The sequence below is a fragment of the Equus przewalskii genome, chromosome 6 (genome assembly GCF_037783145.1).
Source record: "Equus przewalskii isolate Varuska chromosome 6, EquPr2, whole genome shotgun sequence".
NCBI classification, from domain to species: domain Eukaryota; kingdom Metazoa; phylum Chordata; class Mammalia; order Perissodactyla; family Equidae; genus Equus; species Equus przewalskii.
In genome coordinates, this window is record NC_091836.1 from 34,047,446 (window position 1) to 34,164,170 (window position 116,725).

At 39.4% G+C, this 116,725-nt stretch overlaps 3 protein-coding genes and 1 long non-coding RNA gene across 11 annotated transcripts; 2 read left to right on the plus strand and 2 right to left on the minus strand.

The window, feature by feature from the left end:
* The first annotated feature begins 6,871 nt into the window (after nt 1–6,871).
* HEPN1 (hepatocellular carcinoma, down-regulated 1) lies at nt 6,872–7,720 on the plus strand. Its single transcript, XM_008536000.2, is given in 3 exon segments — nt 6,872–6,878; nt 7,462–7,520; nt 7,523–7,720. Coding segments are annotated over 3 exon segments (264 nt in total).
* On the minus strand, nt 7,592–22,781 carry HEPACAM (hepatic and glial cell adhesion molecule). 2 transcript variants are annotated; one of them, XM_008535997.2, is made up of 9 exons: nt 22,675–22,781; nt 21,550–21,693; nt 20,269–20,902; nt 12,018–12,359; nt 11,014–11,295; nt 10,627–10,726; nt 10,027–10,100; nt 9,665–9,735; nt 7,592–9,092 (listed from the first exon to the last, which is right to left on the minus strand). In XM_008535997.2, the coding sequence occupies exons 3-9, from the start codon at nt 20,786–20,788 to the stop codon at nt 8,784–8,786; spliced, it is 1,698 nt and encodes a 565-aa protein (XP_008534219.2). In that variant the 5' UTR covers nt 20,789–20,902; nt 21,550–21,693; nt 22,675–22,781; the 3' UTR covers nt 7,592–8,783. The 2 variants fall into 2 exon arrangements, with proteins under 2 accessions (XP_008534219.2, XP_070479450.1); XM_070623349.1 differs by having other exon boundaries at nt 9,871–10,100; nt 22,675–22,779.
* Nucleotides 22,782–24,408: 1,627 nt separating this feature from the next.
* On the plus strand, nt 24,409–100,983 carry CCDC15 (coiled-coil domain containing 15). 7 transcript variants are annotated; one of them, XM_008535996.2, is made up of 18 exons: nt 24,409–25,318; nt 28,581–28,668; nt 36,551–36,739; nt 41,572–41,721; nt 42,273–42,464; nt 47,952–48,062; nt 52,677–52,799; nt 53,059–53,589; nt 54,163–54,282; nt 54,529–54,651; nt 54,821–54,952; nt 55,885–55,959; nt 56,875–56,997; nt 71,390–71,482; nt 78,923–79,026; nt 97,426–97,602; nt 98,446–98,594; nt 100,079–100,983. In XM_008535996.2, exons 3-18 carry the CDS (start codon nt 36,560–36,562, stop codon nt 100,198–100,200), a joined length of 2,505 nt encoding a protein of 834 aa, XP_008534218.2. In that variant the 5' UTR covers nt 24,409–25,318; nt 28,581–28,668; nt 36,551–36,559; the 3' UTR covers nt 100,201–100,983. The 7 variants fall into 7 exon arrangements, with proteins under 7 accessions (XP_008534218.2, XP_070479466.1, XP_070479463.1 ...); XM_070623365.1 differs by lacking the exon at nt 47,952–48,062; XM_070623362.1 differs by lacking the exons at nt 24,409–25,318; nt 28,581–28,668 and adding an exon at nt 35,883–36,012.
* On the minus strand, nt 58,116–64,989 carry LOC139083875 (uncharacterized). Its single transcript, XR_011540932.1, has 4 exons — nt 64,849–64,989; nt 60,812–60,944; nt 59,877–59,948; nt 58,116–58,345 (listed from the first exon to the last, which is right to left on the minus strand). It is a non-coding gene; the product is annotated as an uncharacterized lncRNA (long non-coding RNA).
* Nucleotides 100,984–116,725: the final 15,742 nt, after the last annotated feature.

Sequence of the window (116,725 nt, forward strand, 5' to 3'; positions counted from 1 at the left end):
AGAATGAAGTCTGCTGATGGTCTTTTAGACACTACTTACCAGGTTTTAAGTTTCCTTTTATTTCTTTTTTGCTGAGGGCTTTGGACCATGATTATGTACCAAATTCTACAGTTTGTTTTTGGCATTTTTTTGAGATAGTTTGTCTCCTTTAATCTGCTAATGTGGTGAATAACATTTATGAATTTTCTAATTTTAAATTATTCTTGCTTTCCTGGCATAAATGCAGTTTGGTCATGGTGTGTATCCCTTTTACACATTCCCGGATTCATTTGCTTATATTTTGTTTAGATATTTGCATCTATGTTCATGAGATTGACCCGTAATTTTTTTCCCTCATACTTTCCCTGTCTCATTTTGATATCAGGATTTCACTGGTCTCATAAGGTAAGTTCAAGAGTATGCATTCTGTATCTATTTTCTGGAAGAGTTTGTCTAAGATAGGAATTATCTGTTCCTTGAATGTTTGGTAGAACTCGCCTATAAAAGCATTTGAGCTGATATTTGCTTTGTAGGGAAGATTTTAATTTCTTTTCCTAATTCAGTTTCTTTAAAGGTTACAAGACTATTCAGGTTTTATAGTTCTTTTTGAGTTGGTTTTGTTAAGATAAATTTTTCTAGGATTTCTTTCCATTTTGCCTAAGTTGTCAAATTAATTTTTTTCGTTTTGTCCTCTTATTCTTTTCTATCTATACTGGATCAGTATTTATTTTCTCTTTTATTTATAATGTCATTTATGTGTCTTTTCTCTTTTTCCTTGATCAATCTCACCAGAGATTACTTTCTAAATAATCTTTTCAGAGAACTAACTTTTGATTTAGTTGATCCTCTGTGCTATATTTTTATTTCTCTATTTCACTAACTTCTACTGTCCTCTCTATTATTCATATCTTCTTTGGCTTTGGTTGGTTATTCCTTTTCTAACGATTTGAGTCGGATGCTTTCCTCTTTTGTTTTGGATGAGGGGTTATTTTTCCTCCCCCATCCCTCCCCCCTTCTCTTTAAAGATTGACTCTGAGCTAACATCTGTTGACAATCTTTTTTAATTTTTTATTGTTTTAATTTCTTTTCTTCTTCTCCCCAAAGCCCCCCAGTACACAGTTGTATATTCTAGTTGTGGGTCCTTCTAGTGCTGCTGGGGCGCCGCCTCAGCATGGCTTGATGAGCGGTGCTAGGTCCGAGCCCAGAATCCAAACGGGTGAAACACTGAGCTGTGGAAGCAGAGTGTGCAAACTTAGCCACTCGGCCACAGGGCCAGCCCAGATGCTTTCCTCTTTAATTTTCAGCCTTTCTCCTTTTTAATGTAAGCATTTAAGGCCATAAACTTTCCTCTTAGTCACATTTTTGCTGCATCTTACAGGTTTTGATATATAGGATTTTATTATTTTTGGATTTCAAAAAAACCCTTATTTTTTAGAACTGTTTTAGGTTTATAGGAAAATCGAGAGGAAGGTACAGAGATTTCTCATATAACCCCTTCTCCTACGCATGTACAGCCTCCTCCATCAACAACATCCCTCACCAGAGTGGTACATTTGTTACACCTGCTAAAGCTACATTGACACATCATAATCACCCAAAGTCCATAGTTTACGCTAGGGTTCACTCGTGATGTTGTACATTCCAAGAGTTTGGACAAATGTATAATAATATGTGTCCATCATTATAGTACCATACAGAATATTTTCACTGCCCTAAAAATCCTCTGTGCTCTGCCTGTTCACCTCTCTCCTCCCCTCAAGCCCCGGAAACCACTGATCTTTTTACAATCTCTATTGTTTTGCCTTTTCCAGAGCGTCAGCTAGTTGAAATCATACAGTACCTAGCCTTTTCAGATTGAGATCTTTCACTTAGTAATATGTATTTAAGGTTCTTCCCTGTCTTTTCGTGGTTTGATTGCTCTTTTCTTTTTAGTGTTGAATAATATTCCATTGTCTGGATGTACTACAGTTTATTATTTTTTTTCCAGTTTTATTGAGATATAATTGACACATAACATTGTGTAAGTTAAGTTTAAGGTGTACAACATGTTGATTTGATACATTTATGAATTTCAAAATGATTACCATCATAGCATTAGGTACTTCTTCCATCCCATCACATAGTTACCATTTCTTTTTATTGGTGAGAACATTTAAGATCTACTCTCTTAGTAACATTCAAGTTTATGATACATGTTATTAGTTATAATCACCATGCTGTACATTAGATCAACAACCAACTTGTTGATCTTACAACTGGAAGTTTGTACCCTCTGACCAACATCTCCTCACTTTCCTCTCAACCCCTGGTAACTAGCCTCTACTCTCTGTTTCTCTGAGTTTGTCTTTTTAAGGTTTCATATATAAGTGGTATCATACAGTATTTGTCTTTCTCTGTCTGATGTTTTTCACTTAGACCCTTAAGGTCCATCCAAGTTGTCACAAACAGAATTTTCTTCTTTCTCATGGCTGAATAATATTCCATTGTATATAAATATACCACATCTTCTTTATCCACTCATCTTTTGATGCATGAATATGGGAACTTATGTTGTTCTCATATCTTGGCTATTGTGAGTAGCACTGCAATGAACATGGGAGTGCAGATATCTCTATGAGATCCTGATTTCAATTCCTTTAGATCTAAACCCAGAAATGGAATTGCTGAATCATATGGTAGTTCTATATTTAATTTTTTGAAGAGCCTCCATAACGTTTTCCTTAGTGGTTATACTGATTTGCATTCCCACCATAGTGCACTGGGGTTCCCTTTTCTCCACACCCTCAACAACACTTATTATCTCTTGTCTTTTTGATGATAGCTATTCTAACAGAAGTGAGATGATATCTCATTCTGGTTTTGATTTGCATTTCCCTGATGATTAGTACCACAATTAATTTATCCACTCATCTAGTGAAGGACATCCTGGTTGCTTCCAAGTTTTGCCAATTATGAGTAGAGCTGCTGTAAACGTGTGTGCAGGTTTTTGTGTTGACACAAGTTTTCAACTTTTTGGAGTAAATACCAAGGAGTGTGATTGCTGGATGATATAGTAAGAGCATGTTTAGTTTTGTTAGAAACCACCATACTGTCTTCCAAATTGGTTGTACTATTTTGCATTCCCATGAGCAACGAATCAGAGTTCTTGTTGCTCCACATCCTTATCAGCATTTAGTGGTGTCAGTGTTTTGGATTTTGGCCATTCTAATAGGTGTATAGTGGCATTTCATTGTTGTTTTAATTTACATTTCCCTAATGACATGATGTGGAGTATCTTTTCATATGCTTACTATCTGTATATCTTCTTTGGTGAGGTGTCTGTTCAGGTGTTTTGCCCATTTTTAAATTGGGTTATTTGTTTTCTTGTTGTTGAGTTTTAAGAGCTCTTTGTATATTTTGGATAATAGTCCTTTATCAGTTATGTCTTTTGCAAATATTTTCTTCCAGTCTGTGGCTTATCTTCTTATTCTCTTGACATTTTCCTTCAGAGAGCAGAAGTTTTCATTTTAATGAAGTCCAGCTTATAATTATATCTTTCATAGATTGTGCCTTTGGTGTTGTATCTTAAAAGTCATTGCCATATCCAAGGTCATCAATGTTTTCTCCTGTTATCTTCTAGGAGTTTTATAGTTCTGTGTAGATTTAAGTTTTAAAATGTTCATCATAATTTCTTCCTTGATGCATGAGTTATTAAGAAATATGTTTTTAAATAGACGAATGAATGAAGTTTTATATGACTTTTCACTATTGACTTCCAATTCAATTTGTGGTCAGAGAATGTAGTCTGTATGATACTAATTCTTCAAAATTTATCGAGGCTTACTTATTGAGGCTTAAGCACTTTTGAGCTTACGGTCAATTTTTGGAAATTATTTCATATGTTCCTCAGAAGAATATGTATTCTTTAATTGGTGTAGACTTTTATATATTTTCAAAAAACAAGCTTGTATGTTAAACTATTAAAATTTTAGCTATGTTTTTAAGTCTCTTTGATCATTTAGTAATTGAGAGAGGTGGGTTGACATCTTCTATGCAAAAATAGATTTATAATTTCTCTCTGTAACACTGTCAATTTTTACCTCATGAATTTTGAAGTTAATTAATCAGATACACACAATTCAACTTTAACTTTTTTGGTGAAAAGAATCTTTTAATATTATGTGGTTACCCTCTGTAGCAGACATTATTGGGACCCCCTTTATAACTCCTCAGAATTCACATCTCTCTACACTGAAGGCTGCTTTCTGTGAATACCTGCCACTCTGTTTGGGGACCATATTTGGATACATGCAGGCAAGCTGGATGTACTGGAGTTAAGGCCCTAGGAGAGCCCTAAATAACGATGGATGGGGATTTGGTGGATCGATAACTCAGTTTCCTTGTCTCTCACTTGGGATTATCCTAAAGTCTGTTTAACACTGTCTCCCAGGGTTTCCCATAGGATTGAGCTATGTAATCCCACAGTATTAACTGGTTTGATAACAAATCCTTTATCGGCTTTGATCTCTTTCCTGATCCACATCCTTACTGCTCTACTGGTGTTTCCTGAAATAAATTATTTGCACTCAAACTCAAGATACCTTACTTATTCCTAATAATAAAGGAGGCCATCGATGTAATTGAGATTCTTTTTGGGAGTCAAGGGCATACTAGTAATAATAATGCTGGGATAACAGGAGTAAGCCAGGACCGTCTCAGGCAAACAGGATGTAAAGCTATCCTACTAATTAGGCCTTATGTCCTAAAGTCCATTTGTCTTATGTTAATAGTTGCTCCAGCTTCCTTTTGCTTACTATTTGCATGTTTTATCTTTACATTACTTTACTATTAACTTTTCCAAATCTTTGTTTTGGGTGTATTTCATTTAAATAGCATATAGCTGGATTTTTAAAAATATAATCCAACAGATTGTATTTTAACTCATGAATTTAGGCCATTATAATTTATTTATAATCTATAATTTAGCCTTGCTTCTACTGTCTTATTTTTGGCTTTCTATTGTCCCACTTTTCTATGTTTCTTTTTAAAAAAAATGGATTGGGTTTGTGTTTATGTGTTTCCTTATTCTATTTCTCCCTTTATTGGTTTGGAACTAATACCAATTCTCTCATTCTATTCTTTTAGTGGTTACTCTGATAATGTTTCCTTGAATGCTTAATAAAATCTGAAGTTAATATCCTTATCATCTTCCCCTCCCCAAAGAATTCAAGGACCTTGGAATAGTTTAATTCTGAAAACTCTCCTCCTATTGTTTTCTTGTATTTTATCTGTCAGGTTTTGGAAACCACAAATTACATATCATTATTGTCATTTTATAAGGCATTATTTAGATTTGCCTACCTATCTCAAACCCTTCTTGTGGAATAATTTTTCCTCTACCTAAAATACGTCTTTTAGGAGTTCTTTTAGTAGTGGTAAACTGTAGTTTTTGTTTATCTGATAATATCTTGATTTTACCTTCATATTTGGAAGATTGCTTTGATAGGTACAGTATTCTGGGTTAATAGTTATTTTTGCTCAATATTTTGAAGATATTATTCCACTTTCTCAAGATTTCCATTATTACTGTTGTCTAAATGTGTAAGATCCATCTTTTTTTCTCTGAGTGCTTTTAATACCTCTTAATCTCGTGTATCCTCCAGTTTTACCAGTTTTATGTAGGTGTGACATTGTTTTATATATCTTGTATGTTAACCTTCCTATATCTGTGTATTTATGTTTGTTATGAGTTCTACAAAAATTTCAGTCATTACTCTTAAAATATTGCCTCTCCTTCATCTCTCTAGTCTCCCCTTTGAGCTCTGGATGAAACATGGCTTAGACCTTTTCATTCTACATGCCATATCCCTTAATCTCTTTTTCGTATTTTTCATCTCCTTGTCTGTCTGTGCCTTATTCTAAAAAATCTCTTCAGATACATCTTCCAAATAACTAACTCTCTTCAGCTATATTTAATGTGCTGTTTAACTCTTTCTTTTACATTTTTGTTTCAATAAATTACATTTTGATTGAAAAGTTCTATTTTGTTCCTTTTCAAATTTGGTCACTTTTGCTAGTCTTTTGTTGCTTGTTCATTTTTGTAATTTTGTCTTTTATTTCTTCAAGCTTTTCATAATTATTTTATATTTTATATCTGACAATTTCAATGTCTGAAAGCCTTGGGGGTCTAAATCTATTGCTTCTTTTATCTGCTGACTCTCATTCACGGTTATTTATTTCCTTCTGTGTTTAATGACCTTTCGTTGTCAACGCATCTTTGGTTAGTCTTAATCTCAGACTTAGTCTCAGGTTCAGCTTCCTACCTTGCCACTGGCCCCAGTCTAGTCTTCTATACAGTGCGGATAGAAGCATTTGCCTCTGGGTAATCACTGTTCTCTGAGTGCTAAGTAGTCTGGACTCACCTACACTTCCAAACTTTTAGACATGCTGCCCCTTCTGCCTGGAATATGTGTCTTTTCATCCTTTTTTTTCACTTGATTAACTAACTAATCTTTCTAAGACTAAGCTCAGGCCTGTTCTCCTCCAAGATACCTTTGCTGACAACTCTTAATCTGGGTTAGATGTCCCTCTTACTTGCTCCCAGAGTACCCTGTATCTACCTCTGTCATTGTATTTTCCACACTGAGTTGTAATAATCTGCTTATGTGTCTGTCTTCCCCCATGAAGCTGTCTTCTGGGAGAGGTCATGGCATAGTTACGCTGTTTCCCCTGTGTCTAGCACAGGGCTTGGGCCATGGTAGGTTAACAAATGTTTGTTGAATAAATGGAAGAACACTTGAAAGAATGAATGAATGATTGGATGAGTGAGTGATGATTTGGGAGTGGACAATTTGGGGTTTGCAAAGAGGGTGAAGGATGGTGAAGGAAGATGAGAAGAAAAGAGAAAAGGGCAATGACTGGTATTTTTAAGCTGTTTGTTTTGTTCTCCTTGCTCAAGTGGAATAAAGTTGCCATTTCATTTCATCAAAAGTTTATTGAGCATCCAGTATGTGCTAAGCACTCTGCTAGATGCTAGTAATACAAAGATGAAGATCAAAACCAAACCAAACCACTTCCTTACTTATCCCCCCCCCCCGCCCCCACCCCGCCATTTAAGGCAGATTTGGCTTAAACCTGGGAAGCTGGCCCCTCAGGGATTCAGCAGCAGGGTATGGAGTACTGCATGCTCTCATCTCACCTTAACCTTCACTCCTGCCTCTCAAGGTTGACCACCACGTACCCCTTCTCCTACCTGCCTGAGCAACTTTCCCCTGCACACATTATCTCATTCTGGCTGAGGCACCTGGGAAGGCTAGGGGAGGGGTTCTGGCTAACTAAAAGGACCTGCAAAAGCAAACTTGCCCAAAAGAACCTGGAGAGGTGCGCAGGGACAGGGAACTGGGAGGGTCCTGCTGTCCAGGCAAGTGTGGGGGAGCCAACTAGAGATGTTGTTGCCCTTGGGGCTGTGACAAAACTTCCCCTGTGTGGAGTGGTGGGGAACAGGGGCCTTGGGAGTTGCTCTGTGGGATGGTGGAGGGTCAGAGCTGGAGCTTAGGAGGTTGGGGAGGTGCCAGGGATGCAAGGACCCCGAGAGGCATCAGGGAGGAGAGGACAGAACACACAGAGGACCTCCTTCTCTTCCAGATTTTTAATTGCCCTCTCTCCTCACACAGTAGATTATTGTCTCTCCTATGAACTGGTCAAGAGGCGGGGGCATGGGCATGGCCTGGCTACACAGTGACCCAACCTCTCTGTATTCTGACATTTGTGTGATTAGGGAGTCTGCTCCTGTCCTGTCTCCTGGGATGCGAGCATCTGGGGGCAGGGCAGGTGGGAGACGGGAGGTCAAGGGTTGGCTCAAGTCCGCCCTGACATGCCCGGGGACAATAAGCCTCCTCCTCCTCCCACCATTTCTCTTACAGCAGGAGAAGGCCCAACAACCTTTCTGGGGATAATGATTGTTTGAAAGGCTTGTTTAAAGAAGCCAGGGAGAAGGCATAAGTGTGAGGGGTTAAAAAACAGTTCTTCACATAATCCAGCTTTCCGGGCCAGGAAGTGAGTGAGACCCCCTTCTTTATAGGAATAGAAACGGGAAGAATGCTTGGCACGCTGCTAAGGGAGGCTCTGGGAGAAGGTCAAGCACTGGAGGCTTGAGTCCTTTGCCCTTGCTAGGGCCCAGGTCAGGGGGACATCAACCTACTTCAGCTCCTTCCTCACCAGCTGGTAGGTGCCCAGGTACCAGGTGCCCAGAGAAGGGTCCCCCAGGGCACTGCCTTCACAGCGATTCCTCCGATGCCCACAACAGCCCCTGCACACTCAGTAACCGGCCTCTGACTTCCCCTTAGTGTGTGACAGTTGTGCGTTTTGGGCAAGTGGCCTCAAATCTGGGACGGCCAAAAAAAGTGCCCCAGGAACCAGGAGTTCGTTCGGAGGGAAGGGAAGTGGGTGAGAAGCATGAGAACTCCCTAGGAAGGGCACAGGATAGTCACAGGGGTTAGGTTACTGATGTTAGTTTCCATAAGATCCTTGGGGGATTGGGCCGGAAATTTAATAATCTCTATGGTCCTAAGAGGGCACAAGCCATACCCGCCGAGGACACAGCCAGTGAACCCGCAGCAAACGCGATTCGGTTTCATCACCAGATCCACTCTCGGCCGCCCCGCAGCGACCACCCATCCGCGCGCGCTCGCATTCGTCCACACGCGAGACCCGCGCGCCCCCGCGGGGACCTCCAGTCGCCCCTCGCAGGCGGCGGCCCAGCTACCCGGCCCTCCCCCGGCCGCGGGCTGCAGGGCGCGAGCGCCTCCCGGGGGCTCCGAGACGGCTCAGGCGCTGATCTCCACCGGGCCGGCCTCGTCTTGCTCGCGGATCAGGTGCACGCCGGCAGTCCGCAGTGTGCGCGAGGCGCTGCGCGAGCGGCCGGGCGAGCCTGGGGCCCGGGGCGGCGACGTGTGCGTCCGACCGGTGGCGGGGGAGCGCGCTGGGGACCGCGGGTAGCGGCGGGCGGAGCGGATGGGCAGCCCCGGAGAGCGGCCGGGTACTGCCGGCGACACGGAGTAGCCTGGCGGGCCGGGCTCTGTCGCGCTCCGATCTCGAGACTCGGGCGTGGGGTTCTCGTCGGGCTCTGGAGAGTCCTGCAAGGACACGCACCGCAGGGATCAGCGAGAGGACAGCCAGCGGGTCTGGGAGCGCGCCTGGTGTTCGAGGGCGCTGGGAATACTCAGGTGAAGGAGACACAGTTCCCTCCCAACTCCCACCTCTTGGAAGGCCGCAGTCACAGGTGGTTTTCGGAGCAACACATGACACTTAGCATGGTGCCTGGCACATAACGTTATGCTTACATAATGAGCATAATGAGGTGCTCAGTAAATGTTGAAATGCATTAGCGTGAGTGCTTTGTCCCCTTATTCTCTCTTTCCACCTGCCTTGGACAGCCTGGGAAAGAGTTAGTTGTGGCTTAGTGGGGAAATCGCCAGAGTTGATGTCCAAAGCCTAGCCCTGCCATTTGTTTACTTGTTTGATCTGGGCAAGTCATTTCACCTGTCAGCCTTACATTTCTAATCTCTGAAGGGAGGATGACACAAACATTTCTCAGGGTTATTCTGAGTACTATAAAGAGACATCAATATGGTATGGCTACCTATCACCAGGCATGTGGTAAGGGCTCAATGCTCATTCGTCGGGCACCCAGCCCAGAGCCGCTCACCTTGTCCTTCAGGATATAGAGTGCCATGGGGCTCTTCCGTTCCTGCTCTCCACTTCGTGGGAGGGTGTCTGCTGCATAGGGCAAAGAACAGGGTGGCTGGCCCAGGTACAGAACCCTTCCACCAGCCAGCACCTAAACTCTTTGCTCCCCAAGTGGCCAGTTGAGGCCCCACCACAACCTCCACCAAAGGATACCCAGGGTCCTACCTTGGCTGCACCTCTCCCTGCTCTGCAGTCTTCGTGCAGTTGGTGGAGGAAGGGGCCCTGCAGAGCTGGCTTCCTTGTCTCCCAGTTCTGCCTTTTCCCAGCAGCCCACTGATCTGAGTGCCGCTGGGACGGGTGAGTGGGTGGCTGGGAGCTCACCTTCGGGTTTCAGGCGGTCATCATTCTGATCCATATATTCCAGGGAGTTTTGCTTTTCCAGCTTCCTCTTCTTCCTGCAAGTCAACCCACCACCCATGAACAGAGCTATGGAGTGTGAGCAGCAGAAAGTCTAGGGTGGGCACACGAGGGGGATCTGATGGTTGTAAAAGAGGTCTCGTAAGAGGAAGATGGACTGGGTGTGGTGGGAGTGAGATACTCTGTAAACTTTGGAATGAATCGCATCTAGGTTTGCATCCTGAGTCTGCTGCTAGTGTTGTGACTATGGGCAAGTCATTTAACCAATCTGAGTCTCAGCATCATTATCTGTAAACTGCAGATAATCATACTTAAAAGGTAGCACTGCAGTCACAAGCACAGTGCCTGGCCCACAAAAGGTGCCCTACAAGTGAAACCATCATTAGTCGTGCTGGGGTTGTTGAGGGTTGAGAACACAGGCTGTGGTTCTGTCTATGACACACACAATGGTAAGATGGATCTCCTGGGAGGAAAGGCATTTAAAGAAACTAAGAAAAACATAGAGCTTGGGGTTCAGTGGAGTGAAGGATTAGGGTGCTTGGGGGGTGGAAACTGGAGAGTTACCTAGACTTTTTGGAGGGTTTCCAGCAGGCACAGACTGTCACCAAGGTCACAAGAAGGAAGATGCCTCCTGTGGACAAGATGATGTAGAGGGAGCTTCTTCCTAGGGAGAGGTGGAGGTGGGAGAGCCTTCAGAGGGGGCATTGGGTGTGGTGAGGAGAGCTTCCTGAGGCGGAAGGAAGAGGAAAGGAGCCCCAGGCAGCATGGCTGGCCAGTGGCGGAGCTTGCCCAGAGCCCATTTCCCATCAGTTGCTGTCCACCACGGAGAGTTGACCCATCTCTGCCTCTCTCTCCCTCCAGTGGCACTCTCTCTGGGATGTCCCTAGCCCCTTATTGGCACCTGCCTCTCAAGATTTTGAGTCCTGAGGGAGGGCATGCAGGGACACTCACTGTATACGGTGATCTTGATGGGCAGGCTGCGGCCCTGGCTGATGGGGTTCTCTACCACACAGCTGTACAGGTTGTCGTCCTCCATGAGCACACGGGTGATGGTGAGCACCTTTTGGTCAGGGGACAGGAGCATTCTCGAGTCATTGAGGAGGGGCTTGCCATCCTTCAGCCAGGTGTAGCTGGGCTTGGTGCCATTCTCGTGCGAGCAGTTCAGGGTGAAGTCCTCGCTGAGCTCCAGCACAGTGGTCGAGGCCACTAACACCTGTGGTCTTGAAATGGGCACTAAGCCCCAGGAGTTGGGGAGCCTGTGAGCCATGGGCCAAAAAGCATCTCCCTTCCCCATTATAATTCTCTACTTTCCAACACATCACAACTCAATTTATGGTCTGAGAGGCCCCTTCAGAAATCGTCAGTCCAATTCTTTGCCATAATCCATACATCCAGCTATTCATTCATTCACTCACTCATTTATTTACCAACTATTTGTTGAGCACGTGCTAAGTTCAGGAAGTACAATGCTGAACAAGACAGCCATGGACCCTGCCCTTACTTTCCCTTCCTTTCTTCCCAAACACCTTTCCAAGATGTCTTAAACTGACCCAGTCTGGAACGTATTTTAATTGGGCTAAGTCTACGTGCAACTGTCTGTTCAAATATTGGCTCTATCACTTACTAGCTGCGTGACTTTAGGCAAGTTACTCAACCTCTTTGTGCCTCAGTTTCCCCACATGCACAATGAAGATAATGATATAAATATCCCTAAATTATTGTAAGCATTAAATGAGTCAATATATGCAAAACACTTAGAATAGTTTCTGGCACATAGTAAGCGCGCTATGTGTCTTAGCTCTGCTTATCTGCCAACTTCTAATGTCGAATGGGCTCACTCTCAGCTCCCAAGTAGCTTTTTGTGTTGGTTTTCCTGCGTCCAGCTAGAGTGCTGGGCAGACCTTGCCCCAGTCCCAGTCGCTAGTCCCACCTCTTTCCCTGCCAGAGCACTTTACCATCTACAGTGAGGTTGATGGTCTTCTCCCCGGTGAAGGTGTCATCTGTGATGGAGATCTCCACCTCATAGGTGCCCTCATCAGCCAGCTGCAGGTCGCTGAGAAGCAGGGAGCCATTTTCAAAGAGGCGGATGCGATCTCGATAGTCTGGCCGCAGGGTGCCAATGACCTCTGTGCCAATAGACTGTACCACAGTCACTGGCTTGTCCCGCTTCAGCTGCCATTTTACCACAGGCTTGTCGCTGCTGGTGCTGCTGTATTGCACGGAAAGCAGGGCTGACTTCCCCACTGTGCCATGGATCAGGCGCACTGGGCTGGTGATGTTCACCCCTTCCAGGGGCTCTGTGAACAGAGGCCCATGGCAAGAGAGCAGTGTCAGGCCCTTTGCTCCTTACCCCACTCCCACCTTTAAGTTCTCTGATCTCTCCATGCCTCACCCTCTGGGCCCTTCACTCCTTGTCAGTCTTTCCTTTTTACCCTTTGGTGCCATCTCTTCTCCCACTGTAGCTCTGGGTGCCTCTGCTACTCCATCTTCCCTCATACACATCCCACTACCTCAGTCTTTTCTTCCCTCTGGCCCTCCGCCTCTGACGGTTTTCCCTATTGCCTTTCTCTTGAGGAAGATTCTAGCTAACCCACATCCTATTGCTCCATTCATAGAAATAATTACTGAGTATCTCCCATGTGCCAGGCACTTTCTCTGTTCTTGGGATATATCAATGAGCAAAACAGAAAGACATCCCTACCCAGTGAAGCTTATAGGTCATTAGACTTGAGGGTGAGTTTGTCCCATTTACTTCTTGATTGGGGATAGGAAGAGTGGGGGGATGGAGAAAGCATGAGAACATAGATTCACAAAGAAAGGAGTGTGCCACAAGATGGTGCCAATAAAGGGGAAGCTGAGGAGACTGAAGACAACTGTACCACTTTCTAGTCATACCAAGAACCTCCCCTGTCCTTGCCCCAGCTGCATGTAGCATCTTAGTAGAACTGCTCAGTTCAGAACAGTCCTGAAACTGTGTAGACGGCTTTGGAAATTCACCCAAACTCCAGCCCAATGTGCATCCTCCACGGATGAGGAATTTGGGATGGGTAGAACAGAGTTTGGAATGAGAAAGCCTTGTAAGACTTGGCTCCACCCCTTCCTGGCTGCATGGATTTGGGCAAAGGATCTTGCTAGGCCTCATTCTTCTCATTTAGAAAATAAGGATCCTAACAATGACAATGACTTGATGACTTCCTCATCAAGTTCATGAGGTGGTAAAGCACAATATGTGTGTCAGTTACTGTGTAGGGGAGGGAACACAAGAATAAACATCAGAGATTTGGGCTGTATTGTTGGCTTGTGACCTATGAGAAGTCACTTATCTGTTCGGTGCTCAGATCTCCTATAGGTAAAATGAGTGGTAACCTGGATGGTCTGTCTCATGGGTTCATTCCAGCCCTGAAACTCTGGGATTTTACCATCTTGTCCAATGGCTGTCCCATCCAAAGATACATCTCATATGTTAGAGATCTCTTAGGAGCTTTGGGGCCCAAACAGATGCTATTCATTGCTGTCACCTGGCCTTGTAGAGAAATACGGCCACCCAAAGGAGGGTCTTCTGGAGAGGATGGCAGTTGGGAACAGGGCTGAGTTTAGCTGAATAAACACATACATGTCAGCTTCTTCTTTTGACTGTCATTGCCCCTGAGGTTCCCTCTTTCTTTCTCACCCCTATTTCCCACTCAGCTACTGCTGCAGTTTAGAGGTAGGGAACCTGAGCTATACTGTACCATTCCTTATTCCTGGTGCCTAGAGGACCCAGACCAAACCAGGAAGCAATTCAACTAAAAGGTTAGTTGTGAAGATCAAAGCAAATTTAATTTCCTAAACATACTCAATTCATTTTTGGAACAAGTACTTTGTTAAGTAGTGAGCTCCTCATCTTTGGAAGTGATCAAAGAAAGTCCAACTGACTACTCTTTCATTCCTCTCTGTGTCAGTTTCCTCCTTTGTATAATCAGGTGATGGGACCAGATGGTCTCTGGAGGCCTCCCCAACTCTGACATTCTATGATCCATTACCTGCCAGGTATGTTAGACTCATAAAACCTTAAGCATGGAAGAAATTACTCTAAGGATTAAAGCTGCTGTATGTATGGATATTATATGCTTGTTATTGAGAGGAATCTTAATTGGGAGGCTATAGAATGGAAAAAATCAACTGTTTTCAAATATTTTCTATTAAAGGTGTTTTTATTCCCACAAAACCCTGTATAAAAATGAAAAGAAAGGAAATTTGGTTCCAGACCACCTGCTTTGGTAGAAGACGTGGTGGAGACCAGGGTCTTGTCCTTTCCAATAACTTGGGGAGCTACTAGGAATCCCTATGGCTCTGTGTATCAGACTGAAATGCATTTGACCACATGATCCTTAAGCCCTCCGTTGAGCTTCCCCTGTGTCCACTCTCTTCCGTCTCATACAAGGTCCCAGTAATCCTTTTTTAGGTCATTTGCCCCTCAAGTCTGTTCTTTCTGCCAGTTTAAACTTGATTTCTTCTGGATAAAAACATTGGAGAAGATAAAGCTTAGGGATTGCCCTAGCCCTCCCCTTCTCTAGTGGATGCCATCCTCATGCCTGTGAATGTGGGTACGCCCACGAGTTGCAAGGTATATGTACATGTGTTCAGAAGTGAATGGAACAGTCTTTCTCAGAAGCTGACAGAGAACATTTTGCTGAGCAAACACTTTCCCAAAACTCTGTTTCTCCAAAATTGGAGTTGGTATTAAGTTCAGGGTTCCACAACTTTCAAAGGACACAGGGAACTGGGACAAGTGCCCAAACAGGACACAGAAATGATGAAATGGCTAACAACTACAAACCGTGTAGAAATGAAAGGGATTAGGACTATTCAACCTTGAGAAGCGATTAACTTAATCATTGTCCTTGGTCTCTGAGGCATCATTATATAGAAAGTCTCTGTTCCCACCCGAGGCTGAACAAAAGGAAATTGATATGGAAGCAAGGTGTGCCTCTCAACTTAAATAATGCCATATGGGTCAGGTAAATGGCCCCTGGTCAAGCAGGATTTTGACCTACTCTGACACCAAGGAATGTCAAACTTTGAAGTATAAGAATGTACCTGCCAATAGCCTTGTGTTCCTTTAAGAGTCTCTTCCTTGAAAGAAATCATCGTCTACTCATTTTTGCTTCTTTTTGCTGGGTAAAAGTTTTCTTTTACCAGTATTTACCTTAAATTTACCTTTTAAAAGTGCCAATGAGATGGTGCCAAATGTGTATTCTTGAATTTGGTCTATATACACCTAATCAATACCCTCTAACACCACGGACTGCAGTTATGTCACTTTTTATCTGAAGGGGTTTTTGTCTTGTTTGGATCTGTCTCCACGAGGAAGTCCCTCCATCCCTTTGGGCATCACAGATACCCTTCTCTAGTCTTCCTCCAACTATGTTATTTCTTTTTTAAGGTGTGGTAACCAGAACTGCATACAATAATCCAAGAGCAGCACAATGCATGGTTTCTAAAAGGTCAAAAATATTGCTTTCGGTTTTTACTATCCTTCCTAATGAATGATGCTCTGGGAAAACAACCCCCTCCTCTGCTCCTAATATATAGGGGCACCACTGATTGTACACATGTTGGGGTTATTGTGTTTTATTCTTATGCTGTTATCCTCTTGAGACCCACAAAGACCTACAAGAGTTCGAAGTCGTTTTGAATGTCAACCACTCAGAAATGTAGGAGAAAATCAGGAAACAGAAATTGTGAAGAAGGCCCTCGGGATCCAGGAAGAGAGGAGTCTTGGTAGCTTTTTGTCTACACTCTAAAGAATGTGGATGTTCAGTAATGCGTACCTAGCTAATAGATATCAAGATGGCACACAGAGATTTTCCATGTTTTGGATTGGAACAATCACTATCGTTAAGCCGTCAATTCTCGAAAACTGACTTAGAAATTTAATATGGTACCAATGAAAATCCCAGGAAGTTTACTTTGTAATATTGGCACAAGGATAGACAAATAGATCAATGGAACAGAACAGGGAGTCCAAAACCAGACTTATATCTGATCACTCAACTATAATAAAAATGACTCTGCACTGCAGTCAGGAAATGATTTTGTTTTTTCAATATATAGTGCTGGGCCATGTAGGAAAAAAATGAATCTTGACCCTTCCCTCACACCTTATACAAATATCAATTCCAGACAGATTGTAGATCTAAATGTGAAAAGTAAAACAATAACGTTTTAAAAAGAAAACATAGAAGAATATCTCCACATCTTTAAGGCAGACACAGATTTCTTAGGACACAAAACTGATACACGTAAAAGAAGAAAATGATACATTGTGCCTACTAAAATAAAGAGCTTCTGTTCATCAAAAGACGCTATTAAGAGAGTGAAAAGGCAAGGCATACAGCAGGAGATATTTGCAATACATATATCCTATAAAAGACTCATATCCAAATATATTTTTTAAACTCCTACAAATCAGTAATTGTTTTAAAAATCCAGAATACTCATTAGAAAGCGGGCAAAAGACTTGGAACAGGTACTTCACAAAAAAGGATATCCAAATGGCTACTAAAGATATGAAAAAGACACAACTTCATTAATAATCATGGAAACACAATTTTAAACTACAATGTGATACCACCTCATGCTCATTAGGATGGCTAAAATGAAAAAGAGAAGATACAATTGTTGGTGAAGATGTAGAACATCTGGAACTTTCACACACTGATGGCAGGAATGTAGATTGATACAACCACTTTTGAAAGCAATTTGGCCATATCTACCAGAGCTAAACACATATAAAACTCAGCAATTCTACTCTTAGAAGTATATCCCCCAAAGAAATGTGCACATCTGTTCACCAAAAGACATGTCCTAGAATAAATTTTAACAACTCTAGTCATAAAGCCCCAAAATGGAAAAAACCAAAGTGTCTATCAAAGTTGGATAGATAAATAAATGATCATATATTCCTACAATGGAATACTATACAGCACTGAGACCAAATAAATTACAGTTCAAAAAATAACATGGATGAATCTTGCAAATTTGGTGTTCAGTGAAAGAAGACACAAAAGAATGCATATATATCATTCCATCTATATAAAGTTCAAGTTTAAGTTCAAAGTTCAAGTTCCAAGTTCAAAGACATGGAAAATTAATCTGTATTAGAAGTCAGGATAACACTGTAACCCTGGGGGAGGGCAATAGTAACTGAAACAGCATGGGGGATGCTTCTGAGGTGCTGAAATGTTTTATTTCTTGATCTGGGGGGCTAATTACATGGGTTTGTCCACTTTTCAAATGTTCATCAAACTGTATCCTTATGCTAAATGTATTTTCCTGTGTGTAATTTTCAATTGCAAAAAAAAAAAAAAAAAAGACAGCACCTACAATGTGGAGGTGATCTTAGGGCTAAAAGGGCGGAACCTCAGCAAGAGGCTTCTTCCTATTGGGTCTCTAGAGGATGAAATAATTCTAGGATCCTAGAGAGTAAAATCTTGCAAAGCATACATCTAGATTATGGCATGTAGTTTTATGTCTGTAAGTTACTATACTAGTCTCTAGAAAAGCCTTGTTTGAATATTCCATGAATTGGGCTGTGATGAATTTAGGAAAGCCTCATTCATCCATATTTTAGAGACAGAGCCTTAAAGACTGAGCATGACTTCTCTAAGATTAGCTTGGTGGTTGCTGCTATAAGCACAAGGGATTAAGGTAAATCTTTGGGAGCCAGGGCCACAAGGTCCAGCCTCCTCTTCAGTGCCAATCTTAAAAACGACATTTCCGAGCCTCCCTTGCAGTTTGGTATGGCCATATGACTGAGTTCTAGCCAATAGAACCAGTGGAAGTGATAAGTATTAGTTATAGGCTTGTATAGTAAAAAGCTGGTATTTTCTTAACTAATGTATTGAAGATGGCAGAAATTCCTTATAGAATCTCAGCTCTTTATTGTTCTTGAGTCTACAGCAGTACAATGGCCTGATCCTGCATTTACCTCTTACCTGCCATAGGTCATAACTAATATCTTGTTAGCATCGTTTATATTTAGAATTTTTGTTGCTATATTTATTGTTACATGTTCCCCACACAGAAGATCCTTTGTCACCTTTTGTTTTTGCTTAGTCACAGTGACTGACAATATCTTTCTATAAGTTTTTCCGTACCATTTGATGATTTGAAAGAGTTTAGGGACATCTGTGATTTGTATATTTCATTCTGCACTTCCTATTCCCAATTTACCGTCTCTATGTCTTCAGCTCTCCTTATTTCCTCAATTCATAATAATTTCCACTGAGACTGCTCTCACTAAGACTAATAGTAACCTCTTACTTGCCATAGCCAATGGACTCTTTTTGGTCCTTCTTATACTGGACCTCTTTGAAACCTTTGATGTTGATTCTCCGGAAAACTCCCAATTCCTTTGACTTTCTGGACACCACAGTCTTCTAGTTCTCCCCCGTTTCTCTGACTATTCCTTCTTGGTCTCCTCAGTGGGCTCTTTTTCCTCTACAAATCTGGGGGTTACTCAATGTTCCATTTTTAGCCCATTATCTCCTTCTAGGTGATATTATCCATTTTCATTGTTTTGAATCTCACCTATGGGCTGATAGCTTTCAAATACCTCTCTCCAACCCTGACCTGCTTGCCCCCCAGCTTCAGGCTGTTTAACATTTTCCCACGGTGTCGGATGTCTCATAGGCATTTCAACTTCCACATGGACAATACTAATTATCATCTCATTTGAGGTGATACCCCCAACGTTGTACGGGTCTTATATCCCCCAACCCTATCCCATTTTTTGCTTAAACTTTCACACAAAAACTCTACCTCCTTCTCTGAATCCTCCCACTTTCTATCAATCACTGGATCTTGACTTTCCCTCCAAAATATTATCTCAACATGCCTCATTCCCTCCGTCTTTATTCTACTTCCAGTCCATGTTATTTCTCTCCTGAACTATTGCAATAGCCTAGTTATGGATTAATTGTGTCTCCTAAAATTCGTATGCTGAAGTCCTAACTCCCAGTACCTCAGAATGTGATCTTATTTGGCAATGGGGTCATTGCAGAGGTAATAAGCTAAGCAGGTCCTACTCGAGTAGGGTGGGCCGCTAATCCAAAGTGACTGGTGTCCTTAATAAAATGGGAAATTTGGACACAGACATAGGCACAGGGAGAGTCATGTGAAGATTGAAGTTATGCTGCCACAAGCCAGGGAACTACCAGAAGCTAGCAGAGAGGTCTGGCATAGGTCCTTCTCAAGCCCCTTCAGAGGGAGTATGGCCTTGCCAACACCTTGATCTTGAACTTTTAGCCTCCAGAAGTGTGAGAGAATCCATTTCTGTTGTTTAAGGCCCCCTAGTTTGCGGTTCTTTGTTACAGCAGCCCTAGCAAGCGGATACAGCTTCCTTTCCTGTCTCATTTGCCTCCAGTTTCCTCTCCAACACCTCACTGCAGAGTGAGCTATCTGAAATACACGCTGGCCTGTCAGTCCCCAGATTAAAAACCATTCAATCCCCTCCCTCTCCATTGTCTACAGATTAGTTTCCACATTTTATTCAAATGATCTCTGCATCTGTTTGCCCAACTAAATTGTGAATTCCTAGGCTCTCTGGAATAGTGTGCATGTGTGTGCACATGCACATGCTCATACGCACACACATAAACGCGTATATTTAAAATAAGATCAATTCTCCAAGGAGTTGGTAGGGGGCGGTACAGGAGGTAGGTGTCTATGGCGTGGGGTGAGTTATGAATAGATTTGAGTCACTACCCAAAACCAAGAGACTTAATATCTCAAAGCTTCTTTCATCTCCCTTGCTGTTTTAAACTCAGAGAAGCCAGGATGGGGGGTTGGGGAGGCACAAAACTAAGATTTCCTTCACCCCTCCAAGCCCCACCATAATCCCTTGGAAAGAATGCCGGACTGGCCCACGCCAACACGACATCCCATAAGAGATGGCTCATTGCCCTCCATCTAATGTACTGAATGCCGTGGGAGCTCCAAAGTCATGCTTTGGAGGGGGGCAGGGGCCGGGCAGGAGGCACACAGAATGAAGAAATACATTCAACACTAATGCCTGAATTCACTGAGATGCTTCCCACGGCAGGGGAGCTCTCTCCCCTCCTCCCACTCCAAAGGCATTCTGGCCCTCAACGCTCCCCTCCCTCACTTTTGAAAGCCCTGGATCCCCTCTCCAGACCCTTTCTTACCCTTCTGGTCTCCTACCTGTCTGGATCAGAAGAAGGTAGATAAAAGGAGCGAGGCGCAGGGCACTGAAGGCTCTGGACAGGGCTCCTCTTTCTCTCTTCATTTTGGGTGGCGTTCTCCAGCTCTGATGCAGACAATTAGCATGATTTCTCCACTCTGGGCACGTCCCTTTGTACCACTCGGAGTTTCTCTGCCCGAACACAACCCTGCCAACTTCCCTCTGAATACACAGAGCTCTGTGTATTGCTGGACTTGTTCTTTCCTCTCTTTCAGACCTGGCATTTTCTAGTTTCAAAGCCCTACATCCCCAGTTCGGAAGGGGGTATCTGCTTAGGAGATAATGTCGGGTGTGGATCCAGTGTGATGGGCCCCCGGGGCCCAGCAGTTCTTTACTGTCTGCGTTGAGCCCCACTCCCAGGGGGAGATGAGGATCTGGGCTTAATGAGGGGACTGGGCTGGGACATACACTAAACTGGAGCTTGTGTCCCAACCTATCCTGTCTCCCCCTCACCCTTCTTGTTCCTGTGAAGGAGGGCATGTGCCAGGAACAGACCTCCAACAAGCTCCGAAGAGGGAGGAAGAGGAGCTTTTAAAAAGCTGGGGGATGACAGACTCCAGAGAACTGCTGAAGAGATGGAAAATCCTGTTTACCCTAAAGGAAGAAGATTGGAAAATGGCTTGAATTCTATTATTTTCATACATGTCCTGGTCTTACTTGGGATTTTCTCTCCTATCGTAGAATCACATAGAGGCTAGAGACCTCATTCCAGAAGCCACCTTGTTCATTCCCCTGCCTCCAGCCTATTTTCTAGAACATGTCCGAACAAAGATGAAGGTAATACCCTAATAGCCAGCACCCTGGGGTTCTGTTATCAGCTTCACAGCCTAGCCATCTCCTCTTGTCTCGAGGCTGTGATGAGGAGAAACACCCTAGCTCTACTGTGACCCCTCATTACCACGTCCACACTGTCTCATGAGGGCTGTCAGTGGAAGGTATGCTTACAAACTGTGTGATCTTGGGATGGGCTCACAACTTCGTTAAATGTCTGATTTCACATCTGTAAATGGGGGAAAGAGTAGCTTGCTTGTAGGAATTGTTGGGAGGTTGAACAAGATTTAGTACAGAGAGTGCCTAGGAAAATCTTTGTTACAGAGATGACATTTTAAACTTTTTTTTTTACCTGCCTCTTCTTCTTTCTCATTCCTATAGGGATCTTTATATCTTGTGAGACCAAAGTTTACAACTCTCCTCTTGATGATCTCTAAACCTGGGCTTAATTTTGTAAAAGCAGCAGTTACCTGTCAAAATATTCTCTTTCCAGCCTGAGTAGGCCAGGTTTCTAGAACTGAAGACTCATTGCACAGTCCATCTGAGTCGAAGGATGAGGAGAAGAGTTGGCAAGCACTGGTTTTGAACTTCATGGAGGAACTCCAAAAAATATTCTGAAATATATAAATGAGATTTTTTCTTTTGCGCCTCTGTGTCTATTACTTTTCGCTAGACAGCTCAAGGCACTAGTCTGCCTCTGGAAGAGTTAATGTTGCTTCAGCAGGTATACAATGAAAAAGAGGAAGCCAATATTCAGCTTCTGACATCTGAAATAGTATTTTAGAGTCAGCAGCAAGGTGAAAGGCTTGAAAGCCAGTCTTTGTAAAAGACAAAAGGATATTTTAATTTCTTTTATCTACCCCTTTGACGCATCATGAGTAGCCCGTGGACCGGATCTTAGAGTTCTTTTGTAGTGTAGACAAATGACCTTTTTTGCTTGTGATGGCTAGGGCTTGAGGCTTATTGTCTGAGGGTAAAAGGAGGATATGATGTTCAGGAAATAGCCTGAAGTCCGTCTTTTTTAGCCTGAAGGACTGTGGAAAGAAAAATGTGATAGAGGGAGAGCTAAGAGGGATCTAAGTTCTCAACATCTCCCTTCCCCTGCCCTGGGGGTGGACCATAGGCTCCTTATACCTGTGCAGAATATACTAGTGCCCCAACGTACCCACAAGCTCCCTTGAGGGCCCTCAGAGATGCAGAGAGGGTAAAGAACTGGCACAAGGCTGAACATGGAGCAAAGGGGCTACACTATGCAGGCAACAGCTGGGGACACCAGCTGCTATGGTGGGAGTCAGCATGAGCTCATCAGACCAGTGAGCAACGTAGATTCGTGCAGAGACCAGTGGGAATCCTGATAAGGCCACATAGGTCCAGGGACGCTGTCTCCCCCTGTTGCCACAAGGTTACCTAAGCCACACCACCTACACTCACCCTAACCCTTCTTAGAGAGGAGCTGGGTTTGAACAGGAAACTGGAAAGACTGAGCAATTGCCTAAGCTGCCCAAGCAGAATGTTCAAATGCTTAGGTTCAACTGAGTTTACCCAGATGGATTGCATTTAGGTTTCTTCTCCTTCCCTGGGGGTGGGAGGCTTACCGGAAGATCACAGCGACTGCAAAGGCACAAAGGCCCTGAAGTTCCTCTGCATGTCTGAGTGGAGAATGAGCAATTTGCAGTCCTGCTTCAGATCTTTTTAAGATGAGGAGACCTATAGAACCTTATGTCATTTGCTTTTGTGCCTTTCTCTCCTAAGAAACAGAGAGCTCTTTGATCAAAGGGCTGTGTCTTATTTGTCTCTGTGGCCCCACTTCTTCATACAGGGCGGGTACATAGTTGGTACTCAGCAGACAGTTGCTGAATATTGAATGAATGAGAACTTGGGGGACTTCTCAAGCAGCTGAATAGAATAAAGGACAACTGAGGGGGGTGCTGGGGCAGAGGAAGGAGAGCAAGGAGGACATCAAATGACGGCCGATGACAGACAGTGTGTGAACACGTATGAGGCACCCCTTTGTGAATGCCCATAAATAAGTGGGATTCACTTTGAGGGGGCCACTGGTCCAATAGGCATTTGGTTATTAGAGACATAAGGTAACAGTCAAGCTAATTTGTTCTTGCACATAACACATGCAGTTGATCTCAGCTGTCCCGGCTTCCCTTGAGTTATCCTTCCACGTGTGCTGTGGGTTTCTCCCTGTGGGTATGCCTGTCCCATCTAATTGTTGATAACACAGGCTGGGTTTTTTTTTTCTTCAGGGACCACCCAATTATGAACATTACATTTGTTTAACTTCAAAAGTATATTTATACTTGTCAGTCTATATGTCCTACTCTTGGATCAGAAAATGTAGTTACTGTGGCTGTCTCCTCATTAGCCTGGAAATTTCTCTGGGGCAGGGACTGTAACTCTTCATTCTTATGGGTCTCCTCACAGAGCCCAGTTCTGAGTTCTGCATAATGTGGTTGCTCAAACAATGGGGTAGACGGACTGCTTGAGTGGCAGCAGTAACGCCCTTGCTTAGGCAAAGCCTGTGCCCCTTCCTCCTCTCAGCACTTCAACACCTTCATTTCCGAGGGTGCTGTCCTTTTCTGAGCAGCATGGGCCAGTCCTCTTAGCTCTTCTGCTGCACACAGTTGCTTCAGGCCGCTCCTCATTTGGCACCCACTCTGCGACCCTGGGCTCTCGAATCCTCACCTCTGCACCCATGGCAGCCCTGGCCTGCTGTACTCAGATCTCCATGCTGAGCCCTCAGACAGTGCCCCTGCAGCTCGGAATGGAGCCCCTGCCTTAGCACACAGATACACTCACACACACACACACACACACACACACACACGCACATCTGCCGGCTTAAACTCAAAAGTGTTCGGTCCCTAGAACAGGAAGCAGTTAGTGATTTTGACTGAGTCATCACCCTATGCAGACCTCTGTGGGAATTGGGGGAAAAAACCCGGCTGGGGAATTGTAAAAATGAGCTCTGTCTTCAAAGAACTGATGGTCTAGTTGGAGTGACAGAACAATCACAGGGCTACAGACTCACCCCACAGCGAGAGGCATTTGAGATTACCTTGTCCCACTTCTACATTTCTCAGCTGAAGGAACTGAGGGCCTGAGAGGTTAAGTAGTTTGTCCAGAGATAAACCATCTAACGATGGACCCTAGACTCCCAAAGTTACTTAATAGTAGAGGCAAGAAGTGGTAAAACCACACACACACACACACACACACACACACGAGTGATATGTAAATAAGTATCAATCTTAATAACTTTACCATTAGATTTAAGAATGTCCCCACCCACTTGGCCTGTTCCGTTGTCTCCAGGCTCCAGGAAGAATGCTCTAGCACTGACAATACTACCAGAGAGGTTTTGGCCTTACCAGTACCATAACATCAGTGGTGATTTTTATATTTAGCACTCTCCCTCTCCTTCCCTTCATTCACTTCCTGTTATTAATTGAGTCATACTTGTCTCCTCCACTAAATTGTGAATAGCCTTTGGTAACAGAATGAGAAAAAATCTTCTAACAAATGGCACCCAAATTCCTCTTATAGAGGGAATTGTCTTTAGCAAGAAAATGTCTAGATATGCCACATGGAGTGGAAGGTAGGGCCTTAAGCATAAAGAGTAACAGAACAAAAAGATAAACTGCTGTGCATAGAAATAAGCAGGAATTTGGGGTTGGGAAAAGAGCAGACAGGAGAGAAATGAAGAAGGGGAGCAGTGGGGGAGCTGAAGAAAATTGAAGAACAGCTTGTGTTGTTACATTGTAAAACCCTTCTTCCTCCTCTGTTTTCTTCAAAACTTCCAGAAAAGATTACCGGAGGCAAATGCAGTATGCATGTTGCTTCTAGCTGACAGAATATGGCAAAGGTGATAGGATAGCCACTCCCTTGATTAGCTTATGTTATACAAGACTCACTTAGCAGACCAGAGGGAGAGACTGTCCTGCTGGCTTTGATGAAATTAACTGTCATGTTGCGAAAGGGCCACATGACAAGGATCTGCTAGTGGCCTCCAGGAGCTGAGAGCCACCCTTGGCCAACAGCTACCAAGAAAATAGGGACTTCAGTCTATGATCACAGGAACTGAATTCTCCCAACAACTACATGAGCTTGGAAGAGGACCCCGAGCTTCAGAAAGGAACGTTGACCAGCTGACACCTTAAATGAAGTCTGGTGAAACCTTGAGTAGAAGACCCAGCCAAGCTGTGCCTGCATTCCTGACCCATGGAATCTGTAAGCTAATAAATATATATTGTTTTAAGCTGCTAAATTGGTGGCAATTTGTTATGCAGTATAAAAAGCTAATGCAGATGTGTGAAAGAGAGAGAGTGTGCGTGTATGTGTGTATAAAATACTGACACAAAGGACTGAGTTTCAGGTCTGGTTCAACATGGGACGCAAGAGGGACAGCACATATAGAGCAGTGAACTGATTTCTGAATGGACTAATTCAGCTGAAGCAGGAGTTTGGAGTCAGAGATGGTCCTGAGAACCTAGGCCTCCCCCAGAGGCAGACCCTGAGGCAAGAAGTGAAATAGTCTATTCGAAATGTGACCCCAATAAAACCAGGTAGTACACGGGGGGAATGAGACATGGAAAGGAAGGAAGCCAATAAAGGTTGCATACCAAGTAAACTACTATCATGGGCAGCTAGAGTTTAATCCTGTTGGGGAACTCTGGGAGATAATGAAGAACATGCCTCAGAGTTATCCCACCAAGGGGCAAGGGAGCTGGGATATTTATCCACCAACTACCATCAGATATGGGCTCAGAGGGAAGGGGAGGCTAATTCCCCAGACTTCTGGCCTGACCCTCACATGGAGGCATCCTGTCCAAAACTTCCACCCTTCTCTAACTGCTCTGTGTGTAAGCTACTCCTCACTTTACTCTGTCAGTACTTTATATCTATTTGTTCATTTGATTCTCCCAATACCACTTTTTAGGTAGAAATTATAACCCCATTTTGCAAACAAGAAAACCTAAAATTTCAAAAAGTTAGCAACTTGCTAAGGTCATATAGCTGCTAAGTGGCAGAACTGGATTAGGAACCCAGGTTGATCACCCACAAAGCTTAGACTCTGACCACCTCCCTGACCCATCAGGAGGAAGTCCACTCCTGTGTGTTTGCGCCTCAGTCCTGGTCTAGCCTTTTACCCCCAGTAGCTACTCTCTGACTACGCTCCAGGACATAAGGGGGCCCTCTCTGCCCACTCCTGCTGCCCCCTATTATTGCTGAAGTTGTTTTTGATTCTTTGTTCCATAAAATTATATATGAATGGTGCCAGAGTTGTTCCTACCATAAGTTCAATTTGCCAGAATGGAGAGAGAAGGAGGACTCGGGAGGGCAACACTAGCCAGAGAATTTGTAGGGCTGCAGCGCATTGCCCGGGAAACAAGGAACGTGTGTGAGGCTTTGTGCTGAGAGGAGGCAGGGCCTAGCTGCTCCAGCAACCACCCAACAAGAGACTGCTTAGCCAGCTCCCTTTGGAACAAAACAAGCTTTTTGTGAGTATGGACAGTGAGGAATGGCCCTCCCCAAGGACATTTTTTTCTTTCCTTTCTCTTTTTAATGTTCTCCTAGGCAGCCCTACTCTGGCTCACTTCTGAGAAACATCAAATAGAAATTGGAGGTGGGGTCAAATGCTCCTCCTGGCCTTCCCAGGGCTTTCATCCTGAACATTGGTGTTGCTGCCTGCAGATTTCTGTGAATGTGAGGAGTCACTCAGAGGAAAAGTGTTCTGCAGAGATATGGTGTCTTAAAAATGTGTTGGGTTTGTTGGGGGAAATATGTGATCCTGGGGTGGACTGGGGTCCTGGGTACATTTTGGCAAGGCAGAGAGGGGGTGCTCCCATTTCCATACTGCAAAACTGAAAAACATCAAAGCCTTTTATGCTGAGAGTAAATATTTGATTTCTGAATAGAATTCCCGCCCCCTCGGAAACTGAGAGGAACTCAGGCTTGTGTCCACGGTTGCGGAACGTGCCCTATTCAGCAACTCTCCAGAGGAACAAAGAGGAGGAATGAATTGGCATTAAAGTGTTGGAAAGATCCAGCTTTTGCTGACCTATTTAAGATGTAGCGAGGACACTCTAGAGAACACCTCTGGAGTTCTGTTCTTGTAAAGCTATAACGCTCAAATAAAAACAAGTTGAAAAATCATGGGGAAGCCACAAATTACCCTCAACTTGTGAAAGGCTTCATTGTTTCCCCTCTCCTAGATCCTCAGATGGTGTCCTCCCACCAACCATAACCCAGGGAGGGTTTGCTCCCATCCTCCCTCTCTTGCTCTCCTCCAGAAGAGGGAGGCACAGAAATGGAAATCAGCCAACTAGCATCTAATAATTGCCTACTGTGCGAACTGGACTCCATGTGCCAGACATTGATAAGAGGAGGAGGATCTGGGAAAGGGAGAAGGTGGCACATTCAAAAGTGACAGAATGCAACAACATGGACAGACCTAGAGGGTATCATGCTAAGTAAATAAGTCAGAGAGAGAAAGACAAATACCGTATGATTTCACTTATATGTAGAATCTGAAAAACAGAACAAATGAACAAACAGGACAGAACAGAAACAGACTCATAGTTACAAGACACAAAGTGGTGGTTACCAGAGCAGGGAGGGGTTGGGGGGCAAGCAAAATAGTTGAAGGGGATTAAGAAGTACAAACTCTCCATGATAAAATAAATAAGTCATAGCGATGCGATGGACAGCATAGGGAATATAGTCAATAATATTGTAATAACTTTGTAGGGTGACAGATGATAACTAGACTTGTCATGGTGATCATTTCGAATGTATACAAATATCGAATCATTGTGATATACATCTGAAACTAACAGAATATTGTATATCAATTATACTTCTATTTAAAAAAAGTACCAGAAGACACAGTCCCTAAATACTCAAATATAGTTGAGAAAGCTGCATCTAAATCATTAAGTATAATTGATAATTCATTTGCATTGCCCCTTACAAATTGTCTATTAAAATATCATTTTATTTAATCTTCTAACAACTCTGTGTGGTAGGAATTTTCTTTTTCAAGGAGGAACATGAAGCTCAGAGAGGTTAAGTAACGTGCTCAAAGTCACACATTTTGTGAGTCAGCATAGTTCAGACTCAGCCTGTGCTTCTTGGTCTAGTGTTCATACCACATTCCTGAAACAGGTTGCCTTCGGTCAGGCCTGGAAGTAAGAAGTTGGTAGAAAAAAGGAAGCCTTCGAGACAAGATGTGAGAGGAAGGAGGAAATGGCGGGCAACAGGATCATAAAAAACAAAGCTTAGTCAGCAAGAGAACAATTGGGTCCCCCGGAGTGAGTGCAGGGACTCCAAGAAAACAGATATTTGACACACAGGATTCAAGATAGGGAGAACCAAGGTTTCTTAAAAGAAAGCCCCAGCTAAGTTAGCAGGGAAGGTAGCCTTGAAGACAGGCCAAAATTTTCACCCCTTGTTTTATTGCTTATAGGGTCCTGCTTTGTCTCATTTACAGATCCTTGCCAGCGTCAGCCTTGAAGAATTCTGCATCTGGTTTGCAGCCCAACAAGCTAAGGAATGTGATTCATCAAGATTTTTTGGTTGTAAGTGTCATAAGTTCAACTTGAACTATTTGAAGCAAAAAAGGAGGAATTTTTTTGTATCATGTAACAAAATTTTGGAGGGAGTGGGAATAATTGGAAATAAGATTCTTAAAAGCCATTGTTGTTATCACTCATTGTTCTTACTTATCTCTCGGTGTCAGCTTCATTCTCTCAAGCTTGCTCACACTTTTTTTTTTTTTTTGGCTTGAGGAAGATCTGCCCTGAGATACCATCTGTACCAATCTTTCTCTACTTTGTACGTGGTATGCCTCCATAGCATGGCTGATGAGTGGAGTAGGTCCGTGCCCGGGATCCGAACCCTTGAATCCCAGGCTGCCAAGGTGGAGCACACGGAACTTTAACCACTCGGCCATGGGGCAGGCCGCCCTGCTTACACTTTTTTTTGATGGGGGCCGTGGTGGCCAGACAGTCTAGAGTATCAATGCTGTCTAATATAATTCCTGTGATGATGGAAATGTTCTATATCTGGGCCGTCAAGTACGGTAGCTGTTAGCCACATGTGGCTATTGAACACTTTAAGTGTGGCTAGTTGGACTGAGGAAATGAATTACAAATTTTATCTAATTTTAATTAATTTAAATTTAAATAGCCACATGTAGCTAGTGGTAACATATTGGACAGTACAGCTTGTCATCCAGGGAGGAAAAGATTTTTGATGAAGCTAGTAAGAAAGAAAATCTTGGTGAAGGACGACTGTGGTTGGACTAGCATAGGTCACATGCACAGCTCTGGGTCAATCACTATGGACAGGAGAATAGAATGCTATCCCAGGCTGGGCCACGTGCCTAATCATGTGCAAAAAAATCAGAATCTTCTAAAGGTAGAAGAAATGACTTCTATCTTGCTTCCTAAAAAAAATTAGCAAGCATTTATTGAAAACCTATTATATATCATGCATTTCATATATATTACCTTAATTTTCACACAAAAAATCCTGAAAGGTCCATTGTTCCCCCATATTACAGATGAAGAAACAAAGACATATTGTGTGACTTGACCACAAATAGGAAATTGCAGAGCCAGAATTAAATTCGTTTGTTTCCAAAGTCTCTGTTCTCTGCACTATAATATGTTGTCCCTAGAGATTCGGGATATAGAAGATGTTACTATTAATAGTGGATAATTATAACAATCATAGCAGAACACAGAAAAATGAATGGTTTGGTTTTCTCCAAATAGTTGCCTTGAGTGTCTTGCTATTTTTTGAAAATATTTTTGAGATTCCTCTTTTGAAATTGAGTTTAGAGCCCGCAACGTATTTTTAAAGTATCTTTAATGACTATAATTTTTATACTTTAGGAGTACATTTTCTAGAAAAGTCAAAAGTATGTTGAATAATATAGCTGTTTACATTTACATAAATATTATATAGATGTATATAGATACAGATATTTATAGATAGATAAAAATCATTTTGGCCCCAACTAGCTTTAACTTATGGCAAAGTCTCCTATCTTAATGAAGCTTCTTTGGCTTCAAAGAACAGATATCTCAGTGAAGTTACCATCAGAGGAGAGGCATATTGCCTGGACTAGATTTGGAGAGTGCAAACACTGAGGCAGCTCCTGGAACCAAGTTTTGTAGGTAACTGCGTCTTTCTGCTTGTCTGCTTCATTCTCCTAGCTTTACCAGTTGACTCCTTCTATTTTGCTCATCTCAGGGTTCTCTATGTTGCAAACAATATAAAATCTAATGAACATTGGCATTAACAATAAAGAACTTCATTGGTTCACATATTTAGAAAGTCTAGAGGTGGGGTAGCCTTGAGAGTTAGCTTAATCCAGAGGCTCAAAAATGTCAACAGGGAAGAAGTACTTTAAATCGCAGGTAGACCATCTCCTTGAAATGCTGCAGGTCTCTTTTATGGAAAAGAAAAGAGTAATGATAAGTCTATGGATTTCAACACCAGGAGTTATATGCCTGAGAGCCGTCAGTGCCTCTGTCTCTGAGCCTAACAACACTCAGGGTGTCGTAGCTGGGTTCTCCAGGAAGCAGACTCTGAGACCGAGTTTCCTGTTCAGGATGTTTTTCAGGGAGTGTGCTTGAGATTGACACCTGTGGAAGGGAGGTGGGGCAAGCAGGAGGGGGCAGAGGGAGAAGTTGAGCTGTGATGCAGGCTGGATAGCCTCAGCCAAGCCCACAGGGAGCCCTGAAGCTGAAATGATGGTCCATCAGAGTTTTTCCAAGTTAGGCAGAAACAGCCAGCCCTTTACATCCCATAACCATAAGTCACTGGATGTGGCTGCTCCTCAAAGGGAGGACGAGGCAGCTCTCTGAAGCTGAGGCAGTGCCTGAAGAGCTGACTGCCAAAGGACTACACCATCCCCAAAAGTACCTTCCTTGAAGGGGTATCTGGGAAGTGCATCTCTGTGTCTATCCTAGTTGAGCTTCTGTTAATGTAGAGAGACACTGAGACTCTTATGTTAATTTTTTTATGACCCACCAAGAGAAAGGAGAAAAGACTTCTGCATCCACAATAAAATCAGAGATCAGTACAGCAGAGGCTATTGAGATGGGGCTTAACTGGAGCAATCTGCTATTGGTGCCATTTACAATGAAATGCTGCTGCAAAAATCCGGTCTGAATAGGCAAGCAGAAGGACCCTCACCAATTATTCCAGTCAGAAAGGTTGTTCTGAGAGGTGGATAAGGAGGAGGAAGAACAAAAGAGGATAGTGGTATGGTCTACTTTCGGGAAACAGCCCAGAACATTGGTTGGCCCTGGGAAATCCTGCTTGAATTTGGGAGAGAGTGAAAGTGAGTATGACTCAGCTGCCTGAGGCTGAGTTCCCAGCATCCAGATCCCATGAGCATGGAAGTAGGCAGGTTTTCCACATTTAGAGAAGTTCTCCTTAGGATAGGCTCTTAGGACACAACAGGTGACCAAGTTTTCTAATTTGTTACAGGTGTGGGTCAGTGAGCCAAAATAGGATAGTGGTGACCAAAAAGCAAACTGTCCCCTGGTGCTCATCAAACAATCAGTTCTGTGTAGAGTGGACCGGTGCCAAGGACCCAATGACTCAGGGCTTTGTGCAGAGATGGTCAGGATGCCCCAGCCACACACATCAGAGATTATCCAGCCCTGATGAGGAGTGCTCTGGAGCAGGGCCTCAGGTCTCTGGTGCTAGCAACATCCATTCTTTTATGTTTCTGAAGAAGATAGACATTTCTAAGCAAATAGTTTCTTTGCTGAGGAACTAACTCTGGCAATATAGAAGATAAGCCTTGTGAAAAGGTCAGAAAATGGGAGTAGGGCTCAAGAGGTGAGCTCTCTGGATACAATGAGAATATAGATTCATATGGAACCACTGGCACAGCTGCTAGTAGGAGGCATAGACCTTGAGCCAGAGGTTAGAGAGAGCAAGGAGCCACCTAATAACATTTTTTTCCCAGTGTTGGGGGGTGTGGGTGTGTGTGTATGGAGACATACAAATCAACGTCCCTCTGGCCGTCTCAAGCGGTGGCCGTTTTCTGTTCCTCACCCTTTGGGTGGAGGTGGGATATGTTTCCTTCTTGCCTCTCGGTTTCTCAGTGATATTTATAAACCATTTTCGCTCCTGTTTCACCCTTCGCTTTGAATCTAACGTTGTCAGACTATACCACTCACTGCTTTCCAAGTTATACTCGTCTACCAAACTCCAGGTCTTTCCCCCAAATTCCTTGATGACTGTTGCTCCTGGCTCTCACCAACACTATTCTTATCACATATTTTGGTGATTTCAATAACCTCAGGAATAATCCATCCAATGACCCCGCATTTCTATAACCTCTTCTTCTCCTGTGATTTTGTTCTTTAACCCACCTCAGCACTCCCTCCCTTGGTCGTACCATAGACTTTGTCAGTACCAATATCTGCAGCCCCTCCATACTCTTTCAAGCATCCCACTCTCAGATCACCACTTCTTATCTTTTTCAGCGTGTTCTTTCTAGTATCCTGCTCTAACAAGACCTAGACCCCCACTGGAAGCTACAATCCCTGGATCCTACCTACTTTACAATGTCCCTTACCTACCTCTCGTCCTCCCTTCCCACATTACCTATCTTAAATTCCACGGTCATTTAATTACTCCCTTACACTAATCTTCAACTTCCTTTCCCCTTTCTTGCTTGATGGTAATATTTCGGTAAAACCTCAACCCTGGCTAAAATTAAAATTTCCACTTACCCTATGCCAGTAACCATGCAACTGAAGAAAAGCACTCAACCATGCTGACTGGTCTCACTTTAAATTCAAAATCATGAACCTCACATGGGTCCTTAATGCCATCTGGCAATTGTACATGTCGCTAGTTCATACTTCTGCTCTTCTGGACAACTATTTTATACCTTATCTTCCTTCCCCAAACCTCCAACATCTCTTCCTCTATTTTATTAATTGATGAACTTGCTTCCTATTTGTATTGTTATCTGTTTTTATGTAAGAAATTACCCCCAAATTTAGCATCTTAAAACAACAAACATTATTTACAAAGTTTCTAGCTGGATAGTCTGGCTCAAGGTCTCTTATGAGGTTGCGGTCAAACTGTTTGCCAAGACTACAGTGTGTGAACACTTGATTGGGACTGGAGGATCCAATTTCAAGATCATTCACAGCGCTATTGGCAGAAGCCTTCAGTACTTTGCAATGTGGGCCTTTTTATAGGGCTGCTCGTGACATAAATATCTTCCCCCAGAGCATGTGATCTGACAGAGAGCAAGAGTAAGAGCAACAGAGAGAGCAAGAGAGCAAGAGAGCAAGAGAATGAGAATGACAGTGAGAAAACAGCATCTCTTATAACCTAATCTCTGAAGTGAGATACCATCGCTTCTGCCATATTCTATTGGTCACACAGACCAATTCTGGTACAGTGTGAAGGGGGACTACACAAGGGTGTGAATACCAAGAGATGGGGATCATCAGAGGCCATCTTACAGGCTGGCTACGTTACTATTTTACAGAGAAAACAGAACAATAAGCAGAGAACTTCCACAAGCTCCCACCACCATATTATCCAATTAGCAGGATATACTCTATTTTCACTATTGTTATAGTGAACTGTCCCTCCTGCTGTTTACAGTGATTCCCTCCACTTGTTCTCTAGATCCCATTCCCTCTTGCTCACTTAAGGACATACATGCAAAAATTCTCCCATCTCTCTCCCGCATGTCAGTTTTCTCCTGTCTACTGGATAATTCCCAACAACAAAAAACATGTGCTGTGATCTTAAAGATAAGAATCCTCCTATGATCCTACCTCTCCTTTCACCTACCCATTTCTGTGTCCCTTTACGAGAAAACTCATTGAATGAGTTGTCTAAAATTGCTGATTCCAATTCCTCCTTCCCCTCTCTTTTAAGTCTACTCCGATCAGGCTTTTGCTCTCCAACTAATCCAAAAACACTGCTCCTTTAAAAGTCATCAATGACTTCCACATTGTTAAATCCAATAGTCGATTCTCAGTCCTTATCTTATTTGACCTATCAGCAGGCTTTAACATGGATGGTCTGTCCTCTTCAATGAAACATTTTCTTCACTTGGCTTTCAAGATATCATACACTCCTTGTTTTCTTCTTTAGCTTACTGGCTGATCCTTCCCAATCTCTTTGCATTCCTCTCCTCTTCTTCTCAGCCTCTTCAGTGTTGGAATACCCCAGGGCTCAATCCTTGGACTTCTTTCCTTGTCTGTCTACAACTCGGTCTCTTGATGATTTCATTTAGTCTCATGGCTTTAAATCTATAGGCTAGCAACTCCCAAATCTATATTCCTAGACCAGAAGTCTCCTGTGAACTCCAAACACTTTCATCATACTCTTTCTTGGATGTCAATTAGATAAATAAAACTTAATCTGCTTCAAACTGAACTCTTGATCTTCTCCCTCACAAACCTACTCCTTCCACCATTTTCCCCATCTCAGCAAATGTCAGCTGCTCAGGACAAAATCACTAGCATTGTTCTTGACTGCTCCCTCCCCCCAACCCCACACATGATATCCAATGTTCAACAGGTCCTAGAAGTCCTGTCTCCCAAATATATCCAGAATCCAACTACTTCTCACCATCTCTACCACTACTTCCCTGATCCAAGACATCATAATCTCCTATTAGGATTATTGGAATAGCCTCCTAATTGGGCTACTTGCTTATACTCTTGCCCCATTCAGTCTATTCTCAATACAACAGCCAGAACAATCTTTTATAAACCTAAGTCACGTCATGGCATTCCTTTGCTCAAAACCCTCCAATGGCTCCCCCATCTCAATGCCTTTCTGTGGCTTACAATGTTCTATATGGTTGCCTGCCCCCTAACTTTTGACCTCCTATCTCAACACTCTCTCCCTCTCACTCTGTACCAGTCACACTAGCCTCCTTGCTGTTTCTCAGCCAGGTATGTGCCTACCTTGGAGCCACTGTACTTGCTGCTCCCTCTACCTGGAACACTTTTTAAATAAAACTCTCCCTTGAAGATTACAGTAGCTTGTTCCATTATCTCATGGAACTTTGCATTGGAGTCTGCTCAAAAGTACCTCAGTGAAACCTTCTCTAAGTCATCCTATCTAAATTTCATCTCCTCTCTCCCCGGTATATTCTTTATCCTTTCTCTCCTTTTACTCGATGGTACTGATCAGCATCAGACACATTTATTTACTTATTTATATGTTTATTTGGTTACTTCTCATTATATTGTAAATTCCATAAGCAAGGGATATTTGTATGTTTTGTTCACTGCCGTATATTTCCAGTGCCTAGGATAGTACTGGTATATAAAAAGCTCTCAATTTTATGTTAAATGAACTAATGAATAGGTATTTCACAGGGATAATGAAGTGTCCCACGATTACAGCAGATCTTGGACCAGAGAGAACACTCACGAGGCTGAGATGTTCAAATATAAGAATATGTATGAAACAGCATGTAAACGCAATGAGGTGTACAGACGATCAGTACGATTTATTGCTGGCTTAGTTTGTTCCTTGAGGAAGCCTTGCCATGCCCGCCTTCTTCCATCTTTTCCCGTGCTTCCCTCAATCGGGATCCCAGTCAGTCAGCTCTTCAGCCCCACGTATCCCTTTTCCTGAAGGATTTGCGATGGTTCAAAGCTGGGAATATCAATGCACGGTCGGCGGGCCACACCCTGCTCACCCGTTACCCAGCAGCCAACGTCCCCTCCGATTCCCGCCCAGCTCCGCGCGCCGTCATAAGCCCCACCCCCTCAACTAGGCAAAAAGCGGAAGTGACGAACCTCCTGAGCCCAAAACCCCGCCCCTCACGCTTCCCCAGTGCCCGGGAGGTGACGCAAACCCGGAAAAGGCGGATACAAGGCTACCGAGGGGCGGGACGGGGCCCGGTAGGGCGGTCCGCCTGAAAGTGGCGGTTTTCTAGAGTCGTTTGTCGTCTTATCCCGGGTAGTTTGAGTTTGTGACCCCGAGGCCTTAGAAGCGGACTTTTATCTGGCCCGGGACTCCCTGCCATTCGGCGCTTCCCCCATAACCGGACACCGATTATTTGGACTCTGCCTCAGACCCAGGTTCCCACCCCTCACCCTCCCAACCTCCTTCCCTCTGGCTGCCACGGTCCCTTTCCCACCGTGCTGCCACCGCTGGGCACAGTCTTCGTTCTCTCAATCAGATACTTTTTTCTCTTCTCTCTCATCCCCATTCTTTCCAGAAGGCAGTCTTTAAACCTTTCCTTCCCTCTTTATTTCTTCCCCCTTCTTTCCTCTTTCCTTCCTTTTCTTCCAGAGTCCTTGTTCTTCGATTCCCTGTCAGGCTACTGCCTCCTCCAAGGCTCCTCTCCTTTTTAGGGGACTGTGGCTCATGTGTTAGGAGGTGGAGATTTTAACGCGGTCATTTGAAGATTTTAAGCTTTTCCTTTCTCCTAACCAGGAGGCACAGATGCCAGGAAGTATGGCCCCCCTCAAGAAGACTGGAAATACCACAAGGTTGCCCCTGGCTTTAAACCCCCTGAAGAGCAAGGACGTGTTGGCAGTGCTGGCTGAGAGGAACCAGGCTATAGTACCAGTTGGGGCATGGGTGGAACCCGCCTCACCACATAGTTCGGAAATCCCAGCGTCTGTGAGTGTCAGTTTGGACCAAATATGGGGGGTTCGTCCCTCACCTTTTTTTCTTCTTATTAGCCTTCTCTGATTTAGATAAAGATGAACAATCTGGGCGTGCTGTTTCTATTTTGTTGTAAATAGATATATTCTTGCATTAGGATTAAAGAACAAACGTGTAATTGCCAAAATTTGCTGCAGCTTTAGTTGGCACAGATATTTATTACTCACCTACTGTGCATGTCACATTAATTGATTGCTCACAGTTTTTGATAGGTTTGGTAGTGGAGATTCAGGCAAAATGCAGTGGGAGAATAAAGGAGGAAGAGATTAATTCTGAGTGCGATTCTGAGAAAGCCTAACTATAAATTCCATGAGGACAGGAACATTTGTGTTTTGTTCATTCCTGCCTTACCATATAGTAGGTTTTCAGGAAATATTTGTTGAATGAATGAGGAAATATAGCCTGTGTTGGTCCTTAAAGAATGGAAATGCTGTAAGTACAGGTTTGCAAAGTTTACATGATAATTCTCAGATATACTAATTAACACGTGAGGACGATTTTGTAAGATTTTTTTAATAGTCTTTCACCAAATTGTGCCCCTTAGCCATTTGTTCGAATTTTATTGTCAAACTTACCACATTATATTTATTTACTTATTTATTTTAAAAAATTGTGATTAATTTTTATTTTTTTATTGAGGTAACATTGGTTTATAATAGTAGATAAATTTCAGTCATACATCATTATATTTCGATTTCTGTGTAGCCATCATGTTCACCACCCAACAACTAATTACCATCCATCACCGTACACACCATATTATATTTATAGTAAGTTTACATATCTACCTTTCCTGATGGAGCATGAGCTCCTAGAGCACAGGGGAAAAAAATCTTACTATCGTCACATCTGTACTTTTATTTTAGTGCCTAAGAAATGTAGGCACTCAGTAAACATTTATGGAATGCATAAAATGTGTGAAGGTCTTCTGACCTTCTGAATGTGTAGACAGGGTGCTGAATGTGAGGTGCAAAGTATGAGCTATGTTTCTTTAGTGGTCCTTGATCTCAGAGAAGAAATGAGACATGTTTAAAGTAAATGTTAAATAACAATGCAGTGTTATATATTCATTTATTTTTTCTTCTTAAAGCTTGGCCCTGAGCTAACATCTGTTGCCAGTCTTCTTTTTTTCTTCTTCTTCTCCCCAAAGCTCCCCACCCCCTAGAACATAGTTGTATGTTCTAGTTGTAGGTCCTTCTAGTTGTGCTGTATTCATTCATTTTATTTATGTTTGTGTGTATGTATGTACATAGTCATCCATTTATTCCTACTCTGCCTATTTCCAGAAAGGATTTTAAGAGTCTGGCTAGTATATGATTAAATTCTAAGATTATAATACTTAATCAAAGAAGAAAGATATGACTTTGGGTTGATGTGACCCAAGGAAGTTTAATGAAGAATTCAAATAATCAAAGAAAAGATGGGAATGATTCTCCAATTAAAGAGAATGGGGAGAATAGGAAGTAAGCGAAGTATATTCGGGATTCTAAGGGTAGATTAAATTGATTGCAGTGGAAGGTTTAGTAGGGGTATGGTGATTGATAGGATTGTGGAAAATAGAGGTGGTAGGAAAACACAGGAATTTTGGAAGAGGGACTGACTCATTCATTGTTTAATATTATGGATGTAATTGTAACAATTTAGGCAGAAGTATAGCATCAAGACTTGTTTAGTGGTAAGGAATGGAGAGGGAAAGCCTTAAAAGGGGTGGTTGAAGTGGGAATGAAAAAGGATAAATGCAAGAAACATCCCAGAATAATCAGTAAGATTTGGTACAAAGGTATTTTGGCATTTAAGTTATTCACATCTCTTTTTAATTGTTCAAGTTATGACATCTTTATATTGTCAGTAGCATCAAAATGCGTAAAAAAACCCAAGATTTTCTTTTTCAGTGTTAGAAAGAATTGAGTGTCATGTTCCCACACATTAACTCAAAACATTAAATTCTTGGAACTTGTATAAACATGTCTCCTTTCCCTCGTTTAAAAAATTCTGATCAGTACCAGTAAAAGGCAGTTTGATCAAGTGTCAACAGAACTCTGTATTGCTTTAGCATATACAGTCTGGAGAATCCACTCTTATTAATAGATGGAGCTTTGTCAGCTCAGAATAGATGCTGAATAGTTACTTGGAAAGCTTGGTTACCATAAAATCATGTCTATTTTAAAGGGAAACTCTTAATCATTTTTGTCCCCCAAATTTCAAGGAGCTATCAGGATTCCTAAAAATGCCGTAGCTTCAGACCCCATCCCCATTAATTAAGTTAGCATCAAAAGACACTACTCTCCTATCAGCATATATGGCTGTTGCATTATTTTGTAATTTATTCTGGTTACCTATTGTGTAACAAACCACCTTAGAATTTAGTGGCATAAAGCAAACAATACTGGTGTCAGAAAATTGAGCAGGACACAGTGGGGATGTCTTGTCTGCTCCACAATGTCTGAGCCTTCAGCTAGAGTGGCCCAAATAGCTGGAGATGTCTGGGACAACTTGACTGGATTCTGGCTATTGGTTGAGTTTCTTGGTTCTTCTTCATGTGGCATCTGCTGGGCTAAAATATCAAAGGGTTTCTCACTCACATAATCTGGCACTTGGGCTAGGATGACTAGAATGGCTTTGGGCTGGCTGCACATCTTTCTCTTTCTACATTGCCTCTCTATTTGGGTAACATGGGCTTCCTCACAGCATGGTAATCTCAGGGTAGAATTCTTATATGGTGGCTGGTTTCACCTAGAGTGAGCACTCCAAAAGCCTTATGTGGACGTTGCTTTATTACCTTGCTTCGAAGTCAAGGAGCTAACACGTCTGCCTCATTCTGTTGGATATACAGAGCCAGACTGATCAGTATAGGAGACGACTACACAAGAGCATAAATACAGGGAGGCTTGATCCATTGTGGGGAAAAGGGCAGATAATCTTTGGAGACTAACTGCTACATAATCTAAGCATCACTTCCATCATATGTGAATTATCCAAATGTGTTCTTTGATTAATGTGAGAAACACTTCATTCTATATTGCCGCCTTGGAGAGTCCATAGGGTACAAAAAAGGTGTGAGATATTAGTTGTACAATTGAAGCAATATTTATTTTTGTTTAACCCAGTATTTCCCAAATTTATTTGACTCTAGGAACCTCCTAGTATCCCGTGGGACAAGTGTTCTCAGGTTCCAGTTGCCTTACACAGTGGTATTTGCTAAGAAAAATATGTTTCTAAAATGTGGTACACTCTTATCTTTAGTTTACAATTGAGATCCGCAGTTTGGAATCAACCATATACTTCAATAAGATGTTTGATAGTCTCAGCCTTGGGGTCAAAGGGGGCGGACAGAGGCAGCAGAAGTAAAAGAAAGAGGTAGGATGGCTTAAACATGTCTGGGGCTTGTGTTAATTTGGGTCAGTTCAAGCTTTGCTACATATATCTCTCCTTTGGAATTACTTTACCTAATTATTCTTTGATATTTGTTTTGTACACTCTACTCCTATGTTACAGACTCTTGTAGAATAGTTTATGGGATAGAGTTCCTGGAAAATTTAATTTTAATTGGAATTTAAATTCATTTGATTTTGAGAATTTATTGACAACTTGTGAAATAATTTGAAGCATGCTTCAGGATTAGATTTTGGAATCACTGTTAGAAGAAGGGTTAGGTAGGAGAAGTGATGATTTTATTTAATTTGAAGATTCCTTATTAAAGAGAAATGTAGTCAAGAGAAAAGCAATACAGTATAGGGCATAAGTGTTGGAGTCCGAGAAACTTCTAGCTCTGCTACTTGTCAGCTACAGTAGGATCTTAGGCTACTGCTAAAGATTACTTAATCTTTCTGAGCCCCGCTTTCCTCATCTGTAGCATTAAAGATTAGAATACCTGCTATGGAGGTGGTTTTGAGGATTCAGTGATATGATGTAGTTAAAGTGATTGTCTTGTAATAGATCTTCAATGATGGTAACTGCTGTTATTACGATGACTATGATTGTTATTCAAAGCACTTAGAGGAGGTAAATACTGATCAGGGACTCAAGTGGGATAAAATGTTCCAAATTGTTTAGAATGTGTTCTGGGATTGAGCATTACATAAATATTCAGTACCTTTATGTTTATGGCTCTGTGTTTTGTTCTATGCGGAAACAAAGGAGAATTAAATGCATTTCCTGCCCTGAAAGAGTTCATAATCTAATGGAGCAGTCAAGAAATACCGTACTCAGTTAATGTTAATGAGAGGTACCATAGCATCAGAGAGCGCAGAGGAAGAACAGATTGTAGAAGGTACTAGGAGGAGGGTATTAGATGGTCTTGAAGACTGAGTAGGCCTTTACTAGATGGAGATGACAGGAAGAGCATGCTAGGTTAAAAATGGAACATAATTCTGAGTATGAAGGCATTTTATTATAGGACATGTTTGGTGAGTGGTGAGCAGTCTCGTGTATCTGAACTGTTTTACTCATTTTAGAAAATGTAACATGAGATAGATTTGAATTGGTCATTAAGAATTAATGAAGACACCTTTAGTTCTCAGTTCAATGAAAAATTAAGATTTGATTTGAGTACTCACAAATCCCAATTTTTAGTGTGTGATTTGGTTTAAGTTCTTGGTACACTCACTAGCTCTGTCTAGATTATTGGCTCTGAACTCCTGTAACTTCCTTATTTTACCGGGAATTTTGGACTGTAGACTGAATTATTTTTTCAGGGTTGTTTTCTTGTCTGCTTTGTGTTTATAACAGAGCCCTATTGGGCAAAACTGCTGACATTTAAATTCCTTTTCTATCTTTTGGCTTTGAAGACTTCAGCATATATGATTGAAGAGGAGCTAAAGGAAGAGCTAAGAAAAAAACAAGAAGCTTTGAGGCGTTTTCAGAGACAAGTCAAACATCGAGTAAATCAACAAATTAGGCTGAGGAAAAAGCAGCAGCTTCAGAAGTCTTACGAAGCAGTAAGTTCAAAAGTGTGCCAAGTAAAGACTACATAGAAAGTGTGTGTTATGAGATAAGCTATTAGCCAGTAACAGAATCATTTTCCTTTGATTCTATGCTTCATATAATCTGATCTACTAGTGAGGGCAGTGGATTTGTATGTAGAGAAACCATGTTTCCTTCCTATGTTGTGGCTGGCTCATTCTTTGCTTTCATTAAGTAGTTAAAAACAATGTCAGAGTTTTGCATTCAGACTTGGGTTTGACTTCTAGCTTATGCTGTCTTACTAGCTATGTGACCTTTGGCTAATTACTTAACTTCTCTGGACTGTAGTTTGTTCACCTATGAAAGAGGGATATGATACTGGTCTCATAAGATTGTTGTGAGAATTAGATGAGATAATGTAAATTATTAGCACATAGTAGGTGCCTGGTAAATGTTAGTTCTTTTGACAGCTAAAGCTTCCGCCACCCTCCCCCTGGCCCTGATTTAAAATCCTCTGGGCTGCCTAGAGGCATTATATGATTGCATTGGATTGGAGTGGAATCTCACTCTTCCTTCCTTTGTGTAGGCAGAAAAAGAAAGCTCTATAGCCATGCAGTCTTCAGATCCAGCACACTTAACTCCTAAAAGAACAAGTGTTTTTCCAAACAATTTGAATGCTGCTATTGGAAGTGCTAGGTCACTCCTTTCTGAGATGCTTGGGGATGGAATAGAAGATAGAGAGAATCAGAATGAATTATTCCTACAACAAGCCCAGGCTGTAAGTACATCTTCATTTTATTTTATGTCTATGATTTTTTTAGATATATGACATCTTAAGGGTATGGAATAGAGATTAGGAGGTATCACATTCAACTTCACTTTTTATTACCTCCTTTTTTACCTTTGTAAAATGGGGAATGATGTTTATTTTTTATGTATATTTTAAGTTTATAATTATTTCTTTTTGGTAAGACATTTTAGAATCATCTAAAGAAAGGTGCCGAAGTGTTAGAATTCAAAACTTATTAGAAAGAGCTTTAGGTCAAAGAACATAGATTTTCCCAATTATACTGGAATTATGCTATGGATAAGTTACCAACATTTTGAAGCATATGGACAGAAGTGATTCCTAACCTGTATTTCAAAAAGGTTCAGTACATACATGGGGCAGTTCATTCATTATTTTTCTTTTTTCTACACTTTGATATGATTATCACAATAAATAGATCTGTAGATCAAGTAATGATAGCGTAAACTCTCAACATATTCAGTGTTTTGAAAAATATAACTTTTATTTAGTGATTCATTTTATGTACCTGATATTTAAAAATTAACCACCATGAATAGACTCATTCACTCAAATCACTGGATGCCATCCTTTCAGCTCCCTTCTTAGTACTTGAGCTTTTGTCTAGTTGATAGCGTATTCTTCACCTCTAGTGTGGGAATTATTCTTCATCTTATCACTTAAAAATGTATTCCTAGGGATAGCGACAAGAGGGAAAAATGTGGAAAATGATGATTATATGAAAATAAAAGTCATCTAACTGCCTAAGCTAACATGCTTAGTCATAAGTATGAAGCAAATCAGAGTGGCTACACTACCATCAATAGAGAAAGCTTTAGAATAGAACATAACATGTTATGTTAACAGAACTATGACTTTTGTATTGTTTGGTTTATTAGTAATCATTTTTGTAATCTTTTTTTGTTTTCTTTTTTAAGACTTTGAACAATTTGTTTAGCAAATATTTATTGAGCCAGGCACTGCATAAAGCACAAGGGATAGAACACTAAGACACACACAGTTCTTGCCTGCATGGTGCTTGCAGCTATAAATCCTGCTATAGTGAGGATTTTACTTCATCTGTATGATACATGACTAGACTCATCAGTCTGCAGATATAGGAATATACTGTGTTTAATAAATTAAACACTGTAAGGATACTAATGTGTGAAATAGGACCGCCCATGGGTTTACATTTCCAAATAGAGATACAACGCTATTAGACCTCTAATCTGTTAGATAATAAAACAGAGATATTTGCTGTATTTGGTGATAAAATTGTGCTATGGGAGTTCAAAAAATGTTAAATTCTAAGGAAATAGTTGGGGAAGAATTCATGGAAGAGCTGGAATTGAGCTGTATATTTTGAATTGGTAAGCTGGATTGAATTGGTAAATTCAAGAAAACTTTGAGATAGAAGGAACAGTTAAAACACTAGAATATGTAACGAGCTTGGTATATTTGGGAATAAGTGATGGAAACTTTCTAACTGATAGTTTATAGAGAATAATGGAAAATGAGCTTAGGTAGATATGAGGAAAACAGGTTATGAAAAGACTTAAATGTTACAAAATTTGTAAAAGTGTTTGCACCCTGTTTTTTTCTTATAAGGTGAACTGCTAAAGAACATTCAGTGACTTAAAGTACTTTGAGCCTCTGAACTTTTGCCCGTACAATGCCGTGATAGTAGATGCTTTTTAATCTCATCGTTTCTGTTGCAATTTTTATCCACTAGATGTCACTAAGAACTAGACAATGAAACTGGTCAAGTGCTGACTCTCTTGGTTTATCTAGAACTGGAGAGTAAATGGTGAAGGTAATTCACCTTCTGAATGTTAGTGGACTTCAATTTTCTTGTATTTTGGAGCTATAAAAGCATAGAATCTTGTAGTTAAAATAGTTTTAAAAGTTCATCTGACATATTGAAGTATTTAAGGTTGAAATAATTTGACATCTGGGATATACTTCAAAATAATGTAAGAGTAAGGTGAAGTGAGAGGTTATAGATAGAGCAAGGTTGGCCAGGAACTGATAATGTTAAAGCTGGTTGATGAGTATGGGGTTCATTATAGTATTCTGTCTACTGCTAAATATGTTAGAAGTTTCCAATATGTTTGAATTTATTTACATTTTTTTATTAAATGTTGGAAAACACATTATCTAGTCTAACCTATCTCTCTCTAAGGAATTTTTTTAAAATTGAGATATAATTGACATAAAACATTTTATTAGTTTCAGGTGTACAACATAATGATTCAATATTTGTATACATTGCAAAATGATCGCCACAATAAGTCTAGTTACCATCCGTCACTGTACATAGTTAAAAATTTTTTTCCTTTTTTTCCTTGTGATAAGGACTTTTAAGATTTACTCTCTTAGCAACTTTCACATATACAGTACAATATTATTAACTGTAGTCACCATGCTCTATATTACATCCCCATGATTTATTTATTTTATAGCTGGAAGTTTGTACCTTTTGACCCCTTTCACCCATTTCACCCACCTCCCCACCCCCTCTTTTCCCTCTGAGCTTAGTTTTTTGTTTGTTCGTTCGTTTTGTTTTTTAGATTCCACATATAGGTGAGATCATACAGTATTTGTCTTTTTCTTTCTGACTTGTTTCACTTAGCATAATGCCTTCATGGTCCATCCATGTTGCAAATGGAGAGATTTCAGTCCTTTGTTAAGGCCGAATAGTATTCCATTGTGTGTATGTATACACCACATTTTCTTTATCCATTCATCTATCAATGGACACTTAGGTTGTTTCCATATCCTGGCTATTGTAAATAAAGCTGCAATCAACATGGGAGTGCATATATCTTTTCAAATTAGTGTTTTCATTGTCTTTGGATTAATACTCAGCAGTAGAATTACTGGATCATTTGGTAGTTCTACTTTTAGTTTTTTGAAGAACTTCCATACTGTTTTCCATATATATATATATATATATATATATATATATATATTAGAGATATTTTTAAACATGTCTAATATATACATATGGCCATCTAGTTTCTGCTAGAACACTTCCACTCTTGGGCAGCTCGTTACTTTTTCAGACTGTTATTTCATTTTTAGAGGGCTTGAAATTATTAGAACTATTTTTTCAATATATTGAGTCAAAATCTTCCTCCTTTTACCCATTGGTCCTAGTTTTGCATTATGAAGTAATAGAGAATAAAATACAATGGTCATCTCTAAGAACACTTCAAATATTTAATTATAGCTATCATTTTTCTTTTTTGGGGTTAGTACATTCCTAATACCTTTAGTCGTTTTTCATATAACATAATTTCCAGATTCCAATCTTGGTTGATTTCTTCTAAATGTTATTTAGTTTTCAATGCTCTTTTCAAATATGACCCTCCCAACTAAACTCAATGCTGTGTTCCAAATGTCATTTTGCTAGGACCTTTCTTACACTACCCCCTCACCCCCAAATTTTCCACTTAAAATAGTTGATATTACATACTTGTTCTAAGAGCGGATAAGATTAAGCACCTAGAGTTAGAAACTAGAATCATAGAACTAGAAGAAATTTAAGTGGTCACATAAAATAGAACTAGCCTAGCTCCCTGCTTTTGATTAGGACTGATATTTCTCTCTTGGGATTGAGTTTCTATGGTGTCCCTTGATAGCTTCATTTTGGTGGGGAATTGAAGAACAACTGATCATTGTTTCATTCTCACCATATGAAACTTTTTATCTATCTATGGACAATTAAGTTCAACACTATTTCTTTTCTAGCATGGATTTTCCCTGCTTTCTACTTGTGATGGCATTTAGGACCCATCTGGATACTCTAGGATTATCTCCTCGTCTCAAGATCCTCAACTTAATCATATCTACAAGGGCACTTTTTCCTTATAAAGTACAATTTACAGATTTCAGGGATTAGGACCTAATATCTTTGGATCACCATTATTCAATCTACTACAGTCCTCATAGCAGGTCACTGAAAGGGCCTTTGGGTTGAGGTTTGGTGAAGGGTTATGGTAATAACAGAAACAGAATGAATGTAATGTATATTCCAACTGCTGGGCCAGTTGAAATATCCTGCTTAAGAGAGTAAAATCAATCTGTGACTCTAATAGGGGTTTGGATTTGATGGGAAATGACGATTTTCTACCCTTATTTTAAATCTGTTACAACAGGTATTTTGAATCCTTGGTCACATGGTGCAGCCAATAACGTTGACCATATGTGGCAGAGTAAAACCAGGCATATTCATGGCTCTGTATTTTTTCATAACCTCAGCTGCACATGTATCTCTTTTTGCATTGTGATTAACTCTGTCTTGACCCCTTTAGCCACTCTGAAGCTAACCAAATTTAGAAATCCCCCTGTTAGTAGAAGAAAGTAATGTTTCAAGCTGATTTCTCTGGCTAGAAGTATAGAACTTGTAGAAGCAAGGACAAAACAGAGGTGATATGCTTTAAGAAAACTGGTCTGGTTGTAGTGGGAGAGAGAGTTTTTATCTCTAGCTTGCTATTAGTAAAAATCATAAAATATCTATTTATATCTGTGAATCATACCCATGATTTCCCTTGAAGGGAGTATTGATATCATTGAATTTTCAGTGGATGGGTTAGAACTGGTCCTGGCTTTGCCATAATTTCACTGAGTAGTGTAAGGATATGCTTTCTTCCACATGATGCAGTGCTCAGCCTAAAAATGATACTTTATTCATTTCTATATTTTCCTTAAAGGAACATTCTGTGCAGATTTGTGAAATATAAAATAGGCTGGGCTTCGTTGAAAAAGAAATCAAAATAGGTGCTTACTGAAATTGCTAGGTAGAGGTAAGGAATGAACACAAAGTCAGCATATTTAATATTAATACTCTTTATCAGCTGTTACTTAGAGTACTTGAAACAAATTGGTTCTGTCGAGATGTTTGAGTTTGTGTTCTAGGTTAACTTAGGAACGCTTCCTGGAAGAAGGGAGATTTGAGAAAAGACTTTAAATAGCTGCAGTCTTCGAATGTTAGGCATGAAGAAGGGATTCATATAAATGGAAAAAAGGATTTTAGGGGGACTAGGAATAGAGTCTTCCAGCAAGAAGTGATAAAAGTGATTAGGCATGCAAGGGCCAGTTGAAGAAATAACTCCTTATTGAGAAGATGGATGGAAGGTAAGGAATGTGTCTGCTCAATAATTTCAAAGTGTGTTAATTCAACCTTTTAGCTTCTGATATTTTTGTGTACATACTTAATATAAAGCATACATTATTAGAAATGATTTGAGTAACAGCACTTAAATCAAGTTATGAAATGCAGTCTCTTAAAATAACCAAACTAATCTTGTAAAAACACTATCAGATCAAAGTTTCCTTTGCAACTAATCCTCTTGTCTTAGGTCTGGCATTTTTTTAATAATAGGGGCCTGTTTTCCTGTTGGAACCCTTAGTGAATTTGGTATTAAGACTTTAGCCTGTTTTCTTTGCTTTTTTTTCCCCTTTCCCTGGCAGCTTAGTCAAACCATGAAACAGGCACGTCACCAGTTGGCATCCTTTAAAACTGTGAGTAAAAATGCATCAGTGTTTCCAGATGGTAGAAGGAAAAGCTCTCCCACCCAAGAGGTAAATTAATTTCTAATAAATTCTTTTTAAAAACGCAGATAAAAATACAGATAAAGATTTATTTACATCTCACAATTATTTAGAACTGTAAAATAATTGGAATAACCTTAAATATCCAATAGTAGGGAATGGTTAAAAAATTGGTGTATCCATATATAGCCATTCTAAAAAATATCATGCTTTCAAAGAAGATCTGAAGACAAGAGAAAGTGTCTGTGATATAAAGTTAAGTGAAAAAAGTAGGATACAAAATTCTGTACAATATAATCTCAGTTAAAAAAATTCATTCAGCAAGTATTTAGGGAATGTCTGCAATTGCCAGACATTCTTCTAGAAGCAGTACTTACAGTGGTGAAAAGATAGACAAAGATCTCTCAAGGAGCTTCTATGCTGTAGGGAAGCGTATAATAAATAAATATAGAATATAATTTCAAATGAGAAGTGCTATGAAAAAAGTAAAGCAAAATAAAGAGATGAGGAGAGCATGTTATGTGCATAGACAAAAGCCTGGAAAGAAATGGACCAAGAAGTTAATACTGATGATTTCTGGGTAGTGTTAGTACAGGTGATTTTAATTTTCTTCTTTTTGTTTACTTTAAAAATTTTTCCATAATATATATATATGTATATTTTACTTTCTAAGCAGGAAAAATCAATACCATTATTCTTTAGAAAGAAAGAGGGGCCGGCCTGGTGGTGCAGCGGTTAAGTGTGCACGTTCTGCTTTGGTGGCCCAGTGTTCACTGGTTCGGATCCCAGGTGCAGACATGGCTTGGCAAGCCATGCTGTGGTAGGCGTCCCACATATAAAGTAGAGGAAGATGGCCACGGATGTTAGCTCAGGGCAAGTCTTCCTCAGCAAAAAGAGGAGGATTGGCAGCAGATGTTAGCTCAGGGCTAATCTTTCTCAAAAAAAATAAGAAAGAAAGAAAGAAATTCTTTTGATTCAAAATATAAGGTGAGAGTGGAAAATTGGAGCATAAATGTGGAGCCAGACTTAAAAGGATATTAAAGACTATATTTATAAAATGACATTGTTTTGGTGCCTGCTTATTTCAGTATTCACAAATTTGGATGCTAAACTCATGTATTTTCCTGTGTTTACTTACTTTTGACATTAATTTCAAGTTTTAATAGGCAGCATCGAGTAAAATGCACCATTAGTCTTTTTAATTCTATTACTTATTTATTTTTTGCCATCATCAACTCTGTCTCTTATTTAGTTCTTCCTCAGTTTTGTTTCCTAATTGGTATTCTTTTACATTTTCCTAGATTATATATATATGTTTTATTTTTGCATTTTTTCCTTAAGTATCTCAACACAACAAAAACATTTGTCTGAAATGTTTGCAGTTCTATGATGTCTCCCTCTTCAGTGATAATTAAGAAATTTAAACGTAAAAAAAACAATTAGGCATTGGTGTGTGTCCACATATGGCATTCCATCCTAGATGCATTTAGTGTGGTTAACTTTTTCTGGCATTGCGTTGTTGTGACTCTCAAGATAGGGTTTCTTTTGTACTCAAATTCTTCTCAGTGGCTTGGTATCTTGACAGTTTTCATACCTACCATGGATTTGGCTGTACTGTAGTTTGGGCTGTTAGACTGAGTCAGGATATTGTTAGAATGAGGTGATTGGACACATTCTAATAAACCAGAAAAAAAAGGGGTTGTCAGATCCTAGAGAGTGATATTTTGTATTGTGTGGAACATGTTCAAACCTTTCAACTGATATTTTTCCAGAATGAGTACTGTTCACAGGTCTGACTGAAATAAAAATCCAGTAGAAAGGAGGAGGATTAAGTCTGTGATAACATCCTTGTAGAAACCAGTTTTACACGTCAGAGGTGCCATTTAAGTGTAATTTATTATTGTTATGATGATGATGATGAATTCAGGCTGGCTGCTTGCTTCCGAAGAATGCATGTTTGTTTTTCAGGTAAAAGAAACTCCGTATAATGGAGAATGATCTAAGAAATTAGTGAAATTTTTCTTATAATTTATGTCAAGCAGGTATTCTTTCCCTCAAACCTGAACAGTTTTCTCCCTCCTCGGTTTGTGCAGTGGGAGTCAGCTGGTCAGAAAGGAGAACAATCTATAACCCAGCTGAACGCTGGTTTCATTTCCTTGTTAGACTTATTTTTACTGACATTGGAGTCCGTCTGGTTGTTATTGTTGTTCCAGATTTGGAGATACAAATAGAAGATATACTTACTTGCCTACTGTCAGGTCACCAAGACAAAACCATAAGCCTTCTGAAATTGTTACTGGCTAGGAGAGGGGCAAATTGTCATTTATAAAGTTAATATGGCCTCCTAACTAGCCTATTTCACTCCATATGTTTGATCTATGAGTGATTTGTTTGTACATTTGAAGTAGAATGCATATTTATTTTCCTTTATTCTATGTTAGACTACTGTAACTTTCCAAGATCACTTCAGATCTTTTACAAAAGTTCGACTTAGTATCATGAGCATATTGCTTTCTCTAGACCATTTGTATTTGTATTGGTTTTTCTTTTTTTTCTGGAAAGTACTTTGTGGGAAACCAGCATTCTTCAGGATAAATATAGGAACAAGAGGAGAATTACCCTTTATCTTTTAAATACTGTACACTACCAGAAATGTATAGAAAATCAGGTAGGGAAATAAAGAGTAGAGGGAAAAATAAAGGCTTACTAGAACTATCTACAGCTTATTAAGAAGGGGTTTAAGGGTTAAGATTGTAGTGTCCAGCATTTTTTTTAACAGTTTTATTATGATATAATTCACATACCACAGAGTTCACACATTTAAAGTGTACGAGTCAGTGGTTTTCAGTATATTCACAGGGTTGTACCACTGTTGCCCAGTCTAATTTAGAACATTTTCTTTACCTCTGAAAGAAACCCTGTACCCATTAGCTTTCACTCCCCATTCCCTGCCTGTCCTTACCCCTGGTCCTAAGCAACCACTAATTTACTTTTTCTCTCTATAGATTTGCTTATTGTGGACATTTCATGTAAATGGAATCATATAATATGTAGTCTTTTGTGACTGGCTTCTTTCACTTTGCATAATATTTTCAAAGTTCATCCACATTGTAGCATGTGTCAGTTCTTCATTCCTTTTTACTACTGAATAATATTCCATTGTATGGCTATATTATTTTTGGTATAGCCATTCATCAGTTGATGGACATTTGGGTTGTTTCCACTTCTTGGCTTTTATGAATAATTGTGCTATGAGCAATTGTGTCATGTTTTTGTGTGGACGTTGATTTCTCTGGTAGTGGAATTTCTGAATCATATGGTAACTCTATGTTTAATATTTTAAGGAACTACCAAACTCTTTTCCATCAGCAATATGTGAGAGTTTCAGTTTCTTCCCATCCTCTCCAATACTTGTTATTGTCCATCTTTTTGGTTGTAGCTATACTACTAGATGTGAAGTGATATCTCATTGTACTTTTAGATTTGTGTTTTCCTGATGATTAATGATCTTGAATATTTTTTCATGTTCTTATTGTCCATTCATATATCTCTTGTGGAGAAAATGCCTATTCAAATGTGGTGCCCATTTTTTAATTGGGTTATTTATTTTTTTCTTATTGAGTTGTAAGAGTTCTTTATATATTCTGGATGCAAGTCCCTTATCAGATACAGGATTTGCAAATATTTTCTCTCATTATATACATTGTCATTTCTCTTACTTTCTTCTTTTCTTTTTTTTTAAAGATTGGCACCTGAGCTAACAACTGTTGCTAAGCTTTTTTTTTTTTTTCCTGCTTTATCTTCCCAAATCCCCCCCGGTACATAGTTGTATATCTTAGTTGCATGTCCTTCTGGTTGTGGCATGTGGGACACCGCCTCATCATGGCCTGACGAGTGGAGCCGTGCCACGCCCAGGATCTGAACTGGTGAAACCCTGGGCTGCCACAGCGGAGGGCGCAAACTTAACCACTTGGCCACGGGGCCAGCCCCTCACTTTCTTAATGCTATCATTTGCAGCACAAAATTTTTAATTTTGGTATATAGTCCAATTTATCTATTTTTTCTTTCATTGCTCATACTTTTGGTGTAGTATCTAACAAACTATTGCTTAATATAAGGTCATGAAGATTTCTTCTTTGTGATGTTCTAAGAATTTTATAATTTTAGCTCTTCAGTTTACGTCTATAGTCCATTTTGAGTTAGTTTTTATATATAGTGTGAGGAAGTGTTCTAACGTAGTTCTTTTGCATGTGGATATCCACTTGTCCCAGTACTATTTATTGAAAAAACTATTCTTTCTCCATTGAAGTGTCTTGGCACCCTTGTTGAAAATCAATTGACTATAAATATGAGGGTTTATTGCTGTCTTAACAGTATTGTCTTCTGAGGTCCATGAACAGGGAATGTCTTTCCATTTATTTAGATCTTCTTTAATGTCTTTCAACAATGTTTTATAGTTTTTAGTGTAGTCTTGCACTTCTTTTGTAGTGTCCTGTTTTTATAATATTTGACTATGCTGAACTTCTAAAATTATGTTAGTAGTGTGCTGAAACCTAGGATTTTATTGCAGTCACATTGTTTCTGCCTGTAATAGATACATTTGGGTTTTTTTTGGTGTTTCATTTTTGTTTGTGTGTTCTTTAGGAACCTGAGTCTGAGGAGTCTTCATCTATTACGGTAGACAAGAAAGGGAGAGAGAATTTGTTTTGGGAGGGCTGGCAGGATCTCCTTTGTGAAGACAAGGACAAACCTTTCAGCAGAGTTCAGGTAAAGCAGAGTAAGAAGAGAGAGTATAAGAGAAATTAAACTAATTATGATTTGGACTAGGGGTGCCAGTACTATCGTACTGGTTTGGGATTGTAAATTCAGGTTCTGTTAAGTTGATCCAAGACTATAATTTCACATTTCTTTCTATTAATTTGTTTGACTGCCATATCCTTTTAAGATTATTTTAGGAATCTCATGGAAAATCTAGAGCGTTGTTACTACCTGGCATTCTATATTTAATGTTTATGTTCACTTTTAGAAAGTACACTTCAAAAATCCATTATTTGCTGTGATGGAAGAGAAAGAACTAGAACGGTTAGCTCTTCAGGGCCTTCAGGATATTCTGCCAGAAACCCACGATTATCTTCCAGAAGCCCAAGGTGATCTGCTGGAAACCCAGGGTGATTTGACAGGAATCCAGAGTGTTGAGCTGGAAGCCCAGAGTATTGAGCCAGATACCCAGGCTATTGAGTTGGAAGGCCAAGCCATTGAGCCCAAAGCCCAGGCCATTCAGCCTAAAGCCCAGGATGTTAAGACAGAAACTCAGGGTATTATGCTGGAAGCCCAGAGTACTGAACCAGAAGATGAGAGAATTGCATTGAAAATCCAGGATTTTCAACCCCTAAATCAGGCTTTTCTCCCCAAAGACCAGAATATTCTACCCACATATCAGGACCAAGCTTTTCGACCCAAAGACCAACATGTTCTCTCCAAAGACCAGAATATTCTGTCCAAATGTCAGGACCAGGATTTTCCACCCGAAGACCCGGATTTTCTACCCAGAGATCAGGTAAAATAGAATGGAAGGGAGATATAATAAGAAGGAATAAGCTACTTAAGGTTTGGAGTGGGTTTTGCAAGGCCTATATTATAGCTGATTTGAACGCTCATAGTTGGAAAAAATAGTTCTCCTGATTGATTTCTCAAAACTTCAGGATTCTCTGTAAGTGTTAAAGTATTATCAGTAGCAGGTTACCCCTATCTGGAAAATTTACTTTTTTTGTATCTTCTTCATTAGGAAAATTATTTCTGGCAGCCATCATCTGCTTTGACAGCTGACAGATGGAGAAAGGAGTGGCCCACGAGTGTCTAACAGTATCTTTTATCCAGGTTCCAAGGCCTACCCTCCACCAGGGATCAGTTAGACTGAAAGGAAGAAGAAAGGGATCAGCAGGAAGTAGATTACTTAGGGTTATGGGTGGGCTTACATGGAATAGAGTATAATGATTTATTTTATTCCATAAGATGTCCGGTTATACTCTGACCTCAGTTAATTCTAAAATTCTCACTATGGCCGAAAGTATTATCTGTTAACCTGTCTTTCTTAACTGAACAATTGATATTTGTGTTTGTTCTTTTTTAGAAAGCAAATTTGAAGGAGCCAGCATCAATTTTGATAGGTGGGAGAGAGAGAGAGGCGTTTCCTCTGGATGTCCATCAGGATCTACACAGGCATGAAGATCAGGCCTCCAGCAGGGGCAAGGTAGAACAGAAAAAAGAGAGACCGGTAGGAACTGAATTGTTTAGGGTTTAGGTTGCAGCTTGCAAACACTGCTCTCAGCTAGACTTCAGAATTGACTTCAGAATGGTTTTCTGCTTTATTCCATAATATTTCACATTATCCTGAGTTCAAAAAATTACCCTAAGGCTCTCAATAAAGCTTAGAATATTATGGGTATGATATTACTCTCACTGGACAATTTACAGTTTGTGTGTTTTTCTCTTTTAGAAAGTACACTTCAAGGAGCCATATTCTGATACCACAAATGAGAAAGGGAGAGAAGACTTTTCTCTAGCAGGTTATCAGTATCTGCCTCCCAAACTCCAGGACCAGGCCTGCATCAGAGATCAGGTAGAGCAGAATAAAAAGAGATAGGAAATAAAGTAACTGGAGTTCATACATTCTCAACAATTGGGCTAAAAGCATAACATCCTTAGAGTTCTTACTGAAGCTTACAATATTATGATTAGCGTGTTGCCCTCGTTAGACAATTTGTTTTCTGTTTTTGTTGTTCCTTTAGAACATGTTTCTCGAGCAACCATCATCTTTTATGAGAGAAGATGGAGATGAATTGCCTCAGGAGTATCATCAGTTTGTTAAACATAAAATCCAGGACCAAGCCTCTTCCAGAGAACAGATAGAGTGGAACACGGTGGGAGGACTGTCTACCTTCTAAAAGAGTAACAGATGAAATTACTTAAGATTTGGGCTGGAGCTTGTCAAGCTAGCTTGCATGTAGGATACATAGAATTAAGGCTTCTAGAGTTAGTCTAAGAGTATAACGTCTTCAGTTATTTCAAAATGTGCCAGTTCTAAAGAGTCCAGATGAGAGAACATACCTCTGTCGTTTAGGTTAAACAAGGCAGGTTTTTTAATAATGTTGATTGGTTAGCAGTAAATTGTTCTTCCTAAACTCAGGTCCTTGAGCATATTTGGCCTTATACATTTAGTCTTGTAAATGCTGAAGGATTCTATTCTTGGTCAGCTGAAGCAGTACAACAAAACCAGGTATCCAGTTTGCAAACCAATTATGATGAAGGACAAAACAAGCTGTTTGCTGCCTCAAAACTTCCCAAACTTCACCACCTCTTTGTTTGTGAATGGAGTTATTGGGAACACCAAATAGGAGTACGTGTGGCAATGATGTCGGCTTGTTGACTTAACATTGGGAAAATGCTAGTAATGTTATAAAAAAGAATGCCTTGTTGCCTTATCTTCTTTCAAATGTATTGTTGAATAGAGAGTTACCCCATGCAAAAATTTAAAAAGTGCCAGAATAGTCTGGGATTTGCTTTAAAATACTCCAGGAGAAAAGTGGGAGAAGAAACAGATGAAAAAACAAAATTTCACTAATTGTTGGAGCTGGGTGATGAGCATCTTGGGATTTATTATACTATTTTTCTACTTTGGTATACGTTTGGAAATTTCATATTAGTCACATGTGTGCACACACACCCCCGCCCCAACTGTGTTGTATTATCCTCCCATAGTATCAGACTGGGGTTGTCACTGAAGTCTGTGTGATTGTCACTATCCCATCATTTCTTCTTAGTCATTTAATTTTGTATTTTGTTGTCCCGTTAGAACAAGTGTCTCAAGCAACCCTCATCTTTTGAGAAATGGGAGATTGAAAGAGGAATTTCTCCTGGAGTGCCATCGGTATGTTTCCCCCAGTATTTAAGACCTAGCCTCTCCCAGAAAATAAGTAGAGCAAGATGTAGTGAGGATTAAGTAGCGGAGAGTAAATTGCTTAGTTTTTGGCTCAAGATTGACAGGGCGCTATAGTAACTGCTTCAGCGGTTTAGTGTTAAGATCAATAATAATGGGCAAAACTATAATGTCCTCTTGTTCTGTGATGTGTAACACCGTTCTGACCTATAGAAACTACTTCAGCTTCTTCACTGAAGCTTTTACTATTGCTCTGGCACGATGATCCTAACTTGGACAATTCGTGTTCAATGCTTATGTTGTCTTTTAGCACAGAAACCATGGACAAGCATCACATAATATGACAGATGAGAAATGAGAAAGGAATTATTTCCAGAGTGCCATGAATAAGTGTTAGATAAAATTCAGGATCCAGGCATTCCCAGAGAGCAGATAGAACAGAGTATAGTCAAGAATAAGCAACAGAAAGTAAATTAGAGTTTGATCTGGCTTACCAGAGCTATGCTACTAACAACAATAATGATGATGATGATAGTGTTATCTCTTATTAATACTATCAATAATATTAATATTATTATGAATAACAACTTACATTCATTACGTAGTTACCATAGCCAAAATAGTTCTAGAACTGTGTATCTGTTGTCTCATTTAGTTCTCACAATAATCCTGGGAGATGATACTGTTATTATCCTTGTTTTATAGGTGAAAACTTATGACTGCTTTGTGGATACAGTTAAGATCCATGAGAGTGGCAAGAAGTATAATGTTTACTTTTATGCCATAGTGTTTCAGACTATTCTTACCTATTTAGATTACCTCAGGGCTGTCACTTCAGCCTAGAGAATTTTCACTACCGTTATGTCACTGCTCACACAATTTGGTGAGTGCTTTTGTATCTTTTAGAGCTTATACTTCAGGCAGCAGCCATCTGTTGGGACAGCTGAAAGATGGCGAGAGGATTTGCTTCTGGATGGCCCTCAGCATCTGCCACCCAAGCACCAGAGAGAGGCTTCCAGAAGAAGACAGGTAGAGGAGACCATAGAGAATGAACAGTAAATTTAAACAGGATTATAGGCACCTACTGAGCTGGGAGCAGTAAGGCTGAGCAAAAATCAGATTCTTGTTTTGTTTCATGGTGTTTAAAACCTATCCTGACCTAAGATTAGCTCCTTTAGGGCTCTCACTGAAACCTTGGGTATTATCAGGAGCACTTGTTGCCTATTGGAAAAACTATATTTGGTATGTATGTTCTCTTATAAATGGTGGCCATTGTCTTTATGGTGTGAGAGAGGAAGAAATGAGTGGTTTCTGAGGGGATGGGGGCCGGAGGATCTTCCACCCAATGACAAGGACTAGCTCTCTACATCAGTAAGCTCGTAGAGCATAGGAAGGATCACCAAGAAATAAACTATTCAGAGTTCATGCTGGAGCTTGTTAGGGTTATATTGCCTGAGTTTTGGTGTATTGAGTTAAGATCTGTAGTTTTTCAAGCAAATGTTACAATACCCTGGTCTACTAAGATTTTTCCATGACTTAACTGAAGTCTGGTTTATTCCCATTAGAATTTTACCAGTGTCTGGGTAATTTCTATCTTGTAGTTTTATGTTATTTTAAAAACAGCCTTCAGGCAGCCAGCATTGTTAGGCTATATGAAAGAGATAAAGAGAAATTTCCTCTTGGCCCTTTTAATAGAGCAGAAAGAAAAGGAGGCATAAAGGGAGAAAGTAGGATTTGGGCTGAGGTTTTAAGGACTAAACTGTAGCTCTTTTGTGGTTTTTAGTTTGGGTCTATGAGGTTGGCCTAAGGGTATACTGTCATGTTTCATTCTACATTGTCATTTGTATACCCTGAGGTATGCAAGGCTCTTTCCTACCTCAGGCCTTTTGCATATGTTTTTTCCGTCTACTTGGATATTCTCCCCTTTTTTCTTCACAAAGCTGATCTCTCTTCATCCTTCAGGTTTCCACTTAAATTTTACCTCCTTAGAAAAGGCTGCTCTGAGCATCTTATCAAAAATAGGTCTCCACTCTTCTGCTTTTCTCTTTCTTCGCATTCTGTTTGCTTCCTTCTCAGGACACAAACAATTGGTAAGTATTTCTTTATTTACATGAATTAACCTGGAAGAAAACACTAACAATCAGAGGTTAAAGGGAAGTTGAAGTTTATTTCGTCCAGTTACAGTCTGTGGGATGTAGGGAAGCAGTGATCAAGGAGGTCTTGAGTTGGTGTTCCAAAGAGGGAGGGTAGGGAAAAGATTATATGGGCTGAAACAGCAGGTTGTTGGCTTCAATCCAAATGACCACTGACGAAGAATAGGGTCTGCAGACATGGTCTGGTGGTCTGACCACTGGCGTCAGTCTGTCTTTGTCTTTATCTTAATCAGCATAATAGGAACATTGGTAAAAGGTCAGTTGCAAAACATAATGTCACAAGTTAAGGATTACTGGTTACATATACATTACTCAAGTTTCCATTTCTCCTGAGAAACTGACGTGGGGTCAACAGAAAAGAATTTAGGCCTCAGTTAGCAAGAGAAAGTGCAGTTTCTTTTATAGCATTTAATATTTACCCCTTTCAATTGATACCTGTCTATAGGCAGTGCAAATGATTGATTAAGGGGGTTAATTAGATTAATTGTCCCATTTTGAGGCCAGAATGGCCGCTAGTCCTCATGATGGGACTTCCTCTCTGCTTATGTCAGAAGCATCAGAGACAATTATGACAAATCCTCTATGCACTTTCTCAAGAAGGAAGGGATCTCATTATACATCAGTATATATAACATTAGGCATAGTCTAGCAGGTTGCATTAGCGTAACTCGAGCAGGTGTGGTGCGTAAGCAGTGTGAGACACACATCATTATTATTTTAATTATAATCCATAATCTCATGCATATAATTATTATTATTATGACAAGCTGAACACCTGAGCACAGTAGTGAACCCAGACCATCAGGTAACCAACTGAACAGGTCGGTAAAAGGGAAATGAAACCAATTAAGGGATCCAGGAACTGGTTGACCTTTTAAGGATTTGGCTAGTTTTAAAATTTTAGAAGTTTCTAGTTCTACCTGAGGAGAAGTATTGATCCAAGTACAACAGAAGGTATTAGCCACAATACATGCTTCTCCTTGAGCAGCTAGCAAATAATCTAAAGCTATTCTATTATCCACAGTGACCAGGGCCAGAGAATCTAAAGATTTTTGTTGGGCTTAGACCTAACTATCCTTCTCATAGTCTGGAAGAGGTTTCTTATCATGTATTTGATGGGATTCAGGCAGGCCGCCCCAAGATGTGCCACTATGTTATGCAGACTATTTCAAGCTGAAGACAATAAAGGCTCAAAAGCCTCAGGAAGAACATCCGACCTTCCCCCCCAAAACTGCCTAAAGGACTTTAACATAGAAGGCCTGTTCCAGGAAGGAGCTCATATCATGTGATAGCTATAGTAGGATGTAAAATAGGTGTGATAAAAGGACACCAACAAACCCATTTTTTGGGCCTAGCAAAACCTGTTTAACATTTGCATTCCATCTCTATGTAGATTGTCTTCCTCCCCTTTGAAGTCCCAGATCTTTAACCCCAATGTCCTCCTTGTCTGTAGCTGAGCATACTTAAACAGGCGGACTTAGCCAGATGGCTGAGTTACTCAGTTTCTTCTGGGTTTTTCCCATGTATACATGCTGTTAAATTTTGTTTGATTTTCTCTTGCTAACCTGCCTCTTTGATTATTTAACCAGCCATAAGAACCTTAAGGAAAAGCGGTGGGGGGAATTCTCCCACTTCCCCGAAAAATTCATTCCAGGCTGTACTGATCCCAGCCAGGATCCCAATATTCTTCCTAACCTGGCCCCTTCCCTAGGGTTAACTCCTCCTGGTAAATCACACCATTGAGAGTGACTGTACCTGTTCTTCATAGTCGGCAGATTGTCATCAGGAAGATCATCTACGATAGACAGAACCCATTTTTTCGAAGAGCTAGAAGCAAAATAAGGGTCAGATTGTAAAATTATGAATGGTATGGTTAAATACCCAAGCAAACAGGTGCCTTCCGTACACTGGGAATCTAGGCAGGGAAAACCCCATGCCTGTCCTCTGTGTCCACAAACAAAGATAGATATATCCAGAGGGAGCAGGTAAAATTCCAGTACCTTCTTTAAACTTTATAGAGGCATTTACAAGTAGTAAGGTGGTTAGATTTTGAAACCATGGATAAGAAAGAGGCAAAGTGAGTTTCCCTTTGGTATACTTATGAATAGACAGAAGTGTGAGTGACCCTTGAGATTATGTTTTTTCTTTCTTATCCTTGTACGTCATGGTGTGTCTCGATCTTTATCAGTTCAGTTGAATCTCTTAGATGTTAAATATAGGAGGGACATAGGCTGGGAAAAAGATACAGTTTTTACAGTATCCTCACCAGATGGTACCATGACTGACAAGGTACAAGGGTAGATGCCAGGGTCATTTTGTTTATCTGAGGGCATGGGAAGAGGAATAAATTGAGGCTTTGTCAAGAAAAAAGTGGAAGGAACCAACTGAACTTGATAACTGAAATTAGGTGGTTTGGATTTGAAGGTAACCTTATACTTGGATATAGAGGAAAAATTAGTAACAGGAGTAACCAACAGATCATTACTCCCAGATAAACGACCCAGAGGGAATGAAGTGGCATATCCAGTGTTCAGTTAAATATCCAGCCGAAGCCAAAACCTGCGAGAACATACTATAGCATTGTTTTTCCTTGTAAGGCCACAATAATATAAAGAAAAGAATATAACTAGGCAAAACATGTCTGGGAAGGGTATAAATGCCTAGTCCCGCATCTTGGGTGAGCTGTCTACCTCGGATGTCGTCTGCTTCCTGGCCACGAGAGGGTGCTCTGGTTTTGGTTGGTTTCAGTCTCTTCTCGGTGACAGGTTCAGCAGTCCATTTAGAAGTAGGATCTGGAGCCTTTTTTAGATGAGAAACTTGTATCTGTGAATCAATGCCTTGTAACTTAGCTGTGCATGGATTGGTTAAAAGTACCTAATAGGGTCCCTTCCACTAAGGCTGGAGGGAGTTCTTTAATTGACATCTTTTCTAGGATACGAAGTTACCAGACTTTCAATCATGTGGGTGGCCTTCATCTCCTGGCAGCACACTGTTAAAGAAATCTTATAAAGTTAGAATTGGCCTGTAAGAGATTTGACAGTTCTGTATAATTGTGCACAAGATCCCCCTTTAAGAGGGTTGGCTGATAAGAGTCCTTCTCCGAATGCATTAGTCAACCAGTGAAGATCTTGAAAGGAGAAAGTTTATTTTTACCTGTTAGAGTTGAATGGGCGTTGAGCAATACCAGGGGCAAGGCTTTAGGCCATGGCAAAGTAAAAGCTGAGCAGATTTTTGCTGGTTGAGTTTTAATGCTACTATTTGTGCTCCACGAGTTCAGAGGACTGAGGATGGTATGCATAATTGAAATGCTGATAAATTGGCCAGATTTTACACATATTTTGAATAATTTGTCCTGTGAAATGGGTACTGTGATTGCTATGAAGCTCTTGAGGAACTCCCCAGGTAGGAGTAATTTGTTCCAGTAGTACTTTGGCTATTGCCGTGGCAGTGGCCTGTCTGCATGGAAAGGCTTCAACTCAATGTGAAAACATGCACTAAGAACTAAAACATAAGTATAACCTTGAGAAGGGGGAAGTTGAATAAAATCCATCTGCCATACATCAAATGGACCATCAGGAAGAGGAAAATGCCCCTGTATTCCATGTACAGATTTAGCAGAATTATACTGAGGACAGATTTTATATAACTGATAGACCTGATGGACAACAGCAGGTAAGGGTCCCCAGGTATATTGTTTAGCCCATTGGATCATCTTATCAGTGCTCCAATGGGTCAGATCATGAATGAAGGTTAAAATTTCCTTTTGAAGACTCCGTGGAAGAACCAGCTGCTGATTGGGCCCCTTCCGAAGGTGCTGGTCAAAATCAAAGTAACATCCCCGTCCTTCCCATTTCCTCCTTTCTTCCTCCAGAGACAGTGCTTGTGCTTTAAGCAAGTCTGATCCAAATCCAGATTTGGAGGCTAAAGAGAGACAGGGGCGTTGGGAGCATAGAAGCAACCTTTTGGGAGGCAGCTGACTTGGCAGCAATATCAGCCATTTTGTTTCCCAAGGACTCTTGATCTTGGCCTGAGGTGTGACCTTGAGTTTTCATGATTGCTACACCTCTAGGGACCTGAATGGCATCAAGCAATGCCAAAACATAATTTTTGTTTTTAACAGTTTATCCAGCCGAGGTAAGAAAACCTCTCTGTTTCCAAAGCATGCCAAAGTTGCATGCCACCCCAAAAGCATATCAGCTGTCTTTGTAAATATTTGCATTTTGTCTTTGGCCAAATTGCGAGCTCTAGTAAGTGCATGCAGTTAGGTCTGTTGAGCAGATCTGGCGTCAGCTAGTGGGACAGATTCAATAATTTCTGCTAAGGAGACAACTGCATATCCTGCATAATATTCCCTGCAGGGTCTTGTAAGTGGGACCCATCAGTGAACCATTCATAATCAGCATCAGGTATGGTGGTTGCTTGGAGATCTCACTGAGGTAACAAGCTGCTCAAAGTAATGCAGTCAAGAGAGAGATTTTTGTTGTGGAGAGGGAGTAGGGAAGCAGGGTTAAGTAGGTTGCAGGGAGAAATAATTAAATGAGGCAAGGAGAGGAGAAGAATTTCAGTTTGTCAGATGGCTAGGAGAAAAATGTTGAGAATTATGTGAGTTAAGGAGAGATTCAACAGAATGAGGAGCATGAATGGTAAAGGGGGATCCCATAACAATTTTTTCTGTACCCTTAATGAGAACTGAAATGGCAGCAACCACTTTGAGGCAAGGGGGAAGTCCCTGAGCAACAGGGTCTAATTGTTGGCTGTAATATCAATAGGTCTTTTTTGTCCTCCTTGAGGCTGGATAAGAACACCAAAGCCATTTCCAGCCTGTTCATGGGTAAACAGGTGAAAGGGAAGATAATAATTAGGATGTCCTAGTGTTAGGGCTAGAGTTAATTGAGTCTTGATTTCTTTAAAAGATTGTTCAGCATCAGGGGTCCATTGGATAGGGTTGGGAGAGGAATTTTTAAGGAGATTATAAAGTGGCTGAGACATTGAAGAAAAATTAGGGAGGCAAGTTCAACAGTAGCCCATGTGTCTGAGGACTCCTGAGAGTTGTCTTTTTATTTTGGGAAGAGGGAAAGCTAATATGCTTTGCAGAAGTCAAGATTGAGGCCTTCTGGAATTAGGAGGTGTCCTGAAAAGTTTAACTGAAGTTAAATGAAATTGAAGTTTTTCCCTAGAAACCTTGTAGCTGTTAAGAGACAAAATCATGGAGCAAATGAAGGATATCAGTAAGGCAGGCTTCCTGAGAAGGGGAGCAGAAAAGTAAATCACATATTGGAGCAAAGTAAATTCGCAAGGGAAAGAGATGCTAGCCAAATCAGCCTTAAAAATTTGGGAAGAATATGTGGAGCTTTCAGTACATCCTCCAGGAAGGACAGTCCAGGGGTACTGTTGCCCTTTCCACGTGAAGGCAAAAAGATATTGACTGTCAGGGTCAGTGCTAAAGAAGACACTACAGAGGTCAATAACAGTAAAATGTGACTATCGAGAGGAACGTGGGCCAAAAGAGTATGAGGGTCAGGAATCACAGGGTATCAGGGAATTACTGTGTTATAAATGGCCCTAAGGTCCTGAACAAATTGCCATCCTCCATTATTGGGTTTGCAGATTGGTGAAATGGGGTTGTTACAAGGACTGGTGCAGGGAGTGATTCGTCCCTTTTGTGTATCATCTATTATAGGCTGTATGCCAGCAAGGGCTTCAGGGTTTAAAGGGTAGTGTTTAATGTTAGGAAGGGGCTTATTAGGATTTATTTGAATCTTAAGAGGAGGAGCAGAATAACTATGTCCGATGTCAGTGTTGGACTGAGCCCATAAATTGTCAGGTATCTCTTGGGTAACTGGGTGAACAGTGTCAGCATGGCTTACTGAATAGATGGAAATCTAAGTGGGAACTGTTTCTGTAGCATAATCTCCTGGTGAGGAAAGTTCAAGCATCATTTTTCCCTTTGGAGAGAAAGAGATATGAGCCTTATAGGTTTCTAAAAAGTCTCTCCCAAGGAGCTATATGAGAGCAGACAAGACAAGGAAGAAGCTGTGGCTTCCTGCTAGAGGCCCTAATTGGAAGGGGATAGGTAAAAACTTAGGTACTGATACAGGATTGTTATTGACCTCGACCATTTGAACAAATTCGGAATTCTGGGGAGAGGACATGGAAAGTGTGTCAGGGTTGAGGACAGGAAGGGTGGCTTCAGTATCAACCAGTGCTTGAACTAAATCATCCCAAATTTTTGTATCTATTTCCCCTAATTAGTCTGCTTTTAACAGGGGAAATGTCCCCTGTAATTCCCCAAAGCAGCCCTATTGTTGTGAAGGAGGCGGCTGAGGGGCCTTGTCAGGCTGGATGGAGTGCAAGCCACCGTTTATATTTTAGACAGTCCTTTTTAAAGTGTCCAGTACATTTGCAAAAGAAGCAAGCTTTTTAATTCTGGGGTCCCGAAGGATTTGGGGCCCCCTTTTTAAACTGTTTTAGTTGTAAAGTCCTAAGTTTGGCAGTCTTTTCTTGGTAGTCTAAGACTCGGGTTGTCTTGTTTCCTCTATCATTTTCTAAAGTCTTAGATAATTGATTAACTAGTGAAGCTAATTCATTAGGCTGTTTAGCTGGGTTTTTTTTGAGGAAGATTAGCCCTGAGCTGAGTACTGCCAATCTTCCTCTTTTTGCTGAGGAAGACTGGCCCTGAGCTAACATCCATGCCCGTCTTCCTCTATTTTATACGTGGGACACCTACCACAGCATGGCTTTTGCGAAGCGGTGCCATGTCCACACCCGGAATCCGAACCAGCAAACCCCGGGCCGTTGAGAAGTGGAACGTGTGCACTTAACCGCTGCACCACTGGGCCGGCCCAAGGCTGTTTAGCTTTAAATCATGTTGTTTAATCCGAGTATTGAGCACATCGGAGAGACCTGCCATAGCAATGGAATTAAATAGATATTGGGGTCTCATCAGTTAGCTCTTTTATTCCTGATTTTTTTTGAAATTTTTTTCGAATCTATTGAAATAATCAAGGACAGATTTGTCCTTTTTCTATACATAGCATTGGATGGCTTTCCACTTTACTTGAGGGGGAAAAATTTGGGGTAGAACCTTGAGCAGTTAGGTGGCTTGTTTCTGAGCCTTATCAAATCCTTGGGCCCCTGCAAGTTTAATATCGTCTCAAGGTCTTTTCCAAGAAACTGCCAACATCCATTTGCACGCTACCACATTTCCAACTAGCATAAGTATAAGCTGGTATAGGTTGGAGAAGCCTGGCTGCTAAGCATTTATAATCAGGCTGAAATGGTGTTCAAATTCATGAGAATTAGTTTTTGGATTTGGAAAGTCCTTTACCAGAGCCAAAAGTTCAGATTTGGTCCAAGGGGCATAAGTATCCTGGCAGTTATAATTTCCAGTGGGTTGGATTTTAAAAGAGACTGTTAAAGCAGTTTTAGAATTACCTGAAAGATTTAGAATTTCTGAGGCAGAAAAGAAAGGCAGCTCAGACAGAGTAGAAGAAGAAGAGGGAAGAGAAGGGTAGAGTGGAGAAAGAAGAAGAGGGATTGAAGGCAGAGAAGGCTCAGAAGAGTCACGTGCTCAGGGTTCAGAGGAGAGGGAAACTTCTAGAGACAGTTTAGTTTCACTTTTGTGAGTTTTAGAATCTTTTTCTAATTTAACTAAACGCTTGTTAAATTTGGAATTGTTTTCTCTAAAGGAGGCAATAGTAGCCTCATAATCCCACTTGGAAGCTTCACCATACCAACCAAAATAAGCTTCTGTTTGTTTTTGAGAAGTTCTATATTTTCGTTGCTCCAATTGTGTGCGCAAGTAAAGCAATTTAGGGATTTCAAAAGAGCCCCATTGAGGCCATTATAATTTTATTTATTTTATTTTTTATTTTTTATTTACTTATTTTTGGGGGGAAGATTAGCCCTGAGCTAAGATCTGCTGCCAGTCCTCCTCTTTTTGCTGAGGAAGACTGGCCCTGAGCTAAATCTGTGCCCATCTTCCTCTACTTTACATGTGGGACACCTACCACAGCATGGCTTGCCAAGCGGTGCCATATCCGCACCTGGGATTTGAACCGGCGAACCCCTGGCTGCCAAAGCAGAATGTGCAAACTTAACCACTGTGCCACAGGGCCTGCCCCATGGCCATTGTAATTTTAAATCATCCTGAGTTATCTTGGTCAAAAGATCCAGCCATCTACAGCTGACTTTTCTATATTTCTTATACATGTATCCAACTGGAGTACCTGAAAGAGATATTTCTGCCAGAGAAGACTAGAGTAGGGGTTCCCTATGGCACTCACCTTTGAAGACGTCCTTTCAGTGCCCTAAAAATTTGTAAGCTTCCCTATGACTGAAAATGAAAAGGCTTTTTTTCTGGAGGAAGCAGTCTCAAACCTTGACCAAGGCAGGAGGTTCAGACCGTGGACTCTTTACCTGAGAAATCTCTCAGAGCTGCCTAGAACACAGCTGAGCACAACAGGCTCTTGCAGGTGCCTTGCTTTGGTTTGAGGCGGCCACAGGAGAAGAGGAGGGTCACAGATCCCACTTCTGACACCAAATATGTTAAACCTGGAAGAAAACACTGAGTCAGACGTTCAAGGAAAGTTGAATTTTATTTCGTCCACTTACAGTCTGCAGGCTAGGGAAGTACCAATCCAAGGAGATCTTGAGTGGGTGTTCCAAAAAAGGGTAGGGAAAAGATTATATGGGCTGAAACAGCAGGATGTTGGCTTCAGTCCAAATTCCCTAGTGACTGTTAACAAAAAACAGGGTCTGCAGACATGGTCTGGTGGTCTGACCACTGGTGTCAGTCTGTCTTTATCTTGATCAGCATAATAGGAACATTGGTAAAAGGTCAGTTGCAAAACAAAATGTCACAAGTTAAGGATTACTGGTTACATATGTATTATTCAAGTTTTCATTTCTTCTAAAACTGATGTGGGGTCAACAGAAAATTTAGGCCTCAGTTAGCAAGAGAGAGTCCAGTTTCCTTTATAATGTTTAACACATTTCCCACTAATCTGTAAGCTTCATGAGGAGAAGCACCATGCCTATTTTGGTTGCGAGTGTATGGACAGCCTTTAGCACAGTGCTGGTACCTGGTAGTCTCTTGCTAAATATGTTTTGAATGAATTAGTCAATCAATCAAACATTTATTGAGCACTTGTTAGGTGTTAGCCATTATTTAGATACTAAATATCAGACATACAACTATGAACAAGACACAGCACTGACAGTCTAAAGAAGAGAGACTGACGCATAAGCAGATAATTATGAAGCAACGTAATTAGTGGTATATGGCATTAACTGAGCGTGGAAGAGGTGTACCTAGCCCTTACTATTCAATTGAGGGTGCAGCGTTGGTGGTGGGAACCTCTTCTTGTCCTTCTGCCACACTAGCCCTGAAAATCCTCTACCCGGGATCAGTGTTTTCTCTTAGGCTCCCAAGTAATCCAGCCTTATTGGAGAAAACACTTTAATAGTGTAGACTTATACCACATTCATGCTTAAGATTTATGATCACAGCTGGGTCCACAGTGCTGCTTAGCATTTTTCTTATTTGCCTTTTGTCAGCGCCCCTCTCATGGCCCACACTGATAATTCTCAACCTTAAACACTTCTTAAAGTTCTTGCATATTCCCATACTCTCAGACTTTCATAAAGAAAATGGAAGCCATCACACAATAACTATTTCAACCATTAACTTTTTTGCCATTCTTAACCTATTCCTACTGTCAGAGGAAAAGTTGTCTCTCTTTGGATCTATATTCTGGATTCTCTTGCCACCTTTTCTTCTGGGTCCCGTTTTGAATATTATATTGTGAGACTCTGGTTTCTGTTAAAATTCTCTGAAGAATGTTGCATCTTTTTTGTTTGTTTGTTTTAGCAGGCGATCAACCTGATTAAGTTCAGCCTATAAGTTCTGTTTCACTTTCTGTGAACAGTGGGTCCAGTGTTAGTTCCGTTCTCAAAGCTTTTATTGTATTCTTTTAGGTCTGTTTCATGCACACATGGTTCAGGGGTGGTTCTGGGATATGTGCCAGTTCATACACAGGATTAAGGGACCTACTTTTCTAGCTCACTCTTCTTTCAAGATACCCACCCCCTCCCTACACTCTCCAGATCCCATGGGCTGCATTTCCTAGAATTTTTAGTTACAGTTAGTGAGAGAGAGAGAGACATAGTGGGGTAATTCCTTCATCAGTGCTGGAAGTTGGTTTTTTAATGTTTTTGAAGGGAGAAAATAATTTCATTGTTGTTGTAGTAAAGGTACACTGAACCAAATCTGAACCAAACCATTGCTCCTAGGGGAGAAACAGAGGTAGGCTCCTGTGAACCTCTGACCACATTTTGGTCAACTAATCAATATATAACCTTGCTTTATGTGTCTTTATGTTTAAAGACACCTTATTTAATATATGTTGTTGATTCATTAACATTGAACTTAGGGCCAGCGGCACTGTAGCTCTTGTCTGAATGAAGCTTATCTAATACATTATTTTCTCTATAAGGCACATCACAGCCTTCTTATACTTGGAAATACTAGATAGTACTACAGCACTGTGCTTAAGGGCCGTTATAAACAATGAAATCACCAACAAAAAGCACAACAATGCAGAAAACTTGACACTAAGTAAAACTTGAAAAGGATACTTGTTTACAGTGTGAAGTATGAAACAAAGGCAGAGCATCACCTTGTTCAACCTCAGCTAACAACGTGCTCATCTGGCAACTCAGATTTTTCATAACTCTGTGCAAGTCTGCAAATGACCGCAAAAGCACCAAGAGTATTGATTTGGCAATTACAAATTTTAGCAACTAGGCCAATTTACAAATAAGGAATATGTGAATAATGAGGATTTCCTATAATTTACATACCATACAATTAATCCATTAAAGGGTACAATTCAGTTTTTTGGTATATTCAAAGGGTTGTGCAAACATCGTCACAATCAATTTTAGAACATTTTCATCATCCCCAAAAACTCCTGTACCCATTAGCAGCCACTCCCTTTTCCCCCCTCATCCCCACCCCCAGCCCTTGGCAACCACTGATTTCTGTTTCTGTAGACTTGCCTATTCTGGACATTTCATATTAATGATATCATGCAATATGGCCTTTTGTGACTGGCTTCTTCACTTAGCATGTTTTCAAAGTTCATTGACTTTGTAGCATATAGCAGTACTTCATTCCTGTTTGTTGGATAATATTGCATTTTATGCATATGGCACATTTTATCCATTTTTCAGTTGATGGACATTTGGATTGTTTCTACTTCTTGGCTATGAAGAATAATGGTACTGTGAACAACTGTGTACAAGTTTTTCTGTGGATATATGTTTTCATTTCTCTTGGGTATACACCTAGGGGTGGAATTGTTGGGACATACGGTAACTCGATGCTTAACCTTTTGAGGAACTGCCAAACTGGTTTCCAAAGTGGCTGCACTATTTTTCATTCCCATCAGTAGTATATGAGGTTTCTAATTTCTCCACGTCCACACCAACACTTATTATTATCCATCTTTTTAATTATAGCTATCTTAATGGGTGTGAAGTGGTATTTCATTGTAATTTTGATTTATATTTTCCTGATGGTTAATGGTGAGCCTCTTTGCATGTGCTTATTGGCCATTTGCATATCTTCTTTGGAAACCTATCTGTTAGATCCTCTGCCCAATTTATAATTGGATTGTCTTTTGATTATTGAGTTATGTGAGAACTCATAATATATTCTACATACATGTCCCCTATTAGTTATATGATTTGCAAATGTTTTTTCCTATTCTGTGGATTGTCTTTTTACTTTCTTTATGGCTTGCTTTGTAGCACGAAAGTTTTTAATTTTAATGAAGTCTAAATTATCTACTTTTGTTGTTTGTGCTTTGATGTCATATCTAAGAAACCTAATCCAAGGTCATGAAGATTTATTCTCTTAAGAGTTTTATATCTCCTACCTTTAGGTCTGTAATCCTCTTTGAGTTAATTTTCTCATATGGTGTTAGGTAGGGGTCTAACTTCATTCTTCTGCATGTGGATATTCAGTTGTACCAACACCATTTGTTGAAAAGACTATATTGCCCATTGAATTCTCATGGCACTCTTGTTAATAATCAATTGATTGTAAATATAAGGATTTATTTCAGAACTGAGTTCTATTCCATTGATGTATATGTCTATTCTTAGGCCAATGTCACACTGTCTTGATTCCTCTAGCTTTGTACTAAGTTTTGAAATCGGGAAGAGTGAATCCTCCAACTTTGTTCTTCTGTTTCAAGATCGTCTGAGCTATTCTGGGTCCCTTGCATTTTCGTATGAATTTAAGGATCACCTTGTCACCTTCTACAAAGAAGTCAGCTGAAATTTTGATGGAAATTGTATTAAAACTGTTGATCAAATTTGGGGAGTACTGCTGTCTTAATAATATTAAGTCTTCCAGTTCTGAACATGAGATAACTTTCTGTTCATTTAGATCATCTTTAATTTCTTTCAACAATGTTTTTTAAGTTTGAGTATAAAATTTATACTTCCTTTGTTAAATTTATTCCTAAGTATTTTTTGATGGTATTATAAATGGATTTTTCCCTTAATTTCATTTTCAGATTGTTCATTTCAAGTATCTAGAAATACAATTGCTTGTTATATAGTGATCTTGTATCCTGCAGCATTGCTGAGAGATAAATAACGTTTAAGCTAAACAGATAAAATTAATTTTAAGCTTTTATTTATAAAAGTTAGAGATCATAATTTGCCTCGTATAATGTCCGAGTAGGTATACCAAGTTATTTCATAAGGCTTTCTTAGTAATATGGGAAATTACCTCCAGTTTCCTCCCTGCCATATCAGTTGATTGTTATAATACTTTCGGGCTTTTATTCTCTGGACTCACACCCATCAAGAGAGTTGTATAAGTTGAAACTGAGTCTAGATTTGAGATATTAAGGGATCTGGCTTTTTATCCTGGATTCAATCCCAAGCACTCATGATAGAGCAGTTTCACTTTAGGAGAAGTTTCATTCTGAACATTTTGATTTGTTATTAGTTCATCCATGTTTTTGACCTGAATCTTGTTCTTTGGTTTATTGTTTTTTATTTGGTTAATTTCTTCAAAACTGCTCTCTTTCATTCTTTTTGGATTTTATTCTATTGGTTTTTTTTTGTTTTTTTAATCCAGTTGAGCTCAGGGTTACAGGAAAAAAGAATCAATAGATGAAAATATCAAAAGCATGCATGGGGCTAGCTGTTGGCAGTTTTTCATTTTGTGTGACTGGACATTCTAACAGGTTTATGATGAATATCAATCAGGATTGAACACTGAATTCCAAACTCCACTGGCACTTCAGTCTGGAGTAGATCAAGAAGAAGACAAGAAAGAGGTATGTAATGATATCTGCTTTTGGACATCAGTATTTATACTATGATAGTATATATAACAGTTTATGTGAATAGAATAGTATTACATAAATATGTAAATTGGAAACAATTTGTTGTGTCCTAACACATTAAGAGCTAATACTGCTATTTCATAGATAAGGCAAAGAAGTTGCTTGAGTCATTTTAATATGTTGGACTTCTCTTCCAAACTCCTAGGATGTAGGGTACCTTGATGTAAAATCTGATAGATTCTGATCCTAGTGAATTTCTCCAGTTAGTGATCTTTGCCACAATAACTCATTTAAAGGAAGAGTTTTAATTTATGGTTTCCTTTTTTAAATTTTCAATAGTTTAAACCAATAGTTTTTAACACTGGCCATGTACCAGAATCATATGTGGAGCTTTTTTCAAAATACGCTTGCCTGGACTCAAACCAGATATACTGAATCAGTATCTGAAAATGTAGGTCTGGGGCATCTGTGTTTTTAAAAAATACCACTGATGAGTCAGCATCATGGTGGAATGAACTTGCCTGGGACTCTCTCCCCTCCAACATACAACAAAAAGGGACATCCATAGTCCAACAGAAGACATCCTAACAACACAGAAACATTGGAGAGACATGCAGCCACACAACGGAGGGTGGAGAGACTGGAACCCCCCTCAGAGGAGCTGGAATGGGGTAAGAGAGAACTTGGCTCCCTCCCCTAAAGACTGCGGTAGCTGCGGGAGGCTCTGAGAGGGAAGGAGCGGGGGAGGGGTCCCTCATTCACGGGATCACCCAGGACTCCCACGGGCCCTTGGAGCCTATAGGGAAGCCCTCTGATGGGGAGAAAGCTTTCGCATGGAGGGACCTTGTCAAGCCAAGACCCCAGGAGACCACAGAGTGAGAGCTGATCAAGAAATCCTGGAATGCACATGGGAGAAAGTACCCCTACCGCTCACCCGCTCAGTGCAGCTCCAGCCCCTGGGATCTCAGCTGAAGGCAGAGGGCTCAGAATGGGTGGCTGTCGACCCCCACCCAGTGGTGATAGGCTGTACCTGCAACTGAATAATATCATAATGAGAAAGAGCTGACCTTCCAACATCAGACACTACATCAAATCTCCAGACCAAAGAGAAAACGACAAGCACCCAGAACTCAGTCCTGAGAACCCAGAAATATGTAAGCTAAATGACAATGAATTCAAAATAGCTATCATCAAAAAAATGAGGTAAAAGAGAATGTAGAGAATTCAGTGAGTTCAGGAGCTTCTTCACAAAAGAGACTGAAACTATAAAGAAGAATCAATCAGAAATATTAGAGATGAAAGACACAATGGAAGAGATAAAACAAAATACGGATTCCCTGAGTGCTTGAGTGGACATCATAGAAGAGCATATCAGCTTAATCGAAGATAGACATGTCGAAATGCTCCAAATAGAGGAGGAGAGACAACTAAGACTAAAAAGAAATGAAGAAAGTCTCCGAGAAATATCCGACTCAATGAGAAAATGCAACATAAGAATTACAGGTATTCAAGGTGAAGAGAATGAGAATGGAGCAGAAAGCATGTTCAAAGAAATAATAGCAGAGAACTTCCCAAATCTAGGGAAAGAGGGGGAAATACGTGTGGAAGAAGCTTCCAGATCTCCTAGATTTGTCAATGTAAAAAGACCTACTGCAAGGCATATAGTAGTAAAACTGGCAAAAATGAATGACAAAGAAAGAATACTCTGGGCAGCAAGGCAGAAGAAAATAACCTACAAAGGAACCCCTGTCAGGCTTTCAGCAGATTTCTCGGCAGAAACCTTACAAGCTAGGAGAGAATGGAATGACATATTCAAATCTTTAAAAGACAAGAATCTTCAGCCAAGAATACTCTATCCAGCAAAAATATCCTTCAGATATGAGGGAGAAATTAAATCTTTCCCAGACAAACAAAAGGTAAGGGACTTCCTGTCCACGAGACCTCCTCCCACAAGGAATCCTCAAGGCCCTCATACCTGAAAAAGAAATAAAAGGAGAAAGGGGTCGCAAAACACAGAGTAAGGAGATAAATAGGTAGGAAGAATCGGAATAGGATAGCAAATATTCAACTCTAGGATTAGGCTAAAGGGAAGGAAAAAACCAAAAAGAAGACAATCTTGTCACTTTAGTCACAAACTCACAACACAAGTTGGAATAAGATATGAGAAAAACAACTTAGGAGGGGAAGAGGAAAGGGACTGAATTGGTTTAGACTAAGGAAATAAGAGGGCATCAGAAAATGGACTATATTATACACAAGATTCTGAATATGAACTTCAGGGTAACCACTAAACCAAAAAGCAGAACAGAGACACAAAAATAAATAAGGAAAAAACAAAGAAACACATCATAAAAAGCTACATAATTCAGTGAGTAGACCAAAACACACAGGACAAGAAACAAAGGAAATGCAGGAAAACCGGAAAACAAGTGATATAGTGATAGCATTAAGTCCTCACTAATCAATACACATCAATAATCACCCTAAACATAAATGGATTGAATTCTCCAATAAAAAGACAAGAGTGGTGAGATGGATTACAGAACAAGATCTAACAATTTGCTGCCTCCAGGAAACACACCTCAGCTCCACTGACAAACACAGGCTCAGAGTGAAGGGGAAGATGATACTCCAAGCTAATGGCAAACAAAAGAAAGCTGATATCGCAATACTTCTATCAGACAAATTAGACTTCAAGATAAGGCTGGTAAAGAGAGACAAGGAGGGGCAGTATATAATGATCAAAGGGACACTCCATCAAGAAGAAATAATGCTTATAAATATCTGTGCACCCAACACAGAAGCACCAAAGTTCATAAAGCAACTATTAACAAACCTAAAAGAAGATATTAAAAATAACGCAATAAGGGGCTGGCCCCGTGGCCAAGTGGTTAAGTTCGCGCGCTCCGCTGCAGGCGGCCCAGTGTTTCGTTGGTTCGAATCCTGGGCGCGGACATGGCACTGCTCATCAAACCACGCTGAGGCAGTGTCCCACATGCCACAACTAGAAGAACCCACAACGAAGAATACACAACTATGTACCGGGGGGCTTTGGGGAGAAAAAGGAAAAAATAAAATCTTTAAAAAAAAAAAAATAACGCAATAATAGTAGGGGACCTCAACACCCCACTCACTTCAATGGCTAGATCATCCAGACAGAAAATCAACAAGGAAACAGTGGAATTAAAAGCTAAACCAGTTGGACTTAATAGACATATATAGAACACTCCAACCAAAAACAGCAGAATACACATTCTTCTCAAGTGCACATGGAACATTCTCAAAGATAGACCATATGTTGGGAAACAAGGCAAGCCTCTATAAACTTTAAAAAATTGAAATAATAACAATCATAATGCTATAAAGCCAGAAACTACAAAAAAAGAGCTGAGAAAGGGACAAAGACGTGGAGACTAAACAACATGTTATTGAACAAGCAATGGATCATTGAAGAAATTAAAGGAGAAATCAAAAAATATCTGGAGACAAATGAAAATTATAACATACCCTACCAACTCATATGGGATGCAGCAAAAGCTATATTAAGAGGGAAATTCATCACAATACAGGCACACCTTAACAAACAAGAAAAATCCCAGATAAGCAATATCAAATTACACCTAACTGAATTATAAAAAGAACAAAGCCCAAAGTCAGCAGAAGGAGAGAAATAATAAAAATCAGAGCAGAAATAAATGCTATTGAATCAAAAAAGGCAGTAGAAAGGATCGGTGAAACAAAGAGCTAGTTCTTTGAGAAGATAAACAAAATTGACAAACCCCTAACCAGACTTACAAAGAAAAAAAGAGAGAAAGCTCAGATATACAAAATCAGAAATGAAAGAGGAGAAATAACAACAGACTCCACAGAAATACAACAGGTTATAAGAGAATACTACAAAAGACTATATGCCAACAATATGGATAACCTAGAGGAAATGGATAAATTTTTAGACTCTTAGAACCTCCCAGAGCTGAGTCAAGAAGAAACAGACAATCTGAATAGACCAATCACAAGGAAAGAGGTTGAACCATCTTTCAATCTCTTTTCAATCAAGAGATTGAACTCATCTTTCCAAAGAGATTAAGACCATTTGTTTATTGTAATCAAAAGCATCCCAAAGAATAAAACCCCAGGACCAGACAGCTTTCCAGGGTATTTTACCAAACTTTCAGAGAGGATGTAATACCTATCCTTTTCAAGCTATTCCAAAAAATTAGGGAAGATGGAAGACTTCCTAACACATTCTATGAGGCCAACATCATTCTGATACCAAAGCCTGACAAGGCCAACACAAAAAAGGAGAACTACAAGCCAATATCGCTGATGAACATAGACACAAAAATCCTCAACAAAATTTTAGCAACCCAAATTCAGCAATACATCAAGAGTATCATACATCATGATCAAGTAGGATTCGTACCAGGGACAGAGGGGTGGTTCAACATACGCAAGTCGATCAATGTGATACACTACATCAACAAATTGAGGACTAAAAACCAGATAATCATCTCAATAGATGGAGAGAGCATTTGACAAGATCCAACAGCCATTTATGATAAAAACTCAGCATAATGGGGATAGAAGGAAATTACCTCAACATAATAAAGGCTATATATGACAAACCCACAACCAACATCATACTCAATGGGCAAAAACTGAGCACCATCCCCCTGAGAACAGGAACAAGACAAGGATGCCCACTATCACCACTCTTGTTCAACATGGTACTGGAGGATTTAGCCAGAGCAATTAGGCAAGAGAAAGGAATAAAATAAATCTAAATAGGGAGTGAAGAAGTGAAACTCTTGCTGTTTGCAGACAACATGATCTAATATATAGAAAACACCCAAAAATCCATTGGAAAACTAATAGAAATAATTAACAACTACACTAAAGTTGCAGGGTACAGAATCAACTTACAAAAATCACTTGCTTTTCTATACTCCAATAACAAAGAGAACTCAAGAAGACAATTCCATTTGCAATCACAACTAAAAGAATAAACTACCTAGGAATAAATTTAACCAAGGAGGTGAAAGACTTATACAATGAAAACCATAAGACGTTACAGAAAGATATTGATAATGACATAAAGAGATGGAAAGAGATTCCTTGCTTGTGGATTGGAAGAATAAATATAGTTAAAATGTCCATACTACCCAAAGCAGTCTGCAGATCCATTGCAATCCCATTCAGAATCCCAATGACATTCTTCACAGAAATAGAGCAAAGAATCCTAAAATTCATATGGGCAACCAAAGACCCTGAATTGCTAAGGCAATTCTGAGAAAAAAGAACAAAGCTGGAGGTATCACAATCCCTAATTTCAAAATGTACTACAAAACCATAGTGATCAAAATGGCATGGTACTGGTACAAAAACAGGCACACAGATCAATGGAACGGAACTGAAAGCCCCGAAATAAAACCACACATCTATGGACAGCTAATCTTCCACTAGGGTGCCAAGAAGATACAATAGGGAAAAGACAGTCTCTTCAATAAATGGTGTTGGGAAAACTGGACAGCCACATGCAAAAAAATGAGGGTAGACCACTATCTCATGCCATACACAAAAATAAACTCAAAATGGATCAAAGACTTGAAGATATGTCCTGAAAGTATAAAACTTCTGGAAGGTAATATCGGTAGTACACTCTTTGACATCGAACTAAAACAGATCTTTTTGAATACCATGTCTTCTCAGACAAGGGAAACAAAAGAAAAAACAAACAAGTGGGAATACATCAGACTAAAGAGCTACTGCAAGGCAAAAGAAACTAGAATCAAAACAAAGAGACAATGCACCAATTGGGAGAAAATATTTGCAAATCATATATCTGACAAGGGATTAATCTCCATAATATATAAGGAGCTCACATAACTGAACAATAAAAAAACAAACAATCTGATCAAAAAATGGGCAGAGAAGATGAACAGACATTTTCCCAAAGAAGATAGACAGATGGCCAATAAACACATGAAAAGATGTTCAACATCACTAATCGTCAGGGAAATGCAAATCAAGACTATACTAAGATACCACTTTATGCCTGTTAAAATGGCTATAATCACTAAGACTAAAATTAACAAATGTTGGAGAGGGTGTAGAGAGTAGGGAACCCTCATACGCTGCTGGTGGGAATGCAAACTGGTGCAGCCACTGTGGAAAATATTATGGAGATTCCTCAAAAAACTAAAAATAGAACTACTGTATGACCCAGCTATCCCACTACTGGGTATCTACCCAAACAATTTGAAATCAACAATCCAAAATAACATATGCACCCCTATGTTCATTGCAGCAGTATTCACAATAGCCAAGACATGGAAGCAGTCCAAGTGCCCATCGACTGATGATTGGATAAAGAGGATGTGGTATATATACACAATGGAATACTACTCAGCCGTAAAAAAGACAAATTCATCCCATTTGTGATAACATGAAAGGACCTGGAGGGAATTAAGCTAAGCGAAATAAGCCAGTCTGAGAAAGACAAACACCAGATGATTTCACTCATATGTGGAATATAACCAAATACATGGACAAAGAAAACAGTTCATTGGTTACCAGGGGAAGGGGGCTGGGGGGGTGGGCACAGTGGGTGAAGGGGAGCACTTATGTGGTGACAGTCAAGAAATACTGTACAACTGAGATCTCACATTGATGTAAACTATTATGAACTCAATAAAAAAAAATGCCACTGATGATTGTCATGTATCCTCCATATTGAGAACTATTAGAGTTTTAATATTTTTTACTGAAGGAATACAAGCTGCTCAAAGGGCGAAAACATGTCCGTGTATACTAGTAACCTTTGAGTAGCTTATGTCCTTAAAAGAAAATATATAAATCCGGAGTATGAACAGATCACACACAGGATGGCAGCACTTGCTTTTATTGTACTTTGTTCTCTTTAGAAGTATGATGCTCTGATATTCCTCAGTCCTTCCCTCTTCCACACCATTCCATGCTAGGCTTAGAGCATGCTATTGTGGTGTGGTTTTAATTTTGAAAAGTTAAAGTGACTATTGTTCTGTTATAAAATGCCTCTCATATGCTTTCTGTGTTCCTGCTTCTGTGGTACTTACTACTTGGGAACTCAAAGTAAGTATAGTAGATATATCTTATCATATCAAATACAATCTTATTCAAGTCCTGTTGACAAGGGACTATATTAAGGGCAAACTAAATTAGTAGTTCTTTCTCTGATTTGTCAGTAACATCTAGTAGCTATGTGCTTGAAAATATAAAGCTCTTGCTGTATGCGATATTATCTTGAGTCACTATAAATAGAAGGAAATTAAGGACTTATTTCCATGTGACTTCTGTATCATTAGTTTTTTTGTCTATGGCACAAAGTTGTTTTCCTTCCCTGGAAAGTCCTCTGAGAGCAGAATCTTAACAATTTTAACTTCTTTCCTTTAGCGTCAAAAGCAATACCTGAGATATAGACGACTTTTCATGGATATTGAAAGAGAACAAGTAAAAGAACAACAAAGGCAAAAAGAACATAGGAAGAAAATTGAAAAGTGAGTTTTTTAATCCTCATTGTGAGCCTTAAATTATCAGTTAAGATGATTTTGGAAACTAAGTTTTAGAAATAATCAGGCAGTGGTTTGCCTTCTGATCCATAGTGGAAACAACTATGTTTGATCTGGGTAGAAATATTGAAAGATGGTTAAGAGCTATGTTTTTTTTTAATAGACTTCATTTTTTTGGAAAAGTTGCAGGTTCACAGCAAAATTAAGCAGCAAGTACAGAGTTCCCATTTACCCTCAGCCCCATACGTGGATTGCTTATCTCACTATCAACATCCTCTACCACAGTGGTACATTTGTTACAACTAATAAACCTACACTGACACATCATAATTCATATTTTACATTAGGATTCACTCTTGGTGTGTAACATTCTTACAAATTTTGACAGATGTATAATGACATGTATCCATCATTATAGTATCATGCAGAATAATTTTACTGCCCTAAAAATGCTTTGTGTTCTACCTGTTTATCTATTTCTCCCTCAACTCTTGGCAATCACTGATCTTATTGTCTCCATTATTTTCCCATTTCCTGAATGTCACATAGTTGGAATCATACAAACGTGTAGCCTTTTTAGATTGGCTTCTTTCACTTAATATGCATTTAAGGTTCCTCCAATGTCTTTTCATGGCTTGATAGCTCCTTTCCTTTTAGTGCTGAATAATATTTTATTGTCTGGATATACCACAGTTTATTTATCCATTCACCTACTGAAGGACATCTTGGTTGCATCCTAGATTCGGCAGTTGTGAATAAAACTGCTATAAACATCAGGTACAGGTTTTGTGTTAGCATAAGTTTTCAACTCCTTTGGATAAATAGCAAGGAGTGTGTTTGCTGGATTGTATGGTAAGAGTGTGTTTGCTGGATTCTTCTCTTATAAGAAACTGTCAAACTTTTTTCCCAAGTGGCTTTACCATTTTGCATTCCACCAGCAACGAATGAGAATTCCTGTTGCTCCACATCCTTGCCAGCATTTGGTGTTGTCAGGGTTTTGGATTTTGATTATTCTAATAGGTATGTATTAGTATCTCATAGTTTTAATTTTGCAGTTCCCTAATGATTTATGATGTGGAGCATCTTTTCCATATGCTTATTAGCCATTTGTATTTCTTCTTTGGTGAGGTTTCTTCCTAGGTCTTTGGCCCATTTTTTAATTGGGTTATTTGTTTTCTCATTATTGAGTTTTAAGAGCCCTTTGTATATTTTGGATAACAGTCCTTTCTCAGATATGTCTTTTGCAAACATTTTCTCCTAGTCTGTGGGTTACATTCTCATTCTTGACATTGTCTTTCAGAGAGCATAATTTTTTAATTTTAATGAAGTCCAGCTTATAATTATTTCTTTCATGTATCTTGCCTTTGGTGTTGTATCTAAAAAGTCATTGTCATACCGAGAGTCACCTAGATTTTCTCCTGTATTATCTTCTAGGAGTTTTATAGTTTTGTGTTTTATGTTTAGCTCTGTGATCCATTTTGAGTTAATTTTTGTGAGGAGTGTAATGTCTATATCTGGATTTATTTTTTTGCACATAGATGTTAGTTATTCCTGTACCATTTCTTGAAAAGACTATCTTTGCTCTATTGTATTGCCTTTTCTCTTTTGTCAGAGATCAGTTAACTTCATTTATGTGGGTCTATTTCTGTTCCATTGACCTATTTGTCTATTCTTTTGCCAATATCATACCATCTCAAGAGGGAAGTGATGCCTATAAGAGACTCATTTTAGCTTTAAGGACACACATAGGGTGAAAACAAAGGGATCAGAAAAGATATTCCATGCAGATTGTCACCAAAAGAGAGCGGAAGTGTCTGTCCTTATATAAAAAAAAATAGACCATAAGTTAAAAACGGTCATGATAGACAAAGAAAGTCATTATATAAAGATAAAGGGATCAGTTCATCAAGATGATATAACAGTTGTGAATATTTATGAACTAATATAGGAGCACCTAAATACATAGAGCAAATACTAACAGAACTGAAGGGAAAAATAAACAGCAATACATTAATAGTAGGGAACTTTAATACCCCTCTTTAACAATGGATTGATCATCCAGACAGAAAATCAAAAAGGAAACAGCAGGTTTGAACAACACTGTAGACCAAATGGATCTATGCAGAACATTCTGTCCAACACCAGCAGAATACACATTCTTCTCAAAAATGCACAGAACATTCTCCAGGATAGATCATGTATTAGGCCATAAAAAAGTCTTAACAAATTCAAGAAAATTGAAATTATATCAAGTATCTTTTCCAGTGAAAAGATGGTTTGAAACTAGAAATCGGTAACAAGAGGAAAATTGGAAAATTCACAAATACATAGAAATTAAATAACACACTCCTGAACAACCAATGGATCAAAGAAGAAATCAAAAGAGAAATAAAAAAAATCTGAGACAAACAAAAGTGGAAACACAACATGCTAAAACTTATGGGATGCATCAAAAGCAGTTCTAAGAGGAAAGTTTGTAACTATCAATGCATTCATTAAGAAAAAAGAAAGATCTGGGGCCGGCCCGGTGGTGCAGCGGTTAAGTGTGCACATTCCGCTTCGGCAGCCCGGGATTCGCTGGTTTGGATCCTGGGTGCGGATGTGCACTGCTTGGCAAGCCATGCTGTGGTAGGCGTCCCACATATAATGTAGAGGAAGATAGGCACGGATGTTAGCTCAGGGACTAATCTTCCTCAAAAAAAAAAGAAAAGAAAAGAAAAAAGAAAGATCTCAAATAAACAACCTAACCTTACCCCTGAAGGAACTAGAAAAAGAAAAGAAACTGAAGGTTAGCAGAGGGAAGGAAATAAAGATCAAAGCAGAAATAAATGACTTAGAGAATAGCAAAAAAATAGAAAAGATCAACAAAACTGAGTTGGTTTTTTGAAAAGGCAAACAAAATTGAAAATCCTTAGCCAGATTAACCACAAAAAAAGAGTACTCAAATAAATAATAAAATTATAACAATATAATTATATAACAATAATTTATAACAATGTAATTCCTATCTTCTAGGTTGTTGATAGAATTAAATGGAGAAGTTTATGTAAAATACTTTACGTTGTACCTGACATGTAATAAAATCAATAAATAGTACCTATTACTACCACAATGATGATGGTAGTGATTATGATGAAGAGGAGGAGGAGGATAATAATAATGGTAATGATGATCATAGTGAATAGGATGAGCACCAAGGGAGGCCAAACAAATGGAGAAAAGGAGACAAAAATAACAATTCTAATGCTACATGAAAAGTGAGATGGGGCGCTGGCCCCGTGGCTGAGTGGTTAAGTTTGCACACTCTGCTTCAGTGGCCCAGGGTTTCACCACTTCAGGTCCTGGGCATGGACCTAGTGCTGTTCGTCAGGCCGTGCTGAGGTGGCGTCCCACATAGCACAACCAGAGGCGCTCACAACTAGAATATGCAAGTATGTACTGGGGGGCTTTGGGAAGAAGAGAAAAAAAAAAGTAAAAAAAGATTGGCAACAGATGTTAGCTCAGGGCCAATCTTTAAAAAAAAAAAGGAATTGTCTTTGGATGATGGGAAAAAAATCATTTTTTTCTGTTCTTTCTGCGTTTCTTAATTTTTCAAACTTTTAATCATTAGTATATTTGACTTTGGGAGCCTAAGCGATATCTGCATTGTAAGGGGCCCCTTGCTCCTGAATATCCTCTTTCTTTTACGTTAGAGAGTACAAGGACTTTGGAAATTTTTGTGTGGCAATCCACTGGTGAGAATGTTTTCCTGTGAGGTGTTTAATAGTTCCTTTGGTATGTTTTTATTCTCACATGCTTTTCTTCCCTTGTGATAGGTTAATAACACTATTGTCCTAAAAGTAACTTGACAAAAACTGCTGCAATAAAAAAGTGTGTGTGTATATGTGTATTTTGGATTAGGGTAGAGGAGGCTTGGAAAAATCCTCATGAGATTGTCTAGGGCAGCCTTTAGGCAGGATTCTATTTAAATATTTCAAGGCTCTTTTCTGTTCTTAATCTTCTTTAGGACTGTAATATATAATCTGCCTGGATAACAGTTTCAGAACCTGAGGACGTTGGCTCTCGGAAAGTGCGTTCTTATATGTAGGACAGATTTGTCTTAAACTATAACCTGGTGGTTTAGCCGTAATTATGATCTGATCTGTATCAAAAAACATTTCAGTTCTGTAGTGCCCATATGTAAGCATTTTACAGACTCATCAGGCAAAAGACAATGGAAATTTAGTTCAGTTCATTTAACTGAAGCCAAGACGTCCCGTTGTGGGCGTTTTTCTGTCTAACCTAAATCTTCTTATGACGTACCTACCACATGGCATAGTCAATGGGGATTTTTCTTCAGCTATACTGCTGACCCTCTTTGAAAGCTTTTTTATTTAAAGCTTTTGTTTTATTGCAATTTTTCTCACTGGATAACGTTTTTCTTCTTGTACTTATACTCTTGACCCTAGCGAAAATATGAAGGTTTCTGTCTTACAGATGGTATCAGAAAATTAAATCTTGTTGTTGATAGTTTGCAAATAATTAAAAATTATTTTTTTGCTTTTTCCTTGTTGTAGAAACTATATCACTTATGCCTTCTTTGCATGGAGGATATATGATTTAACTTAAATCCACTTTAGCATTCTGAAATAAACAAACATCTGCTTTCTAAACAGGAATTGATAATAACTGCTTTACCTCACCTAGTTGTTATAAGAATCAAATGATATGTTTTCATTCATTTATTGAGCAGCTATTTATTGAGTGTCTGTTAAGTGATGGACATAATGCTAAACTTAGGAAGTGCAAAAACAGAAAGACATGATCCCACTCTTCAAGGATCTTACTAGGTAGATTTCACTGACTAATGGGGAAGCAGATAAATAAATAGATAATTGTAATGCCATATATTAAGTATTATAAGGCAGTATAGGATGTGGTTAAGAACGTGGAGAGTGGCCAGCCTGGTGGCGCAGCGGTTAAGTTCGCACATTCTGCTTTGGTGGCCTGGGGTTCACCGGTTCGGATTCCAGGTGCGGACATGGGGCTACTTGGCAGGCCATGCTGTGGTAGGCATCCCACATAGGAAGTAAAGGAAGATGGGCACGGATGTGAGCTCAGGGCCAGTCTTCCTCAGCAAAAAGAGGAGGATTGGCAGCAGTTAGCTCAGGGCTAGTTTTCCTCAAAAAAAAAAAAAGAATGTGGAGAGAGATGTATTCAAGTCCCAGCTCTGCTACCTATCTGCTGTGTGACTTAGGAAAGTTATCTCCTTAAGCCTCAGTTTCTTCTCTATAAAACAGGGATAATAATGGTACATACCTCATAAAGTTGCTGTGAGGATTAAATGAGAGAACATGTATATGTGCTAAATACAGAATCTGGCAAATAGTGTGTCCTCAGTAAATGTTAGTTGCCAAATATTTAAGGGAAAAAATAACACCATAGTTTTTACTAGTTACATAGTTTTTTAATAACACCAAGTTTTACATAAAATATTCCAGAGATTGGAAAATAGGGAATACTTCCTAAATAATTATAGAGGCCAGTTTAACCTTAATACCAACCGGACAAGGACATTACAAGAAAGCAACGCTACACTAATTTCTCTCATCAACATAAATGTAAAAACCTCAAGTAAAATAAAAAATATTTCTTATATCATTAGAAGAAAAAATTACAAGACAATATGGGAGCACAGAAACTGTGTTTTGAACCCAAAATTGGCAGTATGACATAGCGGAAGGACAGGGAAGACTTCCTGAGCTGAGTTTTGAAGATTAGAAGCAGTAGTATGAGACAAAATGGGAATTGGATTGGGGAAAAGAGTAGTTGGGAAATTGAGGCAAAAGAAATCGCATTGTAAAAGCAGTGACTCATGATATAGTGCTGGAAGGTGAGAGGATGGTGCAAAACGACTGGGCAGGGTTCCACTCTACTGTACACAGGATCGCCAGGAGTTGGAATTGACTCCACAGCACTAACAACAAAAATGTCATGAGAACAAATTTGGATTTTATCCTGAAAACAGGAGCCATTTAGAGGTGTTGTGGGGAATAGATGACTAAAAGTAGATGATAGGCGATTATTGAAGTAATATACTTAGAAAATGAGATGAAATTAATTTTTTAAAAAAGATTATTATGTATTAAGCCCTTACTGTGTGTCAAGTACATTACATAGATTATCATCTCATTTAATTGATAGACAATCTTGCACTGTAGTGGTAGCTACCATATACTGAGGGTTTACAGTGTGCTAGGCGTAGTGTTGACTGTTTTGGAGGCATTGACTCATTTACTGACCTGAATAACCTTACGAGGTAAATGTTATTATTCTTTTCATTTTACAGATGAGGAAATGAGAGCTAGAGAGGTTAAGTAATTTATCCTAAGATTAAGATCTCACTTAGCAATAGCAGAACTGGGATTCAGCCCCAGATTTATTTGATTCCATCACCTAACCTCTTTGAAGTCTGTAACATGGCCTTTCATATAAGCCAGGGACAGTGAGGAGGAGGCAGTTTTGAGAACATAAGAGAGAGAATTGATAAGATTTCTTCAAAGGAGAATTCAAGAATAAGTCCCAGGATTATGGCTTAGGCCACGAGGTAAATGGAGCACTAGGAAATAAGAGTTGCCAAGAAGGAGGAAGAGGTGGAGAAGATAAGTTTAGCTTGGGGCATATTGGGTTTGAGGTGCTTAAAGGAAATCCTAAATAGAGTCTAGTAGGAAATAGTAAGTTATTTTTAGTAGTCATTTCAGAAATCAGTAAGAAGAATACTATCAGAATCAGGAAATGGAGAGACAGAAAGGTTGAACAGAAAAACAAGATCAGCAGGCAGAGATTTAGACTGAGATAGATTAGAACTTAATCCTGTTGTGCCAAAGAGGAAGATTTCTTCTACCTCCTTGAGAAGTTCTTTTTCTTTTTCTTTTTTTGTTTGAGAAGATTAGCCCTGAGCTAACATCTGTGCCAGTCTTCTACTTTGTGTGTGGGTCACTGCCACAGCATGGCTGACGAGTGGTGTAGGTCCATGACTGGGATCTGAACCTGCAAATCCAGGCCACCAAAGCGGAGCATGTGAATTTAACCACTGTGCCATGGGGCTGGCCCCCAAGAAGTTATTTTTCTAACAGGGCATCTCTTTAACCCCTGAAATAAATCTGTTTCTTAATCTTAGAAGCAGAATTTCTTTTATTTGAAAGTATCAGTGTTGCTAATTTCTGTGATTGTTCAAGAACAAAGAATCTATAGAGCCAAAAAGATAGCCCTCATTTTTAGTTCTAGGTCTCTGTTTTAGTTTAACTTTGTAAAGGATTAATAGTGTGACCTTATTATATGGAAGATGAGTGAGTAACAAGAAGAGTTTTCAAGTTGTTGTTGGAATTACAAGAATATATTTTTAATGCAGTTTGCCTGTGATATCACTTTATTTTCAAGATTCTCTTCAAAATGTAAAATGATGTTTACTTGTTGTTAGTTGTGCAGACACCCAGTGTAGCAAGTTTACAAACCAGAACCAGTCTGCAGTGTTTTATATTCTTACCTCTCTTTTACTGAAAGTTTGACACTGGTTTCAGAATACCTTTTGGCATAACCAGAGAACCACTATAATTGTATTCACGTCAATGCCCTGGAAAAAGCAGTATGTTGACATGTTGATTTCTGACCTAGTTTAGCTTCTATTGTGTATCAACTAACAGGTATATTTACGCAGAGGCCTGAAGGGCATCAGAGAAGAATAAAAACTTGTTTATAGATTAATTGTTTATATCAGCTTTTTAAGTTAGCTTTGTTGTTTTTGGTTTTATGATCCTTTCTGAAACTACTATATGGCAATAGTTCTTAACCTGAGAATCTGACCAAAGCTGTAGATTCGTTTCTCAGAAAACTGCCTTTGAGACACTCACATGGAGATGTCCAATCGGCAAGTAGTTATATAGGTTTGAACCTCAGGGGAATGGTCTATGATGGAGCTGTACCTTTATGAGTTACAGGTGGTAGTGGGTGGTAGCTGAAGCAGAGGGCATACATAAAGTCACCTGGGGAGAAGCTGTAGCGTAAGAAGTGGAGAAGGCCTAGTTATATTGTCTTTCTGTTTATGTACTATGACTTTTTGGAGGGCCACAAGCTATTTTAATATCTAAGATTTTTTGCTCCCTTGAATCAGTTTTTGCCCCTTGGGTATAGTATTGTCCCATTTGAGAATGTATGTGCTACATGGATTAAATGACCTAAAGGCCACCATTGACCTTAGAGAGAGTTCTTTTGGTAGAGTGATTGATGGGTCTTAAAGCCATATTGGAGTGGGTGAGGAGATCAGGAAATAGAGACAGAAAGTCTAGACAACGCTTAAGGTGTTTGACTGTGAGGAGAGGAGTAACTAGGGGAAGGGAATGGGACTGATTCCATCATTTCTAGGAACTGCCCTGTTACCAGCACCTAAGGTGTCAAATTTGAAAAACAATACTGATATGTTTCCTTAGCTGTTAGTTTACTGGTATAGAGAATAATTGGTATGGAGAATTATCTTAGTAACTAAGCTTTTCTGTTGTCATTCACTTGGCTCCATTTAAATTTCACCATTGAAAACCTCAATTTGATTCATTATTTACAGAAAAATCTTTTCCAATGTGCCTTTTTTTTTTTTTACAAGGTAAGGAGTTATTGAAGTAAGAAAATATGAATATCCTCAAAATGTTTACTTTATTCTTTACTGGCTCTCTTTGGAATAAGATCTCTGTGTACCTAGATCCCCAGCCAACAGCACCTGTGATCTTAGGCTCATCTTTTAACTTTTATACTCTTTTAATCTTTTCCTTTCATTCTCTTGCTTATTTCACACATTGTATTTTAAGAGAGCAAGGCAACATATATTTTAAAGTCAATCATGAATGACTATGTTGCTGTTTTGGCCTTTCCCCACATTACCTTTCTCATATTCCTAGTACACTGCCTTATGTGCCTTTAAATTTTGATCTTTACTGGTATAAAAAGATATCTCTCTGCCCAAGTTGCAATAATGAGATTTCTCAGCTCTACCCTATTTCAACTTTATAGTGCATTTGAGTTTGAATCATACCATAAAAACTGTATATTCTATACTCTTTGAGGAATACTCAATTTAGACTTACAGTTGTAGCTCAGGAAAGAATGGCAAGTGTGGGAGAACAGTGGTGAGAAAATCCTTGTTTAAAGTGCTAGAGGTGGCCAGCAGTTAGCTGTCAGAGTCTGGATGGACTTAGTTCTGCATACAATACAACTGCTCTGTCTCTTGTACTTTTCCAGTGCCTGATCCTTCAGCCTTTGTAGGATGGCTTCCTGGTTTTAATATATACTTGTGTTAATCCAACTAAAAGGAAGGCTTTAATTCCACTGGAGTAAATAGCCTGCCACAAATGGATGGAAGCCCAGAATTTTCAGCAGTCCATACTCTATTGAAGACATATGAGTGTGAATTGGCCTCATGCTACTATTCAGAAAACAATAGTTCATTTATTTCAAAGTAATTTTTAGCAACTGATATTATCAGCATATATTTATAAGTTCTAGTCTTAAATCAGTCATATTTCATAACAAAAGCTGTTTACTTAGGTTTTCTGATTTTCTCAATGAAAATCCTCTCTACTTGTGGGTGAGGTTTTTTTTTTAAAATCACTATGATTGATGTTCAATAAATTGCACATATTTAAAGTGTAAACTTTTATGTTTTGACATACAGGTATACAAATGAAACCACCACAATAGTCAAGATAGTGAACATATCTGTCATCCCCGAAAGTTTGCTCATGCCGTTGCTAGCCCCTCTTTTCTGCCCCTCTCTACCCCTTCCTCCCAAGGCAACCACTGGTTTGCTTTCTGTCGCTGTAGATTAGTTTTTATTTTCTGGAATCATATATTGTGTGCTCTTATGCTTGGCTCCTTTTACTCAGCATAATTATTTTGAGATTTATCCTTGTTGTTGTGTGTATCAAGAGCTCATTTCTTTTTGTTACTGAATAGTATTCCATTGTATAGATATACCACAATTTGTTTATCCATTCATAGATTGATGACATTTTGTTGTTTCCAGTTTGTTTATTACAAATAAAGGTGTAATGAACACTTGTGTACAAGTCTTTCAAAATATGTTACCTTTTCTCTTGGGCAAATACCTGGGAGTAGAATGGCTGGATCATATGATAGGTATATGTTTCATCTTTTAAAGAAACTGTTAAACGGTTTTCTGAAGTGGTTGTACCATTCTATATTACCACCAGCAGTGTAAGAGTGTTCAAGTTCCCTTACCTCCTCACCAACACTTGGTATGGTCAGTGTTTTTCATTTTAGCCATTTGAATAAGTGTGTATGGTATCTCATTGGTTTTAGTTTGAATTTCCTGAATCACTAAAGGCGTTGAGCATCTTTTCAAGTGTTTATTTGCCATCTATATATCATTTTTTGGTGAAGTGGCTGTTCAAACCCAAATTTTTAAATTGAGTTGGTTTCTTATTGTTGTGTTTTAAGAGTTCTTTAATATAATCTAGATACAAGTCCTTTATCAGATATATGCGTTGCAAAGATTTTTCTCCCAGTCTGTGACTTGTTTTTTAAAGTGCAGAAGTTTTAAATTGTGATGAATTCTTGTATTTTGGTTTGTTCTTTATAGATTGTGCTTTTGGTGTCATATTTAAGAAGTCATTGCCTAACCCAAGATCACAAAACTTTTCTTCTAGAAAGATTACCATTTTAGGTTTTACTTTTAGGTCTGTGATCCAGTTTGAGTTAATTTTCATATATAGTGTGAAGTTTATTTTTTTGCGTGTGGATATCATTTGTTGAAAGCCTATCCTTTTTCCACTGATAATAATGTATTATTCTTTTAATATATTGTTTGATTAGATTTGCAAAAATTTTGTTTAGAATTTACATCTATGTTCTAAGAGATAGTGGCTTATACTTTTCTTGTAACATCTTTGATTGGTTTTGGTTTTAATGTAATACTGGCCTCATAGAATGAGTTGGGAAGTATTTCCAAGTTTTTTGGAAGAGTTTATGTAGAATTGATATTATTTCTTCCTTAAATGTTTGGTAGAATTTGCCGGTGAATCCATCTGATTCTGGACTTTTCATTGTGGAAAGGTTCTTAACAACAGTTTTAGTGTTGATGATAGATATAAGGCTGTTCTGGCAATCTATTTTTCTTGAATAAGCTTTAGTAGTTTGTGTCTTTCAATGAATTTGTCATTTCATCAAAGTTGTTAAATTTATTGACGTAAAACTGTTCCTAATATTCTTGTGTTATTCTTTTAATATCTGTAGAATCCAAAGTGATGTCTCCCCTCTTATTTTTGATCTTAATAATTTATATCTTCTGTCTCTCTTTTTTTCATGATCAGATAGGGTCAAGGTTTATCAATTTTATTGATCTTCGTAAAGACCTAGCTTTTGGTTGTATTAATTTTTTTTCTATCTTTCTGTTCCCTAGTTCATTCATTTCTGCTTCAATATTTATGATTTATTTTCTTCTGCTTACTTTAGGCTTAATTTTCTCTTCTTTTTTTAGTTTCTTAAGGTAGAAGATTAGGTGATTCATTTGATAACTTTCTTCTTTCCTCCTATAGGCATTTAGTGCTATTAATTTCCAACTAAATAGTCTTTAGCAGCATCCGATAAATTCGTTTTCATTCAGTTCAAAATACCTTCTAAGTTCCCTTTGGTTCTTCCTTGATCATGGATTATTTAGAAGTGTGTGATGTAATTTCCAAATATTTGGAGATTTTCCAAGGATCTTTCTGTTATTGATATCTAATTTAATTCCGTTTTGGTCAGAGAAGAGCATGCTATGTATAACTTGAATCCTTTTGAATTTATTAACACTTGTTTTATGCCCCAGAATATGATTTATCTTGGTAAATGTTCCAAGTTCTATAACCTTACAGTAGAAGAATGTGTATTCTGTTGTTCTATAAATGTGTATTCTACTATTCTATTAATGTTGTGGAATATTCTATAAATGTCCATTAGGTCAAGTTCGTTGATGATGTAGGTCAAGTCTACTATATCCTTGCCGTTTTTTGCTTACTTATTCAATCAGTAATTGAGAGAGGGCTATTGAAATTTCTGCCTGTAACTGTGGATTTGTCTGTATCTCTTGGTAGTTCCTTCAGTCTTTGCTTCATGTATTTTACAGCTCTGTTCTTAAGGCATAAATGTTTGGGATTGTTATCTCCTTAATTAATTGGATCCATAATTATGAAATGATCTTCTTTATCCTTGATAATTTTGTTTGCTCTGAAATCTACACTGTCTGATATTAATGTAGCCACTCTAACCTTCTTTTTTTTTTTTTTTTTTAAAGATTTTATTTTTTCCTTTTTCTCCCCAAAGCCCCCCGGTACATAGTTGTGTATTCTTCGTTGTGGGTCCTTCTAGTTGTGGCATGTGGGATGCCGCCTCAGCGTGGTCCGACGAGCAGTGCCATGTCTGCGCCCAGGATTCGAACCAACGAAACACTGGGCCACCTGCAGCGGAGCACGTGAACTCAACCACTCGGCCACGGGGCCAACCCCCACTCTAACCTTCTTTTAACTAGTGGTAGCATGATGTATCTTTTTCTATACTTGTATTTTTAACCTATTTGTTCCTTTTATTTAAAGTGCATTTCTTGTCAGCAGCATATAGTTGGATCTTGACTTTTTGTCAAATCTGCTAATTTCTGCCTTTTAATTGGAGTGTTTAGACCATTTACCTTTAATGTGATTATTGGTGGGGTTTGCTAGAATATATCATCTTGCTATTTGTTTTCTCTTTGTCCCTTCTGTTCTTTATTCCCCTTTTCTCTTTTTCTGCCTTCTTTTGAATTACTTGTATTTTTTTATGATTTCATTTGATCTCCTTTGTTGGCATAGTAGCTATAACTTTTTTTGTTATTTCATTGGTTCTAGGATTTATATACATCTCCAACTTTTCACATTCTACCTTCAAATGATATTATACTATTTCACCTATAGTATAAAAATCATAGTATAAGAATTTTAGTATGCTTTTCTCCTATCCCAACCTTTATGCTATTGTTGTCATACATTTTAATTTTACATACAAAATACATTGTTATTTTTATTAAAAGTCTATTATTATTTTAAAAAATTTAAATGATAAGAAAAGTCTTATATATATAACCTAAAGTATCATTTTTCTTCTATCTGAAAGACAATTTTTAACTTTTCTTGTAGTTGTGGGTATACTGGGGATGAATTCTTTCGGCTTTTGTATGTCTGAAAACACCTTTATTTCACTTTGAGGTTTTTTCTTCCATTCATTTGTTCATTTATTTATGTAACACACTTCTTTTTTTATTGTGGTAAAAAAACACATAACATAAAATGTACCATTGTAACCATTTTTAAGTGTACAGTACAGTAGTGTAAATAAATAAATAAATGTTAGATTTACATTGTTGTGAAATAGATCTTTGGAACTTTTTCATCTTGCAAATCTGAAACTCTATACCTATTAAACTACAGCTCCCCTTTTCCCCTACCCCCAGCCCCTGGTAACTCTCATACTACTTTCCATTTTTATGAATTTGACTACTTTAAACCCTCTTTTAAATGTGATAGATCATACAGTATTTGTCTTTTTGTGACTGGCTTATTTGACTTAGCATAATGTCCTTAAGGCTCATCCATATTATAGCATGTGATAGGATTTCTTTCCTTTTTACGAATGTGTAACATTAATATTCCGTTGTATGTATATACCACATTTTGTTTATCCATTCATCTGTAGATGGACACTTGGGTTGCTTCCACCTCTTGGATATTGTGACTTAGTGCTACAGTGAATGTGGGTGTGCAAATAGCTCTTCAAGACCCTGCTGTCGTTTCTTTTGGATATATACCCAGAAGTGAGATTGCTAGATCATATGGTAGTTTTATTTTTAATATCTTGATGAACCTCCGTATTGTTTTTTGTAGCAGTTGCACCATTTTACAATCCTACCAACAGTGCACGAGGGTTCCAATTTTTCATATCCTTGCCAACAGTTATTTTCTGTTTTTTTGATAGTAGCCATACTAATGGATATGAGGTGATATCTCATTGGGGCTTTGGTTTACATTTTCCTAATGATTAGTGATGTTGAGCATCTTTTTATATGCTTGTTGGCCATTTATAGATCATCTTTGGAGAAATGTCTATTTAAGTCCTTTACCCATTTTTTAAATTGGATTATTGGCTTTTCTGTGCTCTTTTAATTTTTTGGATTATTTTTTCTGTGGTTTATTTTGGGTAATTTCTATTGTTATACTTTCACATTTAGTTCTGCAACATTTAGTCTGCTGGTAATCCCATTAGTGTATTTTTTTTAATGAAGACTTTATAGAGCAGTTTTAGGTTGACAGCAAAATTGAGAGGAAGGTACAGCAATTTCCCATATACTCCCTGTCCTCCAACATTCAGAGCATCCTCCGTTATCAACATCCCTCACCAGTGTGGTACGTCTGTTACAAATGTGAACCTACATTGACACGTCATTATCACCCAAAGTCCGTAGTTTACATTAGGGTTAATCCTTGGTGTTGTACATTTATGGGTTTGGACAAATGTATAATGACATGTATCCATCATTATAGTATCATACAGAATAGTTTCACTGCCCTAAAAGTCCTCTGTGTTCTGCCTATTCATTCCTCTTCCAACTCCGCCTACAACTTCTGGCAACACTGATCTTTTTCACTGTCTCTGTTGTTTTCTTGTTTCTAGAATGTCATATAATTGGAATCATATAGTATGTAGCCTTTTCAGGTTCGCTTCTGTCACTTAGTAATATGCATTTAAGTTCCTCCATGTCACTTTATGGCTTGATAGCGCATTTCTTTTTAGCACTGAAGAATATTCCCTTGTTTGGATATACCACAGTTTATTTATCCATTCATCTGATATCTTGGTTTTTCCCCAAGATTTGGCAATTATGAATAAAGCTGTTATAAATATCCATGTGCAGGTTTTGTCTGGATATAAGTTTTCAACTCCTTTGCATAAATCCTAAGTAGCATGATTACTAGATCATATGGCAAGAGTATATTTAGCAAAGTGCCTGTACCATTTTGCATTCCTGCTGGCAGTGAATAAGAGTTTTTGTTGCTTCACATCCTTGTCAGCATTTATTGTTGTCAGCGTTCCAGATTTTGGCCATTCTCATAGATGTGCAGTGGTATCTCATTGTTTATTTTAATTTGAGTTTTCTTGATGACAAATGGTGTGGAGCATCTGTTCATATACTTATTTGCCAACTGTATACTTTCTTTGCCGCAGTGTCTGTGCAGGTCTTTGGGCCATTTTTAAATCAGGTTTATTTTTTCTTCCTTAGTGTTGAGTTTTAAGAGTTCTTTGTATATTTTGGATAACAATCCTTTATCAGATTTGTCTTTTGCAAATACTTTCTCTCAGTCTGTGGCTTGTCTCTTCATTCTTTTGACAGTATCTTTTGCCGAGCAGAAGTTTCTGATTTTAATGGAGTCCAATTTATCAATAGTTTCTATTATGGATCATGCTTTTGGTGTTGTATCTAAAAAGTCGTCACGATACCCAAGATCATCTAAATTTTCTCTTAAGTTATCTTCTAGGAGTTTTATAGTTTTGTGTTTTACATTTAGCTCCACGATCCATTCTGAGTTAATTTTTGTGAGAGGTGTCAAGTCTGTGTCTAGATTCATTCTTTTGCACATGGATGTTCACTTGTCTCCTCATCATTTGTTGAAAAGACAATCTTTGCTCCATTGTATTGCCTTTGTTCCTTTTTCAAAGATCTATTAACTATATTTATATGGTCTATTTCTGGGCTCTCTGTTCTGTCTCATTGTTTTGTTTGTCTGTATTTTCACCAATACCACACTGCTTGATTACTGTAGCTTTGTAGTAAGTCTTGAAGTCTAATAGTGTCTGTCCTCCAACTTTGTTCCTCTCCTTCAATATCATGTTGGCTATCTTGGGACTTTTACCTCTCCATGTAAACTTTAGAATCAGTTTTTCATGGGCTGGCCCTGTGGTTGAGTGGTTAAGGTTGCGCACTCTACTTTTGCAGCACAGGGTTTCAGCAGTTTGGATCCTGGGCGTGGACCTAGCACCACTCATCAAGCCTTGCTGAGGTGGCATCCCACATAGCAGAACTAGAAGGACATACAGCTAGAATATACAACTGTGTACTGGGGGGGCTTTGAGGAAAAGAAAAAAAAGAAGACTGACAACAGTTGTTAGCCCAGGGCCAATCTTTAAAGAAAGAAAAAAAAAGAATCAGTTTTTCAATATATTGGGATTGCATTGAATCTATAGATTAGGTTGGGAAGAACATAGATGATCATGTCATCTGTGAACAAAGTTTTATTTTTTCCTTTCCGATCTCTATGACCTTTTATTTCCTTTTCTTGTCTTACTGCATTAGCTAGGACTTCCAGTACCATGTTGAAAAGGAGTAATGAGAGAGGACATCCTTGCCTTGTTCCTGATCTTAGTGGGACAGTGTCTAGTTTCTCACCTTTGAGTATGATGTCAGCTATAGGTTTTTTGTAGATATTCTATATCAAGTTTAGGCAGTTCCTCTCTATTCCTAGTTTACTGAGAGTTTTTATCATAAATGGTGTTGGATTCTGTCAGATGCTTTTTCTGCATCTATTTATAGGATCGTGTGATTTTTGTTATTTATCCTGTTGATGTAATAGATTATATTAATTGGTTTTTTCCATGTTGAACCAGCCTTGCATTCCTGGGATAAATCTCAGTTGGTTGTGGTATTTAATTGTTTTTATACCTTGTTGGATTTAATTTGCTAATATTTTTGGGGTTTTTTTGCCTCTATGTTCATGAGAAATATTGGTCTGTAGTTTTCTTTTCTTGTATTATCTTTGTCTGATTTTGGTATTAGGGTAGTGTTGGCCTCATAGAATGAGTTAAAAAGTATTCCTTCTCCTTCTAGTCTCCGAAAGAGATTGTAAAGAATTGGTGTAATTTCTTCCTTAATTGTTTGGTAGAATTCACCAGTGAACCCATCTGGGCCTGGTGCCATCAGTTTTGGAAGTTTATTAATTATCGATTCCATTTCTTTAATAGATATAGGCCTCTTCTCCAGTGTATTTTTCTTCTCAAAAATTGTAGTTTTTAATCTCAAGAAGTTTGATTTCAGTCTTTTTTACATCTTAACTTTTTGAACGTATAGAATATAGTTGTAATAACTGTTTTAATGCCATTATGTGCTAATTCTACTAACTGTCAGTTCTTGGTTGGTTTTGATTGATAGATTATTCTCTTCATTATGAGTTGTGTTTTCCTGCCTCTTTGCATGCCTGGTAATCTTTGATTAGATGTCCAATATTGTGAATTTTACCTTGTTGATTGCTGGGTATCTTTGTATTCTTATAAATTTTCCTGAGCTTTGTTTTGGGATGCAGTTAAGTTACTTTGAGCCTTTGCTTTTATATTTTGTTACGTGTGTCTGGAGCAGTGCTCAGTCTAGGGCTAATTATTATTCCCCAGAACTGAGGTAAGATCTTCCTGAAAACTACCCAATGCTCTGTGCATTTTGAGTTTTTCAAGTCTGGTGGGAACAAGCACTATTCCCTGCTCTATGTCAACATAGAGCACTGTCCCCTGTTACCCTTTTGGATGGTTCTATCCCTATCCTCAGGTCATTTCCTCATGTAGATACACAGTACTCTGCTGTGTGTTAGAAGGAGACCCTCTGTAGATCTCTGGGGTTCTCTCTCTGAGCAGCTCTCTCGTTTCCGATATTCTGTCTTATGAACTCTAGTTGCCTCTGTGTCCCTGGACTTTCAGCTTCATCTCCTTAACTCAGGGAATCCACCAGGCTCCATCTCAACGCTCCTCGGCTGTGTCACTGCCTAGAAACTTTCAAGGCAGTGATCTTGGGCAGTTATAGGGCTCACTTCATTTGTTTTCTCTGTGTCAAGGATCACTGTCTTTTGTTGCCTGATGTCCAATGTCTTGAAAGCCCTTTTTTGTTTTTTTTTGTATTTTGTCTGGTTGTTGGTTGATTTGTTTTTATTTATTCATTTGGCTGTTTAAGGTACGGGGGTGGGCAGCAAATCCAGTCCCTGTTACTCCATTTTAGCCAAAAGCAGAAGTCCTGTCTACTTGTAGTTTTCACCTGAGAAAGCTCTTGTAATTGGATTCTTACAGAAAAACTCTTTTAATAGTAACCATTGATGATTTCCATTTGAGAGGCTATGTATATGCATGAGCTGTAGGATGAACTCAAATAAGCCAGCCGGAATTTTTGAGGCTATTTTAGGGGTGTTAAACTGATTTCCTGACTCCTTGTGTCTGGGAATTTCTTGAGTTATTTGGATCTAGAAGCTAATTCTAAATAATGATTTTATGAAATTCCTAACTCTGTTTTGATTTTATTCTCAGAATTAAGAAAAAGAAAGAGCAGCAACGTTATGCTGAAGAGCAGAGGATACTAAGAATGAGTTTTCATAAAGAGCCAGATTCAGGGGAGAAGATGAGTGAGATATTAGCCCAGCTACAACTTGAGGAAATAACAGGAGCCAGAGAAAAACAGCAACAGAGAGAAAAGGAATACCAGAGGTACTTTGAAAAGTTCTGCATGAAATTCTGGCTCTAGAGGAGACTTGTAAAGAATTCACTGTTCTCATTTTCTTTAAAAAAGAGTTGACTCTGTCTTCTCATACTTTTGGGGATACAGAACTTCACCAAATTTCTTGATTGCCTAATACCTCTCTGGGATAGCACTATATTTTTCCCAGTGCTGTTTCCCAGTACAAAGAGGAAGAGTTGAGGCACAGAGATATGAAACAGGTTTAATAGTTAAAGCTGGTAGTCAAACAAGGACTCATGCTCATTCTCTTTCTTTTTTTTTTTTTTTTTTGCTGAGGAAAATCAGCCCTGAGCTAAAATCTGTTGCCAATCTTCCTCTTTTTTTTTTATGAGGAAGATTGGCCCTGAGCTAATATATGTTACCAGTCCTCCTCTTTTTGCTGAGGAAGACTGGCTCTGAGCTAACATCTGTGCCCATCCTCCTGTATTTTGCATGTGAGATACCCTACAGCATGGTTTGACAAGTGATGCCTCAGTCCACGCCTGGGATTTTAACTTTCGAACCCTGGGCCGCCAAAGTGGAGCATGTGAACTTAACCACTATGCCACTGGGCTGGCCCCCCCAATCTTCTTCTTTTTTTGCTTGAGGAGGATTAGCCCTGAGCTAACATCTGTGCCAGTCTGCCTTCACTTTATATGTGGGTCGCCACCACAGCATAGCTGACGAGTGTTGTAGGTCCATGCCCAGAATCCGAACCTGCAAACCCAGGCTGCCAAAGCAGAGCACGCTGAACTTAACCACTATGCCATGGGGCCAGCCCCTCATTCTCTTTCGAGTGGTTCACTTAGCCTGATCATACTGTATTTTTCTAGATATGTAGAAGCTTTAAGAGCCCAGATCCAAGAGAAAATGCAGCTGTATAATGTTACTTTACCTCCACTATGCTGCTGTGGTCCTGATTTTTGGGATGCTCATCCTGATACCTGTGCCAACAATTGTATTTTCTATAAAAACCACAGAGGTAAGTTTCTTAAAAGAATGGTTGGGGCCTGGTGGCCATAGAAAATAAATAAATAAATCAAAGTAGTGATTGTAGTAATTTAGCATTTATTGAGTGCTTACTGTATATCAGAGACTCTTATAACTCCTTTGCAAAATAACTCTGAGGCAGTAAAAATAATTATAGTGAGTTGTATTTCTCTGTGAGATCTGTTACCTTGTCTCCTTTTATGCTGGGGAAATATTTCCCACTTACTCTACTGTAGGGAGCCTTGGGTTCCAGGTCTTCCTGTAAATGAGGAATATTAGAGCTTGCCTTTTATGGTCATCTAAGTTAGCCCTCTGTCCAGGTGAATTCCTTGTTAGCCAAATATGTCAGTGTTAGCTGACGCAGACTTATTACCATATATATCCACATTAGACTCCAGTTCTGCCAGGGACACTGAAGAGAATGAGGACCAATCTAAACTCTATCAGGAATCCCACCTAGAGAAAATAAGAGTCCTTCCCATTGTCACTAGTGTTTCTGTTTCCTCTCCTTCCTTAAATATATTGATTTACATAGTGTAGAGATTATGTAGGCTTCATGCACACACTGAGAATACTGCCAGTATTTGTATTCCTAGTGCCCCATCTGTGTGATATGAGTTTCTTATCAGTCCTATGAGTTATATTTTAAAGACAAATCTGATCATGCCATTCCCCTACTTTAAAACCCTTAGGGTTTGCCAATACAGTATAAAATGCACGGCATATTTGGCATATTTTCTCTCTGGCCCCAGGTGACACTCCAGCCTATCAAACCTGCTATTTTCAGTTTGTCAAAATTTTTAGTACCTTTTGCATATGACACATTCATTTCTCTGCCTAGAATGCCTTCTTTCCTTTACTCTTATTTTTTGTGTGTGTGGGGAAGATTCGCCCTGAGCTAACATCCATTGCCAATCTTCCTCCTTTTTTTTTTTTCTTCAGGAAGATTAGCCCTGAGCTAACATCTGTCCCAATTTTCCTCTACTTTATATGTGGGATGCATCCACAGCATGGCTGATGAGTGGAGCAGGTCTGCTCCTGGGATCCAAACCCACAAACCCGGACTACTGAAGCAGAGCTCGCAGAATTTTAACCACTTGGCCATGGGGCTGGCCCCTCCTTTGCTCTTATTAATCTTTCAAGGTCATCTTAAATGTTACCACTTCTGAAAATCTTTTCCATCCTCTCCTAGATAGTTTTTCATTCATTCCGAAGTTCATTCTGTGATGACATTTTGTATGTGCTTCTGGTTTGGAAGTATTACACTGCAATTAAGTTATTTTTGGGTCCATCCTCTCCATTATCTTTTCTGTCCTCATGGAGTGCTTGGTATGTAGTAAGTACTCAATAAATATTTATTTACTGTATAGTTAATACCTATGAAACCGGGTAGAGAAGCAGTACTAATAGGAGAGAGGTTGGGGGAGTTGTTTAGAATCTGCCTTCATTCATCACTGTGCAAACCTTTATTTGCAGCGTATACCCGGGCACTACATTCAGTCATCAATTCCTGTGATATCCCTGAGGGGAACTCAGCTCTTCGAGTCGCCATTCATAATTTTGCTTCTGCACACAGACGGACTTTGAAAAATCTGTAAAAAGAATCTGAAGTCAACTGGTAGTATTTCAACCTTCACTTAAAATCAATCCTGAGAGATTATTTAAGAAAAGCTGTTAAAGTGTATGACATGTGTAATCCGGAAAGAAAGACTGTCCCACATAACACCTGTCTCTGTAATTTAGAGTGTAACAATGGTTTCAGTCTCTGCCTTGAGACCAAGATTGATGGTTGACTTCCAAACTTGTTTCTTTGCTGTGAACCATACTGGAACCCGTTGTTTTAAAAGTGATCAGTGAGACCAGTAAGGTTTCTCTTACTTTGCTCTGCTCTGATCAGAAGAGATCATGCAAAATCTTTGAGATTGTCTCATTTATTGTCTTTCTAAAACTGTATCTTTGAGTCTTGATAAAATTGAAAATGTGTGGATGAAGTAGAAAAGATGATGAAATGAGTTTCTGAGCATCAGTGGCCATCTGTATTGCTCTTAGCTTTTCTAGTTGTGTGTAACAATGAGAGAGAAGAATCTGAATTTGATTCACATTTGTTTCTCAGAATTTTTCTCTTCTTTTTTAAAAATTTATTACCTCTTTCAGTGACATTGTACACAGGACTTTTTAATTTTATAGTTTTTATTGCAAAAAAAAGGGCAAATAAACCCTCTGTCATTTGAGCATCTTCTATGTGAAATAATTCTGAATGACATTTCAAAAAGTGAATCTGAAGTCAAAGTGAGTAAAGCCCTGCCTTATTTTCCTATCTTTCAAAAATCTGATAAATGGCATACCTACAGGGCAGATGAAATAAAAAATTGCTACAGTTAGGATGAATTTGTTATTTCTTCACACTATTTCCTGACACAAAATATGAAAAGGTTTAATATTGTGAATTAAAGACAGATACTGACAGTTTCTTTTTCCTACTTTCTCTGACGATCAGTGTTGAAGACGCACCTAGGTTATGTATCAGAAAATACCTAAACATCTAGCCAGGTCATTGAAAATAAAGAGTCAAAATTACCTGTCTGACAAGATTGACCAGATTAATTATCCAGTTCAGTCAATATCCTTAAGTAACTGTATTCTTGGTTTAGCCTTTAAAAGTTATATTTTTTAACAACTTTATTGAGATATACTTCATATACCATATGATTTACCTATTTGAAATGTACACTTCAGTGGTTTTTAGTATATTTTAGGGTTGTGCAACCATCATCACTATCAAATTTTAAAACACTTTTGTCACTCTTTTTTTTAATTTTTTTTCCTTTTGTTCCCCAAAGCCCCCGGTACATAGTTGCATGTTCTTAGTTGTGGGTCCTTCTAGTCGTGGCATGTGGGACGCTGCCTCAGCTTGGTTTGTTGAGCAGTGCCATGTCCGCGCCCAGGATTCGAACCAACGAAACACTGGGCCGCCTGCAGTGGAGGGCATGAGCTTAACCAGTGGGCCACGGGGCCAGCCCCTTGTCACTCTTTTTTAAAGAGGGATGCCCCCATAATCCACTTCTGGGTATATATCCAAAATAATTGAAAGCAGGATCTTGAACAGATATTTGCACACCCATGTTTGTAGCAACGTTATTCACAATAGCCAAGAGGTGGAAGCAACCCAAGTGTCCATCAACACATGAAAGGATAAACAAAATATGCTGTATACATACCATACCAGTGGAATATTATTCAGCCTTAAAAAGGGAAGAAATCCTGTCACATGCTACAATATGGATGAGCCTTAAGGACATGCTAAGTAAAGTAAACCAGTCACAAAAGGATAGATACTGTATGATTCCACTCATGAGGAAGCAAGCGCAGTCAAATTCATAGAGACAAAGTAGAGTAGTGGTTGCCAGGATCTTGGGGGGAGGGAAAACAGGAAGTTGTTTAATGGGTAGAGTTTCAGTTTTGCAAGATGAACAAATTCTGGAAATCTGTTTCACAACAATGTGAATATAGTTAACATTACTGAACTGTACACTTAAAAATTGTTATAATCGTAAATTTTAGATTATGTGTTTTGGGTTTTTTTCCCACAATTAAAAATATTTCAAATTTAAAAAAGAAAAATCCCGGGGCTGGCCCAGTGACGTGGTGGTTAAGTTCGTGTACTCTGCTTCGACAGCCCAGGGTTTGCAGGTTCAGATTCCGGGCTTGGAACCAGCATCACTTGTCAAGCCACACTTTGGCAGCATCCCACATAAAATAGAGGAAGATTGGCACAGATATTAGCTCAGCGACAATCTTTCTCAAGCAAAAAGAGGAAAATTGGCAAGAGATATCAGCTCGGGGCCAATCTTCCTCACACACACACAAAAAGGGAAAAATCCCATACCCATTAGCAGTCACCTCCCATTCCCTCCTCCCTCAGCCCTAGGTAATCACCTTCTTTCTGTTTATATAGATTTGCCTGTTGTGCACTTTTCATATAAATGGAATCATACAATATATGGTCTTTTGTGGCTGGAATCTTTCATTTAGTATAATGTTTTTAAGATTTATCCTGGGCTGGCCCAGTGGCACAGCAGTTAAGTGCACATGTTCTGCTTCATTGGCCTGGGGTTCGCCAGTTCAGATCCCGGGTGCAGACATGGCACAGCTTAGCATGCCATGCTGTGGTAGGCATCCCACACATAAAGTAGAGGAAGATGGGCATGGATGTTAGCTCTGGGCCAGTCTTCCTCAGCAAAAAGAGGAGGATTGGCAATAGATGTTAGCTCAGGGCTAATCTTCCTCAAAAAAAAAAAAAAGATTTATCCTTATTGTAGCGTGTATTAGTACTTCATTGCTTTTTATTGCTGAATAATATTTCACTCTGGATATACCACATTTGTTTACCCGTTCATCAGTTGATGAACATTTAGGCTGTTTCTACTAATTGGCTATTATGAATAATGCTTCTATGAACATTTGTTTACAAGTTTTTCTGTGGACATATGCTTTCATTTCTCTTGGGTATGTACCTAGGGGTGGATTTGGTAGGTCATATGGTAGCTCTATGTTGAACCATTTGAGGAACTGAAAACTGCTTTCCCAAGTGGCTGCCCCATTTTACATTCCCACTAATGGTATATAAGAGTTCAGATTTCTTCACATCCTCCAGCACTTGTCATTATCTGTCTCTTTGATGATAGCTATCCTCCTGAGTATGAAGTGGTATCTCATTTTGGTTTTAATTTGCATTTTCTTGATGGCTGATGATATTGAGCATCATTTCATGTGCTTATTAGCCATTTGTGTGTCTCATTTGGAGAACTGTCTTTTCAGATCCTTTGCCCATTTTGTAATTCAGTTATTTATCTTTTGATTATTGAGTTATGAGAGTTAATATTTTCTACAAACAGGTCTCTTATCAGACATGATTTGCAAATATTTTCTTCCATTCTAAGGATTATCTTTTCACTTTCTTGATGGTTTCCTTTGCAACACAAAAGTTTTTAATTTCGATGAAGTCCAATTTATCTACTTTTTCTTTTGTTGCTTTAACTGGTACCCAATCCAAGGTCACAAAGATTTGCTCCTATGTGTTCTTCTAAGAGTTTTATAGTTTTAGCTCTTACATTTAGGCCTATGGTCCAACTTCAATGAAGATAGGGGTCCAACTTCATTTTTTTGCATGAAAGTTATCTCAACACCATTATTCCAAAAGATTATTACTTGCCCTATTGAATTGATGTGACGCTCTTGTCAAAAATGAATGGACCATTAATGTAGGGGCTCATTTCTGAACTCTCAGTTGTGTCCATTAATCTATATGTTTTTCCTCTACCAGTACGATCTGTCTTGATTCCTGTAGCTTTGTAGTTATGAAGTTGGGAAGTGTGAGTCATCTAACTTTGTTCTTCTTTTTCACTATTGTTTTGCTGTTCTGAGTCCCTTGCCTTTTTCATATGAATTTTAAGATCACCTTCCTGCAAAAAAGCCAGCTGAGATTTTGATAGCAATTGCGTTGACTCTTTAGATCAATTTGGGAGCTATTGCTATCTGATCCATGAACATGGGATGTCTTTCCATTCGAGTCTTTTTAGATTTCTTTCAAGAATACTTTATAGCTTTGAGAGCATAAAATTTGTACTTCTTTTTAAAATTTATTCTGAAGTATTTTATTATGTTTGATGCTATTTTAAATAGAATTGTTTTCTTATTTTTGTTTTCAGATTGTTCATCACAAGTGTATAGAAATGCAATTGATTTTTTACCTATTCATCTTGTATGCTGCAACCTTCCTGAACACCTTTTTTACTTTAATAGTTTTTTAGGGGTTCCTTAGAATTTTATATATATATGATCTTCTCATTTGCCCGTAGAGATAGTTTTACTTCTTCCTTTTCCATCTGGATGCATTTCCTTTCTTTTTCTTGCCTAATTGCCCTGGATAGCACATCCAGTACAGTACTGAACAGGAATGATGAAGTGGACATCCTTCTGTTGTTCATGATGCGGGAAAGCATTTAAGTCTTTCAGCATTAGGTATGATGTTAGCTGTGGGTTTTTCCTTGATGCCTTTTATTAGTTTGAGGAAATTTTCTTCTATTACTAGTTTGTTGAGGGTTTTTAGCATAAAAATGTGTTGGATTTTGTCAGATGCTTTTTCTGCATCTAATAAGATTATCATGAGTTTTTTAATCTTTTTTTCTGTTAATAAGATGTATTACATTAATTGATTTTCAACTGTTAAACCAATCTTTTATTCCTGGGATAAGTTGTATTGGTTTTTATTTATTTGTTTCTTTGGTGTTGTACAACACAGTTTTTGCTTGTTTTCTGTTTTTTAGTTTGGTTATGTGAAATAGGTGAATTGACTTGTCTGACATCAAGTTAATAGTCGAATGATGATGGCATTAGATCTTGCATAGGATTAGGGAACTTTCAAGTCTTCCTCTAGGTTCAGTCTGTGAATATAAATCTCACCTCTAAATGGGTATGTTTTTGCATTGTAATTTGGTCATATGTAGACAGTGTCCAGTGATTTATTTTTGTGGGGTTAGGGAATGCTGGAATAGCCAACAGCTGACAAGGATGAAACTTGAGGCTCTTTGTCCTTAGTGATGGTACTGTGGTGAATCCTGTTTGAATTGGATACATTTCTATATTTGCTCCCTGTAGACTCTCTCACAGCTGGAACAGTCCTTTCAAAAAAAAGTAAGATTATATCACTCTTCTGCTCAAAGTCTCCTTTGCCTATTGGTTTTACTCAGGAATTGGATAAATGTGCTTTGGAAAGGAGCCTAGAATCTAAGAGTTTACCTGAATTTACAAGTTTGTAAAATCATGGTTGGGAGGACAAGTTCTACAAGTTTTCTAAATTCGCAGGGACATATAAGGAAGAAGAGGCTTGAAGATAAGAGCTGAGCCTAATTGAGATGGATTTTGATTTCTTGGGGGAAGAAGACAGGATTAAATTTAGGCCCACTGTCTCAAACAGGGTGCTGGCAGACATTTCAAGTGAAAAATGATTGAATAAGAATCAATGCTTTCCTAGATAACTATTTCATTTCTTTACTCTCCTCAAACTTCCTATAGGTTTTTCCTCATACTCACTCTCAGTTGGTGACAATGCTTCCTGTTATCACTGAAAAAAGAAGTCAAAGGGAACTTTCCCAAACTCCCACCGTATCTACTTACCTGCCTGTATATGTTACTTCCTATTAATATGGATGAAATGTTTGTTCTCCTATCTTAGGCCTCCTCTGACTTGTGGCTAGATCCAGTTCCCTTCCACCTACTCCAGGATGTTGCCTCAGCATTTCTTTCCTTTTCTCCTGCATCATAATCTTCCCTGACTACCACAGTATTCTTACCAGTATATAAACCTGCTGTAATTACTCCTACCTTAAAAACCAAGCAACTAAAAACAAGAGAGAGAGAAAGGAAAAGAAAGCTGCATTTCTTTACCCCACATTCATCTTCAGCTACCACCAACCTTCTCTGCTTTCCTTTATAACAAAACTCCTTGAGTTGTCTTTACTTTCTGCTCCTTACATTCTCTCTTGAATGCATTCTAGTAAGACTGTTTGCGTTTACCTCTCCAATGGAAGTGTTCTTTTCAAAGTCATCAGTGACTTCCACATTGCTAAATCTAGTTAGTGGTCATTCTCTGATTTCATCCTGACCTGTCAACACAATTAAACACAATCGATCACTCCACTTTTTCAAGTACTTTATCACCTGGCTTTCACAACACCACAGCTCTTGATTTTTCTTCCAACTGCAACTGGCTGTTGCTTCTTAGTTTCCTTTGCTTTGTTTTCCCCATCTCCAATCTTTTAATATTAGAGTGTGCCAGGACCCGGTCCCTGGACATCATCTACACTTGCTCTTTTGGTGATCTCTTTTAGTATCATGGCTTTAAATATTATCCACATATTGATAACTTCCAAATTCTATCTCTGGTCCAGACCTCTTCCTGAAACTCCAAAATGTTACAACCCTGACTGCCTGCTTGACATTTCCACATTGTTGATTTCCCTCAGATTTGCTCTTCCTACAGTCTTCTCCATATTAGTTAATAGCAATTTCCTCTATCTGGTTATTGAGGCCAAGAACCTTGACCAAATCATTGACTTCCCTCTTTCTCTCTCTCTCTCTCTCATCCTTCATCATTTCATCAGCAAATCGTGTCAGCTCTACCTTCAAAATATATCTCCATTTCACATTACTTACACTACTTCTACTGCCAGACACCTGGTCCAAACCATCATCATCTCTCTCAGGGATTACTGTAAGAGTTTCTTAAGTAATCTGTCTGCTTGCACCTTGTATACTTTCTCAATACAGCAGGAAACTTAACACATTCAAAAACCAACCTTCTGATCTCAACCCTCTACACACACACACGCAAACAAAACAAAAAAAATTGTTCCTCCAGTCTTCTCTGTCTCAGCAAATGACAACTCCATCCTTCTAGTTGTTCTGGCCAAAAAAGTGTGGAGTCAACCTTCACTCTTGCCTGTTTTATACAACCCATATCCAATCCTTGTTGGCTTTACCTTGAAAATATATTCAAAATACAACTAATTCTCAGTATTGCCCCACCACAACCTCATCATGTCTCACTTGAGTTATTACCATAGTCTCCTACTTGGTTTTCTTGTTTCTGTATTTGCTCCCTGTAGACTCTCTCACAGCTGGAACAGTCCTTTCAAAAAAAAGTAAGATTATATCACTCTTCTGCTCAAAGTCTCCTTTGGCTATTGGTTTTACTCAGGAAAAGCTGGAGTCCTTGCAGTCTCATGCAAGGCCCTGTAGAATCTGGTCCTAGTTCCTTCTGCAGTTTTATCTCCTGCTACTTTCCTCCTTGCTTGTTCTGCTCAGCCTTAATGACCTTGTGCTTCCTTGGACCTTCTGAAGACACTTTTGCTTCAGGGCTTTTTCATTTGCTGTTGCTCTGCCTGGGGACACGTCTCTCTCAGATAATGTTTGGGTCACTTTCTTACCTCCTTCAAGTCTTTATTCAAATGTATCTTATTAGATGGCCTCCCCTGACATTCTATTTTAAAATTCAACCCTCCTCACCACCCCCACACTCAGGTACTCCCTATCCCCTTTCTCTGCTTTGCTTTTCTTCATGATATGTATATCTGTATGTCATGGTTATTTTCTCCCTTTCCCTGCTAGATCGTACACTCCACAAAAGCAGCGATTTTTGTCTGTTTTTGTTTAATGCTCTATCCCGGTTCTTACATCTATGTCTGGCAGATAATAGGCTCACAGTAAATATTTATTAAATGAGTTAACAGATTTGTCTTTAAAAAGATCCAAGTATTTCTACATGATTAGTAGTTTTACCTAATGTTTTTGATCTTTACTCAAAAGGTTTTTAGACATCATTTTACTTTGTTTTCCATTCTCTCATGAGTGTGATTTGGGACAAATAATTTAATTTCTCTGGGCTACAGTTTTCTCTTCTGTAAAATAAGAGGCTTATTCTAAGTGACCTTTAGTCTCCCTTGTAGCTCTAACATTCTTTGAATTTATTAATTATGTTTTATACTTTTGACCTCACTCTCAAGTTTTCTATTTCAATTGCTCATCATGCTGAGTTGTAGACTAGTGGTAGGTTTTACGTGTGGATGGTGAGATAAGGGTGGGACAAGTTCATCCTCTTCTCCTGTGACTCCAACACTGATCTTATTGTCAGAGTAGATGCAAGGTCAGAAGGTCACCGTGGAATAGGAGGGCAGAACAGGAGGATGTAGGAAAGAATGGGCATACGTCCGACAAGAGGGGCACAACCCCAGGAAAGCTCAGCTGTGCTGTTCCCCAGAAGGGAACTTTATCAACTCAGAGAATCCATGCCAAGATTTGGAACATGTGTGTAATAGAGACAATTTAAGGATTCTGGCAGTAGCAGAGGATGTTCATGTACTAGTTCTCCTGTAATAACAATCAAAAAGCTGGTGCGTGGCATGTGTTCCTAGGCAGTCCAACCTAAAAGAGCTTGCTCCAGTTGCTTTGATTTAGTAAACTCTGTGTTCTCTCCCTTGCATTGTTCCAGTATATACTTAATTGTCCAGTGAGTAATACTGCACAATTACCAGTAGTACTTACCTTACCTATTTAGCCCTTTTAAGATCAACAGGAATAAGATTGTCAACAACTCTATTGACTGCCCACTGGGTACAGAGTTAGAAACTGCTGCTTTCATATCTTCTTACCATTTAAGGTGTGATAAAATGGGTAGCAGCTATTACTTGGCTGTGTTCATTTACTTACGTTCTGTTTTTGGAAGCAAAATATTTCCTTTAGTTTCCCTCTAAGTGTAGCGAGCATAATTTGCTTTGTGTTCCATCTTGGGCATTTTTCCATGCTTCTCGGGGAAAAAAAATTGAGAGATTGGAAATATTATAAAGGAAAATAAAAGCAAATGTTCTCCTGGCGTGCTAGGCCTATTCTGCTGAGCAAAAGACTTTGAATATGTTGACTTAGATTTTTAAAGCTCTCTTAGGGTGAAAATGAATGATGCTTCTCTGGTCTTCCTCTCAGTTTTACTGACCACTATTAGAGGGTATGCCAAGGAGAAGTCACCAAAGTGATTTTTTTTTAAGGTGGAGAATCAAGGGAAGAGAGTTTGCCCAGTTGCCAGATGGCTGAGTGTGTCATTTAAATTGCAAATTAGCATGCCTTCTTTATTGCTCAATTGGAGAGTGAGATAATGCCTATGTTTAAATCCTTCCTGGCTCAAAACTGTAGATGCCCTCATCCAACAGGTTCCACCCACCCTACCACACTGCCAAGACTGAGTTATGGCTGAGCTGGAGGAGGGACATGCCTTACCATGTTTTCCCAGGTGGGCACTGTTTTTTCTCTAAGGAGTTGAAAGCAATTGCCATAAAGCTGGTCAAGACATCTTTTTCTTTTTCTTTTTCTTTTTTGAGGAAGATTAGCCCTGAGCTAACATCTGCCGCCAATCCTCTTCTTTTTGCTGAGGAAGACTGGCCCTGCGCTAACATCCATGCCCATCTTCCTCTACTTTATATGTGGGACACCTACCACAGCATGGCTTGCCAAGCAGTGCCATGTCTGCACCCGGGATCCGAACCTGTGAACCCCAGGCCGTGGAAGCGGAACGTGCGCACTTCACTGCTGCGCCACTGGGCCGGCCCCCAAGACTTCTTTATCTGTTACCCTTTAGAACTTTATATCCTACACATAAAACTTGACTGGCATATAGCTCTGTCTTTTAGGGTAAGGGAGTCTTTTTCTACATAAGGTAACTCCTTGTTCTTACCTTATAAGTAACTTGGGTCAGGGATAGTAGATGACGGGGAACCAGAAACAGAGCTTAGACTGGGAGGGGAGACTACAGAGACATAAGGCAAGGAGCAAGACTGAGACAGATTAACAATGGAAGATCAAAGGAAAAGAGTTTGAAATCAAGCAGGACTGGGGCTTTAGCCAACACAATAGGAATCAGTAGTTTAGCTAGACATGGGTCTCTGAAAACTGTGGGCGTGTTTGTTATTAGTCTAGTAGACTAACATTTAGTGGCTTATACGATAGAGTCTGTAGTAAGTAATAGTCAATCTATGGTAAGATTTATATATAGTGGCTCCGGCTGGAAAATCCATGCATGAAGGAATGTCATCTGACACAGATAAGCAGTGATAGTTGGAGACTTAGTTCTAACACTCTGCTAAATATGTATTTTTCTCTCTATTACGTTTTTCTGAACCCCTTACCTACATCTTCCTCTTGACCATTGGCAAAATGGAAATGTATAGATTAATAGTTGTTAATGGAACTTAGTTTGACTCCAGAAGTAAGATGTAATTAGATCCATACAACTACATACCTGGCCTACTGAGGCAGCAGCGGGTAGGGAATTTGTTTGGGCTGTGGTGTAGTTCTTCTATATGACATATAGGAAATAGGCTGTGATGCTCCTTTCAGGACATGTTGCTACTATGACCTGCTCTATGAAAATTTATTTGATTTCTCTCAATCAGAAGCAATTACTCCTCCTGCCCAACCATAGTATACTACTTGTAACTCTATGTAGCACATATTTTTTCTACCTTATATGGTAAGTGTTTATATATGTTAGAAGATAAAATTTACAGAAAAAGGTAAAATCGTGACACTCATACAGATATTAAAATGAAGATGTGTTAAAGACTTTTAACTCATGAGGGAAATAAGCAGATGTGATAACTTGGTTCCATGAAAAAGTAAAAGGAAAAAGACACTCATATTTATATGGATAAAGGACTTTTGGATTGAAAGGTCAAATGGAGGCAAAACTGATCTTTTCCATAGTTATTTACGATTTGCAGGATTGTAAATTAGACCAACTATAGGCTAAAATCAGATAACCTGGAGGGGAATCCTCTAGACAATGCATAATTTTCCCCTGAAGCATAAAACTTTTTCTCCAGCCTCCCTTGTTTTGATCAAAAATAGTCTCAAAGACTATTCTTGATCACAAACTAAGGCTGGTCTCATGAGATTAGATCTGATTAGTTATATAGGTACAGCAAGAGTGTTAACTTACCATACAGCTCTTAAGGTTGCTTTGCTGGAAGTTTTCATAAGGAACTTCAGATTTGACTTTTAGACTACTTGTTAATTAACTGGACTGTATATTCATTCATAGTTGATCTGTTGTCGACCTGATTAGATGTTTTAATTTTGAGGTTTGTGTGTCTATGTCTTAAATCTCATTCGGTGCAATAAATAGATAAGGACTTGATAAAGCAACACAAGGACTGGAAAAAACTTGATGAATTTTCTCTTTTTATCTAGAGATGCCTGCACATATCCCGCTTTCTCTGGCTGAAGCTCTGTCATTATGAACTGGGAAGAACCTGTCCCATTTCTTTAGTAGGAAGGAAAAAAAAGGTTTAGAAAGAGTGCTCAGTAAATAGTAATTACTGGAGCACCCTGTGGCCCGTGGTGAACATTTAGGTGATATTTAATTCTGAAGAAGGGAAGACTTGGGCCTGAGAATAAGAGTTTCTTAGAAGGTAGGTCTAGGATTAGGACTTTTTCTCCCAGGACTTTCAATCTCGGAATTGATTCCTGCATCTTCTAGCCCGTCCTTTACATATTCTACAAGGAATGCCAACAGTGTGGTAGGAGCCAGGGATCTGAGGCAGAACTAAAGAGCTTTGTGAAGAAATTCTAGAGTGAAGGTATTGATGGGCCGAAGGAGATGTGAGAGAGATTTTCGAGATCCGGAGGCTTGCCTTTGCTGCCGTAGACGTCTTGGGGTAGCAGGAATATTTCAGTCTTTATTGTGTGGCACTAGTTTGTTTATTCAAAGCTCCTTTAATTTGGCTAGTAAAACTCCTCCCTTAAAGACCTTCCAATTGTTGCCTTTGAAAAGCATCATCGTTCTTAGAGGTCACATGCTTTTGGTTTCTAAGCCCGATTTTCAATTTTCATTTGTCCAATCTGTTCTCCCTGTTTCACTCCTCTTGCTTTACAGTGTTACAGTAAAAATGTATTCCCAACTGTAGACAAAGGAGAGCAGCAGTTTAAGGCAGGGAGGCATGCCCACGGTCACCTCAAGTGCTGAGAAGGAATCTGATTCTGCATATGAAGTGGCCCTTGGGGAGACCATCATTGTGTGATTCAGGCATGCCTGTTCTCCTCTATAAGCTTAAATTTCCTTATCTGAGCCATGGGGAGGAGTATTATCTCTTAGCCATCCAGTGGTGCAGAGGAAGATGTTATCTTAGATAAGAGCAGAGTTGGGATAACTCAAAATCTGTACTAGTGAGGGCGAGTTAGATGTTAACTTGAGACTAACATGAACAGCTGACCATGCATATTCTCAAAAGAAAAGATTTATATTTAAAAGGTAAATTCCTGCCATCCCCTGTTTCTAGAGTTAGCAAACTGAGAACTACTAGAGGGAACTTAAAAGTTGGCAAAGAGTTGCTTTTTTTCATTTTTTACAAAACTTTTTGTAAAATAATTATAGATATACAGGAAGTTGCAAGAATAGTTCAGATAGGTCCTGTACACCCTTCAGCCCATTTTCCCCAGTGGTAACATTATAGAACTATAGTATAATATCAAAACCAGAAAGTGGCCATTGGTACAGTATGTATGTATACTTCTATGTGTGCCATTTCTATATGTGTTCATTCATGTAAACACCACCACAATCAAGATACAAAGTTATCCATCACCACAAAGCTCTCCCTCCTGTTCCTCCTATAGAGTCACACCTGCACCCCTCACCACCACCACCACCACCCCTCACCCCCGGCCACCACTAATCTGTTTTCCATCTCTATAATTTTGTCATTTCAAGAATGTTATAGAATCATACATTACGTGGCCTTTTGAGATTGATTTTTTTTCACTCAGCATACGTGCCCTTCAGACTCATCCAAATTGTTATGTGTATCAATAGTTTGTTCCTTTTTATTGCTGTGTAGTATTCAATGGTATGAATGTACCACAATTTGTTTAACTATTAGCTTATGGAGGGACATTTTGGTTGTTTCTGTTTTTTCACTATCACAGATAAAGCTGCTTTGGACATTTGTATACAGGTTTGTATGGTCAGAAATTTTCATTTATCTGGGGTAAATGCCCAAGAGTGCAACTAATGGGTTGTATGGTAAATGGATGTTTAGTTTTTTAAGAAAATGACAGCATGTAATTGGATCATAGTTTTAATCCTCTCTGCCAGGTGGGCGGTAGAAATCCAGGTTTCCTATTTGGCCTTCGTTGATACTCCTGGGGGATGGGGAAGGGCACCATTACTGCTTGGGTTGTGGGAGTTCTGGTTCCCTACTGGGCCTCCACTGACTCTATTCTGCAGGGGAGGGGGAGGTGCCTCCTTACTGCTCCCTCGCTGAGCTCCACTGACACCATGGTGGTAGGGGCGGGTGCTCATTACCACTGGAAGGTGGTGGAAGTCCTGGCTTCCCACTTGGAGTTCTCTGACACCACCCTGATGCTGGGGCTTGGGGGACACCTCATTACAGCCATGTGCAAGGGAAAGTCGAGGCTTCCCACTTTGCCTTTGCTGATAGGAGTCGGGTGGAGCGGCAGTGTCTCCTGCGGTGTTTGGTTGGAGTAGGGTGGTTTTTTCTAGGCTACCCTTTTCTTGATCCTGTAGCTAGATATGGCCAGCTTTTCTTGGCATTTGTTTTTTCTTTTCTTTTTGTCTGGGCTGTTGGTGCTTCTAGATTGCTGGCTTCTCCAGCACCTACTCAGACAGACGAAGCAGAAAGCAAACCCAGACAAATCACTGCTCTGTCTTTCCTCAGATCTTGAGGTTCCTAGCTAATTTTCCTTCTTCTCTCCACTTTTTCAGAGTTTTCTTATGTTGCTGTATGTCTAATACCCAGGGTTTTTAGTACTTAGCAAAAAGAATAGTGAGAAGTGCATTTATTCCATTTTGGTCCAGTAGCAGAAGTCTGATACAGGGCCTTTAAAGGGCTGTTTCCCCTTCTAAGAAGGTAAATCTGATCATGTCTCAACCCTTCTTAAAAGCCTGCTTGTCACAATATCCAACTGTCCAAATGGTAAAATTCCAACCCCTTCACGTTGACTTTTAGGCTCTTCACTGTCTCACCACAAGTAATAACAGTCATATCTTCTACAACTCCTCACCATGCACATGTATTCTCCAGCTGTACAGAGTTTCTAATGCACCATTTCTTAAATAAACATGCTTTTTCCTGCCTTGTTTTGCACACGCCAGTGCACATGCACTTTGCTTGGTTCTACCTTTCTCTTCTCTACTTGGCATGCACTTAGCTGTACTTGACATCTGCTGCTTACATTACCTACTGTGAAGTCTTTCAAGACTCTCCCACAGTTATTTGATCCCTTCTCAGTGCCTCCATAGTAATATGAACATATCTCTATGAGCTATTTCTTGATTGACTTGATCTCTTCTACTATAGCTCTTTGAGGTGGAATTACGTCTCCATACGTCTCTGTCCCATTCAACTGTAAATTCTTTGGGGTTAGGGCTGTGTCTGTCTTATTCATCATTGTGTCCTCACACATAGCATTGTGCTTGGTACATAATTGACACAACATTTATCAAATGAATAAATGAATTGTTACTTTCAGATATTAGAGCAAGCAAAAATTGTCCTCAGCTTGTGTGACTACGCTAGCTGAGGCTGCCTCTCTTTTATCATTACCATATATTCCTTTTTGGTTTTCCACTGGAACAAAGCGACTTTGGGAGATTATAATAATTTAAGTACTTCCCCAGTCTGCTTCTCCCTTCCTGAGGACTGCCTGCTTTCAGTTTGTCCTCATATGTACCTGCTGTCACCACTGGTTGACCATTTGAGAGCAGGTCTTCCCTGTATATGGTTGATGGTGGTCTCCAAAGCCCATTCTTCAGGCCATTCTGAACTATCAGTCCAGACTGGAATAGACTGAAGGCCCTACTTATCACTACTTATATCAAGGCTAGGACTTTCTTTGCCAAGCCCTTCCAGAACATTGTCTTTTATTGAGAAACAAAATCCTTTTGGATACATGGTCATCTTGCTCATCTAACTTTTGACTGTTGGCTGGAAGGAATTTAATAGCAACTCTTCTTAGTGAGATTTCAGCATCTGACATATTTGAGATAATAAGAGCTTCTCTCTCTCTTTTTTTTTTTTTGGGGGGAAGATTAGCCCTGAGCTAATATCTGCTGCCAATCCTCCTCTTTTTGCTGAGGAAGACTGGCCCTGAGCTAACATCCGTATCCATCTTCCTCTACTTTATATGTAGGATGCCTGCCACAGCATGGCTCGATAAGCGGTATGTAGGTCCGCACCTGGGATCCAAACCGGCAAACCCCAGGCCACTGATGCAGAACGTGCAAACTTAACTGCTGCGCCATTGGGCTGGCCCGAAGAGCTTCTCATTTTTAGGACACTTTTCAACCCATACACGCATCCTTGTCAACCCCAAATTATTCAACATGTGTTATCATGATGCTTACAACAACTCAGTGAATGAAGTTGTACATGCACACACATACACAGATACCCACATACATACACATTCACATACACACACACACACACACACACACACACACACACAGGATATTAAGGACTTTGCAGGTCAAACCCATTCTGTTATACTTACTGATACTTTTTAAGGACTCTGATCCTTTGAGCGCTATATTTTGTTCTCATTTATAATAACCATTGGTTTCTATCAGTTGTAGTCAATAGCTGATCCTAATACTGTGTATAAGCTCATGCACATATAGTAATTGCTCCACTTACCAAACCTACTCAATATGGCGAGGTGCTTTTTATATGCATAATTTTTAATTCTTACAGCCACTCTGCAAGGTAGATGTTATCCACATTTACAAATGAGGGAACTAAGGTTCAGAGAAGTAGTAGCTCTGAGCCAGGATTGGCTCTGCGTCAAAGCTCCTGTTCTTTTCACTACACCACTTGGCCTCTCGATAAAATGGCCTAATTTGAAATCGAATCTTTAAAAGGTTGAATAATCTCTATTTTTCATAATATCCCAACTCCTACCCCATTAATCAAGGGTCTGGGTATTGATTCTATCACAGAAATATATGCTATTTTCTATTTGGTAAGACAGAAGTGGGAGGAAGGAGATATATTTAAAGAACAATGCTTGTGTGTGTGTGATGAAATTTTGGGGTTCTGTTACCTAATGGCTTATTCTCATGGCACTTGTTCTCATAGACTTTCTCAGGCATTCAGGTCCCTGGATCCCTTTGAAAAAACCAGGGAGGACACTTGTTGCTTTATCGAAAAGGGCCTAAGCAGATAACTGGCTACCCAAAAGCCCTGTGGATGGTCACTGAAACTTGCTAACAGTAGGAACAGATATTTGATGGGCAAAAAGGCCATTAACTGCCAGCTGTTGTCTTACAACTGTCTGGTACTAAACCGTAGTAAGTATTTTTGACAAATTATAGAGCTATCCACAGTAAGAAATGAGGATCTTTTCCTTTAGTCTCTGATTCAGTGCTCATCCCTGCCCTCCTTATTTCCTTCAGATACTACTGTCCACACCCTGCAGGGTTTGAGGAGATAGTGTGTAAGGGGTGCCAGACAACAGGAAGGTGAGTCAAGAGTGGAAAGCTTGTGTAGGTGAGTGAAA

What these genes read in the sequence shown, in the direction of transcription:
- HEPACAM (XM_070623349.1), bottom strand. Translation starts at nt 20,788, where the DNA reads ATGCCCTCCTTCACAGGAACAAGAAGGGTGAGGGGGAGACAGGATAGG. An exon ending in AAACCCTCCAAAAAGTCTAG is followed by an intron (nt 10,101 to 10,626) that starts GTAACTCTCCAG and finishes GTTGACTTGCAG; the next exon opens with GAAGAAGAGGAAGCTGGAAA. An exon ending in TCTATATCCTGAAGGACAAG is followed by an intron (nt 9,093 to 9,664) that starts GTGAGCGGCTCT and finishes GTGTCCTTGCAG; the next exon opens with GACTCTCCAGAGCCCGACGA.
- CCDC15 (XM_008535996.2), top strand. Translation starts at nt 36,560, where the DNA reads ATGCCAGGAAGTATGGCCCCCCTCAAGAAGACTGGAAATACCACAAGG. An exon ending in ATTTTCTACCCAGAGATCAG is followed by an intron (nt 53,590 to 54,162) that starts GTAAAATAGAAT and finishes GTTCTTTTTTAG; the next exon opens with AAAGCAAATTTGAAGGAGCC. An exon ending in CATAGGAAGAAAATTGAAAA is followed by an intron (nt 79,027 to 97,425) that starts GTGAGTTTTTTA and finishes TTTTATTCTCAG; the next exon opens with AATTAAGAAAAAGAAAGAGC.